Source organism: Jaculus jaculus, chromosome X (assembly GCF_020740685.1).
Source record: "Jaculus jaculus isolate mJacJac1 chromosome X, mJacJac1.mat.Y.cur, whole genome shotgun sequence".
Lineage (NCBI taxonomy): Eukaryota > Metazoa > Chordata > Mammalia > Rodentia > Dipodidae > Jaculus > Jaculus jaculus.
The window spans coordinates 115,976,484-116,120,662 of record NC_059125.1 but is presented as its reverse complement, the minus strand read 5'-3'; the positions used below and the strand labels follow the sequence as shown (position 1 = coordinate 116,120,662).

The window sequence follows — 144,179 nt, the reverse complement described above, 5'->3', positions numbered from 1 at the left end:
GATCCACAAGCTCCCACTGCCTGTTCACAGACCCCCCAACCCCAACCCCTCCATGTGTCTTCAGACCCCCAAACTCCCCCCACTTTGGTCCCTCTCTGCCCAGGCCCTGCCCACCACCAGTTCAGAATCACTCCGCTCTGCATCACACACCCCTCGATTTCAACTCACCCAATGAGACTCTGCCCCTACCCCCATGACTTTCTGCTACCCCCACCACTTGGCCCTGACCCCACCCCACAACTTCGTATATACCCTGCAAGACCCCAGACCCCCACAATTTCCTTTGACCTACTCTTCTTGGCCCTGCCCCTTCCCCCAGGACTTCATATCCACCACTTTGGCCCTGCCCTTCCCTGAGTTACTACGACTGGCTCCCCTTTGTCCCACCCCTGCCCCCATGACTTTGGATCCACCCTGCTTGCCTCTGCCCCTCCGTTACTTCCTTTGACCCACTTTGTTGACCCCCACGTGACTTCTGACCCACCATGCACTACCATGCCTCGCACAAATTCCAGCCGGCTCTGCTCCACCTTGTCCCCACACAACTTCCCACCTACTCTGCTCAGCTCTGCCCCTGATGCTTGCCACTTCATACCTTCTCTGCTCTGCTATGCTTGGTCCCCACCTAGGACCCCTGTGAATTCAGACCTCCTCTGCCCAACCCACCCTGCTCCACCCCACCCTGCCTCCATGTGACCCTTTACCCTCACAAATCTGCCAGGACCATGCAACTCACCTCAGGGCTTCACCCCTCCACCCTCCCACCTGTCTCCCCCCTCAAGCTTCACCACCTCCCTCACTCATGAGGACCACAGTCCCATTCTCCCTTCTCCCACACTGTGATGGACAGACCACAATGCAAAAAGAGTAGCATAAAAAATCAAATGTAAGTAAATCCAATAAGATCTTCCAGTCTTACAATGGAAGTCTCTAATCAAAAGGTAGAAGAGACAAAAAGATCCGATCCCCAAAATGAACTTATGAGCAATGCAACCCTGACCAAACTATTGGTAGAAGCTACACAAAAGCAACAAAGGACTGATAATTGGGTGGATGCTATCACCACTAGACTAGATCTAACAGATAAGAAAATAGAAGGTCTCCAAACACAGTTAATAGATATATGGGAAAAGGGGGAAAAGGGGAACCTAAATAATCAGCTGGCTATGCTAAATGAAGACATAAAGAAATGCAAAAATGAATTCCAAGAAGCATCAATAAAATAAAATACCAAGGAAGTGAAAGATCTATATAATGAAAACATAAAAACACTCAAAAAAGAAATTGAGGAGGACTTGAGAAAATGGAAACACCTCCCATGCTCCTGGATAGACAGAATTAACATTGTGAAGATGGCAATCCTACCAAAGGCAATATACATATTTACTGCAATTCCAATTAAAACCTTCACATTGTTCTTCACAGAGACAAAAAATGATCTCAAATTTCATATGGAAAGGCAGAAGGCCTCTAATATTCAAGCATATCCTCAGCAAAAGAAATACCTCTGGAGGCATCACCATACCTGATCTAAAGCTATATTACAAAGCCATAGTAATAAAAACAGCATGGTACTTGCATAAAAACAGGATTATAGATCAATGGAATAGACTTGAGGATATGGAGGGTGGGGAGGGAGGGGAGGGGAGGGTAAGGCAGGGAGTGGGGGACACAAAACTGGACCTAAATGGAAATGGCTCCATAAAACTCTACATCCAAAAAGACAGACCAAATGTTTGAACCTCCACCAGGCCCTTAGATGGAACACTGGATTCACAGGGCCCTGGAGTGGGTATGACAAAAACTCTCCATTATCTCCTCCTTTTTCTGCTTCTCTCTCTCTCTCCCTCCCTCCCTCCCTCCCTCCCTCCCTCCCTCCCTCCCTCCCTCCCTCCCTCTTCTCTCTCATCTTTCTATTTCTTTTATATCACTTATACTTTTATTTCTTCTCTTCTTGGGCTCTGACCTGTAACTCCAGGTACCAGCAGGTGGTTACCATCCACAATGAGTTTTTGATCACAAGGTCTCCCAAAACAAGACAAATTTATGTCAGAGCTCTTGATGACCCACCACAAGTTAGTGGTAAGACCCTACTGCTGAAGACACAATACACTGTTGGTTTGTGTCATGGAGCAACATGGGTGGAAGCTGGAAGAGAGTTAGTTCCCAGACAGTTAGCACATCTAGTGCTGGAAGGTGCTACATGAGTAACTGGAGGATAATGACCAGCATCTGCCCAAGCAACACATGGTCTATCCTACTTAACAGAAACAACCTGACATGATGCTCATACAAGTGCAATAGTGGCACATAGCCATGGTGGGAAACCAACTATTCTTGATTTGGCTAACTGATCTCCTCAGTGGAATGGAACCCATACCTGGAGCTGGGAAACAAGTGAGAACCATATCCAAAAATGAACCCACTCTCCATTAAACTCTCTCTTAAAAACAATGGTTATCACATTTACTTTGTGCTAACTTTACTCTCAGTTGGAGAATCTACTTCTCTTTTTCAGATACATGCAGATTCTAAGGGGAGAACCACCCCATAATACCTCAAAAGGTCCCCAGCTGAAACTAAGACTAATTGGGGAAGCATGCAAGAATGCTGTTTTCTTGGCAAACCGGGAACCAGCACAATCATGAAGCAGATAGACACAGAGAACAATCAACCCTTACCAAACCAGATATCCAGAGACACAAAGGCACCCAAGATCTCAACATGGAAGCAGACCTAATATGAACCCAACATGTCTCAAGGCCAGGGTTACATAGCTTGTATTTCATTTTGGGATTCTGATCCTATTGTCTGTTCTATGTTTTGATTAGAGACTTCTATTGTGGGACTGGGAAATCTTGTTGGATTTATTGCATTTGATTTTTCATGTTACTCCCTTTGCACTGTGGTGTGCCCATCACAGTGTAGGAATCTCATTTAAGTTAGGAGGAAGCTGTATTTTACCCTTGAAGTGTCTTTAGTGATGATTCCCTTTTATGTTTGCTTTGATTAAGCTTTGATGACAATGGGGCTTTTCTGCTCACAGGGAAGGAGCCCCCAATGCTCTGGTGGGGGCCTGAGGATCTGATAAAGGGGCTTCTTTGTTGGTGGTTCTGGGTATTGGGCTGAGTGGTCAAATAGCCTGAGGGGACAGGGGTAGGGAGGAATGGGACAAAGCAGACTGATGTTGTGTTGAGGCTGTGGAAGGTGGGAGGATGGGATTGTATGGTAGTTCTGTGATGCTGAGGGGTCAGTTGGGACCTTGTAGCAGGCGGTGGGGTGGATTGGACTGCTGGGTCCAGTGACATGTGGGGCAGGGTTCTGGGACTCCTGTGTGTGAGGTGATGTGGGGGGGATGGGCCATGGTCCTGGTGGTGGGAAGGGGAGGGAAGCGAAGGAAGGGAGGGGGGAATGCTAGCCTGCTGGTCTTGGTCCAAGTAGCCTGTAGAAAGTGCAGCAGGACCTGGTCAGCTCACTGTGGGGTGGTGGCAGGGATTTTGGTTGCAGGGAGGTACCAGTGGTAGAAAAACACAAGAAGGGGCAGGTGCACACTAGCCTGCTGACCTGAGTCTGAGTATCCTGTAGGAAGTGCAGGAGGACCTGGTCTGCACAAGGTGGTCTAGGCTGGGATGGCGGTTTGGTGGCAGGAAAACCCAGGGGGGAATGAAAACACTAGCCTGCTGGCCTGTGTCTGAGTAGTCTGCAAGAAGTGCAGGAGAACCTGGTCTGTGCAAGGTGGTGTGGCAGGTGGGACATTGGTCCTCATATCTCTGGTGTTGGGAAAACTGAGGAAGGAAAGGGGAATGTTAACCTGCTGGCCTGGGTTTCCTTAGCCTGCTGGAGTGCAGGGGAAAGCTGGTGGTAGGGCAGCTGGGACTGCAGCTAGAAAGGTTGCTTGAGGAGACTGGGGGACTGGTGGGCTACCTAAGAGTGGGGCAATCAGTGTATTCCTTACTTTGCTCCTCCACTCCCTCCCAGTGGGGGGTCTACTAGGATCTGCAAAGTCCAAAAAACAACAAAGACCATTCCTTTCCTTGCCGGCCAGGTGAAGCATGGTTAGGTGAATGCCATCTTGACATATTGTGATCCCTATAAGATTTTTTTTTTCAAATTTTATTCAGCTATCTTTATAAATAAAGCTATCATATCCTTTGTCTTCATTTTTTCCCAAATAACACATTATGTTTTATTGTCAGATTTTAATGTTAGATTTTCAATAGTGACTTAGTAAATTTCATGTTTTTATTACTATTATTATTTTTGTTTTGTTTTGTTTTTTGAGGTAGGGTCTTACTCTATCCTAGACTGACCTGGCATTCACTATCACTATGTAGTCTCAGTCTCAGGCTGTCCTTGAACTCCAGTGATCCTTCTACCTCTGTCTCCCAAGTGATGGGATTAAAGTTGTACACCACCACACCCAGTTTCATGAATATGATAAAAATAAAGAATATTTTAAAGTATATGGGATTAATAACCAATATATTGAAATGTTGTAGATGGTTGAAATACATCTAGTAGAAAAATATGAATAACTAATTATTTTGGTAAAAATGCTTCTAGCCATAAACCATTAATAAAACCTTTATGTTCCTGAAAATATGCTGATGTGATAGTGTGATGCTACTTTTCTGCTCTTGCCATGATTTTCCCAACATGTGGACAGTTTCCCTCAAAAAGCATGAGGCAAAATAAACCTTTTCATCCCTAAGTGACTTGTGGTTGTGTATTTTGTCCCAGTATTGAGAATGTAAGTGATACAGAATCTACATCTGCTTCAGACATAGGGATCTGGAGTCTCCTAATTCATGTCTGCAGAAGAGCTACACATCCCCCACAATGTGATTCACAGAGCTGATGTCACATAGTACATGTGGCAATATTTCTGTTTAAAAGAATGAATGAGCTCTTAATGGGATGCTGTGCACACTCTTCCCTAGGGATTGAAACTACAAGTAAATACTAGTGCTGCTCATATAAGTCACTTAGGCAATTTTATAATGTGGCATCTGGACGTAGTTTCTACCAAGGAACTATTCTAAGGACTGGATGATGGGAAAGAACAGATCCAAACACCCCATGTGTATGGAGCTCGCCATAGATAAATGGCACATTTAACAGAATGAGCAACTGAAAGGAATTGAAACTGAGATTTGTCACAGCATAAGATTACTCAACATTTGTGGTAAAAACCTTTCCTCTGTAGTATCCCTAAGGATACTTATCCTTAAGAAAAGAACAAGACCACTGGCCACAGAGGATCCACTCCTAGCTGTGGGAAACAAGGACTTTAAGCACATGACTGGCTTACTTCATTGTTACAATCAAGAGCCAGCAGGGCACGTTTCTGAACTGAAAACTTCTTCCTAAAATGAGTTCCTTCTCCTAAAGAAGCTATCAGGGTGCTCAAAAAGTCATGTAAACATACATTTGCCTTACTAACCCAAAGCATTTTATTAAATCAGAGCCATTACTGCCAATGTAAGTAAAGTTGAGTAAGGGGGTTGGAGGATTAGTTAAATGAACATTTCTACTGGCGTCAAAGAAATAGCCCTCCAGCAGTAGTGGAACTGAATGCTCTCCACCGCTACCACATTAACCACATCATTCAGCTGGGGAACGTATCCAGAAGGGAGGCTGAGGGAATCCAGGGTGAAAAAGACGCTGTCTTCCACCACACCAGTTCTTCCATCTATGCTGGTAATGCACACCTGTGATGAAAAATGACATGTGATGAGTGTGGAAAAGTATAACCTACCACAAAAGGCATGACGTCTTCTCTCTGGTTCAGCAGAAGGTAGTCCACCTTATCAACCATGACCAATGGTAACTTCTGGGTACAGTGTAAACAACTGTCTTCAGGTACCACCTCCCAGCAATTAAAGCAGAATGTGTGGGTCTCTGACGAGAGACATTCCATTAGGTATTACACACAACTATGGATCTACTTCACAGACTGTCATTCTCATTCTTAGACTGAAATATCCAAGGTGTTATACACATTATTTTGTTTTTGTTTTTTAGGTAGGGTCTCACACTAGTTCAGGCTGACCTGGAACTCACTGTGTAGTCTCAGGGTGGCCTCGAACTCACGGTGATCCACCTACCTCTGCCTCCAAAGTGCTGGGATTAAAGTCGTGCACCAACACACCCAGCTCAATACACATTTTTTATTGGTGGCGCGTGTGCGCGAGTGTGTGTGTGTGTGTGTGTGTGTGTGTGCATGCATGCTTGTATATGTGCTTGCATGTGTATGTGTAAGACAGAGAAAGATATTTCATGTGTAGCTTATGCATTCAGGTGAGTAGATTCTTGTGATCGGTGTGTATGCATGGGGAAGTTAGTGGAAAATGTCAGATGACCTCTTTCCTCTATTGCATGTCCAGGTTGATTCCTTGCAAAGAAGTCTCTCACTAAACTCATGCCTGTCATATACACTGATGTTGGTTAAGCTGCAAGCATGTGATTCACCTGTCTCCATTCCCTACAGAGCTGGGCAGGTCTCCTGTTTCTGCCCACACATGTCTGGGGTAGCAGGTGTGCTTGGCCACATCCATGCTCAGCTTTTGATGTGCGTGGCTGAGCAATGAACTCAGGCTCTGTTATGGTATCTGAAGCCCTCATGCTAGCAACCCAAGCACTCTTACACATCGATCCATTACCCCCAACCTGGTCAGATAGTTTTGATCATCACAGTGAAATGCACAAGTTACTACATTCTTTCTTTTCCAAGAAATTTATGTCAGTTAAATTGTTTTAGCTCAGTGGTGCTCCTAGAGCATCCTAATAATAAGTAAGTGACATAAATTAGATGTCAGCATTCTACGTAATTTAATACATATTTCCTTCCTTTTCAATATGTTTCCTCTCAGGCAAGGAAGCTATTAGCAAATATACCTAATGAAATCCTGGGCAAGAACACAATTGGCAGCCAGTATTGACAAAAGAAACCTGGAAACAAATTACCTCATTCATGTTCTTACTGTTGACAGCGCTCACGGCATGTATACTGACATTTGAAGTGCCTGGATGGATGGAATACTCAATGTGTATCAAGTCACCCGTATAAGGCATAAACCCTAAAACAGAAGAAGTGTTTTTGGATTGAATTATTATCTCAATTAAAATGGTCATGTGAAATATCCTGAAGGCCTTTGTCACTGGAACTCATTGGCCTACTTTCTACTGAATGTAAATTTTCCAAATATTTCAACAGATAACTTGTACATCTTCATATTAGAAGGGAAGATTATACTCCTTTAGACACTAATCCACCTCTGCTGTGTTATTATACTCAGAGGTTAAAAAAGTCAATTATTTCTGTGTGCCAATATTTTGGTAGTAGTAAAGATATTTTGTTTGGCCATATCACCGTACCCTATGGTAGAGAAATCAAATACATGGTAGGGGCACACTGTTATCCTAGGTTCCTTCCAGTATTACTAGTCTAGGAAAATCTATCTGCATCTTGCCAATAGAATTCAAAACTGAGTAGGGACAGAGAAAGGAGGAGAGAAAAGACCTGAGGGAAAAATGGTTATCTGTAACTTTCCTTTAAAATGACTTAGGTCCTTTGTATTTGTAGGATAATTTCATAGACTACAGATTAAGTAAGCCAGTATGGTGAGCGAAGTCTATATTAATAGCACTAAGAAGGCAGAAGCAAAGGATCCTGTTTCCCAAGATGGCCAGAGATCCATAGTGAACTAATTATCTAAAAAATATATATCTTAAAAGAATCCAAAAAGAAATTGAATACCAGTATGAATGAAAAGTGTCAACATACATTAGCAATTGTGTTTATACATTGTGGGAGCAGGTATTTTGAAAAAAATATATGGTGTATTCATTCCTATATTGTACCTCATTTCCAATTCCAAGGGCATCTCTCACATTCACAAGGTCTGGTAACTCAAGGCAACTGAACTACACCTATAGTTATTGTTCTATGCTTCTGTAATAATGTAAATTATACCTTCATTAACAAGACGTAGAGAAAAGCCAGTTTCTTTGCTAATATAAACTGCATCCTGTGTTACAGCAGTGACACACCTAGTAATGACTCTGGTTTCAAGGTCTGGTGAATCAAGGAAGTCAAAAGAATGTGATCCAACCTTCACCTGTAAGAAAAGGAGAGTGACATCAACTAAAGTAAAAGTCCACATGAGGAACGTGTATAGTCAAAGGTTCACCATTCAAACAGGTACCATGAAGTGAATTGGCCTGTCACTCATCTATGGAGGCTTCAACAATATAATTCCTGAAATTCCAGAAACCAAAGGATTCATAACACACAGGAAGGGAGCCTTGCTACAGAGGAAATCTTAAGCAACTCACATCGCCCTTAGTCCACATATTTCACATGACACATACAACATAGGCCAGGGAAGGTGGTAAAATTCTACCTCCATATAGATTGTTAAAGAGTATTTAAGGGATAGAGAGGTGACTTAGTGGTTAAGATGCTTTCCTGTGAAGCCAAAAATCCCAGGTTAGATTCCCCAGTATCCACATAAACCAGATGCACAAGGTGGCACATGCATCTGGACTTTGTTTGCATTGAGTGGCAAGAGGCCCATTTTCTCTCTCACACACTCGCTCTCCCTCTCTCAAATGAATACATTAATAACTAAAATTAAAATGTGAGGCCAACACCTTTGTTTGAAGCACTCACAGCTTTTTATTTCTAAGCTGAGAAGTACAATGTCCTTTCTTCCTAGGAATCCAAATTTGCATAGGGTACCTCTAAGTAGGATGGAATACGTGATGGAACTAAAATTAGAAAAACATCTTGTCAATTCCCACAGGGAGAACTACTTATCCTGAACAACTGAAGGACAGTATTTGAAGGGACTCACATTGGAGAAGTATATGAAGGGAGAGAGAGTGGTGTTACCTAGGGATTTTTGGTAGAGCAGAAACAGGTAAACAGAGGGAGAAACAAATGACAAACAGGCATAGTAACAAAAATCACTGCAACCACATATTAGATCATCCTTTCTTCTCCGCATGGAGGAGGGGAATGTCAACTTTCACCCTGGGCTGTCATTAGTATTTGTGTTAATTTATCAAACATGGCCAAACTCCCACTGGAATAAGATACTCTCCATGAACTTGGTCTTACATGGATTGCTTTCAATGTATGAGATGTTTCATCTTCTTCCACAAGCGCAGTAACTTTTTGCCCAACTGTCAAGGGGACATTATCAGTCATCATGTCAGAATTGAAGAAGATGGATTCATTGATCCAGCCATAGTCATTATATAAAGATGTTATGGTTCCCTGAATAGTCTTCAGCTTGGAGGATCCTATGAGATGGGCAAAAATCAAAACAAAACAAAACAAAACAAAAAAAAACTTTAGTTTATATCAAATGCACCTGCATTCTACTCACAAGTAGGCTGACCATTTGCATAAAACTGTGCTCTTCACCAAAGGAAACAGTGTTCATCTCTAACCACAGCATTCTTGTGAATGTTGAATGGCACCTACATGGCAGCTGTTTCAAGATGTGTCTGATCTGAAACTGTACAAGTGCAAATGCTTTTGTGATCATGACAGCTGTCTATGAGCCCTCTTTCTTTAACTGCTCATTGATGCCTCTATATCACTTCCTCAGCACCACCACTACTGATGGATGAGCATCTTCTCCAGATTATTAAACATCTCCTCTGGCAAAGTGCTACCATATGTGGAGATGCAGAAACATGTATATGCAAGGAATATTTTATGGTACATAAGCCCAATAGGTAGTCAATATTTTGTGCTGTGGCTTCAGAAGTAGTCTGCCTGCTAATAGGTCACAAGCCTTCCTTTGGCATTGTCCCTTATGACATTGTCATTTTGGCTTCATAGACATCTGTCAATCCACCCATCCATGGGGAACTAAGACACCTTCAGGTCCAAAGTAGTACTTCAGTTTCCAAGGGGAAGCTGTTGTGTCTGTCCCAAGCTCTATGAACTGGTCCAAACACCTCACACTTTTAAGTTAGTGACACCATTTCTTGGTGGAGGGAGGTCTACCTGTTGAAAACTGAGGGGCAAATCCTGATCAACCTTCACTCAAGATGGCAGTAGCCCTCCTCAAGAGAATTGAAGTCACAGATTAAGGGCAGCTTACTACTTTCTTGAAGGGGATGGAGAGACCCTTTCTCTAGGCTCCTCAAGATGGCGACATTCCCCTTCCCAAGGCTCAGACTCGGTACTTGAAAACAACCTTGATCAGGAGTCTCCCAAGTGGAGACCTAAGGACTCCCAGGGAAAAGTACCTCCTAACTGCATAGGCTGGACTTCGCTTGATTCCTGAATCCTCCGGAAAAAGCCCAAAACCCGGCGCAGAAGTCTCAGCTTGACACTCATGCCTCAGGCCTTGGCAAGGATTCTGAAGAATTGCTGAAGGGGAGAAGAGGAAGTAGTCAACCAGCCTGAAGACTAATGGAAGAAGAGGTAGTAGACACTTTTATGCATGGCCCCTCTGGGGTACAACTTCCCATTTCTCTTTCTCCACCCTCCAAGGTTGTTCCGAAAGTCCTGGGGATGCTCCTTACTTGAGCCAGCGACACTACAACAGTGACCCCAGAGCACTCACAGGTCTCCTGGCAGGCTCGTTCTCTGGGATGATCAGGGAACAGTATACGTCTTTCCACTGCCCAGCCACTGAGGGTCACTGCGTTCATCAGGTCACTCCTATGACCAGGAAAATGCGCTGGGTGGGGAAATATGGCTCCTCCCACCATTATGATGTCACACCGAGGAAAGTCTATGGAAATTCTGTTTGAGCATGAGCCTCAGGGTTGCTCAGTGTGGGTGCATAGGGCTCCTTTCGTTCTGACTTCTTGCTTTCAGTAAAGGTTAGATGTGGATTTGAGAAGTGTGGTGGAATCTTGTGCCAATGCCTTGCCAACCAAAAACAATTCACAGTGTTCAGCAGAACAGTTAAGAGTTATGAATAGGAGGATTGCTTGGGTGTGTCTTTCTGTGCAGGCACGTGTGTGTGTGTGTGTGTGTGTGTGTGTGTGTGCCAGAGAGAGAGAGAGTTGCATTTGTGGCTATGTAATGTTTATAGTTGTTATTTCCATTTTACTCTTTGTCATTGCTCATGTTTGCAATGTGATTTTCACTTTGGTTTGGTTTGCCTTCATTGGTGTATGGCAGAGTACACAGGTCGAGGACACAGGCCAAGCTGAAACAGGGTAGGCACCATGTCTACCAGTGATGTACATTCCCATTCCTGGAATAAGAATTTATTATAGAACCTTATAATCATTATATGAGGGATGGAAACCCTGACTGTCTTCTGCTGGGTGCTGAGATGCAATGTATCATGCTACATTAATTTTGCATCCCTTGTCCCAGTTGATCTTATTTCTACTTTCTGAATCCTCTTTTGGTTTCTTCTAGCATTATGCAATGCACTTTTCATTATTATCTGCAGTGAGGGTCAGAGAGAGATGGAATGTTCCATTCTTTCACCAGCTGAACCAGAATTCCTTGTCTACTTTCTTCTGCTGATGTTTTCAGTGGTGGTCATGCTGGTTTATACTTTGTTTATGCCAATGGTTGTGGTAGTGGAATGCTGCTGCCCTGTGTTTTCCTGCTGATGTTTGTGGTGGTGGTGATGATTCTGGCGCCTGGTGTGTCTGGCTGATTTCTGTGGAGGTCAACATTGTGCCACACTGTATCTCTGCTGAGGGTCGTGGTGGCGATCATGCTGTTGACCTCTCTTTTCATCCTGATGGTTACTGTGGTGGTCTTTGTGCTGTCTTCTGTGTCTCTCTGTTCAAGGTGGTGGCAGTTGTCATGTTGCTCCTCTCTGTGTTTCTACTGACACTTGCTGTGGTCACAGTGTTGCTGATCTATTTTCTTTGGTGGTGGTCGCTATGGTAGACATTCCATTGTCCTCTGTGTCTAAGATGATGTTCACAGTGATGGATACAGTGCCGCCACTTGTTTTCCTGCTGATGGTCGATGTGATAGAAATGTCACTGGCCTCTGTTCCTGTTGGTGGTCATGAGGGTGCTCATTCTGCTGCTCATTCTGTGTTCCTGATGATGACTGTGGTGTTAATGATGTTACCACCCTGTGGGCTTCTGCTGTTGCTCAGGGTCATGATCATGCTGCTGCCCTCTGTGGTTCTGCCAAACATAGTATTAGTGGTCATGCTTCTTCCCTAGATGTTCCTGTGGTCGTGTAGGTCATCTTGCTGCTGCAGTCTGTGTCTCTGTTGATGCTCAAAGTGCTAGTGAAGTTTCTGCCTGCTGTTTTACTTGTATAGGACCTGGTGTCAGTCATGTTTTCTCCCTGTGTGTCTATGATGATTCAGGCAGTGGTAGTCAAACTGCTGTTCTCTGGGTTCCTACTTTAGGTCTCTGTGGTGGTCATGTTATTTCTCATTTTCTGACGGTCTATGGTTTGTGATCATCCTTTTTCTGCTTAGTGTGTTCCTTTGAAGGTCACAACAGTCATGATGATGCCCTATGTATTCCTGGTACTAAATGCAGAGATGGTCATGCTGATGCCCTCCCTGTCATTGTTGATGGTTGCTATGTAATCACGCTGCTGCCTAGGCATTCCTGTGCATGCCCTTGTTGGTGGTATACCGTTACACACTTTGTCCCCATTGGTGGTCATTGTGATGGTCATTTTGCTACTATTTGTGCCTCTGCTGATGTGCATAGCCATGGTCATGCTGTTGCCCTCTGTCTTGGTGCAGATGGTTGAGCTGGTGGTCATGCTGGTGTCCTCTGTGTGTCCTTAGATATCCCAGTGACTGTCATGCTCTTGCACGCTCTGGTATGTTGAATTGATGGCCTCCAATATATTTAGGATTTTATTAATATTCATAATTTAGATCTACACTCACCTGGATAGTGGAGCTGTCACTGTGGGTAGGTACTATGGTTTAACTTAAAGGCATGGAGGTGTATTTAGACTTGTAAAAATTTACAAAGTTCCTGAGCTTGGCCTGGAGTTCCTAAGTGTGATTGGTAATGGTGCTGGGGTGGCTTGTTGCATTTTTGTCTTTCTCTTCCTGATTGGTCATGAGAACTGGGTCAACTTCTTCTGTCATTATATAACTTTCCCTGTATCTACAAGTTTAAAGTATATTATCTGCATCCATACTGTGTCTGGTTTGGAGTTTCATTCCAGCAATATGAGGTTGACTACTCTACCCTCTGTGCTCCTCCTGTTGGTTATAGTGGTCATCATACTACTGGCCTCTGTCCATGCTGACTGTCTGGGTGAAGACCATGCCTCTTCTCTCTGTGTTCTTCCTGATGGTTGTGTTGGTGATCAGCCTGCTGTGAATAGTCATAGTAGTGTTCTAGCAGGTGCCCAAAATGTCTCTGCTTATTCATGGAGTGGAGGTCTTTCTGCTATATTCAGTGACTCTGCTGATGTTAGTGCAGTGAAGTTGCTCCCCTGTGTGTTCTTGCTAATGGTCACTGTGGTGGGTCATACTGCTGCCTGGTGTGTCTTTACTTATGGTAGCAGTGATGGTCATGCTGGTGCCTTCTCTACTCATTCTGCTACTCCTTCTGGTCATCATGTTGCTGCCTGTGTCACTGATGATGGTCGCTGATCCTTTTGCTGGTCACAACTGTAGTGATGACACTACTTTGTGTTCCAGATTATTGATCCAGATGTGGGCCTGCTTCTGCCCTCTGTATTCCTGCTGAAGGTGTCTTGTCTCTTGCTGGTGGTAGTGGTGTTTAGGCTGTTGCTCTTTCCATCCCTGCTGATGGTCGCTCTGGTGGTGATGTTGCTGCCATAGCACTTCCTGGTGATGATCATGGTGGTGCTCCTGTGGCTGCTCTGTGTATCTCTGCTTCATGGTGATGGTGGTGTCAGGGTGCTTCCCTCTGCAATTCACCTTGTGGTCATGGTGTTTGTCATCCAGGTTCCCTTGTGTATTAGCTGGTGGTCATGGTCCAGGTCGTGCTGCAAACAAACTCCAGATGCATGTACCAACTTGTGCATCTGGCTTATGTGGGTCCTGGGGAATTGAGCCTTGAACTGGAGTCCTTAGGCTTCACAGGCAAGGACTTAACTTCTCCAGCCCCTCTCAGGGAATTTTAATGGCACATGACTTTTCACTATTATTGTTTACATTTTCTGGGCAAGAATAAGTGAGAGAATGCATACAGAAAGCAAAAATCTTAGTACATTAACCCCATAGTTGCAGTTTTGAATACATTAGGCATTTGTCTTTCTGAAGAAATGGGAGAGGTAGCAAATGGTTACTTTGTAAAGTTTGCATTCCTCTCCACTTTATAAGAGTATGTCATCCAAGCAATGGAACAAAGATTTTTTTTTTTTTTTTTTTTTTTACCCTTTTGACTTTGAGGCTAAAAGGATATTCAGATTCTCAGGATTAACTCTGTAGGCGTGCATGTAGTGATACGTCTGTTACTCACACAGAAAGATAGGGGAGGTGACAAGAGATGTCTCTCTATAAATCTCTGCCTTCTCTCACCCTTTGGGGCATTCTCTGAAGCCTGGTAGACTAGAATGTTCATGGAAATTACCAAAAACCCAGGATGAAAAATCGAAGGGAATGTCCGGGATCACCAGCACCAAGCATTTTGCTTCCTTCTCCTGAAACTTTCTTTGTCATTTCCAGAGTCAATGCACCATGAATAACCTTTCCATACTAGGATAATGAAAAAAATATTTGGCCATAGAATAACTGTACAGACAAAAGAAGTGGTAATTAATCTTGGGGAGGAATGGTTTCATGTTGAAATGATTTGCCCTGAGAACAGAAAAAAGTCTTATTGGTAGGAATATCCCAGATAACCTATGTGAATCACATGTCTTCTTCAGTGACACTCTGAATAAAGAAGAGAAACTGAATGGACAGGACTTGGCCATGACTGCACCTGAGGTATCAGGGCATATTTGAGGTACTTGGCGGAACTTGCAATACTCTTTATCTTTTTTTAGATTTCCTGAGGAAGTAGCTAAATCCAAACTCCTTTGCAAGTAATAGTATTCATTCAGTTCATTTGTTTATTGAAAATTTGTTGGTTCCCTGTGTTATTTTTTGTAATTGACTTGCCTATGAAACTTAGCACTCACTTTCAAATAGTTTCCTGCTGATTACTATAATCCTGTGCCTTTCTTTCCTTTTTATTCTGTCCAAAGAACATACCTTTTCTCTTCACCTTTCAGTTTCATTTCTATATTCACATTTCCCTTAGAGACCTGTCACTGTTTAAACTCTTCCTGTTTTCCTATAACCAATGCATATACAAACCCCAAGCTTTAAAAACAATTTTGCAGTTTACTCAGACCTTTTACAACATGATTCAACATTCAAGGTTCATCATATTTCTTTTTTTCACTTTGGAAAAATCCATCCACTTTATGTTAGGATGAAACCATACAATCTATAAATGCTTTCTTATGAGATATGTGTCTGCATGTGTAAATCCTTGTTAAGATTTCTCTTACTGCTTCCTTTGCATTTGGAAAATTTTTTTATAGTAGATCTAGCATTGTCACTTGAATTAACATCTGGGTCATTTATTCTGTTCCATTGAGCTACATGTCTGTTTTTGCTACTATGGCTTTATAATATAGTTTAAAATCGGGTATGGTGATACCACCAGCATTATTTTTGTTGCTAAAAATTCCTTTTGCTATTCGAGGTTTTCTGTGCTTCCATACAAATTTTAGGATTGTTTTTCCTATTTATGTGAAGAATGCCATTTAATGGGAATTGCATTCAATGTGTAGATTGCTTTTGATAAGATTGATATTTTCACAATATTGATTCTTCCAATCCAAGAACATGGGATTTCCTAGTGTCTTCTGCAATTTCTTGTTAGAGTGTTTTAAAGTTCTCATTGTAGCGATCCTTCAAATCCTTGGTTAGGTTTTTTCCAAAGTACTTTATTTTATTTATTTTTTTGAAGCAATTGTGAATGGGATAGATTCCCTAATTTCATCCTCTGAATGTTTGTTATTAGTGTATAGGAAAGCTACTGATTTTGGTGTGTTTATTTTGTATCCTGATATGTTGCTAAAAGTATTTATCAGCTCTAACAGTTTGATGGTAGAGTCTTAGGGTCCGTTATGTATAGAATCATATCATCTGCAAATAATGGTATTTTGATCCCTTCCTTTCCAATTTGTATCCATTTTATAAGTGTCTCTTGCCTTATTGCTATAGCTAAGACTTCCAGTACTGTATTAAATAAGAGAGGGGACAGTGGACACCCTTGTCTTGTTCCTGAATGTAGTGGAGAAGCTTCAAGATTTTCCCCATTTAGTATTATGTTAGCTGTAGGTTTGTCATAAATAGACTTTATTATGTTGAGATGATCCCTTCTGTTCCCAGTTTCTGTAGGGCTTTTACCAACAAGGGATGTTGGATTTTGTTTAATGCCTTTTCTGCATCTATTGAGATGATAGTGTGATTTTTATTCTTCAGTCTATTTATAGACATATATTGATTTGTGTATGTTGAACCATCTGTGCATCTCTTGGATAAAGCCTACTTGGTCAGAGTGAAAAATATTTCTGATATATTCTTTTTTTTTAATTTTTATTAACATTTTCCATGATTATAAAATATATCCCATGGTAATTCCCTCCCTCCCCACCCCCACACTTTCCCATTTGAAATTCCATTCTCAATCATATTACCTCCCCATTACAAACATTGTAATTACATATATACAATATCAACCTATTAAGTATCCTCCTCCCTTCCTTTCTCCACCCTTTATGTCTCCTTTTCAACTTACTGGCCTCTGCTACTAAGTATTTTCATTCTCACGCAGAAGCCCAGTCATCTGTAGCTAGGATCCCCATATGAGAGAGAACATGTGGCGCTTGGCTTTCTGGGCCTGGGTTACCTGACTTAGTATAATACTTTCCAGGTCCATCCATTTTTCTGCAAATTTCATAACTTCATTTTTCTTTACCGCTGAGTAGAACTCCATTGTATAAATGTGCCACATCTTCATTATCCACTCATCTGTTGAGGGACATCTAGGCTGGTTCCATTTCCCAGCTATTATAAATTGAGCAGCAATAAACATGGTTGAGCATGTACTTCTAAGGAAATGAGATGAGTCCTTTGGATATATGCCTAGGAGTGCTATAGCTGGGTCATATGGTAGATCAATCTCTAGCTGCTTTAGGAACCTCCACACTGTTTTCCACAATGGCTGGACCAGATTGCATTCCCACCAGCAGTGCAGAAGGGTTCCTTTTTTTCCACATCCCCGCCAACATTTATGATCATTTGTTTTCATGATGGTGGCCAATCTGACAGGAGTGAGATGGAATCTCAATGTAGTTTTAATCTGCATTTCCCTGATGACTAGTGACGTAGAACATTTTTTTAGGTGCTTATATGCCATTCGTATTTCTTCCTTTGAGAACTCTCTATTTAGCTCCTTAGCCCATTTTTTGATTGGCTTGTTTGATTCCTTATTGGTTAACTTTTTGAGTTCTTTGTATATCCTAGATATTAATCCTCTATCAGATATATAGCTGGTGAAGATTTTTTCCCATTCTGTAGGTTGCCTCTTTGCTTTTTTCACTGTGTCCTTTGCAGTGCAAAATCTTTGTAATTTCATTAGGTCCCAGTGGTTAATCTGTGGTTTTATTGCCTGAGCAATTGGGGTTGTATTCAGAAAGTCTTTGCCAAGACCAATATGTTGAAGGGTTTCCCCTACTTTTTCCTCTAGCAGTTTCAAAGTTTCCGGTCTGATGTTAAGGTCTTTAATCCATTTGGACTTAATTCTTGTATTCTTGTATTCTTTTTTCCAATATTTTATTGAGAATTTTTCAAACTATGTGCATGAGGGAGATTGCTCTGTAATTTTGTTTTTTTTTATTTTGTCTTTGTCTGGTTTTGGTATCAGGGTGATGCTGGATTTGTAGGAGGAGTTTGGTAGAACTCCTTTCTTTTATATTTCATGGAAAACATTTGGGGAGTTGTGGTGTTAGTTCTTCCATGAAGGTCTGGTAAAATTCACCAGTGAATCCATCTGGGCCTGGACTTCTTTAGTTGGGAATCTTTTGATAACTGCTTCGATCTTCATATTTGTAATAGGGCTATTCAATTGGTTTATCTCATCTTGATTTAAATTAGTTAGGTCATATGAATCAAAGAAATCATCCATTTCCATCAGATTTTCGTATTTAAACACACACACCATACACACACACACTCACACACACACACACACACACACACACATACATATGGTTAAAGTATATCCTTATGATTTTCTGAATTTCTTTGGTATCTGATGTATTGGTGCCTTTCTCATCTCTAATTTTATTAATTTTTGTCTCTCTTTCTGCTAGTCAGATTTGCTAAGGGTTTATTAATCTTGTTTATCCAACTCTTTGGTTCATTGAAACTTTGAATTGTTTTTTGGGGTTTCTAGTTCATTAGTTTCTGCGCTAATCCTTATTATTGCTTCCCATCTACCGATTTTTGGTTTGCCTTGTTATTCTTTTTCCAAGATCTTAAGGTAAAGTATTAAATTGTTTACTTTTGAACCCTCTGATTTCTTCATATAGGCACTTAGAGCTATAAATTTCCCTCTTAGGACTGCCTTCATTGTGTCCCAAAGGTTTTGGTATGTTGTATTCTCATCATCATTTGATTCTATGAATTTATTGATTTCCTTTTTGATTTCTTTAATGATCTATTCATCATTCAATTGTGTACTGTTTATTCTCCATTAATTTTTGTAGCTTTTCTTGTTTCTTATTTGTAGTTTAATCCCATTGGGATCAGATTGAGTACAAGGGAATATTTTAATTTTCCTGCATTTATTAATATTTGCTTTGTGTCCTAATATATAGCCTATTTTAGAGAATGTTCTATGTGCTGCTGAGAAAAATGAATATTCTGCAGCTTTTGGGTGGAATGTTCTGTAGATATCTGTTAGGTCCATTTGTTCCATGACATCATTTAATCCGGATGTCCCTGTTTATTTATTGCCAGAATAAGCTGTCAATTGGTGAGGGTGGGGTATTGAAGTCACCCACTACAATTGTATTTAGCATTATCTGTGACCTTAAGTCTAATAGTGTTTGTTTGATGAATTTAGGTGCCCCAAAGTAGGTGCATATATATTTAGGATTGTAATGTCCTCCTGTTGGATTGTTTATTTAATCACTATACCTTGACCTTTATCTTTCCTCAAAAATGTTGCTTTGAAGTCTATCCTGTAAAATGTCAGGATAGCAACCCCTACTTATTTCCTAGGCCCATTTGCTTGAAATACCATTTTCCATCCTTTTACCCTAAGATGGTATCTATCTTTTATTGAGAGATGAGTTACCTGGAGGTAACAAACAGCAGTATCCTGCCTTTTAATCCAACCTCCAAGCCTGTGTTGTTTGCTTGGGACATTGAGGGCATTGATATGAAGAGTTATTACTGAAATTCATTCCAAGCCCCTCTGGGTTTTAAAGTTTGTGTTGAGTAATATTCTGTTGTTCTCATAGATTTCCTTTGTATGTAAGTTGCTTTTTCTCTCTAACTGTTTTCAATATATTTTATTTGGTTTGCATATTTAGTAGTTTAATTGTAACATAGTGAGGAGAGGTTCTTTCCAGGTTTTGTCTGTTTGGTGTTCTAAAATCTTCCTGTATCTGCATTGCCTTTTTTTTTTTTTTCTAATTTGGGGAAATTTTTCATCTGTGATTTTCTTAAAAATGTCTACTAAGCTTCTGGATTGAAATTCTTCTCCTTCTATGATACCCTGGATTCTTATGTTTGATATTTTCATAGTGTCCTGATATCTTGAAATTCCCATGAATACCTTCCTATTAGTGAGTGTGTCTTTCTCTTTGTTGGACTGTATTAGATCTGCCACCTGGTGGTCTAGTTTAGAGAGTCTGTTCTCTCCTTCATACATTCTGGTGAGACTTTCCACAGAATTTTTTCTTTGATTTATTGTGATTTTTCATAGCTAGAATTTCTGGTTTTTATTTTTTTCAGTATTTCTATTTCCTTACTCATGTCTTATAATGACCTCCTTATTTTATTTTATTTTTTTTATGGGAGGAAGGGATTTATTTCAAGCATACAGATTCAGGGGATGCCCATGAAGAGCAGAAGCAGCTGGCTCCCTTTCATAGAGATCCAAGCAGAGAGATGCCAACAGCCAGAGTTCAAATTGCTCTCCACACACCTTGGGGCTGTAATTCAGATCTGCTCCCAGTGACACTTCTTCCAGCTGGGCAGCTGGAGACCAAAATGACAAGTTTAATAATAAAACACCTGAGTATGGAATCATACAGTGACACGATCACATGCAAACTACCATGCTGGGTTTACATAGATGACTGGGAAATTGAACCCAGACTGGCAAGCTTTGTAAGCAAGCGCCTTTAACCACTGAGCCATCCCCTCCAGCCCTGTCATACAATTTGCATGCGTGTGTGTGAGTGCATGTGTGGATGCATGATCTTCAGTCCTTGGCTAGGGCAGAGGTAGATGACATTAGTGGGTACTAAACATAAGGCACCCTAGTAGAGGGGTAATGCAAACTCACAGACTACCAAGACTATCCCTCACCACTGCTGGGGTCCTGTCCCAGGAACCATAGCTACTGGTTACCCAGCATGCTCTTGGCTTGGCTCACAGGGTCTCATTGAACCTGAGGTCATGCACCACTGGGGAGGTGCCAATGATGTCAAGTGTCTTCTTCAAGGTCATAGACAGGGTGGGTGTTGGAGCTGCACTTGAGAACCTCATCTTCCACCACAGGGAGCGAGTGAAGGTGTGAGACCCAGCCCACCACAGCCAGCACTACACTGGGGGACGCCAGGCCCACCTCGCACCAAGGACAGACTAGGAGCAATACATGGGTATCTTAAGTGTTCATGGCCTTAACACATGCCCCCCAAATCCGATTAGTACACATTCTTTCCCCAAAACACTTGATACACACCCACCTCCAAATACGGTTGATATACGCCCTCCCCCCAATACAGTTGATACACATTCTCCACACATTTGGTTGATATACGCCCTCCCCCAAATACAGTTGATACATGCCCTCCACCCAATATAGTGTAGCAACAACTTCACCTCACCAGCCATGCCCCAAGCCCTCACTGGATTCTAGGCTGTCACTGTACCACTAGCCACACCCCCAGCCCTCACTGTGGGTTCCAGGCTGTCACTCTACCTATGACCATGACCCCAGCCCTCTCTGTGGGTTCTAGGCTATCATTCTACCATTGACCATGCCCCCAGCCCTCACTGGAGGTTCTAGGCTGTCACTCTACCACTGACAACGACCCCAGCCCTCACTGTGGGTTCTAGGATATCATTCTACCACTAACCACAGCCCTCACTGGGGGTTCTAGGCTGTCACTCTGCCACTGACCACACCCTCAGCCCTCACTGTGGGTTCTAGGCTATCATTTTACCATTGACCATGCCCCCAGCCCTCACTGGGGGTTCTAGGCTGTCACTCTGCCACTGACCATGCCCTCAGCCCTCACTGTGGGTTCTAGGTTGTCACTCTGCCACTGACCACACCCTCAGCCCTCACTGTGGGTTCTAGGCTTTCACTCTGCCACTGACCACACCCTCAGCCCTCACTGTGGGTTCTAGGCTGTCACTCTACCACTGACCACACCCTCAGCCCTCACTGTGGGTTCTAGGCTGTCACTCTACCACTGACCATGCCCTCAGACCTCACTGTGGGTTCTAGGCTGTCACTCTACCACTGACCACGACCCCAGCCCTCTCTGTGGGTTCTAGGCTATCATTCTACCATTGACCATGCCCCCAGCCCTCACTGGGGGTTCTAGGCTGTCACTCTACCACTGACCACGACCCCAGCCCTCACTGTGGGTTCTAGGCTGTCACTCTGCCACTGACCACACCCTCAGCCCTCACTGTGGGTTCTAGGCTGTCACTCTACCTCTGGCCACACCCTCAGCCCTCACTGTGGGTTCTAGGCTGTCACTCTGCCACTGACCACACCCTCAGCCCTCACTGTGGGTTCTAGGCTGTCACTCTACCTCTGGCCACACCCTCAGCCCTCACTGTGGGTTCTAGGCTGTCACTCTGCCACTGACCACACCCTCAGCCCTCACTGTGGGTTCTAGGCTGTCACTCTACCTCTGGCCACACCCTCAGCCCTCACTGTGGGTTCTAGGCTGTCACTCTGCCACAGACCACACCCTCAGCCCTCACTGTGGGTTCTAGGCTGTCACTCTACCACTGACCACGACCCCAGCCCTCACTGTGGGTTCTAGGTTGTCACTCTACCACTGACCACGCCCTCAGCCCTCACTGTGGGTTCTAGGCTGTCACTGTACCACTGACCACGCCCTCAGCCCTCACTGTGGGTTCTAGGCTGTCACTCTGCCACTGACCACACCCTCAGCCCTCACTGTGGGTTCTAGGCTGCCACTCTACCACTGACGCATGTGCTCAGTTTGAGCTTCTACCAAGTACAGATGAGGGGACACCCATGACCAGCAGGAACAACCAAACAGCCATTTATAAAGTTCTAGAAAAACCCCATAGCAGGGCAGAGAGGAAGATGATGCTCCAAGTCCACGGTGCTGCTTGCAAAGCCTGTGGCCCACATTCTACCCCCTCTCACCCATATAAAGCTAAACGGACCACTGGCCGCAGGGGCTGGAAACCCTGACACTAGCACCCACAGGCACCAATACAAATAAATACATTAATTTGGGGCGGGGATTGAGGTAGGGTCTTACTCCAGCCTAGGCTGCATTAATATTTTCTAAGTTTTAAAAATATTTCATTTATTATTTATTTGAGAGCAAGAGTGAGAGAGAAAGAGGAAGACAGAGAAAGAGAGAGAGGGAGGGAGAGAATGGATGTGTCAGAGCCTCCAGCCATTGTAAAGGAACCTCCCTATTTTATTAAGCTGGTTTCCTGTGTTATGTTGGAATTCCTGCAGGAGTTTGTTTTCTTCTTTGATTTCTTTGTTTTCTTCTTTGATTCCTTTGATTTCTTCTTTGATTCTTTGAGTATAGATGAAATCATTTCTTTTTAAATCTTTGTTGATCATTTCATCTAAACAGTCTTACTGGGGGTTATTTCTGGTGGATTTATAATTTTTGGTGGGATTGTATTGCCTTAATTCTTTGTTTTTCTGGTATTATTACTCTGTGATTTTACATCCTGAGTTGATTTGATTCTTGGGTTTTCTAATAATCTGTGGTGCTTTTAGAGTTGGAAATCCAGCATTATGAACCTTCAAAGTAGGAGTTTAAGGTGCCAAGTGTAGCTCGTTACTCCCATTCAGCTGGAAAAGTTATCCTAGGTGTTGCATTTACCTGGTATTCAAGTATTCGAGTAGGCTGGGTAGAATATTTTACTGGCAATTTTTAAATTTCAACTGAGAAATATACACAATCAATAAAAAAACAGCACAGGGTAAGAAAGTGTGGGGATCGAAACAAACAACCTTATGAAGCCACAAACACTAGGGGTGAGTGTTGCTCTACACCTTTAATCCTGTCAGCTGGAGGATTGGAACTTCTGTTCTGAAATGAATTTCAGTTCAGCCTGGGTCTGAATCAGACCCTGCTCCCAATAATAACAGAAGAAAAAGACAAAGGCCCTAAGACTCCGAAAACAATAAAGGCAACAATAGTCAACCTTAAAATACAGTTTAATTGAGAATGGTACATCATACCAAGAATATGAAACCCATAACCTGCCCTGACATAAAAGAGAGATTAGCACTTCCAGAACAGGCCTATGTACTTTTTTTTTTTTTTTTTTTTGGCAATTGTCCTTGTTACCTTTTGGGGTGGGCTTCAAATCTCACCAATGCTGTGAGCCTGCCTCAATTCCTCCCTGTTGTGCTGTGAATCGGGTGCTGTGATCAGCTGTTCTGGATGCCCTGCTTCTGGTTACTGAATGCATTTTCTGGAGGACTGCACTTCTGTTGGTTAGGTGATAGGAGAGTGCAGGAAGCCTGGCCTTGTACTGGAACTGCTCAGGTCGTCATCCCACCAATGTCCAGATCTCTCTCCTTCAGATTTCTTCACTTTGCAAGGAGGTCTCTGATCCTGAAGCTGAGTGCTAAGCTGGCATGCAGATCCACATAGGTCCCTCAGTTAGGGTCTGCAAGCTCCTTGGTGGGTGTGGTGGTTTGATTCAGGTGTCCCCCATAAACTTAGGTGTTGCGAATGCTAGCTCCCCAGCTGATGGATATTTGGGAATTAATGCCTCCTGGAGGGAGTGTATTGTTGGGGGCGGGCTTATGGGCTTTATAGCCAGTTTCCCCTTGCCAGTGTTTGGCACACCCTCCTGTTGCTGTGGTCCACCTTATGTTGGCCAGGGGGTGAAGTCCACCTTCTGCTCATGCCATCGTGGAGCTTCCCCTTGAGCCTGTAAGCCAAAATAAAGCTCTTTTTCCCAAAAGCTTCTCTTGGTTAGGTGATTTCTACCAGCAACGTGAACCAGACTGCAACAGTAAAGTTGGTACCGAGGAGTGGGGTTGCTGCTAGACACCTGACTATGTGGCTTCAGCATTTGTAGCTGATTTTCAAGAGGAATGTGGAAGGATTTGAAACCTTGGCCTAAGAGATGCTTTGCAGTGCTGTAAGTACAGCTTGATGGTCTATCCTGGTCAGAGCTGAAAGACCTGAAGGCAGTAAGAACTATGGACTGTGAGGTTTGGCTTATGAGGGTGAGAAAGAGCTTTTGCCTGGACTGGGCTAGCAGTTTGTGTGAGAAGCTTGCTCTTGTGCCTATGTCCTAAGAAGTTGTGCAGGGTTGCTTTGCGTAGAAATGAACTGGTGTGTGCAGAGGGATATGGCACAGAAAGAAAAATCTTTGGGTGAACTCTTGCCCGTTCAGCTGCAACTGAGAGATAACAACCTTTGAGACTGGGCTTGCTGACCTGCGCTGGGGCAACAAGAAGAATGTAGACTCTTTTGAAGGGGCCTGAGTGCTCAAGGAGTGTCCTGTTCTTCAAAGTCTGCTTTATTCCCCCCTGGATTAACAAATTGGCACCCTACCTGGTATCGTGGAGTATAAGAAATGCTGGAAAGAGGGTCATTGAATTTGCAACACAGTCTTGTGTTTTGGAAATGGCCATGGGCAGTGTGAAGCGGGTTTGCTGGTTGCCTGCATAGAGACCCCATGGGGCCATGAGGATGAACCGTGGCTTGCAGTGGAGATGCCAGGACCATGAGATGGCTGCTGAGGAGCTGCCGGCCCCAATGAAGTTTCCCAGGACTGTGAGTAGCCTAGCTGGAGGGGTGGAATTGGAATGCCAGAGACATGTTGCTGGTTAGAATTATCAGACTTGAAGATTTGTCACTGGCTAGAGTTGCTGGACTTGAGGCTACAGAGTTTGATATTTGCCCTGGTTGTTTTAAATCTTGTATTGGTTGAATGTTTCTTTGCTATGCCCAATGCCATCTTTTGCAGTGTGAATATTTATTCTGTGCCATTATGGGTTTTTTGAGGTTATTTTTTGGTATTACGGCTCAGTTAAAAGATCTTGGCCTATGGGGATGTTTGAACATCATTGGGATTGATAAAAACTATGGGACTTTTAAAGTCAGACTGAATGCATTGTATTCTACAACATGCATGGATATCAGTTTATGGGGGCCAGGGGAGGAATGTGGTGGTTTGATTCAGGTGTCCCCCATAAACTTAGGTGTTGCGAATGCTAGCTCCCCAGCTAATGGATATTTGGGAATTAATGCCTCCTGGAGGGAGTGTATTGTTGGGGGCCGGCTTATGGGCTTTATAGCCAGTTTCCCCTTGCCAGTGTTTGGCACACCCTCCTGTTGCTGTGGTCCATCTTATGTTGGCCAGGGGGTGATGTCCACCCTCTGCTCATGCCATCGTTTTCCCCTGCCATCGTGGAGCTTCCCCTTGAGCCTGTAAGCCAAAATAAAGCTCTTTTTCCCAAAAGCTGCTCTTGGTTAGGTGATTTCGACCAGCAACGTGAACCGGACTGCAACAGTGGGATTCTGGCCAATTTCTTCCTTTCTGATAGATCTTAGTGTCTCTTGCTTCTCTACTGTGGCAGAAAAAAATCCTCTACACTTTTACTTTTCAGAGTGTATAAACAAATCATCTTAGACTTTTTTTTACCAGGTTATGTCTCATTCTACCCCACACTGGCCTGAAATTCACTCTGTCATCCCAGACTGACCTCAATTCACAGTGATTCTTCTACCTGTACCTCAAAAACGCTGGGATCAAAGGTGTGTGCCACCACACTCTGCTCACTTTGATTTCAAAATCCAATGTTTTGCTTTGTTTCTTGCAACAAGGTCCCAGGGTGCCATCCAGGGTGACAATACTTTCTGTTGCACTATCCAGAGTGTTGGTATTTCAAGTGTTTGTCCACATGTCCAGCTCATCGCTATTATATCTATAGTTCTTTCCCCATGTCTGTCCTTCCTACTCTTTGTATGTTCATCTGGATTCTTTCCCAATCTCCATAGACGTGTAGTGGACAGTATGTCTAGCACAAGATGGCCACTTCCTGTAGTATAATGAAGTGCAGCATCTTTGAACAATTAGGGAGTACAGGAGTGACATGAGGGGCTGGTGTCTCTGGCATTTTTGTATATATATTCATTCTAGGGCCCCAGAAAATGGAAATGTTGCCACATCCAGTTATGAGGGTTTTTCCAATTAAGTAACCCAATCTACAAAACTCCTTCATATACATACCCAGACATGGTCACCTAGACAAGTCCAGATGTAATCCAGTTGTCAATCTAGCACAACTTGACATCTAAACATCACTTTTAGGCTTCAAGCACCCACCATTTGGCCCCATAGACTCATGGCCATTTCATGTTCCAAAAATGTATACAGTTTAACATCAAATATTCCCAGAGTCCATAACAACCCCAACTCTATCCAGAAGTATAATATCTAAATGACATTCCAAGACTCCATCGAATTGCTAAACTGAGATAGCCTATGAAATAAGCAGGCTAAATGCTTATAAAATATAATGGCACAGTAAATATACCAAATCCAAATGGTAGGAATTGGGACATGGACCAAAAAAAGGAAAAATAATATGAGAACAAAATATGACTACACTTGTATCCTACACTCCCAGCACATGCAATTCTACACAGAGTTCCCAATCACCAACCAGACTGTGAGCTCCAATGTTGGTTGGAGCTCCTTTTCTGCCTTGTGGGCCACTAAATGTCCAGAGTCTAGACAGGGACTTGGATCAGCAAAAATGCTCACAATGTTAGTTGAATTAATGGGTGCCAAGCTAAAATAAGGGCAGAGATTGTCATATTTGGATCTGTTCTAGTTTTAAGTACATGGGGCAGCTTTATTTTGTAACATGGAGAGTTTACCCTAATTTCCATTTTGTTAGTTGGATGTCATAGTAGTACTCAGCTTAATCAAATGCTGATGTGTTCATGCTGGGCCTCTGGGATGAAAGAAGAGGATCTTGCCCATGGTTGGAATGTATCTTTCACTAGGGTGACAGGAACCTGGGGTAGCAAGTATTGGAAATAATGTAAGAGAACCACAAATAAAGGGACATGCAGGATCACGTGTGCTATATGTTCCAGCTGCCTTTCTCTACTGGACTAGCTCTTTATAGAACTCACTTTGTCCTCTCAGGGACAGAGGGAATCCACAAATGTCTACATTTCTTCCCTGGAGAGCTTGAGAAACAAGCACCCATTGTTATTCTTGGTTGTGGGTGCCATGTCCTCTGACTACAGTCTGAGAGGCTGTTCTCTTATGGGAATGAATGAGACATACATTGACCTCAGCACTTGTATGGGATGGAAACATGTCTAAGGGGCTAAAAAGAGAGTGTTTTGAGGTATTCCATGAGAATGAGATTTCTATGTTTTAAAAGATAAATCAGGTCTTAGTATCCACATCACATCTCAAAACTTAGTAGGACATTCAGTCTTCAACAGAAGAGTCAAACACTCACAAGAGATTTTTTTCCATATAACACCCTTGGTGAAAAGCCCCATGAGTAATGCCTTCTGGGTAAGATGATGGCAGAAGAGTCATGGCAAACAAGCATAGGGAAGGATTTAATCAAAACCATAGGAAAATACACTCTTCTTCTGAAAAGTGAAAGTGTATAGGTTATTATTGGCCACAGTGGAAAAGCAGGAGATACCAAGTTCTACAGAAAGGAAGAAACTGGCCAGAATCCCGATTAGGCACCTGTGGCCCTCAATCCATGTAGATCCTTGAGCTGGCATGGCCCAATGCTGAGCTTCAGGAGTAGAGACCAAACAAGGGATAGTCCAACTGTATCAGCATTCCTTGCAAAGTCAAGAAACCTGAAGGGAAGACCACAGAAGCCAGCTGAGGAACTGTGGAAGGGGATACAGGTGGGACCAGCTGAGAAATTCCAGTACAACTCTAGGCTTTCTGCTTTCTGCCATCCCCCAACCATAAGAACCATGAACCTCCAGAGAACTCATTCAGCCCCTGTCAGCAGTACATCCAGTGCAGCTTATCAGGACACCAGATCCACAGAACAACACAGAAGGATGGAGGTGAGCACTCAGCATTGGTGAGATTAGAACCCACCTCAAAAGGCAACAATACCAACTTAAAACAAGAAGGTACATAGGTCTGCATTGAAAGTGCTAATCTTTCTTTCCATGTCAGAGCAGGTAATGGGTTACATATTCTTGATTGGCTTTATCATTCTCAACCTGTATTTGGGGATAGACTATTGTTGCTTTTGATGCTTTCAAATTTATAGGGCCTTTATCTCTTTCTTCTGTCATTATTGGGGGCAAGGTCTGATCCATAGTCAGGCTAAACTGGAACCCGTACATGTGTTCTGACATATTTCTTTGACCAACTAATGCATCTGTTTCTATAAGTTAAGAAATTTTACAGCTCCACTCCCTTTAAGTTAAACCAATCAAGTCTCTGACATGTACTTTATTCCCCTGATTATGACAATGTTCACCCTCTCTTTTGGTCTGTACATATACCAGTGCCTCACCAAATTCCTCCAAGACAGAATCCTTGCCTCCACTTCATGGTGAGTCACTGAATTCTTCATGGCCATTGAATATTAACCCCTAAATATTCATCTTTCATAGGACTGCACAGTTTACCTCAAGAAATCTACTGTGCTTCCCCAGCAGGAAGTAACCAGAGGATCTGATATCACACCAACTCCTGCCTGTGTAGCTCACCCCTACAGTGCCCCATTCATTCCCAATTCTCCCCAATCATTTTTATCCTTCCAGAGTCCAGACTGAAGGTTTAATAGCCCTCCCTGAAATCTAGAGGGAACTAAAGAGTCAATAACTATCCCTAAAACTAGCAGACATTCAAGAAGTCACAGAGACATGAAGCCTTGACAGGCTACTCCCAATTGATAAACTTCCCTTAACTCAGAAATCCTTGAGGGAACAGAAACTGTCTGGTGGGATATCCTTCCTAGCCAGGTTGCCTAAAAAGCTTATTCTGAGAAAGGACACAAATAACTACAGTTCCTTATGTACTTCCCTTGGACCTGCAGCTGGTATATTCTGTTTTTCTTAGGATCCTCCTTATAAACTTGCACCATAGACTGACCCAGTGCTTCAGCCTTCATCCCGGTTGGAAGATTGCTGCCCATTGCTATTCCTCTCAATAAACAGTCTGTCTGCAGGGATCAAGTCCAATGTTCTCTTTTGCTTTTCTCTTACACTTTCTTTACAGATGCTAATTCCATCATTACATAATTTGGTACAAAGTTGCATGAGAAGAGTAGTGATAAAATTCCCTGGTGAATCTTGAACTAGTCACTTGGTAGTGAAGGAGAAATAGGAAAAAGATAGCTTCTTTCTGGCAGCTAGGGAAAGAAACCCAAAGATGGAATAAAGAAATAACATTTTGTCCATATTGGCAAAACTGAAACTTGGATCTGGTCTTGTCTCTCCAAGGTGGCTGCCAGTGATACACCCAGCAGGAATGTCCTGCTTCTTCAGCTCAACCTCCCTGAATCAGCCCCCCCCCAGTCTATGAACCAATCAGATTTTGGCTCCGCCTGAGCTCCTTGAGTCCAAACCAACCAGGTCTCTTACACTCCTGAGCCTAACAAGTCTCACCTTGATTGAATGTCTGGTCTTTAGAAAAGAGGTTACCCATATAGTCGGCCCTTTTCTTCCCCAGAACTCACTACCATTTGCTATCCATCAGGAGGCATGTAAGTCTGGGCAGCCTGGGCACAGGTGAGCCCTGTTCTTTGGCCTAGGTATTTTTCTTATTGCCTGCTGTCTGCCCTTTGCTCTGGGACTTCTCACTTTAATCACATATGGATAACTTTCCTCTAATCCCTGAGTATACAACATGTGTATTTCTTTCACACTGTAGATCTACCATGTGGATATTGTCCATAAGTTCTGGGCCTAGTACATGTGTAATTTTTCTAAACTTGGGATAGCCTCAGGTGTAATTCTCTTTACTACCAATTTCTCATCTGAATTTCCTGGTCTCTGTTTTGGTGCTCTTGTTTCTGCCCTATGATCTCTGCCTGGGTACACACTCTTTCTTCTCTTCCTTTTGCCCCATGACCTGGCCTGAACGCACAATTGAGGTCTGTTCCTCCTTCCCAGGGTGGCTGAGACCAGCATAGCTGAAAAATGGGAGAATACTTGTCCTGGATTGGCTAGTTTTCTTCTTGCCTTTTATCTGTTTCATCTATGGTGTACCCTCTCACTTTGATTGTATGTAAGCTTTATCTTTGTTCTTGGAGTCCTTCAGTATTTATTTTTTTTAGAGACAGAGAGGAGGAGGGGGAAAGAGAGAAAGAGAGAGAGAGAGAATGGGTATGCCCGGGCCTCTAACCACTGCAAACGAACTCCAGACACATGTGCCACCATGTGCATCTGGCTTAGGTGGGACCTGGAGCAGGGAAGCACCTAAATTGCTAAGCCATCTCTCCATCCCACCTTCAGTATTTCTTAATCCTCTCTGGTCTGCTATTTGAAGAGTCTTCTATGATCAATCTCCACATGTGTGTGAAACTGCCTCTGACTTTTCCTAGATATAATTTTCACTTACATAAACTTCAGAAAGTATGATTGTCCATAAATAAACTTAATAATTCATAATTTATTCTTGTCAAGTCTATTTTATTAAGTCATTGTTAAACTTAGGATATGGAACCAAAGTTGGGGTTCGCAATTTGACAAACACCTCTTGAACCCCAAAGGTTCTGCATCATATTTGGCTACCACAAAAGGACTAAAAGGGAAGTTATATTTATCATATTAATATTTTTTCATAATCATGTGGTCTAAATCAACTGTTTGGCTCTGAACAGTGTGAAAAAAAAATAATTTGACTTTCTTATCACCCTGGGCTATAATCTCTGATGGTTTTCTTTCCTCTGGATCAAAACTAGTCTTGGCTAACTGAAGTAAATACTATTGAGGCAGTTTAGGGTGACTTTGCTCCTAAAACTAAGGCCAGAAAGTTCCTTGAGGCTGCCCTTGCAGCCCCCACTTTGCTAGAGATCACAGACATATCTGACATCTTATCTTTTGCCTATTGGATTTTCATAGAACCATTTTTTTTCATAGACACCATCAGCCCCTCTCTAGGAAGGAGATCTTTTAAAATTGAGATTCCTGGAATGGTCATACCTGAAATTAGCGTTATGTTTGGTTAAGCTCAAACACAAAAACATTCCTTATCATGGCAGAGTGTATGCTAACTCCAAATTGTGTTTTCTTTACAATTTTCTCTTCTTAGAAACTGGACACATTTGAAACTTTGGTACCTAGTAAATTTGAGAAATTTCTAAGAGTAACTTTTTTTTTTTTGCATTCTACCTGCTTGTAGAGGTAATAATAAATGTAATGTTGGATGTAGAACACTGATTTTTGTCACAATGTAGTTTGTATTTGCTCTGTTCAAATTGGCATGAGTTTTAAATGACAATGACTGATGTTAACATGAGGGAAATGCAGATTCTTCCAAAGATTTCTATGCTGGGGTTAGGAGTATCATCTTTGGGGGCATCTTACTGGATTTATTACCATTGACTCAGACTCATCTTGAAGTCTGTACATTGAGAGGAAGCAGGAAGAATGAACAGTGAGAGTCCGACATCTGCTTTGCTCTCCTGATGGAGGGAAGATCCCAACCACAATTAGCATGGTAGGATTTTAATGCTGTTTTTATGTTCTACCTTTTCCCATTAGGGTCCCTTTCCTGGGTTTGAATGACAGCTCTTAACTTCACCATGGGCAAGAGAACACACTATTACTTATAGAAATTCTGAAATTCTCCAGAGACCTAGATATAATTTGCCCAGTCAATAATCCAAGTTTCATGCATCACATGCAAATTAAGGCTCACATGGTCTGAACCATGTGAGGATTGCCACAGGCATCTAGACCCTGCAAGGATGAAATGCATATTAGACAGAAAATGATGATGGGGTGACACACTACAGCAGTCTCCACAGGCAGTATCCAAGTGGCTTTGACTTGTTTGATAGAAACAAGTTCATAAATGGACAGAAGCCTTAAGTGATTTATTTGCCTGATGTTCTCTGGTCTACCTTTTTGAAAGTTTAAAACCTGAGAGCTGAACAAATTGTTTCATGATTTGAGACACTTTCAATGTTTCCATCTAGTACTTTCTGTTGTTTCAGACTAGAGAAATTAGATGTTTACCCACAGATAACCTTTTGTTTCTGCATTGCATGTGAATTACAATCTGGCTTTCATAATCCAAGCAGTCCAACAGATTTTCTATGAGCAATGTTTACATTCTATATGCTCCAGAAGTTTATGTTGGGCATTCAATTTATTCCAAAACATTTTGCTTGACTCTAAAGTTCTTTTTGTCAGTACTGACTCGGGCTAAAACATGCATACAGGCTAAATGTGTGGCTGAAGTGAGTCATAAATCCTACACAGGCAAATAATTTAAGTCATATCAGGGATAATCTAAGTCCATGAGTCCTACACTGCAGGGTCATACTGGTAAGTTGGTCTCCACACAAGACCCAGTTTGAGGCCCAGTTTTCTGGCTGCGAGAATGGGTGTAAGGCCTCATTGGGGAAGAGTTAAATTTGTAGGCTCTAGGAAGCAGAGAAATGAAGACACAGTAAGTTTACACTGATAAGGCAGTTTCTACAGCTCACAAATCTTTATGAAGCCCTGCTTTCTGGCCATGGGAACAGGTATGCACAAGAGCCAAAGCTATGGACTGGGTAGCTTAGCCTCATATTTATGGTTCCATCAGTAAAGGTATAAACCATAGTCCCTAAGCTGGTTTCAGGTCCCATCCGTAAGGACTTAATTCTGTAGATCCAATGCTTCCCAATAAAATATATACATATATATCAACCTCTATATGTCATCTGTATTTATTCCAATGAGAACTCTCTATTTAGTTCCATAGCCCATTTTTATTTAATTTTCTTATTCATTTATTTAATTTGGATTTTCTTTTTCTTTCTTTTTAATATTTATTTATTGACAGAGAAAGAAGGGGGGAGAGAGAGAGGGAGAAAATGGGTGTGCCAGGGCTTCCATCCACTGCAAACAAACTTGACATGTGTGCCCCCTTGTGTCTCTGGCTAATGTGGGTCCTAGGGAATCAAACCTTGGTCCTTTGGCTTTGTAGGCAAACACCTTAACTGCTAAGTCATCCCTCCTGCCTCCATAGTCCATTTTTTGATTGGGTTGTTTGATTTTTTATTGTTCTGTTTTTTTGAGTTCTTTGTATATTCTGGATATTTATCCTTTGTCATATGTGTAGCTGGCAATGTTTTTCTCACATTCTGTAGGTTGTCTCTTTACTCTATACACAATGTCCTTTATTGTATAAAATCTTGGTAATTGGGCGGGAGAGATGGCTTAGTGGTTGGGCACTTGCCTGTGAAGCCTAAGGACTCCGGTTCAAGGCTCGATTCTCCAGGACCCACGTTAGCCAGATGCACAAGGGGGCATATGTGTCTGGAGTTCGTTTGCAGTGGCTGGAAGCCCTGGCATGCCCATTCTCTCTATCTACCTCTTTCTCCGTTACTCTCAAATAAATAAAAATGAACAAAAAAAATTAAAATAAAGTAAAAAATAAAATAAAAAAATATCTTGGTAATTTCTTGAGATCCCAGTGGTTGATTACTAGTTTTATTTCCTGAGCAATCAAGATTATACTCAAAGGGTCAATGCCTATGCCAATATATTGAATGGTTTCACCTAACTTTTCCTCTAGCAATTTAAGAGTTTCAGTTCTGATGCTAAAGTCCCTGATCCACTTGGATTTTATTCTTGTGCATGGAGAATGACAAGGATCTATTTTCATTGTTCTACATATTTAGTTTTCCAAACACCAATTGTTGAAGAGGCTATCTTTTCTCCAATGAATATTTTTGGCATTTCTGTCAAAAATCAGATGGCTGTAGCTGCCTGGATTAACATCTGGGTCTTCTGTTCTGTTCCATTGATCTACATGTCTGTCTTTGTGTCAATACCATGCTGTTTTTGTTACCATGGCTTTGCAATATAGTTTAAAATCAGGTATAGTGATAAAAGTAGCCTTATTGCTATTGCTCAAAATTGTTTTGGCTATTCAAGTTTTGTTTCTGTGATTCCAAGGGAATTTTAGGATTTTTTTTTCTTTCTGTGAAGAATATGATTGGAATTTTAATGGGGATTTCATTTAATGTGTAGATTGCATCTCTGTCTGGTTTTAGTATTAGGGTGATGCTAACATCATAAAAGGTGTCAGGCAGTATTCCCTGGTCTTAGATTATTCAGAATAGTTTGATAAGAATTGGTTTCAGTTCTTCTGTGGTAAAATTCAGCTGAGAAGCCATCTAGTCCTAGACTTTTCTTTTTGAGGAGGTTTCTGATTACCTTTTCAACATCCATGGATGTTATAGGTTTGTTTAGGAGATTAATCTGAACTCAGTTTAGTTTGGTAGGTTGTGTCTAGGAATTCATCCATTTCTTCCAGATTATTTAATTTTGTGGAGTAGAGGTTTTGGAAGTATCTGCTAATGATTCTTCAAATTTCACTTATGTCTGTAATAATCTCTCCTTTTTCATTTCTGATTTTGTTAATTTGAGACTTCTCTTTTTTGTGCTTAATCACTTTGGCCAGGGGTTTGTCAATCTTATTTATTTTTTTGAAGAACCAGCTCTACATTTCATTGATTTTTTTAAAAAATTGTTTTATTAGTTTCCAATTTGTTAATTTCTGCTCTAATATTGATTATTTCTTTCTGTCTGGAGCCTTTTGGGTTGGATACTTCTTGTTTTTCTAGCACCTTTAGGTGGACAGTCATGCTATTGATTCCTGATCTCTCTGTCTTTGTAATGAAGGCATTTATGCTATAAATTTTCCCCTTATGACTGCCTTCATTGAGTCCCATAAGTTTTAGTAGGTTGTGTTTTCATTATCATTCAAATCTAGGAATTTTACAATTTCTTTTATGATGTATTCCATTTACAAGTCTGTTGTTTAGTCTCCAGGAGTTGGTGGTATTCTTGTTGTGTCTCTTGTTAATTTCTAGATGCATAACATTGTGATCTGACATGGTGCAGGAAGTTACTTCTATTTTCCTGGCCTTATGAAGGCATGCTTTATAGCCTAATATATGTCAATTTTGGAGAAGATTCTGGAGGCTCCTGAGAAGAATGTATATTCTGTAGTATTGGGGTAGAAAGTTCAGTAGATATCTTTTTGTTTATTTATTTGTTTGAGAGTTACAGAGAGAGAGTGGGGGGGGGAGGGAGAGAGAGAGAATGGGCATACCAGGGCCTCCAGCCATTGCAAATGAACTCCAGATGCATGCACCAACTTGTGCATCTGGCTAACATGGTTCCTTGGGAATTGAGCCTCGAACAGGCATGCACTTAACTGCTAAGCCATCTCAGCAGCCTCAGTAGATACATTTTAGTTTTAGTTAATCTATGATGTTGTTGAGCTCTATTATTTCCCTGTTGATTTTCTGCATTGATGATCTTTCCATTGATGATAGTAGAGCATTGAAGTGTCCAACTATGATAGTGTTGGTGTTTATTTCTGTTTTATTGTCAAGTAAATTTTGCTTTATAAACTGTGGTATTCCTTTGTTTGTGGCATATATATTTATGATGGTAAAGTGCTAATGTTAGATCATTTCCTTGATGAGTAAGAAGTGGCCTTCTTTGTCCTTTCTGATTATTTTGTTTTGAAGTCTATTTTATCAGATATTAATATAGCAACACCAACTTGTGTTTTATTTACATTTGATTGTAATATCATTTTCCAACCTTTCACCCTGAGGAGGTGTTTATCATTAGTAGTGAGGTGGGTTTCTTGAAGATAGCAGATAGAAGGATGAGTTAAGACCATTAATAGTTAAGGTTATTACTGTGAGGTTTAAATTAACCCCTGCCATGATGAGGTGTTTTATGGGGTTGGGTGCTGACTTGTGTTATATACTGTTTTGAGCCTGGTCTGTATTGGTTATTATATCTTCTTCTTGTTGGCTCCTGAGATTGGTTTTTTGATTGTTCTGTGTGGAATAATCCTTCAAGTATTCTCTGTAGGTTTGGCTTTGTGTTCATATAATTATAGAGTTGACTTTTTTCATGTAAAGTTTTTTTTTATCACCATCTATTATGAGGGAACTTTTGCTGGGTAAAGTAGCTTAGGTTGGAAGCCATAGTTTTTCAGACTTTGATGTGTTCCATTCCAGGTCCTCTGGCTTTCAGAGTTTCCATTGAGAAATCTCATGTTATTCTAATGGGATTGCCTTTGTATATTGTAAATTACTTCTCTCTTGCTGCTTTTAAAACTCTCTCTTTGTTTTCATAGTTAAGAGTTTTAACTATGATGTGTCTTGGAGAGTTTCTTCCTTGGTCCTGCCTGTGTGGTGTTCTGTGGGCATCTATATCTTGATGGGCCTCTGTTTAGCAAGATTTGGAAATTTTTCTTCAATAATTTTGTTGAGTATGTTTTCTATGACTCTAGTCCGGACTTCTTCTCCTTCTGGTATACCCATGATCTGAATGTTTGGTCGTTTTTGAGTGTCCCACAGTTCCCTCGTATTCTGTTCACTTGATTTTTTGAACTTAACAAAGATTTTGTCCTCCTGGTCAAATTCTTCTGTCTGATCTTCCAGGCCAGAAGTTCTGTCTTCTACATGAGGAACTCTGTTGGTGAGTGGTTTTAGAGAGGTTTTCAAAATTCTATTTGATTTTTGTTTTCTGTTGTGTTGTTTTGTATAGTGTCCATCTCTTTTTTGAGGTATGATTTCAATTTGAATTCTGATTTTCTTGATGCTTCTTGTAGTTTGGTCTTGCATTTGATCAAGTCTTCTTTAAGCTAAATCAACCAGTTGTTGAGGTCTTCCATTTGTTGACTTACCTTCAATTTATTCATATTTCTTTGGAGGGTTCTAACATTTTCTTCCATCAAGTCAAGCCTACTGTCAAAAGCTGAATGCTCTAGGAGATGATTCTGTTCAATTTTATTGATACAATTGTTGATTCTTTGATAGTTTTCTTCAAGTTAAGATTTTTTCGTTTTCAATCAGGGTCTCATTGGTTGTTGTGTTTTCATTTTGGGAATGAATTTCTGTTGATTTGTTGTGATTTCATTGCAGGCTTCTGTAGTAGGACTAGGCATCCCTGGTGGAGATCTCTCCGTTTTCTGACTTTCATTGGCTTTTCTGCATTGTTGTCTGTCCATTTTAGGAAAACTGTTTATTTTATTAAGGAGGAAGCAAGTTGTGTCCTTTGGTCTTTTAATCCTCTGTCTTAGGTGAACAGGTATGTTGGTACTTAGTGTCCAGTTAAGATGCCAGAGCAAAAGACCTGATTCCACATCTCACACAAGGGCCAGTCTTCCCTGAGCAATGCACAATGGGACCTACCAGGACCATGGGATTAGGAGGAGTAGGCAACTGGGATCTGGCCTACTTCCTGCTGAGCCTTCTGGGACTTGGACCAGTGCAGGCAACCTAGACTGGGGAGGTAGGAGGAGCCTAGATATAGGGGTCTGATCTACTCACTCTAGAGGGCCATGTCCTCCCACACACTAATGTGCAAGGAAATCAGACCTGGGCAATGTGAGGGGGCCAGAAATTGGTCTGGCCTGCTCACTCCAGACTTCTGCACCTGCCCACACACTGACCACCCAGGGAACTCAGACCCAGTCCCTGGTATGGAACAATAAATGAGTCTGGCCTACTCACTGCAAACCACCATTCCTGCCTACACACTGACTATGCAGGGAACTCAAACCCAGGCTGTGGGAGGGGGTGGAAATGGGCCTGGTCTATGCACTTCAGACTGCCATGCCTGCCCACACACTGACTGCACAAGGAACTCAGACCCAAACTGTGGGAGGGGACCAGAAATGCATCTAAAATCTTATTTTGTAGTGCTACCTGTTTTTCCTTTACTTGCTTGTTTTAACTTTTATTTGAGTATTTTTTTTTTCCTGTTTCCTCATGTGTGTGTTTTGCTTTCACTTCAGCATGAAGGATTCCTTCAAGTATTTTTTGTAGAGCTGATTTAGTTGTCATTATTTCCTTTAGCATATTTTTGTTGGGGAATGTCTTTTTTAATCCATCAATTTGGATAGATAGCATTGCAGGATAAATTAATCTTGGTTGACAGTTTATCTTTTATAACTTGGAATACATCATTCCAATCCTTTCTGGCTTTTAAAGTTTGTGTTGAGTAATCTGTTGTTATTCTGATGGGTTTGCTTTTGTAGGTGACTTGCTTTTTCTCTCTAATTGCTATCAATATATTCTTTTGTTTGTGTGCTTAGTAGTTTAATTATAACATAGCAAGGAGAAGTTCTTTCCAGGTTTTGTCTGTTTGGTGTTCTAAAAGTGTCTTGTATCTGCATTGGCATTTATTTCCCACTTTGGGGAAATTTTTCTTTTTGAAAAAATTTTGAAAAATTTTTGAAAAAATTTTGTTGAAAACTCCTACTAAGCCTCTGGAATGAAATTGTTCTACTATCTTCTGAAGTCTTATGTTTGATCTTTTCATAGTGTCCTGGATATCTTGAAATTCCAGTTCATACCTTCCTACTAGTTTGTCTTTCCCTTTGTTGAACTGTATTAGGTCTTCCACATGGTCTTCTAGTTTAGATATTCTGTTCTCTCCTTCAGCCATTCTACTGTTGAGACTTTCCACAGAGATTTTTATTTGACTTACTGTGTTCTTGAGAGCTAGAATTTCATCCTGGTTTTTCATCAGGATTTCTATATCCTTACTCATGTCTTGTAAAGACTTCCTTTTTTCATTAAGCTGGGTTCCCATGTTCTCTTTCATGAGTTTGTTTTCTTCTTTAATTTCTTTCATTTCTTCTTTGATTTCTACAATAAGTTTTTGGAAATCTTTGTCAGGTATTTCATCTAAAAGAGTCTCATTGGTGATCATTTCTAATGAATTTATAATTTTTGGTGGGATTGCATTGTCTTTATTTTTGTGTTTCTTGTATTATAATGTAGCAAACTTTGCATCCTGAATTGATTTGATGCTTGGGTTTTCTACTTATATGCAGTGTTCTTAGATGTGGCAATCCATCTTTGTATACTTTCCAGAGGTTGGAAAATCCCCTTCTTTGGTCTCTACTGCTGCTGCTGCTTGGCACGCCTGGCAGGGTGGAGCCAGGCATGTGTGTGGATCATGTGGATAGGTGGGCAACAAGCACCTCAGGAGGATTCTGGTCATTTTCCTTCTTTCTGGTGGATCTTGGTCTGTCTCTTCTATGTCTAAGAATAACCTATACTATGTCAGTTTTCAGAAGAACAGTTTATTTTGCTGTGATTTTGCTTAAATCCCTTCCTAGGCCAGTTTGGCATGGCGCCTATGCTGCCATCTTACCCTGAAGTACCCCAATAAAATCATGAATATGTCTTCTGTGTAGGCTCCCTTTACTCTAAAGTAATCACCATTTTAGTTGCCATGGGATCATGTGTGCCCTGGCTCATGGCATGATCTTGTTTTCTGCTCCCAGGTCAAATAGGCAACAAGAGATGTGGTTAAATGCATTGCTTTGTCCAAAACCTCTGGTAAATCACCTATTCTCTTGATCAGAGAGATGAGGGAGGCCCCAGAATCTGGACTCCAAATAGCACACAGCTTCAAAGAAGAGAGTCAAAGCAGAGGGAAAAGATCCTCAATGCTTACAAAGGGTGCCACATGGTCAGTACAGGCCTGACTCACTATAACTGGTGTCACAAATATTGAGAGTCATACAGCTCCTGCCAGGTCCCTAGAGTCTCTCATAAAGAGTCACTATTGACCTTGAGAAGTACATATTTCATTAGTTTTTGGCTACCCAAGTGAGAAAATGACAACTAATTTTTTTACACTTGTGGTGGTTTGATTCAGGTGTCCCCATAAACTTAGGTGTTCTGAATGCTAGGTTCCCATCTGATGGAGATTCGAGAATTAACGTCGCCTGGAGGGAGTGTATTGTTGGAGGCAGGAGTATGAATGTTATAGCCAGCTTCCCCAAGTCAGTGTTTGACACCCTCTCCTGTTGCTATTGTCTACCTTATGTTGGCCAAGGGGTGATGTCCACCCTCTGATCATGCCATCATTTTCCCTGCTATCATGGAGCTTCCCTCTACAGAATGTAAGCAAAAATAAACATTTTTCTTTCTTTTCTTTCTTTTTTTAAAATGTTTTTAAAATTATTTATTTATTTATTTGAGAGTGACAGACACAGAGAGAAAGACAGATAGAGGGAGAGAGAGAGAATGGGCGCACCAGGGCCTACAGCCACTGCAAACGAACTCCAGACGCGTGCGCCCCCTTGTGCATCTGGCTAACGTGGGACCTGGGGAACCAAGCCTTGAACCGGGGTCCTTAGGCTTCACAGGCAAGCGCTTAACCGCTAAGCCATCTCTCCAGCCCTCTTTTTTTTTTTTTTTTTTTTTTTTTTTTTTACTACAAGCTGCTTGTGGTTGGGTGATTTCTACCAGAAATGTAAACCAGACTGCAACAGTAAAGTGGTACTGAGGAGTGGTGTCATTTGCTGCTAGACATATGACTGTGTGGCTTTGGCCCTTTGGAGCTGATTTTCAAGAGGAATGTGGAAGGATTTGAAACCTTGGCTTAAGAAATGTCTTGCAGTGCTGTAAGTACAGCTTTATGGACTATTCTGGTCAGAGTTGAAAGACCTGAATGCAGTGAGAACTATGGACTGTGATGTTTGGCTTCTGAGGGTAAGAAAGAGCTTTGCTTGGACTGGACTAGCAGTTTATATGAGAAGCTTGCTGTTAGGCCTGTGTCCTGAAAAGTTGTGCAGGGTGGCTTTGCATAGAAATGAAATTGTATGAGCTGAGGGATATGAACCAGAGGAAAGAAAAAATGAGTGAAATAGTTGGGTGAACTGTTGCCAATTCAGCTGCCTTTGAGATTGGGCCAGCTGACCTGCACTGGAGCAACAGGAAGAATGTAGATTCTTTTTAAGGGGCCTGAGTACTCAAGGAGTTTCCTGTTCTTCAACATCAGCTTTATTCCCCCTGGATTAGCAAATTTGAACTCTACCAAATATTGCGGAGTATAAGAAATGAAGGAAAGAGAGGGTCATTGTATTTGCAACATGGTCTTGTGTTTTGGAAATGGCCATGGGCAATGTGAAGTAGGCTTGCTGGATGCCTTCATGAAGACCCCATGGGGCTATGAGGATGAACCGTAGGTTGCAGTGGAGACCCAGTGGAGATGTCAGGACCACGAGCTGCCTGCCAAGGAGAGCTACCAGCGGACTTGGTTCCCAGTTGCAGTTATAAGTTCCCTTTCACTGAGTACATCTCATAACCAGTCATTAAGCCACTGATTACCCAACCAGGATGTGTGCCACTATTGCACAGGTGTGTACATCTTGTCAGGCTGATTGAAAAGCCTCAGTTTAACTCCCCTCCATGTTTTTTTTTTTTTTTTGTGGCTCTACCTCCATCTTTCCCAGAAAGCCCCAGTTTATCTTCCCTCACGTTTTTGTGGCTCTACCTCAGTCTTTCCTTGAAAGCCACACTTTCACTCTCCTCCCCTTGCTTGCAGCTCTTCCTCAGTCTTTTTTTTTTCCTTTTTGGTTTTTCAAGGTAGGGTCTCCCTCTAGTGCAGGTTGCCCTTGAATTTGCTATATAGTCTCAGGGTGGCCACAAACTCATGGTGATCCTCCTAACTCTGCTTCCTGAGTTCTGTGATTGAAGTCAAGCACCACGATGTCTAGCCTTCAGTCTTTTCTTAACAGCCTTTTTAACTTTGATCCATGTGCTTGTGGTACTTCAGTCTTTCCCTAGTTTTATTTTATTAAGTAGACACCTTATATGGACACATCATATGTTGGTACCATAACTTCCCTCATCCTTGTTCCCCACTCCAATGAGGGCCCTCTTTAGTGGGATTATTAGTACTAGCCATGCAGTTGTTGGTTTTGATTTGTGAGAGCAGAAGTCAGGCATTTTGTATGGGGGCCATATGCCTCTAGATATATCCACTCATTCAAAGGCTCTTACAATGTTTCTGGCCCCTCTCCCATAAATTTTCCTGGGCCTTGGTGGGTGTGCTTTCAGTGTACATTAGTGTTGTCCATGGTTTTGAAAGAGAAAAACAAAAACATATCCAACAGAGGGTGAGATCAGGATAGGTTAATGGGGATAGGCATTATTAATTTAGAAAAATTTTAATAGATGTAGCCTTGTGTTTAGAAAAACATTGGTGGGAGCTTCTCACTGGAGTCCCATTATTTTATAAATGTGTATATCTTTACAGCCTGGGTGAAAAGCTGCACTTTATATCCTTACCACATGCTTGAGGCTCTACTTCTGTTTTTCTCTGTAAGCCTTAGTTTAATCTCCTCTCCACATGCTTGCAGCTCTACTCCACTCTTTCCCCAAGTACCTTACTTTCTCTTAAATGAACCTTATAAAACACACAGGTTTTCCATATGAGAATATGTTTCTTCAAACTCACGATTTGTGATTTCTCACTAAATAAAATTAGTAATTTATAATTTATCTTTCTTGAGTCTCTCTTTATTAACTCTTTTTTAAAGATAGGACAAACTTCAAAACTTGGGTCCATTAATTTGGGGAGACCCCTTCTGAACCCCCAAATCCTATATCAACATCATGGCTGGCCTCTTCTTGTGCCATCCCCTGAGTGCACCAAATAGCTCTCTCTCTCAGATTCATCTGAATCTGAGAGTAAAGACCACTATAATAAGTTTAATGTCTTGTTGACATTCTACCTCTCCTGAACTTCCAGGTCCCTGCTCTGGTAAGCTCACTTCATTTCAGCTATGCAGGCCTGAGATGGGGGGGTACTCCTATTCCCAAGTGTGCTCCCTATCCCCTCCTGTCATCCATAGGACATGAGCTTTCTATACATTTTTCTCTCCTCTCCTCTCCCCTCCCCTCCCCTCCCCTTCCTCTCTCATTTTATGGTTTCTCAAGGTAGGGTCTCACTCTGGCCCAGGCTGATCTGGATTTCACTATGTTGTTTCAGGGTGGCCTCAAACTTATGGCAGTCCTCCTACATCTACCTCCCAAGTGCTGAGATTAAAGGTGTGCACCACCATCCCTGGGCCTTCTCCTCCCTTAATCTAATAAAATCTCTCTGAACTTTACCTTTTGGTTTATAGATGCTAATTCTTTAAATTCATAAGAAAAGAATCCAATATATAAATATAATAAATATATTGATGCATTGGCATATTAGTGTTGGCAAGGAACACCAAAATTCCTGTTTCAGTACATAATGAGACTTTGGTCAGCCCAGAAAGCAGTGAGACACTGCTACAACCCAGAAACAATGTTTGGATCAGAAGTAAGAGCAGTTGTGGAAAATGAAGACCAAACACTGTAAGAAATATTCATCTCTTAAATTACATTTACCCATGACATACACTATCCCCTGAGACACTTGATGATAAAGAAACTTGTCCATCTATTTCTAAACATGTCGGGAGCCTCAAGTTTGGCCAGACAGGCCAAATGACTGAATGAGCATAATAGTGACATGTCTGCTCTGGGGGAAACCAATTGCTCTCAAATTGGACTGAAGGCCAGCTCTATGGGAGGTAATACATGCCTGGTACAGAAAACCTAATCAAAAGCTTATGACAGGGGAGGTCATCAGCCTTAGGGGTATAAAGCCTGCTCTTTTCTGGATGAATGCATGTATTATTCTCATCAAATTGCCCTGAAAGCACTACACTTAATGTTCATATTCATACATTAATGCTACTCTCATTTCTTGTTAAAGAAGCTTGTCTTTTCATATGGTGATGACCACTGGAATGACCCAAAAGGCAACATAGTGCTGAGAAGAAGGGACAGAGGAGTGTCCATCACTGAAACATCTCACATCCTCCAAGGCTCAGGGCCTATTGCAGAAGAAGTTGCAGAAAGAAGGTAAGAATGAAAGGCAGTGTGCAGCTCTGTATTCTGTATTCTCAGGGTGTGTGTGTGTGTGTGTGTGTGTGTGTGTGTGTGTGTGTGTGTGTGTGGCTCAAGGGCAGGTATTGGGCACATCCGGGGAGGGTGGGGAAGGAGAAACCGGAAGCTGCACGCTGAGAGGACGCGCGTAGACTCCTCCGCTACTTCCTCTTCCGTTAGCCGACAGACCCGTCGACCGCTTCGCCTTCCGTTACGCTTTACAATCCTCACCAAGAACCGAGGCATGAGCGTCCTGATGAATCTTCTGCGCCGCGTTTGGGGCTTTTTCCAGAGGAGGCAGGAATCCAGCGAAGACCAGGCTCAGCAGCTGGGAGGTACTTTTGCCTGGGAGTGCCTTGGCCTCCCCTCGTGATTACGGTCGTTCTCAACCTCGGGCCTTGGGAGGGGGTGCCGCCATCTTGAGGGGCCTAGAGAAAGGGTTTCTCCACTCTCTCCAAGAAACGACTAGGCTGCCCATGACCTGTGCTCTCAACTCTCTTGAGGGAGGCTACTGCCGTCTTGAATGAAGGTTGATCAGAATTGTCCTCTCAGTCTCCATCAGTTAGCCCTCCCTCCACTCACTTGTCTCAGAAATGGAGTCACTCACTTAAAAGGGGGAGGTGTTTGGACAGACACAACAGCTTGATGATGATGGTACTGCTTCTTCCTTTCCTCTTGGAAGCTGAAGCACTACTTTGTGTTTGAAGATTCCCTAGCTCCCCATGGATGGATGTCAATGAAGCCAAGATGTCAAGGTCACAGGGACCATGCCAAATGCAGGCATGTGACCTATTAGCAGACAGACTACTTCTGGAACCACAGCCCAAAATATTGAGTACATATTGTGCTTATGTACATTTAAAAAAGCCCCTGCATATGCATGGTTCTGCATCTCCACATCTGGTAAGGCAATGTCTGAGGGGATGTTTAAAAATCTGGAGAAGTTGCTCTTCAATTGGTAGTGCTGAGGTTGAGGAAGTGATATAGAGGCATTAATGGGCAGTTAAAGAGAGAGGGTTCATAAACAGCTGTCATGATTACAAACACTTTTGCTCTTGTACATGTGATCAGACATATGTTGAAACAGCTGCCATGTAGGTGTCATTCAGCATTCACAACAGTACTGTGGGCAGGTATTACAGCTATCTCCTTTGGTGAAGAGCACAGGTTTATGCAAATGGTTATCTTACTTCTGATTAGGGTGTGGGTGCCTTTGATGTAAACTAATGTAATATCTGTTTGCGCATATCATAGGATCCTCCAAGCTGAAAACTATTCAGGGAGCCATAACATCTTTATATAATGACTATGGCTGGATCAATGAATCCATCTTCTTCAATTCCTCCATGGTGATGGGTGGTGTGCCTTTGACAGTTGGACAAAAAGTTACTGCCCTTGTGGAGGAAGATGAAGCATCTCATACATTGAAAGCAATCAATGTAAGACCAAGTTCATGGAGAGTATCTTATTCCAGTGGGAGTTTGGCTATGTTTGTTAGATTAACTCAAATACTCATGACAGCACAAGATGAAAGTTGACATTCCCCTCCTCTGTGCAGAGAAGATGGGATGTCTAATGTGTGGTTTCAGGGATTTTTGTTACTATGCTTGTTTGTCACTTTTTCTCCCTCTGTTTACTTGCTGCTGCTGTACCACAAATCCCTAGTTAACACCACTCTCTCTCCCTTCATATATATCTTAAATTTCAGTCCCTTGAAATACTGCATTTCACTGGTTCAGGATAAATACTTCTCCCTGTAGGAATTTACAAGATGTTATTCTAATTGTAGTTTCAGCAAGTATGCCCTCCTACTTAGATGTATGTAGTCTTCAATTTTCTCAATGTAATTTTGGATTCCTAGAAAGGATGGCTATTGTACTTCTCAGTTTATAAATCTAAAGCTGTGAGTGCTTCAAACAAAGGTGTGTGCCTCACATTGTAAATACTCTTAGTTTTATTGATTTATGTATTTATTTGAGAGAGGGAGAGAGAGACAATGGGCCTCTTGCCATGCAAACAAAGTTGAGATTCATGTGCTACCTTGTGCATCTGGCTTATTTGGATACTGGGGAATCTAACCTTGGTCATTTGGCCTCACAGGAAAGTGCATTAACCACTACGTCACCTCCTCATCCCTTAAATATTCCTTAACAATCCATGTGCAGTCACCATTTCACTGTCATACATGGGATATGTTGTATGTGACACATGAAATATTTGGACTAAGGGCGACAGGAGTTGCTTAAGATTTCTTCTATTGCAAGGCTCCTTTCCTGCCATTAATGAAGCCTTTGGTCTCTGACTCAGGAATCACATTTTCAAAGCCTCTGTAGAGAAGAGACAGGCCAATTCACTTCATGGCACCTGTTTGAATGGTGAACCTTTGACAGTTACTCAAGTTTCTTGTGTGGACTTTTTACGCTAGTTGATGTCATTCTCCTTCTCTTACAGGTGAAAGTTGGATCACATACTTTTGACTTCATTGATTCACCAGACCTTGAAACCAGAGTCATTACTAGGTGTGTCACTGCTGTGACACAGGATTCAGTTTATATTAGCAGAGAAACTGGCTTTTCTTTACGCCTTGTTACTAAAGGTATGATTTACATTTTTAGAAACACGTAGACCAAGAAATATAGGTATAGTCAACTTGCCTTGAGTTACCAGACCTTGCAAGTGTGAGAGATACCCTTGGCATTAGAAATGAGGAACAGTATAGGAATGAATATGCCCCCTCTTTTTAATCTTTGCTCTCATTTACAATGTGTAAATATAATCACTAATGCCTGTTGACACTTTTCATTCATACTATGGTATTCAATTTCTATTCAGTTTCATTTTTATTTTTTTTAATTATTTTTTATTAAAAACTTCCATGACTGTGAACAATATCCTATGGTAATGCTCTCCCTCCCCACTTTCCCTTTTTGAAACTCCATTCTCCATCTTATCCCCTCCCTCTCTCAATCAGTTTCTCTTTTTTATTTTATATTATTTATTTGAGAGCAACAGACAGAGAGAGAAAGAGGCAGATAGAGAGAGACAGAGAATATGGGCACACCAGGGCTTCCAGCCACTGCAAACGAACTCCAGACACGTGCGCTCTCTTGTGCATCTGGATAACGTGGGTCCTGGGGAATAGAGCCTCGAACTGGGGACCTTAGGCTTCACAGGCAAGCGCTTATCCTCTAAGCCATCTCTCCAGCCCTCAGTCTCTCTTTTAGTTTGATGTCATGATCTTTTCCTCCCATCATGACAGCACTGTGAGGTCATGGATTCTTTTTAAATACTTTCCTTTTTGCAGTAATCATCTCACTATGGATCTCTGGCCTTTCTGGGACATAGAATCCTTTGCTTCTCCCTTCTTGGTGCTATTATTATAGATTTTGCTCACCATACTGGCTCCATTTAATCTGTAGTCTATGAAATTATCCTACAACTACAAAGGACACTATATTCAAGGTACCTCAGTCATTTATAAAGAATGTTACAGATAACCATCTTTCTGACATGTCTTTTTCTCTCCTCCTTTCTCTGTCCCTTCTCATTTTTGAATTCTGTTGGTAATATGCAGAAAGATTTTCCTAGACTAGTAATACTGGCAGGAACCTAGGATACACAATGTGCTCCTACTATGTACATGATTTCTCTACCAAAGGGTATGGTGATATGACCAACCAAGTATTTCCTTACTACCCCCAAAATGTTGCCACTGGGAAATAATTAATTTTTTTAAATCTCTGAGTATACCACAGTAGAGGTGGATTAGTATCTAAAGGAGTGTAATCTTCCCTTCTAACATGAAGATGTACAAGATATCTGTTGAAACATTTGGAAAATTTACATCCAGTAGAAGGTAGGCCATTGATTTCTAGTGACAAATGCCTTCAGGATATTTCACATGACTATTTTAAGTGAAATAATAATTCAAAATCATTTTTCTGTTTTAGGGTTTATGCCTTATACAGGTGACTTGATACACGTTGAGTATTCCATCCATCCAGGCACTTCAAATGTCAGTGTACATGCCGTGAGTGCTGTCAACAGTAAGAACATGAATGAGGTAATATGTTGCCAGATTGCTTTTGTCAATACGGGCTATCAACTGTGTTCTTGCCAGGATTTTATTAAATATATTTGGTAATATCTTCGTTGCCTTAGAGGAAACATATTGTAAATGAAGTGTTCCCTAAGGAAATATGCATTAAAATATGTAGGATGCTAACAGAGATCTCATGTCATTTACTTGGTATTAGGTTGCTCTGGGAGCAACACTGAGTTTAAAAAAAAATTAACCAACATAAATTTCTTGAAAAAGAATGAATGAAGTAGGTTGTGTATTTCAATGTGGTAATCAAACTGTCTGACCAGGTAGGGGATAATATGTCGAGTGTAAGAGCACATGGGATGCTAGTATGATGGCCTAAGATGACTTTAAAAAGTCTGAGTTCTTTGCTAAGCCACCAACATCAAAAGCTGGACATGGATGTGGCCACACACACCTGTTATCCCAGACATGTGTGGGCAGAGACAGGAGAACTGTCCAGTTCTGTAGGGAATGGAGACAGGTGAATTTCAGGCTTGCAGGTCAACCAACCTCACTGATTATGACAGATATGACTTCAGGGAGAGGCTTACTTGCAAGGAATCAACCTGGACATACAATAGAGGAAAGAGGTCATGTGGCATTCTCCACTAACTTTCACATGCATGCACACAGGTCACAGAATCTTCCCACCTTCATGCCTAAGCCACACACGACATAATTCTCCCCCCGCCTCACACACACACATTTGCATGCATGCACTCCTGTAAATAATGTGGATAACAACTAGGATAGTTCTGTCTAAGAATGAGAATGACAGTGTTTGAAGGAGATTCATAGCTCTGTGTAATATCTAGAGAAATATCACTCATCAGAGATACAGAGACCCAGAGATTCTGCTTAAATTTCTTGGAGGTGGTATCTGAAGACAGTTGTTTACACTTCATCCAGGTGTTGCCATGGGTCAAGGATGATAATCAGTGCCAGGGGATGCTTGCTGCTGAGCCTGAGGTGGAGAAGATGTCAAGCATTTTGGGGTGGGGTATGTTTTCTACGCTCATCACAGGTCATTTTTCATCACAGGTGTGCATTACCAGCATGGATGGAAGAACTGGTGTGGTGGAAGACAGCGTCTTTTTCACCCTGGATTCCCTCAGCCTCCCTTCTGGATATGTTCCTCAGCTGCATGACATGGTTAATGTGGTAGCCGTGGAGAGCATTCAGTTCCACTACTGTTGGAGGGCTATTTCTTTGACGCCAGTAGAAATGTTCATTTAACTAATCCTCCAACCCCCTTACTCAACTTTACTTATACTGGCAGTAATGGCTTTGATTAATAAAATGTTTTGGGTTAATACGGCAAATTTTTGTTTTCTAAGCACCCTGGTAGCTTCTTCAGGAGAATGAACTCACTTAGGAAGAAGTCCTCAATTCCGAAATGGGTCACACTGGCTCTTGATTGTAACAATGGAATAAGCGTGTCATGTGGCTGAAGTCCTTCTTTCCCTTGGCCAGGTGTGGATCCTGTGTGACCAGGGGTCTTATTCTTCCCTCAAGGATACTGCAGAGGAAAGGTCTTTACCTCAAATGTTGAGTATACTTATGCTGTGACCAATCTCGTTTCCAGTTCCTTTCAGTTGCTCATTCTGTTAAATGTACCATTTATCTATAACCATTCATCCCATGCTGGAGTCCAGCTCCATGCACATGGGGGGTTTGGATGTATTCTTTACCATCATCCAGTACTTAGAACAGTTCCTTGGTAGAAACTAGGTACAGATGCCACATTATAAAATTGCCTAAGTGACTTATATGAGCAGCACTAGTATTTAATTATAGCTTCAATCCCTAGGGTAGTGTTCACTCAGCATCCCATTAAGAGCTCATTCATTCTTTTAAACAGAAATATTGCCACATGTGTTGTGTGATGTCAGCTGTGTGACCTACATTGTTGGGGATGTGTAGCTCTTCTGCAGACATGAATTAGGAGAATACAGATCCCCACGTGAAGCACACATAGATGCTGTGCCACTTACATTCTCAATGCTGGGACAAAATACACAACCACAAGCCCCTTAGGGGTTGAAAGGGTGTATTTTGGCTCATGGTTTGAGGGAAACAATCAACATGTAAACAAAATCATGGCAAGAGCAGAAAAGCAGCATAACACAATCACATCAGCCAGTAGGAAATTGTGTGGAATGTGGCTTGGATCTGGCCTTATCACCTCAAGGTCTGCCTCTTATGACACACTTCTCCAGGAAGACTCTGTCTCATTTAGGTTTAAAAGCTTCCCAACAAGCACTATTACCTGGAGATTAAACATTCAAATCCCTATGCCTATGTGGACATTTTATATTCAAAATACCACATTACACCTACTCTAGTTCTCTTTCTCCTTAGTTGACAGACTGTCCAAAAGTTTCTGCTGCCAGCCTTTGTTCATATTCTTACTCATTTCTTCTCCACCACAACTATCATGTTGGTAGCCCTGTGTCCTTTCTGTTTGTGTCTCTGTTAAAAACCAAATTTAGATAAAGCTATTGAGGTATCCACTTTTATCCACCTATGTCTTGTTCTAAAAAGAGAATGATTTTTTTCTTTTTACATTTTTTGACATTTCCATGTATATCAATTGGATTTTGCTCATATGTACATTACATTACCATTCCTTTCCACTTAGGTCTCACTATATTCCTTATTCTTCTCTTCACTTACAAGTAACTATAGTGTAGTAGAGAATGACACTCCCTCCATGGCATCCTATAACTGTCATTATCTTACTTGGGTGAGGAGTGGACTCCCAAGCCACTCTTCTGTTACATATTGTTAAGTCTACCATGTGCAGATCTTGTGCAGGTTGTATGTTGGTGAGTGCACTGGCCTTTACATAGACCAGCAAAAGAGTTCCACAGCTCTCTTCACCATCCTCTAGCTCTTTCATTTTTTTTTTCTGACCCATCTCCACCATATTCCCTGAGCCCATGAGGGGATGGTGTGTATCTTTCTGAGCACTTATTTTCATCAGTCAATGTTTACAACACTGCCCCAAATTTGATTCTCTGCCTTATGGCCTCCCATTGAAAAAATTAAATATATTTAGTTGAGAGAGAGAGGAGAGAGAGAGAGACTGTGTGTGAGTATGAGCATGCTTGGGCCTCTTGGCAAAGCAAATAAACTCCAGATGCATGAAAATCTTTGTGCGTCTGTATTTAAATGGGTACCGTGGAATCAAACCGTGCCATCTCATGCCACCAGTCATTGAAGGAAGTACTTTAACCAGTGAACAATCTAACCAACCCTGAAAAACAAGATTTTAATTCTGATTATGTTTGAGAGCAGAACTAACCTGTAATATGAAGATAAATATTCAGAAGGCTGTTTGACAGCACATGTACTATCAATACTACAATAGCAGTTTCATGGCAAAGGACTACATTCTCTCAAGCCATGGGCTTTTCACCTGATTTTCAGTACCAGATATGAATTCCCTCCACTGAAGAAGGCCTTGAATTCAATCACAGAGCTGTTGGTCACCTCTGTAACCTTCATGACACTATCACACCAGAGGACACCACTTTGAAATGAAGGGCACATAATTCCAGGAGGATTAGGGTAGTAGAATGCAGGATTCACCACTAGGTGATTTTGTAGATGAAATTTTCTGCATAGCACTTGCTGTCACTATGAAAATTAGCCATCAGTAAGGAATCGTGTGTCTCAGCTTCCATTGATTTTTCTATGTCCTGTATTTGGAGGGTATAGTGTCCTAAGCGAAGGATCTTACATTTCAGTTCTGGTAGGCAGTGAAGAGCCATGGCAATAGCTTGTTTTGCTTTGGAAAGTTCAGATAATTCCCTGGCCAACAACCAATGGAAAGATATCCCATGCCTGATGCTGATATTATTGTATGACAACCCCTGGCTTCTAGAGGCAACATTATCAATCTATGTTGGATATCTGCATCCATTTTATTATTTTCCTATTTATTTTATTAAATTTACTCAATATTTATATTTTTACAGCATTTTTCTTTTAGCCCATCTCCATGCTCTCATCCCTGTTTAACTCCTTTCAATTCCAGTATCCCCCCACTGTTTCCATATACTTGGTCTTCAACTATCTTCTCCCCTTAAGACCTCTTTCCTGGTCCCTCTGCCTTAGCCCTTTTACTTTCTACTCTCTGAAGTAAGTCCATGTTGTAATTAGGCTGAATTTTCTGGACAGAGAGAAGAAGTCCTTGAATTTGCAATCCTATTTCTCTTAAAACCTATGCCATGAAGGATGGGAGCCTATATCTGGGATATTAAGGAGTGCAGTGGGCCCTGAGCCATACCATGATGGGAACTACTTAGAATGTGGAAAATTCAGGTATTTTTCTTCTTTCCTCAGAGCTATCCAGACCAACAATTGATTGTTATGTGAACTTTCATGCCCCAGGCAGCGGGGAGTTGAACAAGGACTTGAGGGGAAGCTAAACTGGGTGAAAAAAAAGGCAAACAGACACAAGAAGGAGACCATGCTAGGTGTTTGTCACGGCCTCGAGAGTTTATTCTTACATGTAGGTTTATATAGGGTTGTAGGGGGAAGGAAACGTGGTCAGGGCAAGGAGTTGTAGAGGGAAGGGGACATAGTTAGGGCAAAGATCACAGAGTTACTGGTTAAAATGCAATGCCTTTGTTTCTTCATCAGCTACCGGCAGGATGGGAGTGTTTAGCCAGGTGTGCGATCCCATTTTTTCTGGTAGTTGAATATTAGGTGAGGAAGTATAAACTTAACTTGCTATATGGCAGTCTTTGTTTCTGTTAGTTGAGTATTAGGTGAGGAAGTAGAAACTTAACTTGCTATATGGCAGTTTCTGTTAACATGGCCAAGGTTTGGTTCATAGCTCCCAACACTTCCACATATCAGAGGTCACTAGAGGCCAGTGCTCCCCCAAGCCCTTCATTGCTAGCATATGAATGATGACACAGGATTGGAGGACAGACAAGAATTCCTGAGCCTCATCCTTGCACCAGGTGTCCTCAAGTCACCCTTAGGGAAGAAACATGTTATAGATTGTTCTGTTCCCCTGCTCTACTCAGAGCTGAAGCCTAGCACCATGTTCTAAAAGCTTGATCCTTAACAAAGCTGTTCATTGTGTTCAATCTAAGAGGTTCCATCCTTCAGAAGTCTATGTAATTGGACAAGCCTGGCAGGAGGAGAAGGGTATATACTCTGTGGTGTGCCCCAGCTGTGTGACTGACATGACAGACCCTGATTCTGTGCCATGTGCCATCATATAGCATGACATGGATATATAAAGGAGAAAAATACTTCATTTAAAAAAAATTGTTTGTTTGGAGTGTGTGTGTGTGCGCGCACACCCATGTGCAAATGGATGTCAGACACCTATATCACTAATGCAAGTAGCATACTAGAGGGATGTATCAGAGGTTAGAAGTGCTTGCTTTCAAAGCCTGACAGTCTGGGTTCAATTCCCCAGTGACCAAATAAAGCCAGATGCACAAAGCGTTCCATGCATCAGGCGTTTACTTGCAAAGGCAAGAGATGCCCTGGTGTTCCAGTTCATATTCATTTACTTTCTCTCTCCCTCTCCCTCTCCCTGTCTCTCTCTCTCGATAGATAGATAGATAGATAGATAGATAGATAGATAGATAGATAGATATATGATAGATAGATAGATAGATAGATAGATAGATAGATATAGATATCCCAAATTATTATGTGAAGAAATTTTAAAAAGTTAACAACTTATATAGGTGGTTTGGGTACTGAACATGGGACAACATTCTTAGCAAGCAATCACTTTTAACTCCCTTACCAGGTTCTCAGCCTCAAGAGTTAGTCCTTCTAATGCCCTAGATTTCCATGCCTTTTACAATTTATATGGAATGTTCACATCTATAACTTCAATGTGTGCCAGCAAAACAAATACAAGTTGATCAGAATCGTGCTAAAGTCAGACTTAGGAGTTCAGGGAAAAACAAAGGAAGGTTATTCAAAGTCAGAGTATCCCATGGGACAAAGATGAATGAAAACAAGTATCAATGCATGGAAATTATATGGTGTTTAAGATGCTCATGTGGGATAAAGTCAAACTACAAGAACGATGGCACAAGGTTTCCCTAAGAACCATGGTCTGCAGAGATTATAGTGAGATTGAAAGACCTTGATTAGAGAATAAAACAATCAATGCTTATTGTTAGGACGATAAGTAACTATTTTCTTAAACAATGGTTTATAGCTAGAGGCCTTTTAAATATAATAATTAGATATTAATTCATATTGTCTTCTCCTGATGTATTCAACCATCACTAACATTTCGATATATTGGTTATTAATTTCCTTGTACTTCAAAATAGTATTTTATTTATTTATAATATACATGAAATTTTCTAAGTCATTACTAGCAAATTTCACATTTGGTAAATAAAACATAGTGCAGTCTTTGGTAAAAATTGAAAACAAAGGATATATTGAATAACTTTTTGTACAAAATTAACTGACCCAGTTTTCCTTTATTAAAACAATCTAGAAATTATAATATGTCACAAAATGAGTACCACAATATATTTTTCAAAAAATCCTTTGTTAGAAAGCATAGGTGAAAAACACTGCAAAATAAATGGGTAAAAATGTTACTAGGGCTGAACACAACTTCAGGGTTTGAGAAAAAGTCAGTTGTTGTTGAGGAGAAATAAGGATTGGTGCTAAAAGAGGGAATCAAAACGATTTGACACCATCTGTCTTCTGCAGCAGAACTGGAATTCAGAATCTGATCCAGTGTCATCCAGTCAGCTCTCTTGCTCACCCACACCCAGGTGTGGCTGCCCTTCCTGAGCCCAGACAAGTCAGTCAGAACTCTGGACAGAGGCTGCAACCACTTGAGCTGAACTGGGTAAAAATTTACCACCATGCAGAATGGGGCAGCTGCTCTGCATTGAGACAAGTGGAAAGATGCCCTGAACTGAATCATATGGGTATGGTAAGTAATGAGAAATCTTTTAAAGAAAAAGACTCAAGGGGAGAATGGTGAAGGAGTTATCAGAAAACCCATCTGGAGAAGCAGTTTGACAGTATTACCTGTGTGATGCTGGCTATGGAAGCAGAAATTGTGAAAATTTTGTGTTAACTTGTACTCCCATTTGACCCATATATTGTGCATTTTCTATCTTGAAGGGGAGAACTCTCCCAACTTGACCAGTTCCAAAATTAACTCTCTTATTGCCTTAAGTTACTTTTTTTGGAATTTACATACAACCAAGCGTGAAAAAACTATTTTGTGGATAAGTTGAGAACAGGAATTTCCAACCTATGAAGAAATTTGAAAACGAATGTTTGCAATGAATCAGTGGAAAGACCTTATAAAAGTCATAATTCATTTGAAAACAAAACATGACCTTGAATACTTAAATAACATATCTAGATGTGATGACTAACCATGTTAACTTGATTGGATTTAGAATCACAGTAGAAAAATGGTGAACATTACTGTGAGGGAGTTTTCACAGTAGGTTAACTGAGGAAGGAAGATCTACCGTAATGTTGGCTATCCCATTCCATGGTCTATGGAGTCTTTGCTGTTTAATAAAGAGCTGAGCACTAGCATTTCCCTCTTTTTTTCTTCACTGTGGACATAATGTAATCAGATGCCTCATGTTGCTGCTGTGTCACACACTTGCTGCCATGCCTAACCCCCTATTGTCGACTGTGCCATCAAGTTGTCAGCCAAAATAAACCCCCTTCTTGCCTTAAGTTACTTTTATTGGGGTATTTTAACAAAGCAATGAGAAAAGTTCCAACACAATACCAGGTGTACAGGGACACAGCCTATTTTGTAAACTCAGGAGGGATGATCCTCAACCTTGAAGAGCATCATGTTCTTTGGAAATTTTCTTTCTGCCCACATCCTTGTAACAGAGTTACATTACTGCTCATTCAGAGTTTCTTGGATGGATTTCAACCTCAGACAGCTCTTTGATTGTTTCAAAGCAAAGCAGTTGACCCACACTTAATAATGGTTATCTATTTATCAATTAAGAAAGCCATTCTCTGTGCTTATAACTTTAAACTTGCTTACATTTTTAAAATGTTATGTCATACATCTTTCAAATTCTAGGCCTTCCAACAAGCATCAGTTCATTACTTGTAAATGTTATTTATTTTTCTGAAAGAGAGGCAGATAAAGAGAGATTGGGTTTGCCAGGTATACCAGCTACTGAAAAAAAACAAAAAAACCTCCTGATGTATGCACCTCTTGTGCATATGGCTTACATGGCTATTGGTGAATTAAACCTGGGTCCTTATGCTTTGTAGGGAAGCACATTATCCAGTAAGCTATCTCTCCAGTCCTGTGTATTACTTATAAATTCAACTTTGATTATGCTCTTAGTGCTTGAACAGAAGAACATCACATGCCTTTATGTCATTACCCCCATTCTAGCAAAATTCTTTGCTGTCTTTCTTTCCTTTTGAAGTTCTTAAGCCAAGCCTACAATTCTCTCTGCATTTAGTATTTTCAAACTCTCACTAGAATAGCCCATAAAATGTGGCTTGCTGTTGTGTTAGGATGCTGCAGACTTGAGTACCAAGTCCATCCACTTCCTCCAGCATACAGGTTCCAAAATATCAAAATCTACATAATTAGATTCATCTCAGTATCACCAATCAGACTTGTGTAGCACCAAATTACTGTTGCAGTTAGTTCATCATTGCTGGCACAAAGACCTCACACTCATCCCTACCACTGTAACACTTATAGGTCTTTCACATGTACTCCAGGCTCGTGAAGTCCAGGAGGGAAGCAGGCCACTGTTCATCCTATTTCTTGGTGCCAATACACCAGCCATTGATAATGGCTCCTGTGCACACCTCTTGCTAGGGAAGGCCAGAGGGCACTTGAATTTAAGTTTCATATTTTCATTTTTAACATTGTTTACTTAGTTTACAAATCATTAATTTCTGCTATGATCTTAATTACTTCTTTCTTTCTGGAACTTTTAGTGTTGGTTTGTTCTTGTATTTCCAATGCCTTCATGTAGATGGTTAAATTATTAGTTTGAGATTTCTCTGTCTTTATTATGACAGCTTTCAGTGCTATAAAATTTCCCCTTAAAGTGAACTTTATTGTGCCCCATAACTTTGGGTACATTGTGTTACACTGTCATTCAGTTCTAGAAATTTAACATTTTTAAATTTTTTTCCCATGATCCAGGGATCGTTTTATAGTGTGTTCTTTCCCTGGGAACTGGTACATTTTCAATTTATCTTGTCAATTTCTAAATTTAATGCATTATGGTCAGATATAATCCAGGAAGTTAAGTTTCCTGAATTAAGGGCAAATAAATGACTTATTTTGAAGCAGGTTCGATGGACTGCTGAATTCTGTGTAATTAGGGTGGAATGCTCTGTAGCTATCTGTTAGGTGTAATTGATCTCTGGTGTTACTAATATCTATCATTTCTCTGTTGATTTTCTTCTTGGATGATGTGTGTATTAATGACAAAGGACTATTTAAATCCCCTAATAGGATGATACTTAGATTTATTTTTGATATGTTGTTAAGTAGGTTTCATTTATAAAATGTGGTTCTCCTGTGTTTGGTAAATATAGTTTTATGAAATCCTCTTATTGGACCTTTCCCCTGACTAGTAAAAGTGTCCTTGTTTCTCCTTATATTTTTATTTATTTACTTGCAAGCGGGTGGGGGGGGGAATGATGGGCATGCCATGGCTTCCAGCCATTGCAAATAAACTTCTGATGCATGACCCATCTTGTGTATATATTTTTACATAGGTACTGGGGAACCAAACTTGGATTGTTAGGCTTTGTAGGCAAGCATCTTAACTGAGAAGCCATCTCTCCAGCCCTTCTTTGTCCTTTGTGATTAATTTTAGTTTGAAGTCTACTTTGTCAAATATTACTATAGACACACCAATTTTTTTCTTATTTCCATTTGCTTGGAAAATCATTTTCCTTCCTTTCACCCTGAGTAGGTATCTGTAATTAATGCTAGGGAGAGCTTCTTGAAGATAAGAGATGGAAGGGGTCATTTATTTTTAATGCAGTATTTTGATATTTTTATTTTTTCTCAATGATTATAAAAAATATCCCGTGGTAATACCCTCACTCTCCCCTCATTTCCCTGTTTAAACTCCATTCTCCATCATATTCCATCTCCTTCTCAATCAGTCTCTCTTTCATTTTTATGTCATGATCTTCTCCTCCTCTTATAATGGTCTTGTGTAGGTAGTTTCAGGCACTGTGAGGTCATGGATATCAAGGCCATTGTATGTCTGGAGGGAGCATGTTGTAAGGGGTCCTACCCTTCCTTTGGCTCTGACATTCTTTCCACCACCTCTTCCGCATTAGACCCTGAGCCTTGGGAAGGTGTGATCGAGATGTTACTCGGTAGTCTAGTCACTTCTTTCCAGCACCATGATCCCTTCTGAGTCATCCAAAGGTCACTGCCATCTGAAAAGAGAATATTCTCAACCCAAAGTGAGAGTAGCATTAATATAAAGGTATGCATATTAAGAGAAGTGTTTACTGGGCAGTTTGATAAGCATAGTATATACACTTATCCAGACATCAGCAGATGTTACACCCTGGGGCTCATGACTACCCCTGTTTTATGTTTTCAGTATCAGGGATATCTTCTCTCCCTTTGAGCTGGCCTGCAGTCCAATTGGAGGGCAGTTGGTTTCCACCATGACAGACATGTCACTATTGCACCCGTGGGCTCATTTGGTCTGGCGGACCAACTATAAGGCTTTCAGTGTCCACTGTTGAGTATCTTCACTTGTGGTGTATCTTTCTCCCATTGAACTGCATGTGGAATGGCTTCTTCCAGCTTTCTGTCAGCTGGTCTCCATGGAGGAGGTTATCAGCTCAGTTCCAGCAGGATTTCTCAGTGGCCTTGCAGCCCAAGATTGTGGAGTCTTCAGCAATAGGGTCTTACCATTGATTCTTGGTGGGACACCAAGGGCCTCTGCAATGACCTATAATGTTTTGGGGGCATCAGGGATCTCCCTGGCCAGCAACTCACTGGAAGGCATCCCATCCCTGGCACTGAAAATTTTCTAGCAACAATCTATGGCTCCTGAGTATTCCATTGTCCAAAACCGAAGGATTCCATTTGATTTATTTATATCCTCTTAGATTTTGATTAGCCCTCACTCCACTTTTCCTTTACTCAATCTCCTCCCCTGACCTCACTTTGGGCCTTTTCACCCCCGTTAATCTATTCTTCTACTTACATATATACAATGTCAACCTATTAAGTACCCTCCTCCCTTCCTTTCTCTTCCCTTTGTATCTCTTTTTTAGCTTATTGGCCTCTGCTTCTGAGTTTTTTATTTCTCACACAGAAGCCCAATCATCTATAGCTAGGATCCACATATGAGGGAGAACATGTGGCACTTGGCTTTCTGGGCCTGGGTTACCTCACTTGGTATAATCCTTTCCAGATCCATCAATTTTTCTGCAAATTTCATAACTTCATTTTTCTTTGCCTCTGAGTAGAATTCCATTGTATAAATGTGCCATATTTTCATTACCCCCTCATCAGTTGAGGGACATCTAGGCTGGTTCCATTTCCCAGCTATTATAAATTGAGCAGCAATAAACATGGTTGAGCACATGCTTCAAAGGAAATGAGATGAGTTCTTGTGATATATGCCTAGGAGTGCTATGTCTGGGTCATATGGTAGATCAATCTTTAGCTGTTTTAGGAACCTCCACACTGACTTCCACAATGGCTGGACAAGATTGCATTCCCACCAACAGTGTAGAAGGGTTCCTCTTTTTCCACATCTCCACCAGCATTTATGATCATTTGTTTCTGTGATGGTAGCCAATCTGACAGGAATGAGATGGAATCTCAATGTACTTTTAATCTGCATTTCCCTTATGACTAGGGACATAGAACATTTTTTTAGATGCTTATATGCCATATGTATTTCTTCCTTTGAGAACTCTCTATTTAGCTCCATAGCCCATTTTTTTTTAAATTGGCTTGTTTGATTTCTTAACTTTTTAAAAAAACTTTTTGAGTTCTTTATATATTCTAGATATTAATCCTCTATCAGATATATAGCTGGCAAAGATTTTTTTTCCCATTCTGTAGGCTGTCTCTTTGCTTTATTCACAGGGCCCTTTGCAGTACAAAATCTTTGTAATTTCATGAGGTCCCAGAAGGGGTCATTTTTTTTAACCTACTGTGTTACTTGTGCATTTTTATGGGTGAGTTAAGACCATTAACATTTAAAGTTATAGCTGTGAGATTCTACTTTACTTCTGCCATGGTTAAGGTGTTCTAGAATGAGGGGTTTTCTTTGGATTTGTACATTTTTGTGTCTTCTCTAGTTTTGGTTATTGCTATTTACATTGTTTGTTTGACTCTTCTGTGTGGAATATTCCCTGTAAGTTTGGCTTTGTTTATATAACAATAGAGGTTGCTTTCATCATGGAAAGCTGCTCTTTGTCATTCCATTAAGAGGGATACTTTTTCTGGGTATAGTAGTTTGGGTTGGAATCATATTTCTTTAGATTTTGAAGGACTGTAGTTGACACCTGTCTGGCTTTCAGGGTTTCAGTTGTATAACCTAAGGTACTACTGATGGAATTGCCTTTGTATGTAATGAAATGTTTCCCTCATTCTGCTTTTAGTACTGTATCTTTGTTTCCATTGTTGAGAGTTTTAATATGATGTGCCGTGAGGGTTTTTTTCTTTAGCTCTACCTGTTTGGGGTTCTGGGAGCTTCTTGCACCTTAATGGGTCTCTCTTTAGTGAGAGGGGAAATTTTTCTTCAGTAATTTTGTTGACTATGTTCCCTATGCCTTTCACCCAAATTTCTTCCCCTACTGGTATATCAGTGATCTGGAAGCTTGGTTGTTTCAGTTTACCCCACAATTCCTCATTCTGTTAGCATGAGATTTTGAACTAATCAATGTTTTTTTTTTGACTCCCAATATATTTATCCTGACTTTTCTTCCAGTTCTGAAGTGCTGTCCTCAAAAAGATCAACTCTGTTAGTGAGGCCTTCTGGAGTCACCAGATAGAGAAGGGTATGGAGGGGCTCAATGGAACAAGTCACCCCAATTTGTGGATATTTGTTGCATGGCTGTCAATAATAGGTCTATCTATATTACTGGGAGGACTTTCTCTCTCACTTTCTCTTTCTCTGTATTGTGCACTGCATGCCTTATACTCTGAACTCTGACATTGTAGCCTGAAAGAAATGTGTCCTTCTAGGCTGTATGAACCTCCAGAAATCAGAAATGGCTCAACACACAGAATTCTTACAGGCCAATGGAGTCAGGAGCTCACTATAGCATTTGGGTGTAGGTTGATCTAGTGCTGAAACCAGATGGATATGCTTTATTAGGGAACCCTCCATGTGGAGTTGAATTTCTGGGTCCAGTTTCAGCTCTCACAGAATGTCTGAAAGAATGATGGTATCCCCTAAGGCCAGGAAGATAAAATATCCCCCTCCGCACATTATTGCAAATAGCTTTGCATTAGTGGCAAGAAACACCAGATCAAGAACAGCTTGTTGGGGGAAAGGGTTTATTTTGGCCTACAGACACAAGGGGAATGCCCATGATTGCAGGAGAAATGATAGCTAGAGGGTGGATGAAACTTGCTGCCAACATCAGGCGGACAACAGCAGCAAACATTGGTGAGGGGATCCTGGATATAACACGTACAAGTCTGCCCCAAAGAATATATCACCTCCAGGAAGATCCAATTTATAAATGTCTACCAACTCAGAAACTAGCTTTGAGATTACCAATGTTTATGGGGGACACCTGAATCAAACCACCACATTTCATCCCTGGCTCCCATAAACTGACAACCTTCCATGAGGCAAAATGCAATACCTTTAGTCCAAGTTTAAAATTTGCCCTAGTTTTTGTCAACTCCAACGATGTTCTATCACCCCCATCGTCCAAGGCCTTTTAACTGAGCCCTAATATCAAGAGAGAAAAACCATAATAGCACACAACAAACATTCACAATGCAAAAGATGGTGTTGGGCCCCAGAAAGAAAGATTAAGCCAACAAAAGAGTTAAAGCAAACAGGGGAAACATGAAACTCTGTACCTTCAAGTAAGTGCTGAAGGTCAATGTAACAGCCTCATTAAAGTTAGAGTTCACCCCTATTGTTGAGATTTCCTAGTCTCACTGATGGTGAACCCCATTGTCCAGTGTGCCTTGGGGGATTCTGTTCTGACCATTTTGAAATGTTCCTGGAGCTTTAAGGGCATCCTTGCTCTCATGGTGAATCAAAGGCCAGGAAGTGGATGTCAGAAACCTCTCTACAGATGAAAGGATAAGTTAATAATATAACTATTCCTTTGTGAGGAATTCTGTACAAAACAGGTACCGGATCCTTGTTGGGAATGATCTATTTGAGATCTCCATCTGTTGTGACCATGCTTAGGAGCTTTTTCATGGGGGGGAGCAGATTTGGACAAAGGGGAGATAGTTGCTTGTAGGGTAAAAATTCAAAGACTACAGAGTGAATTGCAGAAACCATATTCTAGATGAATAGGTTCCTTACAACTGGGCCTCTATGGGAATAGTTGTACTACATGGGTTGTTGTAGTGATCTGATTATATACTTCCATCTTTCGAGACTGTGTGTGTAGGAGCTATTCCCAGGCATTCTGGCACAGAGCAGGTAGGATAGTGTTTAGTCTATTTGGTAACTGAAAGTGGGTGACACAAGTGTCACCCCACAAAGACAAGTCCCTTTCAATCAAGCAATAACCCTGCTGAGGGTCTTGCAATAAACAGAAGCAAACTGATGGGAATGAGTCCTGCTCTACCTATGAGAACCTGCATCTGTGATTTGGAGGATGTTGAGCTTCTTTTGGATGTTCTGGAGTCTTTCATGTAGTACACCATGTTTTCAGAGGCAAGAAGAGTTAACTGTGGACTACACAAACAGCAGGACAACTTACAATATCCTAAGTAATGCATCTTCATCACTGTGGTTAGTTTGGCATAAAGTGAATGCATCTTGTAGCCTCGAGGCCTACATTTCCTCAGACTTAGGTGTTCTGTACAAAGATCATTTGCTATTTCCTTGAGAACAAACACTCACATTGTTTATAGGGTGAAAAGTAAAAGATCTGTGAGTGGAATGTAGAAGGTACACCTAAGGTGGATATATATATTTTATTTTTATTTACTTATTTGCAAGCAGAGAGCGATAGAGAGTGAAGAGAGAAAGGCAGAGAGAATGAGAATGCTAAGGATGCCTGCTACTACAAATGAACCCTAGATGCATGTGACACTTTATATATCTGGATTTACATAGGTACTGGGGAATCGAACCCATGTCATAAGGCAGTGCATTCAGTGCCTTAACCACTGATCCATCATTACAGCCCCTCACTCCAGATAAAGATGCCCTCTAATAATAAAGCTGGACCTCTATGAATAATGTTGCCCTTACTGGGTACTCACTTGGAATGGTTCAATTGATTTTTCCATCTGAGGACTGTATGTCAGAGCCATTTTCATTCAGGGTCCTCAAATACTGCTTCTCCACCCCAGTGGCATCTTGACATCAAAAAAGGTTCTGTTTGTTTTAAGGAGTCCATTATTTACTACTAACTACAGGTATCTCTTCATAAGAATCATTGTCAGAGTCCCTGGATCTAAGAGGGCCAGCTTACCATTTGAGTCAAGATAGGATCTTCGTATGGGTCACTCCAGCCCCACCTCCCAAAGGCAGGCCCCAATACTTGTGTTGTAAGCACTCCAGGACCCTGTGCCAATTGGGGATAAGTTCTCTATGGCCTTCTTGCATAAGCATCCTGGGACAAGGGGAATGTAGGGACGTTTTTGGAGGTTCTTGCAATTTAGAACTAGCTGAGAACTGAGGATGCTCCACACCAGACAGAGTCAACACATAATGTAACAGTGCATCTTCTAATTCAGGGAGACAAACTGAGTTCCAGTTACTGTGATGGGCCCTTTCCTGCTTGGGGTTGAGGTTTGGTTGCATGGAAGAAATTTTGGGAGGTTCAGCATCAGAGGACCAGGTTACTTTGTAAATCTCTATTGGTAATGCTGGAAGGTATCATCACATGCTAGCATTTTGAAATGACTCCATGGGAGAGATGATAGTAGCATCTCCTCAAAACCACCTTGTGACTCAGCCTCCCTTTAGGTAGGTCATACCAGAGCACAGGGAGGTGGTCCTGGGAAGAGACAGAATGACTTTCCATCTGGGATTCATGATTTCTGAGATTTGGGATATGGGCCACTTTCATTGAGCTACTGGCTTCAGAGCAGATGTAGCGCACACAGGAGCAGGACAAAGTTTCCTGACTCCCTAAAAGGCCTGAGTCAGTGGTTCCCTTCCTTTCTCTGCTTTCCTTGTTTGTTGACTATTATCTACAAGGGTCTAGAAACATTCTGCACTGCACAGGAGCCATGGGCCACTCCTGGTTTTTGAGCACTTGAAATGTGACCAACATTACAAGAAAATAGCTGTGTGTGTGAAAATGTGTAACTTCTGCGAAAGGCTATGTTTCAAGGGAAGACTGGATTGATCATGTCACTGCTATGTATGTATGTATGGAGATTGGGCTGAAATACTGGAAGTTTACATATTTTAGAATAAATATCACATGATATCACAATGGAACACACCTCTGTCTTCTCTATGATTCTTTTTGTTGGCTCAAGAGACTCCCTGGGCTTTGTATCCAATTGGGACAGTGGACCCTTTGGTTCAAGAAGAAGAGTAATGGTGTGGGGAGGAAGGGGAGAATAGTTCTGGACAGAGGAATGGAAACATTAATCTTTGAACAGAAGGTCAATGGGAACCGGTAAATGTAATTGCCTTACTCCTTGGGCTTTTCACCAAGAGTGTTATGTGGGAAAATCTCTTTGGAGTGTTTGAATTCTCTGGTGAGGACTAAATTGCCCACTAAGTTTTGAGCTATCAGGTGGATACCAAGACCTACCATTTCCTCTAGGATGTGAAAACCTCATTCACATGGAATACCCTAAAACACTCTCTCTTTAGTGCCTGGGACATGTTTTGATGCCTTACAAGTACTGAGGACAATGTGTGTCTCAACAATTCTCCTTACAGAACAGCCTCCCACAGTGTAATCAGAAGATATAGCACCCAAAACCAAACAAAATCATGGATGCCATTTTTCCTCAGGCTCTCCAGGTGAGTGCTGTAGATGTGGGTAGAGACCCTCTGCCCCAGAAAGGAAAAAGTAAGTTCTAGAAGGAGCTTATCTAGTATAGAAATGCAGCTCTACCATGTACCAAGTGACGTGTAACCGTGCATGTCTCTTCATTTTTGGATCTCCTACATTGTGTCCTATTCTTGCTTTCCCAGTTTCCCCTCACCCTAGTGAGAAATTTGTTCCAACCATTTGTAGGATCTTCTACCTTCACCACACAGGCTCACCATGAACACATCAGCCTTTGATTAAGCTTATTAGTACCATGACATCAAAGTAACAAAATGGAAGTCAGGGAGAATTTTCCATGTTACAAAATGAAACTATTCCGTATATGCCCAACTAAAACAGACCAGGTCTTACAATTTCTACTCCTATTTCAACTTGACACTGATTAATTCAGCTTACATTGTGAACACCCGTGCTGACACAAGACCCTAGCTAGACTCACAAAATTTAGTGGTTCACAAGGAAAAAACAGGAGCTCCAGCTACCATAGGAGCTCACTGTTTGGTTGGTGGTTAAGACCACCATGTAGGCCTGCATGTGATGGGGGCATAGGCTACTAATGCTGTTTTATTTTGGTCTCATTTTTTTTCTTTCTTTCTTTTTTTTTCCTATGGCCTAGTTTCTCCCATTTGTATTTGGTATGTTTACTATGCCATTGTGAGTCAGAAGCATTTAACCTGCTTATTTCCTATGCTATTTTGTATTAGCAATTCAATGAAGTCTCATAATTGAGTTTAAATGTTAGTTATTTGAATAAGGTTTGGATTGGTAATTTCTCTGGATACATTTAATGTTACACTGAATACATTTTTATATCATGAGTTGGCTGTGAGATTATGGGGCCAAATTATGGATGCTTATGGCCTAAAAGTGACATATTTGGATGTCAAATTGTTAAGGGGTTTGCACACGATAGATTGTCACCTTGATTATATCTGAATTTGTCTAGGTGACCCATGTCTGGGCATATGTGTGAAGGAGTTTGTTAGATTGCATTACATCCTTGGGAAGACCCTCCTTAACTGCATGCAGCACCATTTTAATTGGTTGCACCCTAGCGAGAATCAAAGATAATATCAGCTGAGTGCCGTTACTCGTTACTTTCTGACTGCAGATGCAAGGAGAACTATTATCCAGTTCTGCATCCATGCTGTCCCTGTCATGTGGCACTTCAGCCTAAAAGGTCAACCCTACTGAAACCTTCCCTCCTTAAGTTGTTTCTGGTCCATTCATGAGGATGAGTAAATGAACTAATATGGGCTATAAATATTATCTGGCTTTTTTTCAGGTTATCAGGCAGAATCATTATCTAATAGTTAAATTATTGTTTGGCAAGTATTGCAGCCTTGACTTCAACTGAAACTAATAGTTGCAGACAATGTTAGCTGATTACCAATCCAATCCAGTTGCCATTTGAATTTAAGCAGCACTTGCTGAAATTATTTTAGTAAGAAGGTTCCCAGAGTCTGTGAATTTTCTCATGGTGAAGCTTCATGATGGAAGTGTGAAGCATGGCATAAGCAGAGGCTGGTCATCAACTATGCCACAACAGGTGGAAAACAGCAAGAGGAAAATTCGCTGAGTTCTGACAAAGGGACTCTGTCTTTCACACACCTAAGTTGGTGCCCAACAACAAACCTCCTGCAGCAAGTCTTGAACTTGCCATAAGCTGGGACCAAGTGTTCCAGGCACATCAGTTTATGGAAGTGGGTGTGGAACAGGTATGAGATTCAATGCATTACACTATTCTACACGAAATCACTAGTTCCAGAGAGTTTCACAAGAGACTTATGCTAAGCCCTGAAGACCTAATACATTCAACACTGCATTGATTCAGAGAAGAAGAAATGAATAAAATGAGGGGAAAAAAATCCCTGTATCTGATCATGGCATTACATCAAAAAAAGTTAATGACAACTAGCCTTGATACACCCTAAAGCTTGACGAATAAACAGACTTCAACACTGAAACAGGAAAGGAACCTACTTTGTTCAAGTGTACGTACTGCAGGTATGAAAACATCGTTTGAAATTGGCAACTCCTTTAAAATAAATTATCATAGAAATAGGAATAAACAAAATGTACAATTCTTGGAGGGAATGCTTATTGGTTAAAGAACTTTCCTGTAAAGCCTAAAGATCCATGTCTGCTCTCTCCTGATGCTACCTAGGCCAGATGCAGAAAGGTAATGCAACCACAAGTTTGCGCATGTTCAGTACGAGTCCTAAGCATCTGGAGTTTGATTGCCATAGCTGAGGCCTTGGCACTTCAGTTCCCTCTCTTTCTCTCTCAATCTCTTTCTCTCTGTTTTTCTCAAGAATTGAAAAATAAAAATAGAAGTAAAAATGAAACAGCTTTGCACTAATGTGTTCCTTGGCATCGTAGGTGTTCTGAGACAGACACAGGCTGTCCAAGGGTCTTACTTTGCACCTGCCTAGTTGCTCCTCATAGCTCATGCACGCATGTGCAGGGCAGGAGCCAATCAGCAAGGTTTCCGGATGAGGAGGGGGAGGAGCAATTGGCTTCTTCCGCTGTCTTGTGATTTCCGTTGCATCAGGAATACTGCCATGGCGGCTGAAGACCGGTAACACTGCTTCTTCACTCATTGGGGTTTTGTTCCAGAGGAAGCTCAGGACACAGGCAACTCCTCACCCTGACCCTGACACTGACACTGTCACTGACCCATGAACAAAACCATTCTTCCTGGACTTGGCTTGGGTCTGTGACAAGAAAATGATGATGGTGAACCCTGATGACGGCAGGGCCTGAACAGAATGGGGACCCATGCTAACTGGTCAGAAAGGGTCTAGAGGGTTTGGGGGGCGGTGGGACAGTGGAGTCCCACTGTGGAAGGTTGAAGGCGAGAGTGGCAACTTTCCCAGTGAACTTGGCTGGTTCCTGTGATAGGAAAGTGTGGTGCCGGACCTGGTGATGGCAGGGTGTGAACAGCCTAGGGGCCTGTGGGGAAGTGGGCCTGATGGGTCCAACGGTTTTACTGGAGGGAGTAGGCACGGGGTAGGAAGTGGGTGAGGGTTCTCTTAGGACATTGTGCAAGGTTTAAGGTCAAAGTAGCTGTGGCATTTCACCACACTTCTCCTGAGGTCCTGTACACATCTGCAGCTCCAAGAATCTGAGGACACCTATTGGATTTACACCCATATACTATTGAAGCTAGTATGACATTATTCTTATGCAACCAGGGTAGACCATCATAGTAATGAACTACATACTGTACATTGACATGTGATGAAATGATCATGAAAGTTATGGTTAGATTTAAATAGTATTCAAAGACATAATTACTTAATCATGTAAAAACAACTTGAAAGTATAAAAATTAAATATATTAGTAATAATGTAAAGCTGATAATTACATAAGCTGATAATTACTAGATTGTTTATAATATTAAAACATAATTGCAATTGTAAATGAATCTATATTGATACTTTATGTATAACATTGGTATATATTTGAAAATAAACATATAAACTATGTACAATGCTATTCATATCAAAAATTAATGTGCATATGTATAAATGTATTGTGTGAGTCCAGAACAAATGGACTTCATAGACATAAAATTTCATGATCCTCATTGTAGAAAACATGCATTTGCTTATACATCACACATACATTTACATGTCTTTATATAAATAATATACATTTTATCATTCTTATATGCTTTGCATATGATTATATTCAAAATATATACTTGCTTTAATAACATATACCTATATTGTAAGTCAATATGTAATGAAATGAATTATATATGGGAACATATACATATACTTTGTCCACATCTTTTTTCATTTGGGAATAAAAGGGATTGTTAGTTTGGGGTTCAATAACAGAAACAAGAAAACTGATAACTGTTATTCACCCAAGGTCATTTCTATTTGACATTACCATATACTTTAAATCTTGTGCAAATCTTACTGTTTTATTTAAGTGATGTCTTTGAGAGCAGATAATTTGACAGATGTGTTTTCCTGTATGTGTTGTGAATCAGAAACCATCTCAATATGGTTCCCCATGGGAGAAAGCATCCTGTGAAATCTGTGAAACCACCAATGGAGGATCCAGCCTTCGCAATCTGTGCCTTACATGAAGAAGATGGAAACTTGAATGTTCTCACTAAAGGTATGAAGCATCCAATGTTGGACATGGAAGGTGTCTTGTAGTTCATTTGTTTTTCAATTAGTCATCTAAAATAGGAAAATGCTTTGCAAACATTTACATGTAATTTTTTTTTAATTTTTATTTAATTAGTTTTGTAATCAGAGAATACAGTCTATTTGGTACCATTATTAGACACATCCATTACCTACCCCCTCCCCTTGGACCCTCCTTGTTGAAGTATATGGGTCATGCATTCTGGAGTTAGCCCACAGTTATGGGTAGGATAAATGTCTGCATATCATGACCCAACATGTAATTTGTTTCTTATGGGATTTTCATACGCCTGGAGCAGAGTTCTAGAAACACACATAGTGTCTCTTGTCATTGAAGGGCCAGCATAAGGATAAATTATACATAATATAATATGATCATCCCTCAGTGAGACTTGAAGAATTGGTCCTATAAAATGCCATGAATTATCCCTTGAATTCATTTAGACTTCAAAAGACTGTATTTCTATATATGCTTTTAAAACAAAGGTTGAAAATGTCTGATAGGAATGAACATTAAGATCCTATCATTTCAAAATTTACAAAAATAAGGTATTTATTTTAAATGTATTCCTTTGTTATAGGCAATCCAGAAAATAGTTCAGATTTAGATAAGCTTTGCAAGAAAGCACCTGATTCAGTGGAAGGTGAAGATACAATATCTAAGGAACATCAAAAGCAACAGCCTTCTACAGGAATATTTGAAGATATAAGGTAACATATGCAAAAAATATTTTTCCTGTTCTATAATGACATTCAAACATGTTTCAGGTGGTGTATGCCAATATTTCCAGGACTGGAGTGATGGAAGTAGGAATGTTAGACTTTGAGGTCATTCATTCTCAACTGCATAGCTTTCTTGAGACAGGCGAAGGATACTTGACTCTGTCTCAGAAATACAAAATAGAAAAAAATTACTTCACTTGGCAACAAGTAATGAATGTAGATTATTTCACATGGGGTACTTCTTCCAAATCAAGTATTACACATTATATACAAGTAAAGTAGCAACAAGAAAGATTTCTTATTGGTTGAGGCACTTACCTGCCATGCCCAAACCTAGGTTCCATTCTCCAGTACCCATTTCAAGTCAGATGCACAAGGTGACACAGGTGTCTGGAATTCTGTTGCAGTTGTTAGAAGTCCTGGCATGACTACTCTCGATACATGATACTTTGTACACCTGACTCTCTGTGGGTACTGGACCATCAAACCTAGGCCATAAAACATTAAAAGCAAGCAATTCTAACCTCTGATTAACTCTAAACACTAAAGTTCAAGGTATTAAATTATTCTTTGGAAGCCTAAAATATCAGCAATTTATTCTTTCACACCGTTGTAGGACAGAATTTCAAAGCAATTGTAGGATTTCTTTATTGCAGAGGCTCAGGGGGATAATTTGCTCTGTGTGTCCCAACTCAAATGAATCCTGGCAGTTACCAATGTTCCCTGGCTAATAGAAGTATCTTTCTGCTTTCTGACACTTCTTCACACATGGTCATCTTCCCTGTAAGTATGGTTGTCCTGGTGAACATCTGTACATGGACTTCTAAGTTTTGCACTGATATGAATCACAGTCATCCCCTGGACATGCTAAGCAAGCATTTTACTGGTCATCTATTGTTAGAGGCCAATGTGATCTTCTTTTGAATAAACCAGCAGTTGGATTTAAGTGCTGTCCAAATCCAATGTGATTGATTAGATCTGGAAAAATAACATTTACCAATATGGTTCTCTCTAGCCAGATTTCACATCATGACACAGTTCAACCATTAGAAATGTCAGAATTCCCTCAAGTAATACCTGGATTTAGAGCAATACTTCAAAATCCTGGTGCCTTTAGTGTAGCAATGATAGATGGATCCTAAGTTTTAGGTGTAGATTTACTGATCCCTGAATAGCCAATAGAATCTTGAAAAGTAAGACCAAAAGTGAAGATCTCATATTTCCCTATATCCAGACTTTATCATAAAGCTGTAATAATCACTACAATGTATTGAAATTGTGACACTAGTCATGCGGACTGATAGACAATTGTAAGTAAATAAATATAAATGAATAAATAAAGGCAGAGAATAAGGGTGAGAGAGAAAGAGACAGAGAGCGATTGGGCACAACAGGATCTCTAGACACTGCAAAGAAACTCCAGACACATACACATTCTTGTGCATCTTGCTTCCGTGGGATATGGAGAATTGAACTTGGAAACTTAGGCATGACAGGCTAGCACGTTAAACTCAAATCCAACTCTCCAGCCCCATGTGCAACCTTTGAGTGTGGGAGAGAGTGAGGGAGAAAGAGAGAAATAGAGAAAGGGCACACTAGGGCCTCCTGCCACTACAAATGAACTGCAGTCTCATGTGCATCTGGCTTTATGTGGGTACTGGGCCATCAAACCTCCTCCATAAAGCTTTACAAACAAGCACTTCTAACTTCTGATTCACTTCTAAAACACTAAAGTTTAATTAAGCTGTTTTGTTAGTGTAAAGCTTCAGTGATTATTTATTCTTTCATTACAATGATATAGTCATAACACTATACCAGCCCACTGATGGATAATACAGTGGAGAAAACGCCCTCACAATACCTGCCTGAAAATATCACAACAAAATAATGCAGATGAGTAGCTTAAACTTTGATAAATTGATTTTCCTATATGTCTAGAGGGTAGAAGTCAAAGACAATGTTAGAATTGGTTTCTGGTGAGCCTTTTCTTACTGAACTGTTGATATCAATCTCATTGTGTCTGCCCACATAGCCTTCCCGGGCTCATGGTTAGAAAACCATAAAAAATAAACTTGTGCTTTAGGAATGGTTCCGCAGTTAAGGCATTTTTCTGTGAAGCCAAATGGCCCAATTATTATTCCTCAGGAGTCACATAAGCCAGATATACAAGGTGACAAAAGAGTTTGGATTTCATTTTAAGTGGCTGAAGACCAGGGCAAGCCCATTCTCTCTCTCTGCTTCTTTCTCTCGCTCTCCTTCTCTCAAATAAATAAAACAATAAATGTTACTGAAAAAACAAAAAGAGAATCATCTGTGCTATCTCTTAGTCATACAAAGACATCAGTCTTCTCTGAGTAGGGTCTTACCCTTATTTCCTCATGTAAACTTTGTCCACCTTCCTCTTCAGTCTGTCTTTAAATAGTTGCATTGCAATGTAAGGTTTCAGTATGTCTATTCCTTGGTAGCACAGATTAGTATTGAAGACTCAAGAGAAGATTCTTCTTACGGACATACATGTCAAAATCATAATGAGATATCATTTCCCACATTGGAATGTTATTAGGGAAGTAAAGATTAAAATCACCATGCCATTACATAGAATGTCCTACAGAGACTAGAGTCAGCATGTGAGACAATAACAGATGATGCAACTTAGATGTATCTTAAAAGTATTTTGCTAATGGATGGAAGTCAACCAGGAAAAGGTTACATAATTTAGATTTTATTTATATAAAATATTCACAATAGACACATATATACTGAAAGGTTATTGTCTTGTGGAACTAGAGAAAATAGCTGACTACAAAGTGAGTTTGAAAAGTTGTGCAGTATATTCTTGAGGTGGTGAAAATGAAATTGTTAGTAGTGATTGTTGTACATTTCTGTTTGTATATGAAAATAAACGTCATTGAACATAAAATGAGTAAATGTTACTGAAAGTGAGCAGTACCTTGATAAAATTATTCTATGAAAAGGAAAATCCTTAGATATACAATGGAAGGTGTGATTACCATGTACTTACTAATATAACTTCTTTACAGAGCTGAAATACAGGATGCTATGGATAAATTTGAAGGTATGTTATTGGAGAAATTTGTAGTAAACCAAATTTGTTTAAATTCATATAGTAATTTGTATAAAGGGAAATGGAATTGCACTATATGGCTTTCTTTTAATGCTTGGATCTGGTTTCTAAGGATTTTTCATAAATATTTAGCATCAATAAATTCCCTACATAGCCAGAGGTGGTGGTGCACGCCTTTAATCCCAGCAATCGGGAAGCAGAGGTAGAAGGATTGCCATGAGTTTGAGGCCACCCTGAGACTACATAGTGAATTCCAGGTCATCCTGGGCTACAGTGAGACCCTACCTCGAAAAACAAAACTAAAAAAAAAATTCCCTACATAACCTTGTCTATGAAACTAATAGGAAAAATGATGCTTTCATATGTATAAATGTCAAAGCATTTTAGAATAAAATATGATGGGAAAACTTTGTTTTCACAGACTTTACTTTTTGAGGTAGGGTCTCACTCTAGTTCAGGCTGACCTGGAATTCACGATGTAGTCTCAGGGTGGCCTCAAAATCAAAGGAGTCATCCTACCTCTGCCTCCCAAGTGCTAGGGTTAAAGGTGTGTGCCACCACGCCCAAATATGGATGTATTTCTTCATTAGTAATCTTTCTTAATTTTTTTATCTATGCAGGACAATGCATAATTGATGTCCCTAGGATAAGTCTTCCTTCCATGTTTTTATACTAAGAACTTAACAAAATTGCGAGGAAATGACAACTTTACAAACCAGTATTAGATGTATAAACAGAGCCAAAAAGACTTTTAAATACTCTGTTAGGAAATCAGTTCTATGGATTAGTTAGTACACAGCAGACATTTTTTGCTTTTTGTTCACTTGCTTATGTGTTATTGAGACACATTCTCACTCCACATCTGAGGCTGGAATAGATCCTCCAGTGCAGTGCAGGTTGGTTTTAATCTCATGATCTCCTAGCTCAGCATCCTTGGTTCTGGAATTACAGGCATGAGACACTTTGGTGATTGAGGGACTGATAGATAGTCTTTTAAAAATAATTTCTTTTTTCCTTTGTAGGAATTACATCAGGTTACAATGTTCTGCAGCAGGTTACAATATTATGTCCCTTCTCCCCAGTCCCCGTTTCACTGAGGGCCCTGTTCATGGGGTTATTCATAATCACTGTGGGATAATTAAGGCACCAGGCAATCTCTGAGGGAGGGAAAATGCCTGAGAGTTTACTTTTTTGTTAGTAAAGATGCCAAAGGGATAACTGTTCAAAGACTACTACAGTTTCATTTTAGTTGCTGAAAGGTATCATACAAAGTTTTATATTTAGCAAAAATAATTTTGAATACTTGAAAATTTAATCCCACATTTTATTCCTTTTTATTGTGTGCATTTCCACATGTACATATATTTTGATCTTATTAACCTTCCCATTAACGCTGTAACTCCCCACACTAACACCTTGTTCCCAACAACTCGTTTTCCTAATGCCATGTCAGTTTAGAGTGTGGAGGGCAGCTCCCAGAATGGCCTTAGGCTTGCTTGCTTGAACAGAGCTGGCAGCATGGCATAGTATTCATGGTTACACCTCTGAAAAATGTGACTCTCCCACTCCGTGCAGAATCCACTAGCTGCCAGTGGCTACTCAGTGAGCCTGTCCTTGATCCTTGCTGGAATATTAAAGGGATCAGTCTTGTGCAGGAAATGACGGGTGCTTTGGATTCATGAGTTTATTAGCCATGCATCCTATAGACACCAGAATTCCATGGCACTTCTCCTCGCATGCCAGCTCTTCAATTCTTCCATCCACCTCTAGTGCAAAACTAACTGAGCCTTAGTATTAGATGGGTTTGATTACCTGTTTAGGGTTGTGCACTCAGCAGTCACTTATTCTTAACCCTGTCACCAGCTATACATCTCTGCATTAGGTTTGCCTGCCCATTGCAATAATAAACTGAGATCAAGGGTGACCTCACAACGAATCTATTGGTACAAACCAGACATTTTGAAGGCAGATTGACAAGCTGTCCATTAAATAGTATGAATTTTTGAACTGCTGTACTTACTGCTCAAAGAGTCCTTTAAAATGCTCTATGATAGCAGGGCATGATGGCACGTGCCTTTAATCCCAGCACTAGGAAGGATCTATGAGAACAATTTGATTTGTTCCAAATTAATTTTCTACTTACATAAACTAAGATGTTTTTCCTGACTTGCGTGCTATTTTTTTTAAAGTTCGAAACCTTACAATTGACTGTATTTTTTACAATTTTTTTCATATTATTAGATTTAACACTGTATTTCCAACGTGCTTATATTTTTATCTCTATCTATGTATGTATCTATTTATGTATCTATATCAGTATATATGTATATAAATGCATGAATTAATTATATTTATTATTTATTACATTTATATAAATGTAATATAAATATATAATATACTATTTTTATTATTCATTTATTAATTATATTTATATTTACAATTAATTATAATTATTTATGAGAGACAGAGAAAATTAAATAGAGAATGGGTTTCCCAGAGCCTCAAGTAACTGGAAGAGAACTACAAATGGATCCGTCACCTTGTGCATCTGGGTTATGTGGGTTCTGGGGAATTGAAGTTGTGTCCTTTGGATTTGCAGGCAAATGACTTAACTATTTATTAATCTAGTAATATCATTATCGCTCCAGCACTGACTATTTTTAAATAGAATATTTTGTGTAGTTTATAAAATTTATTATAAAAATAATTCAGCTGAATATATCTTCTCATTGGAGCATATTTTATAAAGTTAGAAATAATTGTCTATTATTCTAGGATTTCCACGTGATGAAATTAAGGTTTATCAATGTTCTGTTTTGTTTGTTTCTTTTGTTGGTGATCACTTCTTTCTTTTATATAGGTTTGGACATAGGCTCTTGCTGTAGTTGAGGCTGACCTGGAATTTACTATGTAGTCTCAATTTGGCCTTGAACTCATGGCAACCTTCTTCTGCTTCCCAAGTCCTGGGATGTAATGCATATGCCACCATGCTCGACATCAGTATTTTTTTTAATAGTCAAACATAAATTTATAACTTATCTTCACTTAGGAAACTCAGAGTTAAGATCAGGTCAGGTATTTCTTATTCAAAATCTTTGGGACCAGATCATTATTAGATTTCAGAATTGTCTGCAAGTGGAAAAGTGCATAGTCCCCATTGTTTGAGCTCTCCTAGTTGTATGATCTGAACTTTGAGGTGCTTCTTAATATCAAAAATTTGGTATGTAGTGTTAGTGCCATCATAATGTCACTGATATTCTTTAATGAACTTTTCTCAAACTGATTTTTTCTTGCATATGAAGTTACAACTGAATTTTCTTCAACATATACTTGAATGATTATTTATTTTGAATGTAGCTGACATAAACAAGACTCTCCTTGCACAAAAACGAAGAAGAGAAACATGTGTCAATACTTTTTCTGAATGCAGTGTCCAGGAAGCAGAGCAACTTTGGAAGTCTAAACAAGACCAAATGTAAGGAGGGTAGTTTGAGACCCTTGATTGTTTCATTTCTTAGCATATATCGGCACAGTTATAAAATTTGTATCACCTCCTGTCTATTGTAGTCTCTAGTGAAATGTTGTGCTTCATTCTTCTGTAAGCACATGCTCCTGGACCTTCTTCCCTTCACTCACTTGCAGCATACATTTTATAATTTACTGGAGATTAACTTGTGTTCTTTGGAAATATATCTAGAGTTACTATTGAAAGGATAGATATGCTCATTTTAGAAATATACTATTTGAGAAATGGTGGCTGTCCTTGAAATGGTGAGCAGTATGATAGTTAACTACATGGACAGCGTACAAAAGTGTCAGTTTGTTATCATAAGTAGGTTATTCACTTAGCTGACATAACCACTTCTTCAGAATAACATCTGGACTATGTCAAAACTGGGAAAACTTAGCCAAATATTTCAACTGATAAATTTCTAATGTATTATTCAGAACCTGTATTCAGTAGGGAAATTTGAAAAAAATGTTTGTGACTTTGTACATTTTTTTTCCTGAGCAATGGTGTATATGTTAAAATTCCTCACATGCCAAATGATAAATCATAGGTGCAGACATTTTTGCCTGTGTCTATGGGAAAAATACTTATAGTAACTCCATATTTCATTTTACTTCTCGGTTCCCCTCAAAATAGTTAAATGCTAAGACTTCCTTTCTTTTTATTGTGTAAGAATGTCAATTCAATATTGATATGAATAATCTTCATATAAGTACTAAAAGTGGTATTATCTGTCATTGTTTTATAGGAAGAAGTATAAAGAGGAGAATACTCAGAAGTTTAAAGATATCTGTCAGCAGTGGGATTTGCATATGCTCCAAATGAGTGAAGCTGATGAAAATCTAATTGTTGGTATCACAGGCAGTTTATTACCTCTTTGTTGTAGATGAGGCTCATGTCATCTCAGGTAGAAATAGAGAAACTAGAGTTGAATTAGGCTCATGGAAATAAGTCAGGCCTCATTACGCATTGGTATATTTTTCTAGGTCTACTGGACCATATAAACCAAAGAAGTGTAGATGTATACCATACTGACAAAACTATTTAGCTTTTTGTATTGGTTGGGATTCTTGCAGTTTAAAACTATATAAACGTTTAGAAGGATACAGGAAGAGTTGTACACTTAAATAAATCAGGATATGTAAGTTTTACACACACTTGACTGGTTGTAAGGCACAGTTCCTTTTATTTTGGGTTGTGTGTGTTTGTGTTTTAGTTTGCTTTTCTTTCTTTCTTTCTTTCTTTCTTTCTTTCTTTCTTTCTTTCTTCTGTTCTTTCTTTCTTTCTTTCTTTTTTGATTTATTTCTTACTTGTGCTCTTGATTATTTACTTGCTCCTTTCCTTTTTCCTTTCTTTTCTGTATGTTCCTGCATTGTTTCTATTCTTCATGAACTTTCAGAGAATGGGAACTGAAGTCCTCAGGACCATTTACAAGTTCATCAGGTACAGGATTACTAGGACACAGTGCCTATTTAGAATATGATCTACTCCTTTTATAAAAGAAATATATTGCAAAATGGTTATTTACCCATCAGTTTTCACTCTTGTGTCCCCTCTTCCCTACACCCATTCCATTGAAGGCCCTCCTCTCTGGGGTTATTATTAATCACATGCGTCACAACTTTTCAGGCAGTCAATCTGGGGTGGGAACAATATCTCAAATTGCACATTTCCCACCATTTGGCACCGATATTTCTTTCTACCTCCACTTCTGAAGTTTTAATTGACCCTTGGAGGATGTTACCGTTATCTTCTCATTAATGACATAAAGGACCTAATCAGAAGCAGCTTATAGGAAGTAGGAATTTATTTTGGCTTAGAGTTTAGAGGGACAGCTCCATGATGACAAGACAAAGGATGTCATGAGCAGTTCATGGATATCACCTATGCCAAATCAGGTGGAACCCCTCAGCATGTGAGCCAATTTTGGCATGCGTGTGCTGGCTGTAAGTAAGCTTTTCCCCAATGACACACCTAAAGCATAGCTTCACCTATCAAATTGCCATCATCTGGGGTAAACCTTAATACAAACACCACATTCCACCCTTTTGCCCCTTAAGTTGATCATCATCCATATTATCAAATGAAATGCATGCTGTCCAACTTTAAAAGTTTCCAGGGCTGGAGAGATGGCTTAGCAGTTAAGTGCTTGCCTGTGAAGCCTAAGGACCCTGGTTTGAGGCTCGGTTCCCCAGATCCCACGTTAGCCAGATGCACAAGTCTGGAGTTCGTTTGCAGAGGCTGGAAGCCCTGGCGCACCCATTCTCTCTCTCTCCCTCTATCTGTCTTTCTATCTGTGTCTGTCACTCTCAAATAAATAAATAAATAATTAAAAAAATAAAAAAAATAAAAGTTTCCATAATTTTTGTCAATAACAACAGTGTTCAAATATCCTGTTAGTGTATACAATCAATGCAACATAAGAACACAGAATAAAAATTCACAATGGAAAATATGGGTATAGATATAGCAAGTAAAGCTGGAAACAAGAAAAGATCTAAAACAGACTAGGCAAATGTTGAAAACTGTAGGTCCATGACCAACATCTCTAAGCAGTGATGGCATCTCTAGAGTTCCAATTCTATCCCTTCCGCTAGGCCACTCTTAGAACAGAGTAAAATGCAAATGGAATCTGACACTAACACCTCTGGGCTTGCACTTGAAAACTCATCTCCTCCAGTGAAGCTCCAAATGCAATCTGCTGGGGATTAAGCATTCAGCTCACATGAGTATGTGTGGGACACCCATATACTCAAACTGGCAGAGAAGGTACACAGTAGGTCCTTTATTCTTGAGTTTTTCACAGTCCTTAATTTTCTGATTTGATAGGTTTTGAGTCTCCTCATTCTCTACTACCATCATTCTGGAGGAAGTTCTCAAGTTACTCTTGAGAGCAGCACTCATATTTAGCCTGCCATTTGCACTGTAATACTTCCTGGTATACGTGGTAGAGATGACTTTTGTCATGCCAGGCAGCTGGCTTTCTTCTTTTGTCATTCTCATGGGTCTTAGTTTTCCTTGGTATTCACTGACATCTTTAAAAAACACACGTTTTGTAACCATGAGTGAAAACAGCATGAATCAAGGGAAATAATCAGACATTTAGAAGACATTTTAAGAGGCATAACCACTCTTTTCAGACAAATAAGAGTAAGTGAGCACTTCGTCTAGTACCATGCCCTGTATAGTATCTCACACAGCACATTCCAGCACTAGGAGAGCTAGCCATCAGGCATGTGGCTTCCACCTCAGTTCTACCTTGCTGTCTCAATGTTTTGTTACCAAAACCTGTTTACTTCACTGTATAATAGCTTTTGCGTTTCATGCATTTACCATGGTTGAGTGTTTTTTCTTATTCCCTGGGCTTTTGGATGTATATCTTGCAGTGTTTTCACTAGTCTTTCCTCTAGCTGTTTGAATTTCAGTTCTTTTTATTGAGTTCCCTGGACCATTCATGGGTGATTGATTTACAGGATCACTGAAGAAGGTCCACATTTATTCTTCCATATGTGATTATCCCATTTCTACAGCACCATTTGTTTAAAATGCTGACTTTTCTTCAGTGTACATTTGGGGGTGTCTCTTGTCACAATCAGGTTTTTTAAATACAAGTTATAACAGGAAAATTTATGTGATTTTATTGATCCATGTGTCTTTTTGTTGCCAGTACCATGCAGTTTTTATACTTATGACTTGCTTTTATAAAGTTTGTTATGTTTTTAAAAAGTCATTTTATTTATTATTTATTTGAAAGAGAGAGAGGGAGAAAGAGGCAGGGGAGATAGTGAAGTAGAGAGTGAGAAAGAGAGAATGGGCAAACCAGAGCCTAGAGCCACTAAAGAGGAATTGTAGATGGATGCACCTTCATGTGGTTACTAGGGAATTGAAGCTTGGTTCTTTGGCTTTGCAGGCAAGCGTCTTAACTGATAATCATCTCTCCAGGTATAAAGTTTGTTACTTTTTTACTTTTTGATTATTTTGAGGGACAGACATACTCTAGCTCAGTCTAACCTGGAGTGCACTCTGTTGTCCAAGCCTGAAATGAAATTTTCAATCATTCTGCTACCTTTGCTTCACAAGTGTTAGGACTAATCAATATGACCATACCTGGCTTGTTTCTATATCTTGATATAACATATGGTAAATGTGTTAATCAATTGCATTCTTATTGTTGAAGTCATTTTTGGCTACTTGAGGCCTTTTAATCATCCATATGAAGGGTGAGAGATTTTTTTTTTTGTTTCGTTTTCTGAGAGAGTGAGACAGAGAAAGAATTGTTGCACCAAGGCCTTCAGCCAAAGTGAACAAACCCCAGATGCATGTAGCCTCGTGTACGCATGTGCAACATTGCATGCTTGTGTCACTGTGTTTCGGCTTATGTGGCACCTGAGGTTCTGTTGTGAGTTCTTATGCTTAACAGGTAAGTGCCTTAACCCTCAAGCCTTCTCTCTATCCCAAGGTCTTTTCTTTGTTTTAGTGAGTAATGATTCTTGGATTGTGTATTAACTTCACCTTCTAGTTTGCCTTTCCTTTTCCATAATGATTCAATAATTTGTGAAATATATGTCAAATTGCTCATATCAAATAATTCTGTCATTGGTAGACCATGGCAGTATTGGAAATATTCTCTTGGAGATGCACAAGAACAGCATTCCAAGAAGCTTCTGAATAAGTTCTGCTATATGAACCTGAAGTTCAAAAGAGAACAATGGGAAAATCATAGTTGAGAGTTCTCAGCACACAGGCCATTTCTAAACCATGAACACTGTATGAAATCATGAAAGGAAGTGTTGTAATTGAAAATGAAAATTCTGAAAAAAAAAGAGTCCTGTAGTACTTCTCTAGCTAGAGAGGGAGTCAAGCAAATAAATAAATAAATAAATAAATAAATAAAAAGATACAGAACAAGTGGCCTGATACATAGAAAATAAATGAATCCACATAGAGGAAACCGTTTTCTAAACAAAAAGTTTTAGTACAATGTAAGACTGTAGGTCTGAGGGTATTAGAGAGAAAAGAACATTAATTGGGCCATATACTGCTTATAGTGCAGGTAGGTGAATTTTTTCTCCTTGGAATGTTATTGGTATCCTGAATGAGAATGCTTTGGTTTAAAACATAAGTGAATATCTGATTAGAATGAGGATGAGACAGAATAGGAAAGAAAACACCAATATAACGCAAGGTGAAAAGGAAAAAGTGTTTTGTTTTACTTTCAAAATAAGCAAAATAGCTTTTTTGTGTACTGACAGGATTAATGTATTGGAATAGGTGTGGTTATCTAAGTACTCAGTGGTCCTTGAGATTGGAGTATAGGATTTTTGCCATAAGCTGGGCAATTGCTATATCACTGAGTTGCATATCCTGCCCATTATTACTTTTTATTTTGAGACGAGCTCTCACTACTAATTTGCAAAGGCTGCCATTAATACTTATTCTATCACCATGTGAAGACTTGGTGCCCTGGCATTCCTCTCCAACTTTACAATGGTTCAATGTACCCTCTAGTATTAAAGGTATGTGCCAACTGGACTGGTTGGAAGTTCAAATATACAATAACAGAGCAAGTTAGATAACTGCTGAATTCTTGAGAGGGGATATATCAAGAAACAGGAGTTCAGGAAAACATGCATAGTCCATCCTTATCTGCAGAGACACCCCAGAGGTGGGTGATAGATATGATCATAGGACATTGAACTCCTTGGATGACTTCTATGAATTTAGTGATCACATGATTAAAGAATTGCCACTGTGTAGAGTAGCTAGAGTTGGGTTTTGAATTATGGGATTAAGCCAAGTAAATATGAGAGAAAGGTGGGATTTATATGTGTGTATAAAGGAGTAATTACAGTGGGTTTCTATAACCTTTGAGCTGAGAAAGAACAAATGATTTGAAATGTAGTTATAATTATTGTTAACCAAAATGCTAAATGGATTAATTTTAACATTATTCCTTTTTAAGTTTAAGAAGGAATTATTTTGGATCAATTGAAAACTTTTATGGCTGAGGATGTAGCTTAGTGTGAGAGGTTTTGAAAATTATAAAAGGTGATGATGAGAACAAAGAAAACTGTTTACCAAATTTTTAGACAATTTTTCTATTATATTTGCAGAAAGACATCCAAAAAGACAAAATAATTTTGAAAGAACTTAAGACATTACAGAAGAAGAGACTGATGAAAATGAAACAGATGTTTTCACAGCACAAGAAGGTATTATGTTGTCCACAGACACATAAATATTCCCAGGTTGCCATTTAGGATGGGAATTGCTATGTAATTATTAAGTGCTCCTTATCTTCAATATTTCACATTCAGTTGTTTATGGATTCTATAAGCATTCTCCCTACCACAAGTCTGTCTTTCAGGTCTACTTCTTCACCCTAGGTCATGTTTTGCCTGTACCATTACACATTCTTATAAGCCATTGAGTAATATGACCACTTAACTCCCCTCTCTGCTGCAAAGCTTGCCCTTCCTAAGTCACCCATGTTATCTTTCAAAAGCATCTTTTTCCTTAAATTCGAACAGAAGCTCCACCATTCAATTTTTTTAGGTATTTGACATCCACCATGACATGAGTGTACATTTAAGTTTCATTTACTTTGCTTCTGCCTTCATTTCACCTGGCCACACCTTTGTTATTTTTCATTGACTGTGCACTTCTGCGTTTTGGTTTTCTTCTTCTCCAACACTATTTCTATATTCATGCCTCCTGACTGACATACTATTCTTTTTCCAACTGAACTTTCTTTTCCCCTATTTTGAACTCTATACCACAGAAACTTGTCACAGAACATTTCTGTGTTGTTTTGGTTTACATGCCTCTTTTCACCAACATCAAAGCTGTAGTTCTATATTACTGCATTGTCAGTTTCTCCACCACAGTGAAAAAAAATTCCTTTTCAGAGTTTGTACCTTGGAGGTCAATGTGCTAATTATGTTTTGACTGAATGATGATGATTTAGAACACATTGTAGTGGGGTATAATGGTACATTACCTTTATGCCTGTACAGGGGAGTCATAGGCTGGAGCATGCCAATTTGGAAACTAGTCTGAATTTCATGGTAACGTCCTGTCTTAAAAAAAAAAAAAAGGAAACCTCTCTATCTCTCTCCCCCTCTCAAATAAATAGAAGTAGAAAAAAGATTTAAATGCTCAAATGTTAATATCTGTTTTCCATAAATTGGAAAGAAACACTTATTAGAAGTCATTTTATTCACTTTAGTAAATTTATGACATATTTTCTATTCTTTCTCATAAGTAGATTATATAACTGCATGTTTGAAAATATTGCCAGAAATATTCAAAATGATCTATATGATGGGATCTTGAAGTCTTTATATCTCTATGGTTTGGCAGCTTCTTTTCCTTTTTGCATGCAGGGACTTATCTTGTTGGTCTGTCTGGTATCAAGCACTTTGTCCTCTTCCCTGAGCATTCTGACTGCCTGGGGGCTGAAAAACCATTCCCAACTTCATTTATGCACCCTGACACTGCCATTGGTGGTTGCACACTTTACAAATGTATTACTTTATCTAATAAAATTTCATTGCTGCCCAATGTCTTTCTCTCCATTAAAGGAGGAATGATGGTCCTCATCTTTTATTTAAAGAGATTTTAAATTGTGGAATAAATATTCAGCATCATTTGAAAACTTGTTGATTCTTACTTTGGAAAATGAAATGTTAATAGATGTTACTTTTGGAAATTGATTTTTAAAATTTAGGATCTGAGGTGAAAGATAATTGTTTATAACTGAAGTAGCCTTCTGTGTTTTAGTGTTTGGAAGATGTGGAGAAGAAGGAAGAAAATGCAGTCCGTGCCCTACTCCATGAATTTATGAAAGAAGCTTCTCTGATGGCACAAAGAAGGATTATAGGAGATGTAAGTTATATTTCAAATTACAAGGATATGGATTAATGCCTACTTGTACATATTTTATTTTCTGAAACATGCAAATCAGTTCATTTTTTATTATGTCCTTCATATAACAGCTCCATTAAAATATCAGAAATGTCAAGAATTCTGTAACATCCATCACGCACTGATGACTCCTTGAGGAAAGTACTTGAAATCTGAGTGATATAATTCCAAATAAACTCAAAAAGCATGCCTTTATGGTAGAAATTGGCTTTGAAACAACAACTTGTATCATTGGCTTCTGTAAGATGATGGCCATGCTTGCTGTTAACTTCCAAATAAAATATCAATAGTCATGTGGCTCGTAGTTTTTCTTATGTATCAAGATTTCAGCCCTTCTATTGTAATGAGGAATTTTCCCTTCAAAAGCTATGAATATACATTTAACAATAAATAAGAATTACTTTTATGTTGGATTCAGTGTATCTTTTATATATCTCAAAAAGTCCAAAATAAAATTATAAAAGGGTTGATAAGTGAAAGATTAGAGGGATCTTGATATTGGAGAGTTAACTCATTATTTGGGTATGATTCTGACATTTTTCCCTGTTCCTGCTATGGGTTCAATTCCACTGAGCAGATCTGTTTGCCAATCCAACATCAGTTGGTTACCCAACATGGCTGTGTATCACTGTTGCACTTGGGTGAGCATCCTGGTACTGGGAGTTACAGGCCAGTAACAAGGGAAAAGAAGGAAGAAAAAGATAGGTAATATGAAAGAGAAAGAGAAAAAAGGAGAGAGAGAGAGAAACAGGAGAAAATTAATGTTAGGCTTTATCCTACCCTCTCCAGGGCCCTTGAATTCAGGTGTTCCTTCTAAGGACCTGATGAAGGTTCAACCTTTTAGTCTATCTTTCAGGATATAGAATTTTATGGTACCACTTCAATTTTGGTACAGTTTTTGGACCCCCCCCTTACCCTCCTCTCCTATTCTACCTTCCCTAGTGTCTGCTCCTCGAGATGCCTATTAAAAATGTTTGCATCTTGGGATGATCCAGGTTAGGAGCCACAGATGAGTCAGACCATGTGATGATTATCTTTCTGTGATTGGGTGAGTTCACTGAGAGTGATCTGTTCCTAGTTTGACCATTTTCTACAAATTTATTGTGCCATTTTTCCTTACTGCTGTGTAGAATTCCAGCATGTAGGTATACCACATCTTGGTTAGCCATTCATCTAATGATGGCCATCTGGGTTGATTCCAGTTCTTAGCTATTATGAATTGAGCAGCTATAAAAATGGTTGAAGAAATCTCTCTGAACCAAGGCATGGAACTCTTAGGGTAAATGTCCATTGAGGGAATAACTTAGTCTGTTGGTAACTCTATAGTCAACCTTTTTAGAATCCTCCATATTGCTTTCCTCAGTGGTTGTATCCTGTTACATTTCCACCAACAGTTAGCAAGGGTTCCTATTTCCCCACATCCTCACCAACATTTGTTTTCATTTGATATTTTAATGTTTGTTATCCCTACTGGGGAGAGGTGGAATCTCATATTTGTTTTAATTTGCATTTCCTTGATGATTACAGATGATGAACATTTTCTTTTTTTTTAAATTTTTTATTTATTTATTTGAGAGCGACAGACACAGAGAGAAAGACAGATAGAGGGAGAGAGAGAGAATGGGTGCGCCAGGGCTTCCAGCCTCTACAAACGAACTCCAGACGCGTGCGCCCCCTTGTGCATCTGGATAACGAGGGACCTGGGGAACCAAGCCTCGAACCGGGGTCCTTAGGCTTCACAGGCAAGCGCTTAACTGCTAAGCCATCTCTCCAACCCCCCAACATTTTCTTAAATGTGTGTTTGCCATTTGTATTTTTCCTCTGAGAACCGCATATTCAGTTCTCTGTCTCACTTTATGAGTGGGTTGTTTGATATTTTATTGTTTTGGGTTTTGAGTTTTTTGTAGATTCTAGAATTTAGGACTCTGTCACTTGTATAGCTGGCATATATGTTCTCTCATTTTGTAGGTAGTCTATTGGCTCTGCTGATTCTTTGTTTGTCTGTGAAAAAACTTTTCAGATTCCTGAGATCCCAATGGTTGAGTGGTTGCTTAATTTCCTGAGCTACTTGGGGTTTTGTTTAGGAAGTCTTGTCCTACTCTTATATTATGGAAAGTTCCTCATTGTTTTTTTTTTGACCATTAGTAGTAGAGTTTCTGGTCTAACATTGAGGTCTTTGACCTATTTGGAATTGATTGTTGTGCATGGTGAGATGTTTAGGTCTAGTTTCATTTTCCTGCATATGGTTATCCAGTTTGTCAAACACCATTTGTTGAAGATACTCTATTTTTTTCAGTCACATTGTTAGGGCATTTGCCAAACATCAAATAACTGTAGTTACTTGACCTGAAGACCAGATCCTCAATTCTGTTCCATTGGTCTATGTTCCTGTATTTATGCCAGTACCATGTTGTTTTTGCTACTATAGCTTTGCAATCTACCTTTAGATCAGGTATGGTGATGCCTCCAGAGGTGTTTCTTTTGCTGAGGATATGCTTGGATATCTAAGACCTGCTGCCATTATATATGAATTATAAAATTTTTTTATCTATCTCTGTGAAGAAAAATTCTGGTATAATTTATTGGAATTGTATTAAATCTATATATTGCTTTTGGTAAGATTGCCATTATTACAATGTTACTTCTGCCTAGCCAGGAGCATGGGAGGTCTTTCCATTTCCTGAAGTCCTCCTCAGTTTCTTTCTTGAGTGTTTTTATGTTTTCATCATATAAGTCTTTCAAATACTTGGTTAATGTTATTCCAATATATTTTATTTTATTTTATTTTTGTTGTTGTTGCTATTGAAAATGGGACAATGACACTAATTTCTTTCTCTGTATCTTTGCCCTTTGCATATAGAAAGGCTACTGATTTTTGTACATTTTTGTACAAATCTGTCACACCCATCAAGATTGAAAAGGTCATTCAAAATTCCCCAAAAAGATGAACCCAGAACCAGATGGCTTCTCAGCCAAATTCTATAAAACCTTCATGGAAGCACTAAAACCAATTTTTCTCAAACTGTTCTACATAAGCAGAGAACAGGGAAAGCTTTGTACTGATTTTTGTATTCTGCTACTTTTCTGAAGGTCTCTTATGTATAGAACCATGTCATCTGCAAATAAGGCTAACTTAACTTCTTCTATAACATGATGGATTTTGTAAAAGGCCTTTTCTGCATCTATTGAAATGATCATGTGATTTTTGTGTTTAAGCTTGCTTATATGTATGTTACATTGACAGATTTCTGTATGTTGAACCAACTCTGTGTTCCTGGGATAAAGCCTACTTGATCAAGGTAGATAATGCTTTTGATATGTTGTTGAATTTGGTTTGCAAGGATTTTGTTTAGGAGCTTTGTGTGTATGTTCATCAGAGAGATAGGCCTACAGTTTTCTTTTCTTGTAGCATCTCTGCCTGATTTTAGTATTAGGGTGATACTAGCTTCATAATAGGAGATGGGGAGCTTTCCTTGTTCTCTGCTTATGTAGAAAAGTTTGAGAAAAATTGGTTTTAGTGCTTCCATGAAGGTTTGATAGAATTTGGCTGAGAAGCCATCTGGTTGTGGGTTCATCTTTTTGGGAAATTTTGAATTATCTTTTCAATTTTGATGGGTGTGATAGGTTTGCTTAGGGCTTAGGAGATTATTATGGTCTGAGTTTTGATAGGTGGTATATGTCCAGGAATTCATCCAGTTCTTCCATATTATCCAGTTTTTTGGAGTAGAGGTTTTTGAAATAAGTCCTGATGATTCTTTAAATATCACTTATGTTTGTTGTGATCTCTCCTTTTTCATTTCTAATTTTGCTAATTTGATGTATCTCTTTTTTCTCCACTTGATCAAATTGGCCAGGGGTTTATAAATCTTGTTTATTTTTTCAAAGAACTGGCTCTTTGTTCATCAATTTTCTTAATGGTTTTCTTAGTTTCCAATTCATTAATTTATGCTCTGATCTTGACTATTTCTTTCCTTCCAGAGCTTTTTGGGTTGGATTCTTCTTGTTATGCCAATGCCTTTAGGTGTATGGTAAGGTTGTTGATTTGAGAACTCTATATCTTTGTTATGAAGGCATTAAGAGGCATGGAATTTCCCCTAATGATTGCCTTCATTGTGTCCCACAAGTTTTGGTATGATGTGTTCTCATTGTCATTCAGTTCTAGAAAATTTTCAATTTCATTTTTTTTATTTCCTCCACTACCCATTTATTGTTTAAAAGTGTGTTGTCTGCTTCCAGGAGGTGGTGTGATTCCTGGTTCATCTCTTCTTGTTAATTTCTAGAATTGTAGCATTGTGATCTGATATTATGCAGGGAATTATGTCTATTTTCCTAAGCATTTAGAGGCAGGCTTTATGGCCCAGTATGTGATCTATTTTAGGGAAGGTTCCATGGGCTGCTGCGAAGAATGTGTGTTCTTCAGGTTTGGGGTACAATGTTCTGTAGAGGTCTGTTAGGTCTAGTTGATCTATGGTGTTGATGAGCTCTCTTACCTGTTGACTTTCTGTTTGGATGATATATCTATTGCTGATAGTGGAGTATGGAAGTCCCTGACTATGATAGTGTTGGTGTTTATTTCTGTTTTGTTGTCGAATAGGTTTTGTTTTATGAATTGTGGCACACCTGTGTTTGGTGCATAAAGATTTATGATTGTGATATACTCTTCTTGGATCCTTCCCTTGGTAAGTAAGAAGTGACCTTCTTTGTCTTGTTTTATTATTTTTGGTTTGAACTCCATTTTATCTGATATTAGTATACCAATTCCTGATTGTTTCTTATTTCTGTTTACTTGGAATATCATTTTCCACCCTTTCACCCTGAGGAGTTGTCTGTTTTTAGTGGTGAGGTTTTTTGTTGACAGCAGATTGAGAGGTCTAATTTTCTGATCTACCCTCATAGCTTATGTACCTTGATGTGTGAATTAAGGCCATTAATATTTAGGGTAATAATTGTGAGTTGAAACAGGGTAGGCATCAGGTCTTTCTTTGAGGTACATTCCTATTCCTGGTATAAGAATTTATCATAGAATCTTTTAAAAATATATTTTATTTATTTATTTATTTAAGAGAGAGAAAGAGGAAGAGAGACAGAGAGAGAATGGGCACACCAGGTCCTCCAGCCACTGCAAGTGAACTCCAGATGTATGTTCCGCCTTGTGCATCTGGCTTACATGGGACCTGGAGAGTCGAACCAGGACCTTTTGGCTTTGCCAGCAAGTGCCTTAACAGCTAAGCCATCTCTCCAGCCCTATCATAGAATCTTATGATAATCATTCTTACCACTTTGGCTTTAACTACTGTGTTATTGTGGTCTGTTATTGTGAGTTTGATAAATGCTTCTTGGTGATGGATGATGAACCAGCCACCATTTCTTGTGCTTTCATTTACTTTTTCATTCTTCATAGAGGCTTACATATTTTACAAATTCCTTTCAATATCATGTGTGGAATTAACCTTTTCTTTCAGGTTCTTAAAATTTTTATTTATTTTTTATTTATTTATTTTTTTATTTGAGAGCAACAGACAAAGAAAGAGGCAGAGAGAGAGGGGGAGAGAGAGAGATAGAGAGAATGGGTGTGCCAGGGCTTCCAGCCACTGCAAATGAACTTCAGATGTGTGCACCCCTTGTGCATCTTGCTAATATCGGTCTTGGGGAATCGAGCCTCGAACCAGGGTCGTTAGACTCCACAGGCAAGCGCTTAACCACTAAGCCATCTCTCCAGCCCTGGAATTAATATTTTTGACTTAAGATAGTTCCTCTTTTCTATGGTAAAGAACTATCGACTACTGTATTCACTGCTTTAACTGTGTTCCATATGTTCTCATATATATCACTTGAATTTCATTAAACTGGAACATATGCTAAATTTTTTGAGTTTTTTCTAAAATGATGTATTATTTGAAAATTCATTGCTTTGCACTAGTAGGTTATTTATACTTTGTAAGATTTCACAATCACCTCAAAGTTATGATTTTTTTGGTCCTTGGTCATATAAATAATGTTTTTCTTGCGCTTTAATAAACTTACTTCTTATACTACATGAGTATGTGTCTGTTTAATATTTTATTTTATTATGAAGCCACTCTGTTTTTATTTACAATGCAGGTATTTTATTCCTTTATTGAGAAACTCTTAAATTGACAGTTACATTTTAGTATCTCTTTTCCTTTTGCTTTCTTTTTTGAGTTAGGTTCTTGCTTTAGCCCTGGCTGACCTGGAATTGCCTCTACAATACGAGCCTGGTCTCAGACTCACAGTGCTCCTCCTACATTGTGTGGATTTAAGGTGTTTATAATGGTAAGGAAAAAGCTCACCCAAGAATCTTTCTGATCATAAGGGATCTATAAGGAATGAAAATCCTGATCTTCTTCTGGGTATGGAGGTATAATATATCTTGCTACATTATTTTTGTATCCCTGTGTCCCAATTGATCTTATTTCTTTCTACTTTTTAGAATCCTTTTTTGGTTTCTTCTACCATTATTTAATGTACTTTTCATTATTCTCTGCAGACAGTATCAGAAATGAATCTGTTTCATTATTTCTCTAGCTGAACCAGAAATTACTTGTTTCTTTATCTTTAGCATAAAACCACAACGAAATCCCCCCTGTTCCCATAGTTTTATTTATCTCAGAAGTATCGTATTGTTCTGTTTATCCTAGGTATTAAAACTCAAAAGAGATACATAAAGTGGCCTACATTAATATGTCATCAATATGAAATCCAGGATTCAAACTGTTCATCAATACCAGAATGACAGTTACCATGGAAAAATCCAGGAAAGAAAATTTGTGGGATTATACACAGTACCAAAACATTGTGGAGAGTTTTTGAGGAAGAAAATTTTTCAGCCTTAAACAAAAGTGTTCAGAACTCAAGGGTCTTCAAGGGGGAAAACCACAGAGGAGAGAAACTCTGTGTATGCAAGAAGTGTGGAAAGAGAGTTAAAATCGTGGCCTCATTAAGCATCAGAAAACTCATACAGAAGACAAGCCTAGTAAGAATGTACAGAATTCTTAGTGGTTAAATTGCATTCTTCTAAAGCCTGATGGTCTGGGTTTGATTCCAAGTACCTATGTAAAGGCAGATACACAAAGTGACATATGTGTGGAGTTCATTTGCAGTGGCAGGAAGCCCTGGAGTGCCAATATTTTCTCTCTCTCTCAACCTTTGCAAATAAGTAAATAAAAATTTAAGAAATAAAAACAGAAACCTTATAAGCATCAATAATGCAATGAGAGGTTCTTGTGGACCAGGAATCTTGATATAACAATGGCACACAAAAGTTTAAAATCATATAGATCCACATGCTATGGGCAAGAAATATCATAACTGTAAATTATACACATATCAAAAAAATAGTAAAGGACACACTCATGAATGTAGATAAATATTCATTCAGAACTACCACAGTATTAATCATAACAGATCCCATATATATGATTAGACTTATATTTGTAGCATGTACAGAAGAAGTTTTCAGATCCCATGCAGACTTCGTAGACACAAGAGAGTCTTCAGAAATAAGCCAAGCACATCCAGTGTTTCTGATGGGGTTTGAATGTGAAACGTCTCCAGTGGACTCATGTGTTTGTATACTTGGTCCCCAGGTAGTGGAGTTCTATAGGAATGCTGTGTAACATTTAGGGATCGAAGGCTTCTTGAGGAAGTGAGTTACTGAAAAAGGGTCCTGAGGTTTTATATCCTGCCTCCACTTACTGTTCCTCCTGTGACTCCTAACTCTGGCTGCAATGTGGCCAGCTGGACTCCTATACCTTTCGCCATGCCCTCTCTTCCATGAAGGAAACTATCCTCTAGAAAGTGTGTGGTGATTTGAATGTAAAATTCCCACAGCCTCATATGTTTGAATATTTAATTCCCAGGTGGTGGGGCCATTATGAAGATGTGGAAACCTGAGGTGGCAGAGCCTTACTGGAGGAAGTGTGTCACTTGGGGGTGGGACTTAGATTATTTTTAGCTTCACCCCACTTACTGTTCTTACTCTCCGATTCCTCCTTGCCAATACAATTATGTGATGCCACCTTCTTAATTATTCCATGTATTCCACATCATAATGGACTCTACCCTCTGGAATTATAAGCAAAATTAAACCATTTTTTCCTGTTATTTGATTTTGGTCCACTATATGTTCACAGCAATATAAAGTACCTAACACAAAGTTATATCTAGAATAAGCCCTTTCCTCCCTTGAACTGCTGCAGGTCTGGCATTTGTTCATAGCAGTGAGGAAGTTACCAGCACAGAAAAATTGGTAATGGGAGTGGGACTGTTGGTATGATGAACCTGACCATGTTGTTTGTCACTCCTTGTAACTGGTTTGTGGGAAGAATATGGAGTATTGGAATTGTTGGGATAGAAAACCTTATAATGCTATTGATATAGGATTGTTGAGGTTCAGGGGTGATCTTCCAAAATTATAAACCCCAATTTTGGGTCCTCATTCTAATTTTAAGAAAGAGATAAAAAATCAACTCAGGAAGGATAAATTTTGAACTATTGAGTTTATTAAGGAGAAGTCATAAATTGTGGAATTATGGGGTCAATTTAAGGGAAGTTTGGATCTAAGAAAAGGCTATAGCAGAGTCACAAACTCATGGAGGATAATATGATCTAGGAGTTTATGTAGAGGGATTTACAGGAAACATGCAATTATGTGGAAGGTACAGCACCCACCCTGAACCTTCGTACTGAAGAAAGGTAAGAAAGCTAATGGTGATGGCTTAAGAAAGAATAGCAGAGGAAAAGTACCAAAGCAGAACCAGGGAATTCAGCTGACAAATGTGTAGTAAGGAGAGTTATGCCCATGGTTACCACAAGTTTAAAGAAATTACATAGATAGCAGGCCCAGAGTTTAGAAAATATTAAACATGGTAGACTTAGAGAAAAAAGAAGATAGACACATGGTAGATTCAGAAATCAGAGGAAAATCATACATATAATTAAAGTTAGATGTTTCCCCAAAGCATCTATCAGAGGCAAACAGAAAACTACCCAAGCCAAGAATAAGTCCTCTCCATTCAGGAGAGGAAAGCCATGCTTACATGTGATCAGACAAAGATCACAAGGTAGAGAGAGAAAGAAAGAGAGAGAGAACAGAGATCAGCTTGAAACAAGTTTTTATAGTTGATAAAAAAATGGATTCTTTCATGTAAGTAAGTGGAAGATCTGATTGGCTTACAGAGTCAAGGGGCTGACCCAAAGGTCAGCCTACCCAGGCAGTATGACAGATTGTGGAGACAGCAGGGGGTGCTGCAGCTGCTGTGGATAAAACTTGATCAGACACAAGTTCCATTTCTGCTTAAATGGAATTCTGCCTAAAAAACATGGTGGCATCTTCTGGTTATACCTTCAGGCTTCTATTCCTAATTGAAACTGAGTAAAAGATGCTAGCTTTCTCCCGAGTGTCCCTCACTATAAGAAGAGATTAAGGAGCCATTCTGATGAGAGTTTGGAAAATCATAATGCTCACAGAGACAGTACAGGCTCAGCTTATGAGGTTTCAAAGGTATAAAATACTGGAAGCAGTTCATGTTATATAGTAGCAAAACAAAACAAAATCCAGATGGCATTCTGTCCAGGTCCTGAGAACTTCAGTATGGATGAATTTAAAAGTAATTGATTAAGTTTTTCAAATATGACATTTCAAGGAAGAATAGCATTCCACCTGTGGACTTGTTTCTATTGGCTTCTCTTATATTTAGATGTGGTATGAAAGAAGTCAGGTGGAGTAGAAAGACAGGGAAATGAGTGACAGGCTTGTTTGAGGGCCCCAGGCCACAGGAGGTTTAAGCAGGCCTGAGCTGTCACGCATGACTAAGGGCCCTAGACCCTGGAGGTTGCAGCAGGCCTAGACCTAGATAATCTCTCCTTGAGACAGGCAGAATTCCACCCCCTCCCATCCTGGAGGGTCTAGCAAGCCTAGATCTCGCCTCAAGAGCAACAGGAGTGAGGTCACTTCATCCCCCCACCTAAGGTACCTGGACATCCTGATAATACTTAAGGTTTTGCTTTCCCAAGAACCTTGTGACCTTTTGCCATTTGTCTGGAACATCCCTACATGCTAATGAGGAATTATTCAGCAGCCCCCGAACTGCCAATTCCACTAAACCCGTACCCTATATGTTTTCTCACCACTACTTAGACCCTTTCCTGCTCACCTGGAAAGTACCTACATGCTAATGGGGCATCATTGGGACCTATGTACTAACCAATCCCCTTATGATCCATACCTTTTCCTGTTCTTTCACAAGAATTTATAAATCCATTCCCCTGAAAAATAAACAAGCTGTTCTCTGAAGCCGCCTCCTGGGTGTTTCTTCCCTTTGCATGCACACTGCTCAAGGCCCTGCTCTGCAGTTGCCTGGATGCCCCTGGGACAGAAATGCACAGCTGTCCCAGGGTGGCCAGGAACCACAGCTGGCACCTGAACAGGGACCCTCTGAGACTCACCAGGGTAGGTGAGTGGTCCCCTGGAGGGACATAGTCCACCTGAGGGACATCAGCCCCCTGTTGACTTGCCTTCATGACTGAGGGCTGGCAGGTTACTACCTTTCCTCCTTTATTTTTGGTTCACAACATTGTGAGGGACCGAATGTGAAGGAGTCACAAATTTGGGGATTATGAGCATTTCTCAGGGCTAGAGGCATTATGCTTCCCCAGAAGGAAGTCATCTCATTTAGGGAGGAAGTCCTCCAAATTGACCCCTGGATGATTTCTGGGGATCCATATGACCCAGACATGTGGACCCACATAGCTTATCTGGCTAGGAGAGAAGTTTAGGAAGGAAATCCCCCCCTCACTCTCTTTTCATCTCCTTTCAAGCTTCTCTGTTAGAGCAGCAGTGAAGCTGCAAGCTGGCCACACAAGGGCTCTAAGGTGGCTTGGGTCTGGTGGCAGGCTCATGTGCGCAGAGACAGCGGTGCCTTGATCCATGCAGGCGCAGTGTCTCCACTGCCCTACCCGGTGGCCTCTAGTCCCCTCCTTCCTTTCCCAGTCATGAAGCTTGCTCTGGGGAATACTTGCCCAGTGAGGAGGCCAAAATTAGGAGGGGCCCTTTCTGCTCCAAAGACTATGTGGCACCCAGGCTGGCAGGAAGCCAAGAGTCTCAGCTGCTGCCTCTGTGCTTACCAGACCTGAACCCAGGTGAAAGCCTGGGAGCCATGCAGGGCTGTTCCAAAGGTAGTGAGCTCTCCCACGCCCATCCCCACCCCCTTTACCTACCCTCACCACCCTATCAACTTCCCCATCTGGGCTGCCTCCCTCTGGGCTCATGTTACATGGGCTAAAGGAATACCAACATGATAAATTCCCCTGACCAGGACTCTTCTCCATCCGCCCCCTCACAGACAGTCACACAAGTATGCAAGATCCCACCCCACCCATCAGACAATGCTGTGCCTGAGTCCTTTTATCCAAGATGGCAGCACCAGGGGTGCTGCCTCGGGGCCACTGCTGCTGCCACTGTGAAGAGCCAGTGGGCCACACCCTTGCCCATTGCACCAATGCCATGAAGCAGCAGAACAAGAGAAACCTGAGGCCACCCTGTGAATACAGATTGAATTCCAGGTCAGCCTGGGATAGACTGAGACCCTACATCATAACCCCCCCCCCCAAAAAAAAAGTCAGATTTAGCTCAAGACTATGGTGAGCTGAAATTTTATGTGAACAATGCCATAATTTGTTACATGATATCATAAATATAATTGAATTTATGTTCTAGGTCAACTTCAACTTACATAGAGGATTATTGAAAACAACAAAATTCTCTCTGAGGTATTTGCCATGTATTTTAGAAAAAGATTGTAATGTCCTGTTACTTAAAAGGAGGAAGTGACTGTTATGAGTTCTAGGCTAGCTTGCCTCAAGACAGAAACAAAAAATGTGCCTTAGTTACTCCTAATAAAAGCATTTCCAAGTGTGTCAGAGGTATTGATAAAGATTATCCCCAAAACAGTTGTCATGTTTTGCCTGTATTCATAGTCTTATAACTTAAAAAAAAGTTTATTTTGTGCAGTTCACTAATAGGAGATATCTCAAATTATGTAATTGTAAAAATCTGTGGTTACATATGCTGGAATTATAAAGCAAATATGGTTGTTAGGTATAGATTTTTGATGACATAAAATTGTTTTAATCTAGACCCCTTGATGGTCAGTGAGTAATAGGATTAATCATTTGGTGTATTTTCTCTTAATAGTCTGGTAAGAAAGATGTTTAATTATGGGGTGAGATAAGTTGATTGAAGGAACTGTGAAGGAATCTTTCAATGTTGGACATAGAATGCAATTTAAAAATGCCTTTTGAGTGGTACTTATATCAGAATGTTTTAAGTATATGGATGATGGTGTGAATATGTAGGAAAGATATAGACCATCTAAAAATATTAAAAATACAACCAAATTTTGCCCCAAATTAATTTCTTTTTTTTTTCTAAACTGGTTTATAAGTGCTTTATTACAGACAGAGTAATCATGTCTGGACAAAAGAGGATCTATGAGGACCTTGATTACTTAAATAATCAACCACACACAACTAGTTGCCTTAATTCCACCAAAGGAGAAATAGGATATGTTAAGATTCTGCAATTTTGTCTTTTCTACCAAAACTAGAAGCCAGGAAATTCTTTGTGAAGAATTTCACAAAAATAGTCATTTTGTAACTGCTTCTGTAGAATCTTGAAGCTAGAGAAACAGGCCTGCATTCACTTCAATACTCATTATGAATAAAAACTATCAGGAATATCTTTTTTTTTATTTTTTAGTTTTGTATTCAGCAAATAAAGGCAGTTTGGTACCATTATTAGGCTCATCCGTGGCCTACCCCCTCCTCATTGGCCCCTCCTTGATGAGGTAAATGGCTCGTGCATTGTGGGTTAGGCCTACAGTTATTGGTATGATAAATGTCTCTGCATATCATGACCCAACATGTGGCTCTGACATTCTTTCTGCTGCCTCTTCTGCAAAATTTCCCTGAGCAATGTTGGGTTCATATTTGGTCTGCTTCAGTGATGAGGTGTTGGGGGCTTCTGAGGCTCTGGCTCTCTGATTTGGAAGTAGATGACTTTTCTCTGTGTTGGTCTCCATCCCCTGTGTTGGTATCCGGTTCATCAGGAAAACAGCACCCTTGCTTGTTTCGCCAGTTTTCCTTAGTTTCAGCCAGGTCGCTTTTGAGGTATGATGGGGTGGCTCTCTCCTTATGAACTGCATCTATCTGAAAAAGAGAGCAGATTCTCCAACAGAGAGTAAGTTAGCACCAAGACAAATGAGATAACCCTTACTTTTTTAATAGAGAGTTTAATAGGTGTAGGCCCTCTTATAGCCTATGATTGATGGTAGCTTGATATTGGAGAGTGGACTTATGTTTGGATATGGTTCTGACTTCTTTCCCAGATCCAGCTATGGTTCCTGTACCATTGAGGGGATCAGTTAGCCAAATTAAGAGCAGTTGGTTCCCCACCATGGCTGTGTGCCACTATTGCACTTTGTGGGCATCACAACAGATTATTTGCTGCTAAGTAGGTTCGACCATGAGTTGCTTGGACAGATATTGGTCATTTTCCCCAGTCGCCCATGTAGCACTTTCTGGCACTAGACACGCTGACTGTCTGGGGACTGACTCTGTCCTGGCTTCCAGCCGTGCTGTTCCATTTTACATATCAGTTGCATATGGTGTCTTCAGCAATAGGGTCTTACCACTAACCTTTGGTGGGTCATCAAGTACTCTGACAGAATTCTGTCATTCTTTTAGGAAAGCTTGTAGGTCTCTCTGATCAAAAGCTCATTGTGGATGATAGCCCCATGCTGGTACTGGGAGTTACAGGTCAGTACCCACTAAGAAAATGAGGAAAAAGATAACTAATATACAAGAGTTAGAGAGAAGAGAGAGAGAGAGAGAGAGAGAGAGAGAGAGAGAGAGAGAGAGAGGTAGGGAGGGAAGTTGTAGAAGATTTAGGATAGACTTGATCCTTCCCTCTCCAGTGTCTTGTGGTTCAGGTGTTTCCTGTAAGGGTCTGGTGAAGGTTCAGCCATTTGGTCTGCCTTTTAGGAAGTAGAATTATATGGTACCATTGCCGTTTGGGTCTAGATTAGTGTTTCCCACCCCTTTGATGCCCTCCCCTCCCTCCCCATCCATCCTAGTGTGTAGTCCATGAGATGCTTGATGGGTATGTAAGGTATCTTGGGTAGATTCAAGTTAGGTGCTGTAGATGAGTGAGAGTATGTGGGGATTTTTTTGTGATTGGATAAATTCACTGAGAATGAACTGTTCCAGGTTCAACCATTTTTCCTCAAATTTCTTTGTGTCATTTCTTCTTACTGCTGTATAGAATTGCATTGTGTAGATATACCACATTTCAGTTATCCATTCTTCTAGTGATGGACATCTGGATTGATTCCAGCTCTTAGCTATTATGAATTGAACCACTACACACATGGTTGGGCAAATCACTCTGGCCTGTAGTTTGAAGGTTTTAGGATAGATGCCCAGAAGGGAATAATTGGGTCTGTTGGTATCTCTATCGTCAGCCTTTTCAGGAGTCTCCATTTTGCTCTCCAGACTGGTTGTACCATCCTACATTCCCACCAACAGTGGATGAGTGTTCCTACTTCTCCACAGCCTCACCAGCATTTATTTTCATTTGATTTTTTTGATGTTTGCTATCCTTTATGGGGTAAGGTGGATTCTCATAGTTGTTTTAATTTGCATTTCTCTAATGATTAGGGATGATGAACATTTTCTTAAGTGTGTGTTTGCCATTTGTATTTCTTCTTCTGTGAACTGCTTGTACAGCACTTTGCCCCATTTTGTGAGTGGGGTGTTTGACTTCTTACTGTTTAGATTTTTGAGTTCTTTGTAGATTCTAGAGATTAGGTCTCTATCAGTTTTATACCCCGCAAATATTTACCCCCATTCTGTGGGTAATCTTTTGGCTTTCTTTATTGTATGCTTGTCTTTAAAGAAACTCTTCAGCTTCATGTTATCCCATTGTTTGAGTGACTGTTTAAGATAGTGAGCTACTGGGGTTTTGTTCAGGAAGTATTTTTTCCATTTCTATATCATGGAAAGTACTTCCTAAATTTTCTTCCAGTAGTATTTGAGTATCTGGTCTTATATTGAGGTCTTTGATCCATTTGGATTTGAGTGTAATGCATGGTGAAATGTGTGGATCAAATTTCAGTTTCCTGCATGTGGTTATCCAGTTTGTCCAGCTCCATTTGTTGAAGATGCTGTCTTTTTTCCAGCCTATGTTGTCTGGGATTTTGTCGAAAATCAAGTAGCTGTAGTTGCTTGACCCAAAGTATTCCATTGGTCTATACTCCTGTTTTTATGCCAGTACCATTTTGTTTTTATTACTATGGCTTTGTAATATGGCTTTAGATCAGGTATGGTGATGCCTCCAGAGGTATTTCTTCTGCTGAGGATATATTTGGATATGCGAGGACTTCTGTTTTTCCACGTGAAATTTGAGATCATTTTTTCTATCTCTGTGAAGAACACTGTAGGGATTTTATTTGGAATTGTATTAAATATATAAATTGACTTTGGTAGGATTGCCATCTTCATAATGTTAATTCTGCCTATCCAGGAGCATGGGAGAACTTTCCAGTTTCTCAAGTACTCCTCAATTTCTTTTTTGAGTGTTTTTATATTTTCATTGTTTAGATCTTTCACTTCCTTGGTTAACATTATTCCAATGTATTTTTTTTGTTGCTATTGAAAATTGGACTATGTCCCTTATTTCTTTCTCTGTATCTTTTTCATTTGCACATAGAAATGATACTGATTTTTTGTGCATTGATTTTGTATCCTGCTACTTTGCTATAGGAGTTAATCACATTCAGGAGTTTTGGGATGGAGTCTCTCAGGTTTCTTACATATACAATCATGTCATCAGCAAATAGAGCTAACTTAACTTCTTCCTTTCCAAATTGTATCCCTTTTATTTCTTTCTTCTGTCTTATTGCTTGAGCTAGGACTTCCAGTACTATATTGAAAATCAGAGGCGAGAGAGGACAACCCTGTCTTGTTCCTGATCTCAATGGGAATTCCTCCAGTCTCTCTCTATTAAGTATTATTTGGGCCTTAGGAGCTTTGTATATTTCTTTATTATGTTAAGATATGAACCAACCATGACAATTCTCTCCAATGTTTTGATCATGAAGTGATCTTGTCAAAGGCCTTTTCTGCATCTATCAAGGTGATCATGTGGTTTTTATGTATAACCTTGTTTATGTGGTGTATTACATTGACAGATTTTGGTATGTTAAACCACCCCTGTGTTCCTGGGATGAATCCCACTTGGTCAAAGTGGATAATGCTTTTGATGTGTTGTTGGATTCGGTTTGTGAGGATTTTCTTCAGGATCTTTGCATCTAAGTTCATTAGGGAAATAGGATGGTAGTTTTCTTTTCTTGTGGCATCTCTGCCTGGTTTTGGAATTAGGGTGATACTAGCTTCATAAAAGTAGTTGGGTAACTTTCCCTGTTCTCCAAGTGTGTGGCACAGTTTGAGGAAGATTGGTTTGAGTTCTTTCCAGAACGTTTGATAGAATTCAGCTGAGAAGCCATCAGGTCCTGGACTTTTCTTTATGGGAGGTTTTTTAAAAGTATTTTTATTTATTTATTTGAGAGTTACAAAGAGAAAGAGGCAGATAGAGAGAGATAGAGAGAGAATGGGCGCGCCAGGGCCTCCAGCCACTGCAAACGAACTCCAGTCGCGTGTGCCTCCTTGTGCATCTGGCTAACGTGGGTCCTGGGGAATCGAGCCTCGAACCGGGGTCCTTAGGCTTCACAGGCAAGCGCTTAACTGCTAAGCAATCTCTCCAGCCCTGGGAGGTTTTTTATTACTTTTTCAAACTCCAGGAGTGTGATGGGTTCATTGAGGTGATTAATCTGCCCTGAGTTTAGATTTGATAGATGGCATGTGTCCAGGAATTTATCCATCTCCTCTACATTATCCAGTTTTGTGGAGTAGAGGGTTTTGAAATAAGTCCTTATGATTCACCCAATTTCACTTATGTCTGTTGTGATCTCTCCTTTTTCATTTTGAATTTTGTTAATTTGAAGCTTCTCCTTTTTTTACTTGATCAAATTGGCCAGGGGTTTGTCAATCCTGTTTATTTTTTCAAAGAACCAGCTCTTTGTTGTGTCAATTGTCTTAATTGTTTCCTTGGTTTCCAATTCATTAATTTCTGCTCTGATTTTAATTATTTCCTTCCTTCTGGAGCTCTTTGGGTTGGATTTTTCTTGTTTTTCCAGTGCCTTTAGGTGGATGGTTGGGATATTGATTTGGGATCTTTCTGTCTTTTTTATGAAGGTATTGAGTGCTATGTATTTTCCTCTGAGAACCACCTTCATTGTGTCCCATAAGTTTTGGTATGATGTGTTCTCATTGTCATTTAATTCCAGGAATTTTGCAATTTCATTTTTTATTCATCCACTATACATTTATTATTTACAAGTGTGCTGTTCAGGTTCCAGGTGCCGCTGGGATTCTTGGTGAGTCTTTTGTTGTTGATTTCTAGCATTATAGCATTGTGATCTGATATCATGCAGGGAATTATGTCAATTTTCCTAAATATGTGAAGGCAATCTTTGTGACGCAGTACATTGTCTGTTTTACAGAATGTTCCATGGGCTGATGAGAAGAAAGTGTGTTCTATGGTTTTGGGATGGAAAGTTCTGTAGATGTCCGTTTGTCTAAGTCATCTCTGGTTTTGTTGAGCTCTCTTACTTCTGTGTTGAATTTCTGTTTGGATTATCTGTCTATTACTGATAATGGTGTATTGAAGTCCCCAGCTATGATGGTGTTGGTGGTTATTTCTGTTTTATTGTCAAGTATGTTTTGTTTTATGAACTGTGGTGCCCCTGTGTTCGGTGCATACAGATTTATGATTGTAATATCCTCTTGATGTATCATTCCCTCGATAAGTAGGAAGTGGCCTTCTTTGTCCTTTTTGATTATTTTTGGTTTCAAGTCTATTTTGTCTGATATTAATATAGCTACACCTGCTTGTTTCTTGTTCCCATTTGCTTGTAATATTGTTTTCCACCCTTCCACCCTGAGGAGGTGTCTGTCTTTAGTGTTGAGGTGGGTTTCTTGAAGGCAACAAATTGAGGGGTCTATTTGTTTTTGATCCATTCTGTTAGCTTGTGTCTCTTGATGGGTGAATTAAGGCCATTAATATTTAGGGTAATGACTGTGAGATTAGATTTTATCACTGCCATATTGTGATGGTAGATGTGTGTTGGTGTTTTCATGGACTTTGAAGTTTTTGTGCCTACTCTGAGTTTGGTTATTGTGATCTGCTTCTTGTAGGCATTTGAGTTTGATTATTTGTTTCTTCTGTGTGGAGAATTTCCTGAAATACTCTCTGTAGATTTGGTTTTGTGTTCATATAATTGTAAATCTGAGTTTTGTCATGGAAACTTTTTCTTTCACCATCTATTAAGAGGGATACTTTTTCTGGGTAGAGTAGTTTGGGTTGGAAGCCATAGGTTCTTAGACTTTGGAGTTTTTCTTTCCAGGCTCTTCTAGCTTTCATGGTTTTCCATTGAGAAGTCTGAAGTAATTCTGATGGGGTTACCATTGAAACTGGTGTGCTGTTTTTCCCTAGCTGCTTTTAGGATTTTCTCTTTGGTATCAATGTTCAGAGTCTTAATTATAATATGTCTTGGATAGTTTCTCCTTTGGTCCAGTCTGTTTGGAGTTCTGTTGGCTTCTTGTATCTTTGATGGGCCTTTATTTTAAGAGACTGGGGAAGTTTTCTTCAATTATTTTTTAAAATAAGTTCTCCATGCCTGTGTTCTGAAATTCTTCTCCTTCTGGTATTCCAATGATTCTGATATTAGGACGTTTAAGTGTATCCCATAATTCCCTCATGTTCTGTTCACAGGAAATTTTGAACTTACTGAACTTTTTGAACTCTTGAACTGATTCTTCCATCTTGTCTTCCAGATCATAGTTTCTATCCTCCCCTTCGCTGACTCTATTCTTGAGAGCCTCTAGAGAGTTTTGGACTTGTTGAATTAAGTTTGCCTTTTCTACTACTTTTCTATGTATCATTCCATCCCTCTGTCAAGCTCCCTTTCCACATCATTTTCTGATTTTCTTGATGATTCTTGAAATTCATCCTTGCATTTCTTTATCTCTTCATTTAGTATGGCCAGCTGATTTTTAAGGTTTTCTTTTTTTCACTCTCCCTCAAACTCTTAACTGTCTTGGAACTCCTTCCAAGTTCTTATATTTGTTGTAGCTTAGTGATGGTAGCATCCACACGATTATCAGTCCTTTGTTGCTTTCCTGCAAGTTCTACCAGAAGGTTGGTCAAGGTTGCATTGCTCATAGCTTCAATTTGATGTTCTGATCCTAATAACTCTTGTATATTTTGGTTAAATGTATTCATTGTAGGACTGGGTGATCTAACTGGATTTTCTTGCATTTGATTTTTCATGGTATTTCTTTTGCTCTGTGGTCTGCCCATGATAGTGTATGGGCACGTAGGTGGGTGGATCATCCTGGGCTCTAGTGCAATGGGAATCTGAAGCAGCCTGGGGTAGTTGCCAAGCAGCCTGGGTTTTGGCTCCCTCTTGCCAAAACCACCTATCTACCGCCTGACAGGGGCAACAAAGTTGCCTGAATTCTCAAGCGGTAATGTGCTAAAGCTGCCTGAGTTCAAGCTTGGAGGGGGACTGAGGTACCAAGCCCTTAAGCACCCCAAACTCTGGCTGGGAACACTGGGACCCAGAAACAGTTTGCGCTCCATCACCACAGGATAATGGTGGATGGCTGGTGCAGCAGACAGGTAGGGGATGGCACCTGAGCTGGTGCAAGCGAGAGACACAGTCTGGACTTGTGTGGCAGTTGCTGTGGGACTTGGTTCACTGAACGTGCAGTGGCAGGAGCAGTAATGTGGGTGAATGTGCAGAGCAGTTTAAACTTCTGCACGCAGGGATCGATTGGCGCATGATTGTTGAATGATTGTCATGCGATTGGAGCACTGCGGCAGTGGTGGCAGGTGCAGTGGCTATATTGTGGGAGTGGTGGGCTACCCATCCACAAGGGCTCTGCGATTCCCTGCCCCCCCGTGCCCTCCCACTGACAAGAAGACCCAGAAAACCCTTAATGTCTTGCCTTTCTTTCCCCAGGACTTGCAGCACAGCTAGGCAGTCTCCATCTTGGCCTGAACCTAATTTCTTTTTATAAGGATCAGAAAGTTAATTTTATGGCTAAACCTAAATACCATGACTATAGTTAATGATTTTTCAACTGTTTGCAAACTCTAAAGGATGCTCTAAAAGTTTATGAAGGGATATAGACTTAATATAAATTCAGCTTATACTAGACACAGGTAATTTCTATGCTAGATAGTTCACAAAATCATAATCACAGGTGTAATTCACATTCTTTGAATGTTGAACCAGATTAGACATAGACAAGACCCTATCACCTTGTGTATTACAAATGAGTAAAATTAATTTTCTAGGTAAAACAAATAACTTCAGAGTAAAACAAGGAATGCCAGAATGCTTAGCTTGCTTATCTTGTACTTCCTTTTGCTCTTGCTTACTGTTATATGCTATATAAAGTCATGGAAAGATGGACTCTGGAGAAAAGGATGGTGTCCCTTTATCTCAGACCCCATGCAAGTTTAAACCATGTGTTCCTCAGACCCTGTCCAGAGACAAAATGGCCAATTGTCTCTGACAAGGGAAAAGGAATGACAAGCAACATATGACTCTTGTTCTCTTTATAGTTCCTCTATTTTGAACACCTAAATTCACATCTGTTAGATGAAATTTCTCATAAGATAGAGATGTCAAATAGGTAAATTGAGTCAAGGTATTTGATCAGGTTACAAACTCTTTACATAAAACCAACATCAGTCTTACCTAAAGTCTACATCAAGGTAAAAACATATGATAAAAAGACATCATTTAAATGATCTCATCTATCTCTCCAATATCCACAAAGGGTGGAATCCTTATATTTCTAATTAGGAAACAAATGAAAGGGTCTAGAGAGTAGGCAAAAGTAAAAAGGATAGATGTTTCCAGGACATCATGATAGTAATAAAAGTTGCTCAGGGAAGGGCATTTAATTGGATAAAATCTAAAATGGGTTTACCTGATGCCAAGGTTTTAATAAGAGAAACTGAGTCTTTTGGTTAAGGCCACACTGATTAACAGCTTATTGATGCTAATTTGTTATGGTTTAAGTGTATAAAAACTGGCTTTAAGCCTCTCATAAAGTAAGTTAGGTTCCTCTTTTCAATGAGATTTAACTATTTAGAGAAACTGAGTCTTAAGATAAAGGCACACGTATAAGTGTTTATTTTCCTAAAGACATTGTGACTTTAAAGGTACCTTTTGTTTTATTCTAATTCTATTGAGCAGTAATCACTAGGTTTGATCACTTAGGCTTAAGTCATTTAATTTCAGTCACTATAACCTTTATGCTCCTGTTAGGTAAAATATGTTGGGATAGCTTTTTAAAGCTTTATCAAGTTTAATCCATGGGTAAAACATAAAATTGTTGTATGTTAATAAAATTTTCTGTGGTGCATAAAATTAGTGGCTATCAAAATTAAGCTAAAATCAATGGTTGTCAAATGGTGTTTTTTTTTTTTTCTTTCAAAACAGATTTGTCAAGGTTTGTATTAAAGCTTAGTTTTGTTGGTTCAACAAATACCAGACTCTACTCTATTGTGTGTAAAGTTACTGTCCTATTTCTAGAAACTCAAGTCCAGTGCTTATAAAAAAAAAATTAACTGTTAAGATATATTCCCTACTTTAGGGTACAGCTTCATGCTTAAATAATGCTCCTCATCTGAGAGAAATAATTTCAAGCCGTGTGGTTCTGTTTCCAACATTCACTGGGTAATTAGTACTCACACAGGTATCTGAACTAATCAAAGATTTTTCAAACACAGGTCATGCTTTAAACCGTCTTACTCATCCTTTCCTGACAATTTCTAGGTTAAGTTAGTTGGCTAAATTTGTATTATTTTCAAGACTGATAACATGTTCTGCCTGTATTTATCACTATTAGGTATTTAAAGGCTATATGCCTACTTTCTATGAGTCAGATATGGCTTATGCTGCCACAAGACAACAAAATTTTAAAAGTTTGGATAAGATGATTTTTAGAAGCTCTTGTGCCATTCTTTCTATTTCAGTAATCAAATGTGCTCTATACATACATACATCCAGGCTGGTGTAACTTCCCTTCTAAGTGTATTAATAACCTATGTAGAAGTCAAAGGCAATTTTAATCATGGGAACAAAAAGGCCAATATTGTAGCTTATCCTCCCAGGTCATGAGACCACTAGAGATGATGGGGCACTTCTACACTGGCCCCTTGGTAAGCACCTGTCTTTATGATCAGGGAGGATACAAAGACCCAAACAAAAAATTGATGTACCATCTGAAACAAGAAAGTCACACTTGAGGAGCAATCAGTCTTCCTGGTTTTCCAAGGTAGGTAAAACTACTTGGCCACCATGGCCCTATCTCCTCCTAACAGACAAAAACCACAAGTAAGCTACAGGGCTGCTCCTGGGTCCCTAAAGTGTCCTTGGAGAAGCAATACTGACCTCCAAAATTAATCCTTGATTAAATTTTGGCTATGTGCTTAGTCTTTTTTTTTATTTAATTTATTAGTTTTCTTTTCAGTAAATACAGGCAGTTTGGTACCATTATTTAGGCTCATCTGTGATCTACCCCTTCCCATTAGACCCTCCTTGTTAATGAAAATGGGTCGTGCATTGTGGAGTTAGCCCCCAGTTATTGGTATGATAAATGTCTCTGCAAATCATGACCCAACATGTGACTCTGACATTCTTTCCGCCCCCTCTTCTGCAAAATTTCCCTGAGCCATGTTGGGTTCATTTTTGGTCTGCTTTAGTGCTGAGGTGTTGGGGGCCTCTGAGGCTCTGGCTCTCTGTTTTGGTAGGAGTTGATTTTTCTCTGCATTGATCTCCTTCCCCTTTGTGCTGGTATCCGGTTCACAGGAAAACATCACCCTTGCTTATTTCGCCAATTGTCCTTAGTTTCAGTTGGGCCCCTTTTGAGGTATGTTGGGGCAGCTCTCTTCTTAGGATCTGCATCTATCTGGAAAAGAGAAGCAGATTCTCCAACGGAGAGTAAGTTAGCACCTGGAAAATTGAGATAAGACTTACTTTTTTGATAGACAGTATGGTAGGTTTAGGCCCTCTTATACCCCGTGATTGATGGTAGCTTGATATTGTAGAGTGGGCTTGTGTTTGGGTATGGTTCTGACTTGTTTCCCAGCTCCAGCTATGGGTCTAGTACCACTGAGTGGATCAGTTAGCCAAATCAAGAGCAATTGATTCCTCACCATGGCTGTGTACCACTATTGCACTTGTGTGGGCATCACATCCGGTTATTTGTTGCTAATTAGGTTAAACAATGTGTTGCTTGGACAGATCTTGGTCATTTCCCCCAGTAGCCTATGTAGCGCCTTCTGGCACAAGACACGCTGACTGTCTGGGGACTGACTCTCTCCTGGCTTCCGGCCACGTCATTCCATTTTACGCGTCAGCTGTGTATGGAGTCTTCAGCAATAGGGTCTTACCACTGGCCTTTGGTGGGTCATCAAGTACTCTGACAGAAGTCTGTCATTGTTTTGGGAAACCTTTAGGTTTCTCTGATCAAAAGCTCATTGTGGATGGCAGGCCCAAGCTGGAAGTGGGGGTTACAGGTCAGTGTCCACTAAGAAATTGAGGAAAAACATAACTAATATACAAGAGTTAGAAAGGAAAGTGATAGAGGGGAGAGGGGGAGAGGGAGAGAGGGAAGATGTAGAAGATTTAGGTCAGTTTTTATCCTACCCTCTCCAGTGTCTTGTAGTTCAGGTGTTTCCTGTAAGGGTCTAGTGAAGTTTCAGCCATTTTGTCTGTCTTTTAGGAAGTAGAATTTTATGGTACCATTGCCGTTTGTGTCCGGATTACTGTTTTCCACCCTTTGATTCCCTCCCCACCCTCCCATCCATCTTATTGTCTAGTCCATGAGGTGCTCGCTGGGTATGTAAGGCATCTTGGGCAGATTCAGGTTAGGTGTTGCAGATGAGTGAGACTATGTGTCGATTTTTTTTCTGTGATTGGGTAAGTTCGCTGAGAATGATCTGTTCCAGGTTCAACCATTTTTCCTCAAGTTTCTTTATGTCGTTTTTTCTTACTGCTGTATAGAATTCCATTGTGTAGATATACCACATCTTTGTTATCCATTCTTCTAATGATGGACATCTGGGTTGGTTCCAGCTTTTAGCTATTACGAATTGAGCCGCTACAAACATGGTTGAGGAAATCTCTCTGGCTTTTGGTTTGAAGGTTTTAGGGTAGATGCCCAGTAATGGTATAACTGGGTCTGTTGGTATTTCTATAGCCAGCTTTTTCAGGCGTCTCCATATTGCTTTCCAAAGTGGTTGTACCATCCTGCATTCCTACCAACAGTGAATGAGTGTCCCTGCTTCTCCACATCCTCGCCAGCATTTATTTTCATTTGACCTTTTGATGTTGGCTATCCTTATTGGGGTAAGGTGGAATCTCATAGTTGTTTTAATTTACATTTCTCTGATGATTAGGTATGATGAACATTTTCTTAGGTGTGTGTTTGCCATTTGTATCTCTTCCTCTGTGAATTGCCTGTTTAACTCTGTGCCCCATTTTGTGAGTGGGGTATTTGTCTTCTTATTGTTTAGACTTTTGAGTTCTTTGTAAATTCTAGAGATAAGGCCTCTATCAGTTGGATAACCTGCGAATATTTTCTCCCATTCTGTGGGTATTCTATTGGCTTTGCTTATTATATGCTTGTCTGTAAAGAAACTCTTCAGCTTCATATGATCCCAATGGTTGAGTGGCTGTTTAAGAACTTGAGCCACTGGGGTTTTATTCAGGAAGTCTTTTTCCATTCCTGTATCATGGAAAGTACTTCGTAAATTTTCTTCCAGTAGTTTTCGAGTTTCTGGTCTTATGTTGAGGTCTTTGATCCATTTGGATTTGAGTGTTGTGCATGGTGAAATGTGTGGATCAAGTTTTAGTTTCCTGCATGTGGTTTATCTGCTTAGTCTTAAACAGAGAAATGTATAACCAAAGATAAAGAGATAAGTCAAATACATGAATGACCTATTAAGTAATACACCAAGAAATTTCCAAGAAGGGAATCAAACAAGACCTTGGCATGTTGTCCCCACCTCTAATACTTCTAATTCTATAATAAGGACAAACAACCATAGATGTCAAAAGGGCTATTTTCAAATCTAGAATACATATAGATGACTGTGACTAAAGGTTGCTTAATGCAAAAGATTTCCTTATACTGGGAACAATGGTAAATCTCTTCTAACTAGTGCCAGGACATCCTTAAGTAAGTGTTGAGACCAAAAATATTCATGGCTCTGTGGTACCAACCTTTGGCCTCTGGAAGGCTATTATCAAGGTTAAGTGCTGTCCAGATGTTTCTGATAATATCTCATCTGTTTTACAAGTCATATGGAAACAGATTCAGGCCATGTCAGACACTACTGTGCCATTCAATGTACAGTTCTGGAAGAAAATCTTAGCCAGCTCATGCTCAGATGGTCCTGAGAAAATTACACTCTGTCTATTTGGGTTTTCTTGGGTGCTCCCCAAGGCCTAGAAGTCCACAAGAAGGATAGCCCTAAGGTTACCAGTTTTCTGTGTTCTCACTTCTCATTAACTCCTTGTTTTACTCCTTCTCTCCAATGTTCTCTTCCAAGACTATCTTGCTACACTCCATCAATACATGTCTAGGGTCCTTCAGAGTATTTCCCCTCTCTGGGAGAGACTCTAACTCCACAACCTTATGCCCCATTCAGCTGGAAATAGTTAACAATCTGACTTCACCAACCCCTTGTCCTCTAACAGCAGCCAGTGTGTCTTCTTGTGAGAGGGAGAAATGAAAGTGGGGTAGAGTTAGGGTGACTGGACCCCTGAAGGTAAAAAGGCAGGAAAGTTTTTATCTTTGCACAGTTCCAAGGAAATGCATTTACACAAACAGTCAGAACCCCTCCTGGGAGGGAGGTCAAAAGCCAGAGTAAACCCTGTCTTACTTTATATCAAAAAACAAAAACAAGCCTAGAGAAAAAAAAAAAAAAGTAATTCACAACCCCACCTTACTCAGATTCTCCTCTTTGGTGCCAGTCAAGGTATGCCCCTTTGCCTGTCAAGCTCCAAGCTGACCAGAGCTGAATGCTTGCCCAATATTTCCATAACCAGGAGCACTTGTGTCAAGACACCTGCTCTCCTATGGTGCAAAGGGATAACCACCCCATGCCTAAATGTTTCCTCTCCCACTTATTATTCCCTAGTCTTGATTGCTTCACAGATGTATCTCTATGACGATGAATAAGTGGCCTACAAATTCAGCCCATGTGAACCAAGAGAGATTTTCATCCCCCTACTGGTGTTCCATGCTGTGATGCTGACCCTGGATGCCTCCAGTGATGCAGCAGCCACTCTTGTTCTGACCAGCCACCTCGTGAAGGTCTTCCAAGACAAGCTTGATCCATTACCAACAGCAATAGACACTGCCACCTTGATGATTCTACAGTTTTTCTTGATTATCTAATATTTAACACTTGAGAGGTAGGGTGGTCTCCTTCCTGGAATAAATTGAGGCTTTCTTTGAAGCAATTTAGTCTGTTGTAATTTGGTGTAGTAGATGTAAGAATATGTGAATGGGTAACAATGTCTTGCATATGATCCTCATAGCTATGGACAGCTTCATGGGAGGCAGCTGGAGTGTACCTTGACTGGCTTTGTTGTTGTTCCGAGAGTAATGGCCTTCTTCTTGTCTGGTCAGCCTGGCTATCCCATACCCAGCTGCAAGCCCTCTTGTTTATCATCCTTGGTGATCCTAAGTTTCCATTTTAACCCTAAAATTTACCTTAACCATAACATTATCTTTATGTATCTAACATTCTAGCATGTGCCGAAGACCATAAACAAATGATAATTTAACAATTTGAGTAACTTGATAAAAAATGATAAATGCTATGGAATACTTAACACTGGACGTGGCATAAGGAGACTCTCAATTGAAGGCAAACTATAACTGTTAATTGTGCACATTCACTTTCTGGCCCTGGAGAATGAGTGAAAAGGTTTGCCACTTGCATTTTGTAAGAGTCAATCCTAATAGTACTGTTGTTTCTGTGATTCTTCCAAGAGCCTGCTATGAGCACGTGTTTTGAATATGTAAAACATATTTCTGAAGTAAGTTTGCTTCTAAAGGAAAGTACCATTGTATTTCCAAAAGTCATATTTGACATATATTTTGGCTTACCGTACTCAAAATATTCCATTAAACCAGTTTCTATACAGCCAACAGCAGTATGTTTGAAGTGGGAACAAAAAGGCTTGGCTCGCTGGCCATGGTGGTGCATGCCTTTAATCTCAGCACTCAGGAGGCAGAGGTATGAGGATCACTATGAGTTTGAAGCCACCCTGAGTTTACATAGTGAATTCAAAGTTAGCCTGAGCTAGAGTGAGACCCTACCTCAAAAAACAACAAAAATTCTTGGTTCTCACACTTTTATTTGGGTCAGGGAATTTGCTTTCCAATAATAGAGGGACTGAATGTTCTCTACTACAACAACATGTTCAACAGAATGTGGGTGTGGTTCACATCCAGAAGAAAATAAAAAACAACCCAAGGTCAAAAGATAATTTCTTCCACCACCATTTCTTCTATGTATGCACAGATGCCAGACCATGGCGTTGTCACCACTGGCCTATATGAGTCCCACACTTTGCAGAGGTGCCATGTTATATCCCCTGTCAGGCCCTCAGGGATTGGCCTCATGTTTCTTTTCCTCTGCCTCTGACTGCACTCACTGCAGCTCACTGTCCAGTGATTGGATCTTATTTTAGTATTTCCCATACATATTGCTATCACTCAGGTAGAATTTGGCAGCATTCCCACGCCATGGGTATATGGAAATATGGGAGACAAGTACCTATTTTGCCATTTTTTTTTCTGATTTCATCATAATGGTTCCCATTCATGCTATGGAAGAAGGAAGGCACTCTTGTATTCATAATTGATTGTGGGAAAACTCTGAGCATAGGCTCTTTCTTTGACTCTTGTGTGATTGTTTTGTCTCTGTGTGGTTATAAACATGTTCACTCTACATAAGCAGTGAGATGATTCTGCCCAAGTCTAGTATAGTAAACCAGTGAGTGTATTCCAGTTATTTATAGGAATAATAATGGATGATGGGCTGTTTATATGCCCAAGAGTGATTCAAAAGCAAATGCATCACTGGGAATACCACTCCAGCATGGTGATAACTCACAAAATCTGTATCATGGGAGCTTCCCATACAACCTGTAGCCATATACTCTTCCCAACAATATTTTACTGCTTTTAAAATCTTAGAGAGATTTTGGGAGTCATTTGCCTGGACATTTGTTTATGACCTGTGTATACTTATGCAGTGGACCAGAGAGAAGCAGAATGTTTTGCCAACCATGAGATTAGATATCAGCTGAGGTTCTGGGAATGAGAAAGAAGTAATATTTTGAGCTGGAGGCTAAGATTTGACTGTACTTTGACCAATGTAGGACGATGTGGCTTTCTCCAGAGATCCTGTGTAAATATTAGCATTTTCCTGCTTGCATTCTTGTACTCTGAGAAGAAGTATAAAATGGATGAACTAAATAAGGTCAGGGCTTCAGTATTCACCGACAGCCCTCCTGAATTCATCTTTTGTCTCTCTTCTTTTTTTCTTAATCCTCACTCCCCCCTCAGGTACTGTCCAACTCTTCTGCAGGCCCTGGCAAATGATGCCTGAACAAGGGACCTGAGACTTGGAAAAGAAGTAAAGGGCACTGCTGGATGTTTGAGCTCAATGGACGGTAGAAGAAAGTGGTGAATAACTTCTCAGAAGAAAAATGGGACAAGGTAATAGTCTTCGGCTCTTTGTACATATGCTTACGAATATGCTTCGCTTTTGAGGTGCAAAAGTAGTACATCAGCAGCTGTGCAATTTCTTAGATTTTGTGGAGAAGGTATGTCCTTGGTTTTGAGAAGATGGGACAGTAGATATTAAAACCTGGAAAAGAGTAGGGACAAAATTTCAAGATTATTATCATGCCCATGGAACATGTAAGGTCAGGAGAATACTTTTAGCTTATAGACTCTAATTAGGAATAGTTTAGATCCAAGACATGAAAGGGATATAGTTCAATCAGAAAAATCATTTGATAAAGCTGAATCATGGCTTTTCAGCACAGAGGAAGAAAGTGAAACTAAACCTTCAGCTCCACTTGCAAAGCTGGAACATGGGCTCAGACAATTGTTAAAGATGATTTCTTTGAGCCCTTGGATCCAGGAGATGCAGAGGAGTTAGAGGAGGAAGCTGCAAAATATCAAGAGGAGGACTTTCCACCTTTTATTGCTTTTATTAAGCCTGAGGGTAAACAAAAAGATAAATGTTCAGAGGAAGTACAACACCTCCAAAGTATGATAAAATCTTTGTCTTTGTATGTACAGCAACTTCAGGGAAGACATATTCAGGGAAGTCCAGCACCTACTATTTTAGCAGTGTTGGATCCTGCACCATTAGTAGAAAAACCACCTGTAATTGCAGTAGTGCAAAGACCATTGGGCAAACCTTATCCTTTGTCCTTGACACAGCCCTCTCTATTACCCTTACGTGCTGCTATCTCTGAAGCAGCTAAGAGTGGAGAGAATATTCAGGGTTTTTGTTGTCCTTTGTTGGTGATTCCCCCAGGAGCCTGGAAGCAGATGGCAAAAAGCATGTTTATCAGGAGGAGATTATTTTCTTTTGAAAACAGAATATGTAGAGCACTGTCAGGCCACTGCAGAAATAGAGCACAAGGGATACCTATCAATTTTGACATGCTTGCAGGAGAGGGACAATATCAAGAAACGAGGCAGCAATTAGACTTTGATCCTGCCTTTTATGCTCAAGTTAATGCAACAGCTAGCAAGGCTTGATAGAAACTTCCATCTACTGTGAGAAGGACTGAACATTTGTTAAAAATTAGACAAGGACCTGATGAGTTATATCAGGACTTTGTATGTAGATTACTACAGACTGCAAGTAGATTGCTGGGACATTCTGAATTAGGACTTCTACTTGTAAAATAATTGGCTTAGGCCCAGTTTGAAGATTGCTACTGGAGAAGCTACTAGGCATGTTGTAGCACACTGCATTAAACATTTTGCTGTAGCAGACATACCATCAATTATAAAAACAGATAATGGTACAGGTCACACTAGTCAATCTTTGTGGCACTTTTGTGCCCAATTATCAATTGTTCATAAAACAGGCATACAACCCTCAGGGACAAGGAATTGTTGAGTGTGCCCATGGAGCTTTAAAGAATAAATTACAAAAAATAAGAAAGAAAGAGTTAGGGCTGGGAAGATGGCTTGGTGGTTAAGCACTTGCCTGTGAAGCCTACGGACCCTGGTTCGAGGCTCAATTCCCCAGGACCCACGTTAGCCAGATGCACAAGGGGGTGCATGTGTCTGGAGTTCGTTTGCAGTGGCTGGAGGTCCTGGCGCTCCCATTCCCCCCCCCCCCCTGCCTCTTTCTCTCTGTCTGTCGCTCTCAAATAAATAAAAAAAAATTTAAAAAAGAGTTATACCCTTGGTAACCACAGAATACTTTAAATCATGTACTCTTTATTTTAATTTTTTTAAATGTGGATGCACTTGGTCAATCTGCAGAAGATAGGTTGTGGCATCACAGAACCTTAGATATTTATGCACAGGTTAGATGGAAGGACCCCATTAATGGACAATGGCATGGCCCCGACTTAATGTTAATTTGGGGACGAGGGCATGTTTGTGTTTTTCCTTAGGATGCTGACAATGTCAGGTGGCTGTCAGAGAGGTTGGTCTCGTTTGCAGGGATTGAACATCAGAAGAATGATGCCTCTGCTACTGATGATGTGGATTCAACTCCCGATGATCCACAGTGAGCTGTATTGGGATTATGTTCCTGACCCACCCATCTTACACCCAGCAACTTGGGAAGAAAGAGAAATTATAGTCTCAGTGAATAATACTCATTTATTAGGTACACCATCCATTAGAAAGATGCAAGGACATCAGAGGTCAGAATTTAATTATTCTGGTCATGGCATTGGCATTCCAACATGTTTTGCACAGGAAGAGGCTACTGTTTGCCTAACCACTGTACCCAGAAATATATTAGTTCAGCATCAGACTGTCTCTGCAAAACCAAAGACAATCACTACACAGGTGACAATTTGGCTTCCCACAGGCCTACAAAAAACGGCTTGGGCATGGTGGCACATGCCTTTAATCCCAGCACTCGGAGGCAGAGGTAGGAGGATCGCTGTGAGTTCGAGGCCATCCTGAGACTCCATAGTGAATTCCAGGTCAGCCTGGGCTAGAGTGAGACCCTACCTCGAAAAACCAAAAAAAAAAAAAAAAAAAGAAAACAAGGCTTGCTCCACTTGATGGTTTTCTCCCATGTGTGGGGATGAGCCCTTGGTTTAATAAATCCTTACTTTGGCATAAATGTGTTGGACTTTCTCATCTGCAATATAATATCTCTGATACAGGAAGACATGTTCTAGATTGGTCAGGAAATCCTGGGGCAGCAAGGAATACTGAATGGGCAAATGATTGGACATCTGGACTTTCTGCAGGACTGTGGTTGATGGATAAGGTTATCAACAAACATATATATGGAAACTTGCTGCAGCTATGCAAGAAATAATGGCTTTCTCTGCTAAGGCAAATAGTAACTTAACCCTCCCAAAGGGACATGTATTGGCTTATGTCACTCCACCTTATACGTTATTAGCAGGACAGTTAAATATTACTTGGGATGAGGGAATGTATAATGTGACATGTAATAATTGTATTCTTACTAATTGTATTTCTGAAACATCCTATGAAATCAGGGTTATGATATTCAAACAACCATCATTTGTTATGATTCCTGTTAATGTTACAAAACCTTGGTATGCTGATTGAGGTTTGCCAATATTTTCAGAAATGGAATGTGCTTTAAGCAGACAAAAATGGATGATGGCATTAAATATTGCAGGGATTCTAGCTTTCATTATGCTTCTAGCTACTGCTAATACAGCTGCTATTGCTTTGTCACAGGAGATATAAATTGCACATTTTGTCAATGAATTACCAAAATGTCTCTGTCACTTTGAGGACTCAAGAAGATATAGAATGACATAAAGAAATTTGAGGAAAAATGGATGAACCTGGAACAGATCATTCTCAGCAAACTTACCCAATCACAGAAAAAAAATCGCCACATAGTCTCACTCATCTGCAACACCTAGTCTGAATTTGCCCAAGATGCCTTACATACCCAGCAAGAACCTCATGGACTAGACAATAAGATGGATGGGAGGGCGGGGAGGGCATTGAAGGGTGGAAAACAGTAATGCGGACACAAACGGCAATGGTAACATAAAATTCTACTTCCTAAAAGACAGACCAAATGGCTGAACCTTCACTAGACCCTTACAGGAAAAACCTGAACCACAAGACACTGGAGAGGGTAGGATCAAGACTGACCTAAATCTCCTACATCTTCCCTCCCTCCTTCTCCCCCTCTCCCCTCTATCACTTTCCTTTCTAACTCTTGTATATTAGTTATGATTTTCCTCAATTTCTTAGTGGACACTGACCTGTAACCCCCACTTCCAGCTTGGGCCTACCATCCACAATGAGCTTTTGACCAGAGAAACCTACAAGGTTTCCCAAAACAATGACAGACTTCTGTCAGAGTACTTGATGACCCACCAAAGGCCAGTGGTAAGACCCTATTGCTGAAGACTCCATACACAGCTGACACGTAAAATGGAATGACATGGCCGGAAGCCAGGAGAGAGTCAGTCCCCAGACAGTCAGCGTGTCTTGTGCCAGAAGGCGCTACATAGGCTACTGGGGGAAATGACCAAGATCTGTCCAAGCAACACATTGTTTAACCTAATTAGCAACAAATAACCGGATGTGATGCCCACACAAGTGCAATAGTGGTACACAGCCATGGTGAGGAATCAATTGCTCTTGATTTGGCTAACTGATCTACTCAGTGGTAATAGACCCATAGCTGGAGCTGGGAAACAAGTCAGAACCATACCCAAACACAAACCCACTCTACAATATCAAGCTACCATCAATCATGGGGTATAAGAGGGCCTACACCTATCATACTGTCTATCAAAAAAGTAAGTGTTATCTCAATTCTCTGGGTGCTAACTTACTCTCCGTTGGAGAATCTGCCTCTCTTTTCCAGATAGATGCAGATCCTAAGAAGAGAGCTGCCCCAACATACCTCAAAAGGGGCCCAACTGAAACTAAGGACAACTGGCAAAATAAGCAAGGGTGATGTTTTCCTGTGAACTGGATACCAGCACAAAGGGGAAGGAGACCAACGCAGAGAAAAATCAACTCCTACCAAAACAGAGAGCCAGAGCCTCAGAGGCCCCCAACACCTCAGCACTGAAACAGACCAAAAATGAACCCAACATGGCTCAGGGAAATTTTGCGGAAGAGGGGGCAGAAAGAATGTCAGAGTCACATGTTGGGTCATGATTTGCAGAGACATTTATCATACCAATAACTGGGGGCTAACTCCACAATGCATGACCCATTTTCATTAACAAGGAGGGTCTAATGGGAAGGGGTAGATCACAGATGAGCCTAAATAATGGTACCAAACTGCCTGTATTTACTGAAAAGAAAACTAATAAATTAAATTTTTAAAAAAGTCCTTAAAAAAAAGAAGATATAAATAGTAAACTAGAACAGAAAATAGATTTTTTGTGTCATGTGGTTACACACTTAGGTGAAGAGATACAAGGGTTAAAAATTAGAGCATATTTAGAATGTCATGCAGATTATCAATGGATTTGTGTTTCATCCAAAAATATAATAATAGTCAACATGATTGAGATAAAGTAAAGTGCATTTACAGGGAAAATGGCATTATGCAAATATATCTCTAGATTTGATCCAATTACATCAAGAAATTCTAAATCTAAAAAACACAGAACTTAATTATGATGCAGATGATATCTTAGAAAAATTAAGAGCTTCTCTAACTTCATTGCCCTCATGGTCTTCATTTACTTCCTGGATAGGAAGTGTCACAGCTTTGGGTATCTGTATTTTGCTTGGTGCCTGCTTACTCACACCAATAATAAGCCGTGTTGTCAGTTTGCTTTGGAACATCAAAGCTGATGTGTTTAATGTCTGGCTCTGAACCCTTCCATAATAAGGATGCCCTCCCCTGCAGAGGCTGCTAGTGAAAGAAGGGTAAGATTCTTTTGAGTTTGGTCAACCTAAGACAGGTCATGAATGATGGAATTCATGTACCAATGAAGAGTAAGGCCTAAATATTTTAGAGAACAACCTAAGACAGGCACAGTCTTTCTGCACCATATCCAGGAAGGGTATGATTTCTTAAAAAGTACAAAAGGGGAAGCTGTTGGGAGCCATTTGCCTGGACATTTGTTTATGACCTGGGTACACTTATACCGTGGGTCAGAGAGAAGCAGAATGTTTTGCCAAGCATGAGATTAGATATCAGCTGAGGTTTTGGAAACTGACAAAGAAGTAATATTTTGAGCTGGAAGCTCAGATTTGACTGTTCTTTGACCAATGTAGAGGGATGTGGTTTTTTCAAGAGATCCTGTGTAAATATTAGCATTTTTCTGCTTTCATTCTTGTGCTCTGAGAAGTAGTATAAAATAGCTGAACTAAATAAAGCTGGGGCTTCAGTATTCACTGACAGCCCTCCTGAGTTCATCTTTTGTCTCTTGTTCTTTTTTCTTAATCCTTACTCCCCCCCTCAGGTACTGTTCGACTCTGCCAGTGGGCTCTGGCAGAGAGGGTTCCTGAAAATCTTGTAACTTTCTAACCTTCCTGAGCTTTGTAAGTTTGATTTACTTCCTGATTCCTGCTCTTCTCAACAGGAAGTAATGATTCAATTTGGTGAAATATCTACACAACAATACCGTAAATTGTGTTTTAATAGCACTTACCTCCTACATTAGTCACTGTTATCCAAAATAACAGAATTAGAGAATTCCTATTTACTCATTCATTCATTATTGTTGTATATTTATTATAAATATCATTTAATGTACTTATGCTTTATTATCTTCAATGAAAAATTCAATTAAATATGCCTTCCAAGACTCATTCATTGTGAAAGAGGGAGTGGAAAGTAGGTAAGATCTGCAGTGGGGGGGGAATTGTGAGGCAGTTTTCTCTCCCCTGTAGAGACTAACTGGTACATTCATGACCCCACAGTGAATACCAATCACCCTACTGAGTCAGGATGTCAAGGGAACAGGTCAGGGGGAAGGAAACTTAAGGGTATAACCCATTGGCAATATGACCATAAGGCAATATGTTCATACAATACATATTTCAATTCAATAAAGTTCATATATGTCAATATTCTCTTTGCATTTGTGTTTTTGTAGTATGTGTGGTATGGTGTGTGTGTGTGTGTGTGTGTGTGTGTGTGTTTAGTGTATGCACATATGTGTACAGATTCAGGCATTCAGCAAAGATATATGCAGTCTAGAAAAGAAAGTTAGGGGCTGGAGGGATGACTTAGCCATTGAGGCACTTGCCTGCAAAGCCAAAGAACCCAGGTTGGATACCCCAGGACCCATGTAAGCCAGGTGCAGAAGGCAGCACACGTGTTTGGAGTTTGTTTGCAGCAGCAAGAGTCTTTGTTGGGCCCATTCTCTCTCTCTCTATCCAATATTTTTTTCTTATTAACAACATATTTTGTATGCGTACATTCATGTGTTAGTTCCCTCTATTCTCTTATTCCTACCCCCATTCCATTGGGTACCCTTCTCAGTGGGGTTGCTGGTATTCCATAAGGGGTTGTGGTTTATTTTAAAAGTAAGTTGTGTATCCTTCCCCATTGCTCATGAATGTCATCCTTAAAATGGAGTCTCTCTCTCTGGATGTGTAGCTGCCAGTTTTAGTCAGACTGACAACCAGTAGTGCTTGCTTATGAAGCCTGCTGACCTGAGTTTGATTTCCCAGCACCTATGTAAAGCTAGATCACAAAGTGGCCCATGTGTCTGGAGTTCATCTGTAGCTGCAAGAGGCCTTGATGTTCCCATTATCTCTTTCCCTCCCTCCCTCCCTCCCTCCCTCCCTCCCTCCCTTTCTTTTTCTCTCAAATAAAAACACAAATAAATAAAACCCTAGCAAATAGTATTTCCAATTCAAGTGCTCCAATGAGAAAACTCTCCAGCACAATGCAGTCTGTTTACATGCCGCAGTTGACATTGACCAGAGTCATCCTGCTGTCCTGTTGCAAATGCATTCACCATAGTCATGGTTGGCACTTGCATGCTCATATCATCACCATCTTCTTATTGCATTGGCCTGCCAGCCTCACGTGCCAGGAAGTTGTAAAAGGAACCCACTTAAGTTTCTATTTAATGAGACCCATCTGACTGAACTGTAATTAATCCAGGTCTTGGCCCACCCCATGTTCATGGAAAACAAGACAGATTTATGTGAGCTAAGGTGCAATAAACTCCTCATATATGGTTAAAGAAGGAAAGTCAGTTCATATTACTATGTACAATGGGAAATCAGTTTAAAAATTCTGAGGAATTTTCCTCAAGTTAAATACCTTCAAAGGTATATATAGGATAGCATCCATCCTATTTTATAATTTTATAAATTAGAGGTACAGAGAGCAGATTATTCTATTCTTGCCGCATATTTGGGAATTTTTCAGTGAGCATTAAATGTCTTGTGTCACATTACTGAGTTAATATATTCTAAAAGTGATATAATACTGTGATAGAAATTATAGCCAGCTAAATGTAACAAGAATCCAATGCTGTTTTTCTCTATAAGTTGCACAGCTAATTATTGAAATTCCTATCTTGGCGATGGTGTTAGTACAGAGCAGAGGCGTCACAAAGTGAGTTTTTAAAAATTTTATGTATTTACTTGAGAAAAAGGGAGAGACAGAGAAACAATGGGCACACCAGGACCACTAGACAATGCAAACAAACTCTATATCCACGTGCCATCATTTGCATCTGGCTTATGTGGGACCTGGAGAATTTAACCTGGGTCCTTAGGCTTTGCAGGCCTTAACCTCTAAACCATCTCTCCAGGCCCAAAAAAGCGATTTTTAAAAGGAGATATATATGCAAATTTTCTAAGCAGATTGAGTTTATGTTTGTAAGTCAAATTCAGATAGACACAAGTAGATAAAGAACTGAACAAATGTGGATGCAAACTTTTAAAATAGGGCCCAAAATATTCAGTTAGTCCTTGACTGACAAAAATGGAAGCCCCAATGGTCTTCTAGAACTGCTTGGTTTTACTTACTTAGAATCCTCTCTGCTCTATTTGATTATCACTTGGCTTAATAAGCCTGCCAAGATTTAAGGATGGGAAGTTTAGATCCTTAGCTCTTTTGTAAAAATATATATATATATTTATTTGCAAGGATAGAGAGATAGAAGAGTGACCAACAGAGAGAATGGGTATGCCAGGGACTCCAGGAGCATGCACTACCTTTTGCAACTGGTCTTAGGTAGATATTAAGGAATTGAATATGGGTAGTAAGGCTTTGCAGGCTGAGCCATCTCTCCAACCCCTATCTCTTTTTTATTAAAAAATTACTGATCTTTTACAAAAAGGTTGCACTCCTTTTTAATATTTTATTTTTCTTTATTTGAAAGAGTGAGAAAGAGGAAGAGAGGGATGGAGGAAGGGAGGGAGGGAGGGAAAGAGAGAGAGAGAGAGAGAGAGAGAGAGAGAGAGAGAGAGAGAGAGAGAGAGAGAAATGGGCATGCCTGTCTGGTAAACATAAAGAGCTGGTTAACTTACTGCTCAGAGGAGATAGGTAGGGTAACTTTGTGGCGGGGGGGGGGAGGAGTTTGTTTCTGTTCATAGTTTTAGAGTGGAAAGTCTATCAAAGTGGGTAAAAAATGCAGAAGCAGACACCAGGCTCACATTCTCACACATCAGCTGGGGAGAAGTACAGAGTTATGAATGTTCTGTTTGTTTAACTCTTGGCAAAACTTCTCAAATAAAGCATTTTGTAAAGTTTGAATTGTACTTAAGATTTATATCCTGTGCTACAGATACAGCTCATTGAAAGTGCACACCCATAGATTTAAGGAGGCACTGAGTTCATCCCAAGATGACATACACAGACAATGGCATCAAATGGCCATCTTAATATTAAATATTAATTAATAGCAGAGGGCCAATTAATTTCAGTTATGAAAGCATAATCCATATAGAATTTCTTAAACTTGGAAAATTTTAAAAGAAAAATAAGGGTGTATTATAGAAGCAAATATATAATTTGAACCTGGATAATCAACATAAATGTTTCCTTCCATCTAAGAGGCATTTTCTTTCTTTTTATGAAAGTGTGAGAGAGAGATTGAGAGCAAGAGAGAACTCCATGTGCCACCTGTGCCAATGTGTGACCTTGTGCGCATGCATCATGTTGTGCATCTGGCCTCTGTGAGTTCTGGGGAGTCAAACTTGGGTCCTTAGACTTCACAGGCAAGCTCCTTGACCTCAAAGCCATCTCTCCAGCCCCATTTTCTTTTCTGACTCATTAAAGGAAATTTCAGCAAAAATAGTAATCTTGAATTATTTTAAACAAATGTGTTTTATGTTGCACATCTTTCTACATGTCATAATTTAAATTCATTATGGTGAGGTATAAAAAGTTAATAGATGTAAAATCAAATTAACTGAACATTAAAACAGAACTGCATTCTTGGTAATTTATGTGTAAAGATTCTTGTTACCTTCCCATTGCTGGGAGAAAATAAAAACAGTTTATGGGAAGAAAGGACATATTTTGGTTTACAATCTCAGAGGGAAGTTTTAGCATAGCAAGGAAAGGATAGTAGAGCAGAGGCTGGACATCACATCTTGCCACAGCATCTGGAAGCAAGACTGAGATGAATTTTAGCAAGGTGGAGTTGCTTATACTACCCCTAATCCTGACCCCAGCAGCACACCTCCTCCAGCATGACTCCCCCTCCCAAATTGCTACCAGCTCAGAACAAGAACTCAAAACATACAAGTTTATGAGGAATATTGATTCAAACCACCACAAAGGCACATGTGAATTATTTAAACCATAAATAATAAGCGAGTCTCCTGATATGTTCTTAATTGTTTACTAAGGGCATGTGTCATTTAATTGTAGAAAAAGCCCAACAAAATGACATTTCATGCCTGAAAAAAATAAACAGATTCAGAAATCCTTGTCAAATATCTAATATTCATTTATCTTTTTCAGTTGTATTAATGACTTTGGCAGTATAATATATCATGAAAACCTTACATTCTTTTAATGAATTTTATGTTGATAGAATAGGGATTTTTTAGAATAGCTCTGTTAATTTAGTATGTATACTTAGAAAAGAATGTACAAGTAAAAGAGTTTGTGCTTTTTTTCTTAAAAATGAACAATGTTAGCCAGTCATATTGGCTCATAATATCAACTACTTGGGAGACTGAGGTGTGAGAATCACTTTAGCATAGGAATTGGAGGCCAGTCTGGCCAACAAGGTGAGAACCTGTGTCAAAATCAATACAAAACAAACCTAACTGACCCAATGTAACTTTCTATACTTATGCATTTAGAGATAGAAGAAAGAGGATTGATGCCCAAAAATGAATTTAAATTATCTTTATTGAGAAAAGTTAATTAACAGCATAAGAAAAAATTCACTATCATAATAAAAGATCTGAAAGTTGGACATACAGGAATAGCTTATATTTAACTGGCTAGATTTCATTTGGAAGCCAACAGGAAGTGGGACCTTGTACTTAAATTTCTCATTAAAGATGGTATAATTTAAACTAGAATGATTACCCCAATGTCATTATCTTATACCTAATGGTGTAATAACATCATATTACTTGAGTTGAAGTTCTTTATTAAAAGAATCATTAGAATAGCAAGTGGTGAGACATCAACATTTGTAATCTCTTGCAGCTTTTGTTTTATGTAAAGAAATAATACATGTTTGATGTTGATTAAGTTTTTGACACATCCCATTAGATATTTCAGTGCTTCCATTAATCCCTATCTTGACAATTGGCAGTATAACTTATAATGTCTGTCATAATTTTGTCTTTGAATATTGTAACTTCTTGTTTAAGTTCATTCTCTGCACCAGTAAGTTGAATGTTGTTTTTCTCCTCCAGGTTCTGCAAACTCTAAAACACAAAAGACTAGTTCAGTTATAAGATGTAATTTTACATCCCAGGCTCTTAATTGTAACTTTTTTAAAAGTAGTAATTTTAAAGTAGTCGAACAATTCTCCTCACTTATTTCAAGTAAGAAAACATTCAAAGGGATGCACGAATAGCCATATTGCTACTATGATGAAGTTAGTTAGGAGGCATGAGTCAAGTGATGGTACAAAGTAGTGTACCATTAATGCCTCCTGGAGGGCGTAGCCATTAAAATAATGGCTAAAAACATTTGGCTCTTTTTTTTTTTTTTTTGCCATCATGGGTCCCATGCAGGCCTACTGGGAACAGGACTTTTAAAAGGCAAATATGTCTGGAACGCTCTCATGCAAGGCCATTTTTTCCGGTTATAAGTGGAATGTCCAAAACCAAAGGGAGCACTCAGCTATTCTTAAAATCGAAGTTGTTTATGCCCAAGATGAAAGTGAATTCTACATGGGAAAGAGAAGTGCTTACATGTACAAAGCAAAAAAAAAACAAAAAAACAAAAAAAACAAACAAACAAACAACAACAACAACAACAAAAAAAAAACCACAGTTACTCCTGGTGGCAAACCTAATAAAACAAGAATAATCTGGAGATAACCTGGCCCATGGAAATAGTGGCCTGGTTTGAGCCAAATTCCAAAGCAACCTTCCTGCCAAGGCATTGGTCACAGAATACATGTGATGCTGTACCCTTCAAGGATTTAAGAAAAGTAAATAAATAAATGTGTACTGTGCTCTTGTAAAAAAAAAAACCTGTTTTGGTCATAATGGACAAAAAAATTCTTGACGCTGTACTTATTGAGGACTAATATTCACTGTGGCATGAATTCACTTGTGAGAACATAATGATCTTTGGCATGCAATCTTTTTTTCAAGTAAGGAAGAAAAATTCACAGCTCAGTGTTTTTGTCTGTCTTATTTATTTTTAAAAATGCTATTTATTTATTTATTTATTTATTTGTAAGCAGAGAGAGAGAAAGAGAAAGAGAGGAGGGAGTTTGTGGGCACTCCACTGCCTTTTGCCACTTTACACAAACTCCACATGCATGCATCATTTTTGAACATCTGGTTTTACAGAAGCACTGGGGAATCTAACTTGGATGAGCAGGCTTAGCACAATCCAGCCTTTAAGTGATAAGCAATGTCACCATCCCTTGTGTGTTTGTGTGTGTGTGTGTGTGTTTTAAGACAAGGTTTCACCATGTAGCCTACGGTAATCTCCAAATCTGTATCATCCTGCCATAGCTTCTAGCATGCTGGCATTAAATGCTTGTGCCACCACACCCAGCGAAAAATAAGTTTACATATTTTATATTCCTATGTTGTGGTTTGATTCAGGTGTCCCCCATAAACGTAGGTGTTCTTAATGCTAGGTTCCCAGCTGACAGAGATTTGGGAATTAACTCCTCCTGGAGGGAGTGTATTGTTGGGGACAGGCTTATGGGTGTTATAGCCAGTTTCCCCTTGGCAGTGGTTTGCACACTCTCCTGTTGCTATGGTCTACCTTATGTGGGCCAGGGGGTGATGTCCACCTTCTGCTCATGTGATCGTTTTCCCTGCCATCATAGAGCTTCCCTCTCAAGTCTGTAAGCCAAAATTAACCTCCTTTTTCCTACAAGCTGCTCTTGGTTGGGTGATTTCTACCAGCAATGTGAACCAGACTGCAACAGTGAAGTGGTACTGAGGAGTGGGATTGCTGCTAGACACCTGACTGTGTGGTTTTGGTCTTTTAGAGCTGATTTTCAAGAGGAACATGGGATGATTTGAAACCCCGGCCTACAAGATACCTTGCAGTGCTATAAGTACATCTTGATGGACTATTCTGGTCAGAGTTGAAAGTTCTGAATGCAGTAAGAACCATGGACTGTGAGGTTTAGCTTGTGAGGGTGAAAAAGAGCTTTGCTTATACTGGGCTAGCAGTTTGTGCGAAAAACTTGCTGTTATGCCCGTGTCCTGAGGAGTTGTGCAATTTTGCTTTGCATAGAAATGAGCTGTTGTGAGCAGAGGGATATGGCACAGAAAGAAAAATCTTTGGATGAACTGCTGCCCATTCAGCTGCAATTGAGAGATTACAACTTTTGAGATTGGCTAGCTGACCTGCACTGGGGCAACAAGAAGAATGTAGACTCTTTTGAAGGGGACTGAGTGCTTAAGGAGTGTCCTATTGTTCAAAGTCTGTTTTATTCCCCCCTCGATTAACAAATTGGCACCCTACCTGGTATTGTGGAGTATAAGATATGCAAGAAAGAGAAGGTCATTGAGGTTGCAACATGGTCTTGTGTTCTGGAATTGGCCATGGGCAATGTGAAGCAGGTTTGCTAGATGCCTGCATGGAGACCCCATGGGGCCATGAGGATGAACGGTCGGATAAAGTGGAGACCCAATGGAGATGACAGGACTATGAGATAGTTGCTGAGGAAAGCTGCTGGCCCTGATAAAGTTTTCCAGGACTGTGAGTAGCCTAGGTGGAGGGGTGGAATTGTAACTCCAGAAACTGGTTACTGGTTAGAATTACCAGACTTACAGATTTGTCACTAACTAGAGTTGTTGGACTGGAAGCTACAGAATTTGATGTTTGCCCTGGTTGCCTTAAATCTTATATTGGTTGAATATTTCTTTGCTATGCCCAATGCCATCTGTTGCACTGTGAAAGTTTATTCTATGTCATGATGGTTTTGGGGGGGGGGATTTTTGGTATTATTGCTCAGTTAAAAGACCTTGGACTATGGGGATGTATGAATGCCATTGGAACTGATAAAAACTATGGGACTTTTAAAGATGGACGAAGTGCATTGCATTTTACCTCATGGATGGTTATCAGTTTATGGAGGCCAAGGATGGTATGTGGTGGTTTGATTCAGGCATCCCCCATAAACTTAGATGTTCTGAATGCTAGGTTCCTCAGCTGGTGGATATTTGGGAATTATCACCTCCTGGAGGGATTGTGTTGTTTGGGGTGGGCTTATGGGTGTTATAGCTAGTTTCCCTTTGCCAGTGTGTGGCACACTCTCCTTTTGCTATGGTATACCTTATGTGGGCTGGGGGGGGGGTGATGTACATCCTCTGATAATGCCATCGTTTTCCCTGCCATCATGCAGCAGCTTCCCCTCAAGCCTGTAAGTCAAAATAAACGTTTTTATTCCCCATAAGCTGTTCTTGATTGGGTGATTTCTACCTGACTACAACATCCTAAATACTACTAGTTATTTCTCTGTGTCCAATATATAAATACTATGTTAAATGTAGTGAATATAATTAAAAATGATGAAATGATTTCGCCTTTATTTCAAGTGAGAAAAAAACATGTAAATAAAATAACATAAAACATTATTACATGAATGGAAATGTCAGCTCCTGTGTCTATTTAGTAGAAAATAAAGAATAATTCTCATTTATTTGGCATATGGCAAGAGTTTCAGTAAGTCAAAAGAACTTGGGAAGGATATAATCAAAACATTAAAATACACAGTCAGTAAAAGGTGAAAGATTTATATGATTTGAAGAGAAACCAGAGTGCATGGAATTAAGAGAAAAGTGGAAATTTAACAAAGTATAATAAATTTATTACATGATGTCCTCCTCCTGTTTCCTGCCCTGTGCCAACCAGTATCTATGGTATTGACTAATCTTCCTACTGAACCACTTACACAAGATGCTTAAGAAAAATAAATAAATAAAATACACAAGTACCACATGTTCTCCCTCATATGTGGATCCTAGCTACAGATGATTGGGCTTCTGAGTGAGAAGGAAAATACTTAGAAGCAGAGGCCAGTAAGTTAAAAAAGAGATATAAAGGGAAGAGAAAGGAAGGGAGGATGGTACTTAATAGGTTGGTATTGTACATATGTAAGTAGATTGATTGAGATGGGGAGGTAATATGATGGAAAATGGAATTTCAAAGGGGAAAGTGGGGGGGAGGGTATTACCATGGGATATTTTTTATATCATGGAAAATGTTAATAAAAAATATGAAAAGATAAAAAATAAATACACAGTCAGTGGACTCAGAAAAAGCAGTTGTGCAGAGAGAGGGTTTATTTTTGTTGCTTTTAAAAAATACTTTATTTGAGAGAAAGACACAGGGGAGATAAAGAGAGAGAGAGAATGGGTACACCAGGACCTTCAGTCACTGAAAATTAACTCCAGACCCATGTGCCACCTTGTGCATATGGCTTATGTGGGTCCTGGGGAATCAAACTGATGTCCTTTGGCTTTGCAGGCAAACACCATAACTGCTAAGCCATATCTCCATCCCTGTATTTTTTTTTTTCTTTGAGGTAGAGTATCGGTGTAGCCCAAGGTGAGCTGGAATTCACTATGTAGTCTCAGGCTGGCCTTGAACTCACAGCAGTCCTCCTACCTCTGTTTCCCTAGTGCTGGGATTAAAGGTGTGCACCACCACACCTGGCAAGAGATGGTTTTAATGGAAAGATGTAGTGAAGATTAAAGAGAGACTCATGACATGGAGGATATTAAAGCCCTATGAATTTAGAATGGGAAGTCACTGATAAATTGTCAGGAAAAAGGGATGTTTTTGAAGGCCAACAGGATAGACATGTGCAGGATGGACAAAACAGCAGAAATATGATTTAAGAGGTTTCATTGTTCAAGGAAAGGATGGTGAGGACATTTAATAGTATAGGCAAAGCATGAACCATTATTAATAGCAGTAGGAATGAAAAGAAAGGAATAATGAACCACTGCAGAAGGAAAGCTTAGAGAATCTAGTAATACTTAATATGAAAAAAATGAGGACAAGGAGGAATAACAAACTTCACTCCAATTCCTACGGTGAATGGTAACACACAGTGATAACATTAAGAAGAACAGTGTCAAGTACGTAACAATCCTTCACCTCAGTTAACAAACTGTTCTCAGGGAATATTAAGAGTAAGATGATGAGTCCTTTACTTTTTATTTTTTGCTGTATGTAGGTAATGTGGTGTGTGTGTGTGTGTGTGTGTGTGTGTGTGTGTGTGTGTGTATGCACACACATGTATGCATATGCATGTGTTATGTTGTATGAGCATGCAGGTGCCTTTCTGTCATCCCATGCACTCGCCTCAGTGACTGGAACAGAGTATCAGCTGTTCTGCTCCATCCCTCTTCCACCATGCTCATTTGAGCTGTGTTTCTACTACTACCGGAGCTTGCTGTTTTCCTCCAAGTCCAAGTGAGCTCCTGGTCTCTGCTTCCCTTTATGGGACTGGGTTACAGATGCGCATGACCATGTCTAGCTGTTTACTAGGGATATGAAGATTCATAAGCCATTTTAAAGTTTTAAAAGGTATTTATTTATTTATTTTATTATTACTATTATTTTTTGGTTTTTCGAGGTAGGGTCTCACTCTAGCCCAAGCTGACCTGGAATTCACTATGTAATCTCAGGATGGCCTCAAACTCATGGCAATCTTCCTACCTCTGCTTCCTGAGTGCTGGGATTAAAGGCGTGCGCCACCATGTCCAGCTTTAAAAAGGTATTTATTTGAAAAGTTTTTATGAGGTAGTCTTCAGTCTGCTTATATGCATGTGTTTCATTAGATGATTCTCAGTCAAAATGCTTTTCATATTCAACTCTTCTATTTGAGGCTATCTATAGGATTATAATTTGCCAAATAAAGTCATTTTTTACTCACTCTAGTGATAACCTTTTAATGGCAATGGTTCTAAAATACTTCTACAATACATTGAGAAACAAAAAAGTATACAATAATGACAGTTTCAATTTTTCTTTTTTATTGTGTGTGTGTGGGAGAGAGAGAGGGAGAGAGAGAGAGAGAGAGAGAGAGAGATTGGGAGAGGGGGAGGGAGGGAGGGAGGAGTATGGTATAGGGTATAGGTACATGTGCTGCATGTATAAGGTTGCTCATGCCCCAGCTCACATTTGTAACCCGGTGGAGAACTTTGAGCATCCTCCTCTATGGATAGTCTGTCTTATTTCCTTGAAAAATAGTCACTCACTGAACATGGAGCTTACAGTTTTTCAGTGGAATGTGCTGACCCACAAGCCCCACTGATTCTGCTCTTTCTACCCTACTCAGCAATGGGGTGAAAGGCTGGGTGTAGCCACATCTAACTTTTTGTGTGTGTGCTGGGAAGTGAACTCAGGTCCTCATGCTTGTTCAGAAAAGGCTCTTCACTGTAGAGCCATCTTCCCAGCTACTTAATACCTTTCTATTGAAAAAATACTGGGGATACAAATAGCTGTCCAGAAATAATGTATAGGTTTTCTGTTCTCAATTAGAAAACAATAATTAAAGTAGTAACAAACTACAAAGAAGGATAAGTACATTTGAAGTAAAATTCCCAACTTATAATTTCTTTTCTTCAACAATTTCCTCAAAACCATCATAATTTCAGAGATATATTCATTATATCATCTTGAAATAATTCTAAATGGAAATTAGTTTAAACTTTAAAATGTACAAACTACAAGTATAATGTTACCATGTGTAACATACCTGCATGAACTTCAAGTGTACCTGTTTAATTGTGTTCAGATACTGGATTGATTTAGTACTAGACTGCAGAAAATCCTCCTCTTGCTTTTGCATGCAATCCTACAAATGTAAGAGGGGAAAACATTATAACAATTTGTTGGAGTTTTATTATTTTGAGCAATGTGTAATGTTAGGTAAGAAATCTAACACTGAGCTATCACTACCCCTAAAATATTAAATTTAGCAAAAATAACTCCACATTAAACTTCTAAGGGGTATATTTAAGAATGATACCTACTATACATACACACACACACACACATATATGTATACGTACATGTATATATAAACATATATATGTATTCATTAAGATTTAATAAAGATTTTTGAAAGATATATATATACTGTCAGCTTACAAACATGCTGTCTTCCTCTTTACTTATGAAAGGGAACAAAAATCTATATTCTAGACTCCTATACAACTTTCTTTCCTATTCTGTCTTGTATTTATTGTAATCAGTTTGGCATTCAGTATTCTAATCAAATCATTCTGATTCAGGACATCAATGTCCTTCACATTGCCAAATATACTTTAATTGGTCCTGTAAGCAGCATATAGCACAGCTGACGCTCCTTTCCCCTTCTAAAATTTGTTCTCAGTTTGTACTCCTGCTTCCCTATTATGTCCCCTAAAACACTAAACATTGAAGTATTTCAAGAATTTGTTACTAGACTTCTTGTTTACATTTACAATCCTTCCCTACATGATTTCATCCAGATTTCCATCCTTTCAGAACTACATTTAAACTGAAAATTTGGGCTGGGGAGATTGCTCAGTGGTTAGAGGCACTTGCCTGCAAAGCCTAAAGGCCTGGGTTCTATTTCCTGTACCCACATAAAGCTAGATGTACAAAGTGGTGCATATGTCTACAGTTCATTTGCAGTGGCTAGAGGCCCTGGCATGCCCGTACTAATTTTCTCTCCCTCTCTCTCAAATAAACAAATAAAAATATTAAAAAAATAAACTTAGAATTCTCAATTTTATGTCTATAGCTCATAGTTCTCTCCTGAACACCATGCTCATATACATGGCCTATTCAGCACATTCCTAGAATATATTTCCTGTGTATATTGATTTCAACATTTCTACAGCTGAACTGACCAATCAACTCCAAAATTATTTGTTACAACCAATTCCCAAGGTCTTGGGTGAACTATGGTTGATAGTGATAAAGAATAAAAGGAGATATTTAAAGATAAGTTCATGTAGCTACAATCTAAGTTGGATTGCCTGCCATCTCCCATAGGGATGGAAAGGTAACCAACATCTGGTCAAAACTGAGCTGGTCACAAAAAGGCATCAAAGCAGAAGAAGGCCAAGTTTGGAAAAGATGGGGTTCAACAGAAGGGGAAGAAGACAAGAGAAATTAGTGGGAGGTGAATATGATCAAAAGACATGCATTTTATCAAAAAGTCAATAAATGAAATAAAGAAAAAGAGTGTTTAGTGTTGTGGGATTGTGCTATAGTTTATCATACTGGTCTAGCTTGCACAAGGTCCTGAATTGAGCCCCCCCCTCCCCCGTCCCCCAGCACAATGAAAACAAGGAAGCAATAAAACAGAAAACAGGAAAGCCAGTAAGAGCAAACAGCCCTAATGAAACTCAGCGGGCCATTTACAAAAGACATCAACTTAGTAGAAGTGGGACTAGAAAAGGGTCAAGAGGAGGAAGACGGAGACAAGAAAAAGTGTTGGGAGTGAATCTCATCAAAATACATTATATGCACATATAAAATTGTCAAAAATAAATACAAATAAAGCAAGTGGGAAAAAAAGAAAGGAAGAAGAAATACATAAATAGTAAGAAAGAGAATGAGCCATGGTCTGACTACAGTGATTGGTTCAGGAACAGTGATATGTTTCAACTTGGTTCAGGCATTTTCTTCCAAAGGAATTATGTATTTTTATATAATTATATAATAGAGCTACTGGAAGAGATTTATTCACTCCACAGCAGTTACTAAATTTGTAGAAAGTTCAAATCTGAAAAACGAAAGCAAACTTCCTACACTAAGTAAGCCACTAAGAGAGCAGAAGCAGAGCCCAGATAATGTTACATATGTAACCCTTCCCCAGCTCCTTTCACCTGTGCTGTGAATACCCCACTCAGATTCCTTCAATATATATCTGCAATTCCCTTTTCATCTTTCAATAAAGTTCTGATTCTTGGGATTACAAGAATCCCATCTAATGCAGGAAGCCTAATGGCTTCTGAGAGTGTAGTGTGTGCTTATGCTTCTGTGGTTTATGGTTGAGCAGGACTAGAGCACAAACCCAATACTGGATAATGAAGCCTGGCTCAGTCCCTTAGGCCTAATGCAAGGCAGGCTTCTTTGTTTCTACTTGAAACTACTTGAGGCTTACTTATACTAGATGGATCATAAACCAAATGGTGATACCAACAGCTAGATTTCCTAGTTGTTCCTTGCTTTTCTGCATATCCAAATCACACTGTTGAAACACAACCTTAAACTTCTGAGAATAGTCATCGTAAAAGTTCTGTCTGTGGAAACAAAATAATAAATGTTGTCACATTTCATACCAGTATAATAAGAACACACCAAATAAAATGAAACTAATGTAATTTTATACTATAAAAATGAAGGAAAAATAGCAGTTTAAAATATTCTTACATGAAACCAAGAAGTAAAATTTGATTTATAGTAATTCCAAAAGTAATTTTTTCATAATAAATTAATAGCACAACCCTCTCACATGTTTGGCCTCTTTAAAGCTAAGAAGTCTTGTACATTTAATCTCCAAGAAATTTATTTTTTCATTTTTTTCTGAATATACAATCTAATAAAACCATTAATTAATTTCAAAATAGAAACATTTCACTTATGTTCCCCATTTTAGCATAGTGAAGATTTATTACAGAGGAAAAATTAAAGGAGTTAAAAATGTACACACAATTTACTGTATATTGTTAGGCTTTTTTATAAGTGTTAAGCATACTTTACTATTACATGACATCTATCTTTTACTTAATTATTATATTTCCAGAATGAATATAACTTAGTTTTGTTAAAAAATGACAACCCTCACCAGTAGATATTTAAAAGGGGAAAAAGTACCCTTCTCTAACTTCTGAGAATTATATCTGAATTCTATCAAAGCATTAGATTAAAGGACTACTTCTTTAGAAAACATTCAAGTCAAACATTTTACTAACCACCAAAAATAAAAGATGATGGTATTTTCGTAATTAATTTCTAGCAACATATACTAGGAAATCATATGCTCCTGAAAACTGGTAACCTTACATTTGTTGTTGTTGTGCTTCACAAACTTGTTCAAATTTCTTGTAACTGCTTTTGAAAGAAGCTTTGGTATACTCTTCCATTCTACTTTTCTTTGCACGCAGAGCAGTGTTAATGTCAGCTACATGGGAAATAAATATTCATTAAGATTTAATATTGAAGAAAATGCTTTTGGGCCCATATATTCAAGTAAATATGAATATCCAGTGAACATCACCAAAGACATTTAAAATTAAATATAAAAAGAGCACCAATGCAATGCCCAGAAGTTCATACTTTAAGAGCATTTAGGATTTTGTATTTTCAGAGTACGACTACTCAACAAGTTAAACCTATAAAAACTTTACAAAATCAAAAATTCTGAAATCTGAGAACATTTCTGTTTCCATACATTTTTGAAAAGAAATACTCAGTTATATCCCAATATTTGTTTTTCTAATTATAGGTAAATTTTAAATTTATAGTAATGAAATAAGCTAGCATACAAACCACAGAATCAAGGACAGACTAATTTCTCCATGAGGAAACACTTCAATAAAGGCTGAGTATTTTGTTGTTGTTGTTTGTTTGTCTTGAGGTAAGGTCTCACTCTAGCTCAGGCTGACCTCAATTCACTATGTAGTCTCAGGTTGGCCTCAAACTCACAGTGATCCTTCAATCTCTGCCTCCTACATGCTGGGATTAAAGGTATATGCCACCATGTCTGGCTAAGGCTGAGTATTTTTAAATTCATAAAATATTATCCAATTTAAAGGATACACATGGCTGTATTGTTGTTAAAACTCAATATTGAAAATGTGCCAAGATACTCTATGGAAAGCTAGAATCAAAAAGAACAGTTAAATCAAATAATAAGACAATTATATGTAACAAATATCAATAATACTTTGAAATGTATTTTTTACAAAAGAAAACAGACACAACAGAAAAAAGTTAGTTCAAGTATTAATATATGTATATCAGCATGCTCATTCAACATCATGTAAAAATTTGGTCATGGAGGTTTTTTATAATTTACTCTAACTAGCCCCGTGTAACTTGTAACTTACTCTGTAGCCTAAGGCTATCCTCAAACTCATGGCAATCCTTCAGCCTCAGTCTCCCAAGTGTTGTGACTAAAGATGTGCACAACCAAACACAGGGGCACCACACTTCATAAAACAAAACCTACTTGACAATAAAGCAGAAATAAGCACCAACACCATCATAGCTGGAACTTCAATACACCATTATCAGTAATAGACAGATCATCCAAACAGAAACTTAACAGGGAAGTAAGAGAGCTCAACAAAACCATAGATCACTTAGACCTAATGGACATCTACAGAAATTTCCATCCCAAATCCACAGACTACACATTCTTCTCAGCAGCCCATGGAAGATTCTCTAAAATAGATCATATACTGGGTCACAAAGCCTGCCTCCATATATTTAGGAAGACTGACATAATTCCCTGCATGATATCAGATCACAATACTATATGGCTAGAAATTAACAACAAAAGACAAACCAACAATGCCATCGGCAGCTGGAAACTGAACAGCACACTTTTAAACAATAAATTGATAGTGGACGAAATAAAAAATGAAATTGTGAAATTTCTAGAAATGAATGATGATGAGAACACATCATACCAAAACATATGGGACACAATGAAGGCCATCCTCAGGGGAAAATTCATAGCACTCAATTCCTTCATAACAAAAAAGGAGATATCTCAAAATCAATAACTTAACCATCCACCTAAAGGCACTAAAAAGCAAAAAAAAAAAAAAAAAAAAAAAAAAAAAAAAAAAAAAATCCAACCCAAAAAGTGCCAGAAGGAAAAATATAATTAAAATCAGAACAAAAATTGATGAATTGGAAACTAAGAAAACAATTAAGCAAATTGACAAAGAAAACAGCTGGTTCTCTGAAAAATAAACAAGATTGACAAACGCCTGGCCAATTTGATCAACCAAAAAAAGGAGACTCCAAATTAACAAAATTCAAAATGAAAAAGGAGAGATCACAACAGACATAAGTGAAATTGGGAGAATCATCAGGACTTATTTCCAAAACCTCTACTCCACAAAACTGGATAATGTGGAGGAGATGGATAAATTCCTGGACACATACCATCTATCAAAGCTAAACTCAGAGCAGATTAATCTCCTAAACAAACCTATCACACTCATTGAGATTGAAAAAGTAATAAAAAATAAACCTCCCCAAAAAGAAGATTCCAGGACCACATGGCTTCTCAGCTGAATTCTATCAAACCTTCAGGGAAGAACTCAAACCAACCTTCCTCAAATTGTGCCACACAATTGGAGAACAAGGAAAGCTCCCCAACTCCTTCCATGGAACTAGTATCACCCTAATTCCAAAACTAGGCAGAGATGCCACAACAAAAGAAAACTACCGTCCTATTTCCCTGATGAACTTAGATACAAGATCCTGAACAAAATTCTCACAAACTGAATCCAACAACACATCAAAAGCATTATCCACCTTGATCAAGTGGGATTCATCCCAGGAATGCAGGGTGGATTCATCATAGGGAAATCTGTCAAGGTAATACACCACATAAACAAGGTTAAACACAAAAACCACATGATCATTTTGATAGAGGCAGAAAAGACCTTTGACAAAATACAACATCACTTCATGAACAAAACATTGGAGAGAATTGGCATGGTTGGTTCATATCTTAACATAATAAAGCAATATACAAAGCTCCTAAGGCCTAAATAATACTTAATGGAGAGAGACTCGAGGAATTCCCATTGAGATCAGGAACAATACAGGGTTGTCCACTCTCACCTCTGCTCTTCAATATAGTACTGGAAGTCTTAGCTCAAGCAAAAAGACAGGAGAAAGAAATAAACTAGAAACACTCATCCACTTTTGGTGGGAATGTAAGATGGTAAAACCAGTTTGGAAAGCAATATGGAGACTCCCGAAAAAGCTGACTATAGAGATACCAACAGACCCAGCTATTCCCTTACTGGGCATCTACCCTAAAATATTTAAACCAGAGGCCAGAGAGATTTGCTCAACCATGTATATAGCAGCTCAATTCGTAACATATAAGAGCTGGAATCAACCCAGATGTCCATCACTAGAAGAATGGATAACTAAGATGTGGTATGTCTACACAATGGAATTCTATACAGCAGTAAGAAAAAATTACACAATGAAATTTGAGGAAAAATGGTTAGACCTGGAACAGATCATTCTCAGTGAACTTACTCAATCACAGAAAGAAAACTACCACATAGTCTCACTCATCTATAGCACCTAACCTGAATCTACCCAAGATGCCTTACACACCCCTCAAGCATCAAGCATCTTGAGGACTACACAATAGGAAGGGTTAGGATGGAGGGGAGGGCAAAGGAGGGAGTGGGAAACACAAATCTAGACCCAAATGGCAATGGTACCATAAAATTCTACATCCTAAAGTGCAGATCAAATGGTTGAACCTTCACCAGGACCTTAGAGGGAACATCTGAGACACAGACAATGGAGAGAGAATGATGAAGAGTGAACTTAATCTTCTATAGGTTCTCTCTCTCTTTCTGCTCTCTAACTCTTTTATATTAGTTATCTTTTTCTTCCTTTTCTCAATGGGCACTGACCTGTAACTCCCAGTACTAGCATGTGGTTATCATCCACAATAAGCTTTTGATCAGAGAGACCTACAAGGTTTCCTAAAAGAAAGACAGATTTCTGTCAGAGTACTTAATGACCCACCAAAGGTTAGTGTTAAGACCCTACTGCTGAAGACACCATATACTGTTGACACATAAAATTGAATGGCATGGCTGGAAGCTGGAAGAGAGTCAGTCCCCAGACAGTCAGCATATCTAGTGCCAGAAGGTGCTACATGGGCAACTGGGGGAAAATGACCAATATTTGTCCAAGCAACTCATGGTCTAACCTACTTAGCAGCAAATAACCTGTCGTGATGCTCACACAAGTGCAATAGTGATGCACAGCCATGGTGGGAAACCAACTGCTCTTGATTTGGCTAACTAGCCCCTCAGTGGTACAGGACCCATAGCTTGAACTGGGAAACAAGTCAGAACCATATCCAAACATAAGCCCATTCTCCATTGTCAAGCTACCACCAATCGTGACCTACAAGCGGGCCTACACCTATTAAATTCTCTATAAAAAAGTAAGGGTTATCTCATTTGTCTGGTGCTAACTTTACTCTACATTGGAGAATCTGCTTCTCTTTTTCAGATAGATGCAGATCCTGAGGAGAGAGCCGCCCAATCATACCTCAAAAGGGCCCCAACTGAAACTAAGAACAATTGGCAAAACAAGCAAGGGTGCTGTTTTCTTGGTGAACCATGTATCAGCACAAGGGTGAAGGAGATCAACACACATAAAAATCCACTCCTACCAAATCAGATATCCAGAGACCCAGAGGCCCACAACACCTCGTCACTGAAGCAGAAGAAAAATGAATCCAACATGGCTCAGGGAAATTTTGCAGAAAAGGGGGCAGAAAGATTGTCAGAGCCACACATTGGGTCATGATATGCAGAGACATTTATCCTACCCATAACTATGGGCTAACTCCACAATGCACGACCCATATACCTCAACAAGGAGGGACCAGGGGGAGGACGTAGGACATGGATGAGCCTAACAATGGTACCAAATTGACTGTGTTCACTTAGTACAAAATTAATTAATAAAAAAGATGTGCACAATCATATCCAGCACATTTATTATTTTTAAAAAGTAGTGTGTATGTAGATCATACATATTTGCATGTATGCATGATTGTGAATGTTTGTGGTTTCACAAATATGTAATGTATGTAGGGAAGCCACAGGGCAATGTCAGGTCTCTTCCTCAACTGTTATCCACATTATTTTTTGAAACAAAGTCTGCCAGAAAGTTGAAGGCTACAGTAGCTGGACAGAAAACCCCAAGGATTTTCCTGTTTCCACCTACCCAGTGCTGGGGTTTCAGGGCCCTGCTTCCATGCCCCGTTTTTACATGGATGCAGGATAACTGAAATTAGCACCTCATGCTTGCATAACAAGGGCTTCTTCAATTGAGTCTTCTCTCCAGCAACCGCAAATTTTAATACTGCAAATGTTTTCTAGATATATAACTTTATATCACAAATTGTTATCTTTCATTAACCATGATAAAGCTGTACTATTAAAGAAGCATGCTATACTTTCAACATGTACAGCAATTGTGGTGATGAATTACAAGAACACACTGTGGGAACCGACTATGGGAATGAACTATGAGAGTGATCTGGAAATATTTCTTATGTATCTTACAAATAGTTTACAATATCTGTGAGATGGTAAAGTCTTTACTTGCAACTTGCTGTAAAGTTAATGTTACCACTTTGTAACTATCTGCTTAAAGCAGTGACTAGGTTTCCTTTACCTTTGTGTACCTTTGGCCTGAACAGCAAGATGACCAATACTGACAGGCAACGTTTAGAGATGCTAACTGGTCTTAAGTTATGCTCCATGCTCCTTTCCTTGGATGCCTGGTTGGCTTATAGACTCAGAACAAGCATGCGTGCTTATGAAGTGCTGTTCCATAGCACGGAAGACAGCCAGGTCAGTAACTCTGGGACCACAGATGTGTTGAAGGCAACAAGAAAGCTTAATGTCATTGCTCTTGTGGTCAGAGTATGTGTTTCTGGATCAGCAGAGGGCAGCAAGTTATACACCAAATTTCCTTCCTTTAGCAAATGTTTAAAGATTCTCCAGAGTTGAAAGTTCCCCAACCTTTGCTCACGCAATGTACTACTTGTTTACATATTACTCTTTGCTGTTAAATTAAAGTGACAAAGACTACCTGTATGCAGAGGATGCCACAGCCACAGTAACATCAGAGCAATGGTGACAGCAGATGCAGCAAGTTCACGACTAATGACTTAAACTAAACTTTTCTTTTTGGGTTCTTTGTTTCCCCCCGTCAAGCATCTGACCTAAGACCAGACCCAGCCCCAGGTTCCTTCTGCAGGAACCACAGGCTAAGTGGACCTAGACCAGCAGGCTAGCTTAGCTCCACGCAGGAAAGCCTGCTCACTAGCAGCCCCTATCTCATGTGTGGACCCAGGCCAGCAGGCTAGTGTTTCCCCAGGGGTCATCCACACATGAATGCTGTCCCACTTGCTGCCCAGTCCCACCCCTGTGAGTGGAATCAGGACATCAGGTTTGTGTTCCCCCATGGGATCTCCATGTGCAAATGCCATCCCACTCGTCACTGCTCCCCACCCCTGTGCATGGACTCAGGCCAGCAGGCTAGCATTTCCCCAGGGGCCAGCCACACAGGAACACCATCCCACTCGCTGCCACCCTACCCCTTGTCAAGACTCAGGCCAGATGTCTAGCATTTCCCCTCCCTATGCTTTCCTTCTTTCCATCTCTCTAGACTTTCCCACCACAGGGAACCTCCATGTCACCTCCCTGCACATCATCTGACTCTCAGTTGTCCAACATACCTGCCCTGCCTTGTCACAGGACACAGCCGTTCCATCCACCCTCTGCTACAGGGTCCCAACTGACCTGTTATCCCATCCCCTCAGCCCTCAGCATTGTGGAACCACCACTCATTCCCATCCTCCACCCCCTCTGCAGTTTAGTCACAAAACCAGTCTGCTTTGGCCCATTCCCTCCCACACACACCCTGTCCAGTCGGGCCACCTGATCACACAGTCCCATATCCCAAATCACTGAACAAGAACCTTCATCAGGCCCCTGGGGCACCACCACAGCCTGACAGGTTCCTTCTCTCTGAGGAGGCAGGCTCCACTGCCATCAAAAGACCAATTGAAAAAAATAAAATAAAATGGAATAATCACTGAAGATACTTCAAAGGTAGACCAAAGCTGCCTCCTAAATGAAATAAAATTCCTACAGTGTGATGAGCAGACCACAGAGTAAAAGGAATAACATGAAAAATCAAATGCAAGTAAATCCAAAAAGATTGCACACTCCCACAATGGATGCCTCTAGTCAAAACATAGAAGAGACAATAGGATCAGAACTCCAAAATGAAGATACAAGCTATGCAACCCTGACCAAGCAAATAGCAGAACCTGCAAAAAATTCAACACAGGGCCAATAATTGTATGAATGCTTTCCTCACTAGATGAGACCTAATAGAAAGAACCAGGAAGTGTTCCAAAGAGAGTTAAGTGATCTGAAGGACAGAAAGAAAAAGAGGAACTCAATAACCAGCTTACTAATCTCAATGAAGACATAAAGAAATGCAATGACGAATTCCAAGAAGAATTAAGAAAATCAGAAAATGAGGTGTAAAGGGAACTCAACAGGGCAATGGAAACCATACATAAAAAAGCAGTAGAAAATACAAACCAAATTGAACAAGCCCAAAACGCTACAGAAGCTCTCAAGAATAAAGTAAGCCATGTGGACAATAGAAATTCAGAACTGGAAGACAAAACAGAAGAAACAGTTCGTGAGTCCAAAAGTTTCAATAAGTTCAAAAACTTTTGTGAGCAGAACATGAAGGAACTGTCAGATAGCCTTAAGATCATGATCAGATCATGAGAATACCAGAAGGGGAAGAAATTCAGACCAAAGGCATTGAAAACTTATTCAACAAAATAATCAAAGAAAACTTTCCCAGTCTCTCAAAAGAAAGTCCCATCAAGTTACAAGAAGTTAACAGAACTCCAAACAGACTGGACCAAAGGAGAAATTCCTCAAGACACATTATCATTAACATCGTAAATATTGATAACAAACAGAAAGTCCTAAAAGCAGCTAGGGGGAAACAACAAATTACCACATTAGATATTAAAACTTATCTCATCAGAATTACTTCAGACTTCTCAGTGGAAACCCTGAAAGCCAAAAGGGCCTGGAATGGAACACTGCAAAGCCTAAGAACTTATGGCTTCCAACCCAACTACTCTACCAGCAAAGGTATCCCTCATAATAGATGGTGAAAGAAAAACTTTCCACAATAAAAGTCAGCTTTACAACTATATGAACACAAAGCAAAACCTGCAGAGAATACGCAAGGGAATTCTCCACAAAGAAGGATCAAATACCCTACCTCAAGTGCTTACAAGAAGCAGATCATAATAACCAAACTCAGAGAAGGCACAAAAACTACAAACTCCAAGAAAACATCAATCCATATAAACCATCATAATACCGCAGGGAAAAAAAAATCAAACCTCACAGTTCTGACTCTAAATATTAATGGCCTTAAATCATCCTTCAAGTGACATAAGGTAACAGGGTGGATCAGAAAACTTGCTGGAATATGGAAGAATGTCCATCTCCAAACAGTTAGCTTGTCTATTGTCTAAAGGTGCTACATAAGTAACTGTGGGAAAATGGCCAACATCTGTCCAAGCAGCTAGTGGTCTAAGCTATTCAGCAGCAAACAACCTGATGTGATGCTCACATAAGTGCAATAGTGACACACAGCCATGGTGGGTTACCAACTGCTCTTGATTTGGCCAACAGATCCTCTCAGTGGAATGGAACCCATAGCTGAATCTGGGAAACAAGTCAGAACTATATCTAAAAAACGAGGTTGCTCTCCATTATCAAGCTCCCACCAATTGTGGGATAAAAGAAGGCATACACGTATTAAATTCTCTCTAAAATAATAATGGTTATCCCATTTATTTGGCACCGATTTCACTCTTCCTTGCAGAATCTGCTTCTCTTTTTCAGATGGACGCAGAACGTGAGGAGAGAATCAGCCCATCACACCTCACAAGGGCTCCAGCTGAAACCATAGAGTAATTAGGGAAATGAGTAAGAGTGCTACTTTCTTGGTGAACCTGGTACCAGTAAAAAGGTGAAGGAGATAAACACAGTGAACATTCAATTCCTACCAAACTGGGTGAGTTACAACCATTAATATTTAAGATTATTACTATGAAGTTTGAATTAATCCCTGCCATGATGAGGTGTTTTTATGGGGTTTGGTGGTTTCTTGTATTTTGTACTATATTGAGCCTGGTCTACTTGAGTTATTGTGATCT

General features: G+C 39.8%; 2 protein-coding genes across 2 annotated transcripts; one reads left to right on the top strand and one right to left on the bottom strand.

Moving 5' to 3' along the window:
• Positions 1 to 5,516: 5,516 nt before the first annotated feature.
• LOC101617593 (cancer/testis antigen 55-like) lies at positions 5,517 to 10,360 on the bottom strand. Its single transcript, XM_004653784.1, has 5 exons — positions 10,270 to 10,360; positions 9,125 to 9,309; positions 7,976 to 8,120; positions 6,967 to 7,079; positions 5,517 to 5,711 (listed from the first exon to the last, which is right to left on the bottom strand). Exons 1-5 carry the CDS (start codon positions 10,358 to 10,360, stop codon positions 5,517 to 5,519), a joined length of 729 nt encoding a protein of 242 aa, XP_004653841.1.
• Positions 10,361 to 68,241: 57,881 nt separating this feature from the next.
• Positions 68,242 to 116,105, top strand: LOC123456569 (synaptonemal complex protein 3-like). Its single transcript, XM_045139936.1, has 7 exons — positions 68,242 to 68,258; positions 69,685 to 69,815; positions 70,429 to 70,558; positions 77,915 to 78,014; positions 83,280 to 83,378; positions 84,949 to 85,053; positions 115,986 to 116,105. Exons 1-7 carry the CDS (start codon positions 68,242 to 68,244, stop codon positions 116,103 to 116,105), a joined length of 702 nt encoding a protein of 233 aa, XP_044995871.1.
• Positions 116,106 to 144,179: the final 28,074 nt, after the last annotated feature.

Bases quoted from the DNA above. Each gene is read 5' to 3' on its own strand.
- LOC123456569 (XM_045139936.1), top strand. The intron at 69,816-70,428 runs GTATGAAGCATC...CCTTTGTTATAG, and splicing joins CTTGAATGTTCTCACTAAAG to GCAATCCAGAAAATAGTTCA. The intron at 83,379-84,948 runs GTATTATGTTGT...TCTGTGTTTTAG, and splicing joins TGTTTTCACAGCACAAGAAG to TGTTTGGAAGATGTGGAGAA.
- LOC101617593 (XM_004653784.1), bottom strand. From the start codon at position 10,360: ATGAGTGTCAAGCTGAGACTTCTGCGCCGGGTTTTGGGCTTTTTCCGG. The intron at 9,310-10,269 runs GTACTTTTCCCT...CCCATCTCATAG, and splicing joins CCAGCCTATGCAGTTAGGAG to GATCCTCCAAGCTGAAGACT. The intron at 5,712-6,966 runs GTAATTTGTTTC...TTTTCATCACAG, and splicing joins ACAGTAAGAACATGAATGAG to GTGTGCATTACCAGCATAGA.